At 41.3% G+C, this 144,179-nt stretch overlaps 1 protein-coding gene across 1 annotated transcript; it reads left to right on the top strand.

Annotated features, from left to right (window-relative positions):
• The first annotated feature begins 28,579 nt into the window (after positions 1–28,579).
• MYOM2 (myomesin 2) lies at positions 28,580–131,218 on the top strand. Its single transcript, XM_058177426.1, has 37 exons — positions 28,580–28,678; positions 39,216–39,349; positions 42,221–42,337; positions 45,513–45,654; positions 46,404–46,561; positions 47,566–47,658; positions 55,546–55,634; positions 55,724–55,774; positions 61,395–61,559; positions 62,396–62,557; positions 65,554–65,695; positions 71,315–71,514; positions 73,171–73,224; positions 74,824–74,951; positions 79,678–79,861; positions 82,390–82,564; positions 84,053–84,174; positions 85,459–85,646; positions 87,015–87,141; positions 90,811–90,989; positions 92,664–92,778; positions 93,763–93,919; positions 94,013–94,119; positions 95,530–95,574; positions 96,251–96,387; positions 99,817–99,961; positions 100,081–100,140; positions 102,190–102,257; positions 103,644–103,757; positions 106,405–106,492; positions 112,394–112,432; positions 114,067–114,172; positions 118,238–118,401; positions 118,712–118,748; positions 118,865–118,887; positions 128,576–128,631; positions 130,108–131,218. The coding sequence occupies exons 2-37, from the start codon at positions 39,243–39,245 to the stop codon at positions 130,414–130,416; spliced, it is 4,353 nt and encodes a 1,450-aa protein (XP_058033409.1). The 5' UTR covers positions 28,580–28,678; positions 39,216–39,242; the 3' UTR covers positions 130,417–131,218.
• The last annotated feature ends 12,961 nt before the right edge of the window (positions 131,219–144,179 follow it).

Genomic DNA, 144,179 nt, shown 5'->3' with positions numbered 1-144,179 from the left:
CAGTGGTTGAGAGATCTGGACTTGAAGGAAATAGTCATTGAACCTTTGTCATGGTCAGATCACTCTCTCCTTCGCCTGGACTTTCGGACCGCCATTCAACACCGCAGGGAGACGGAGCCGATACGTTGGTTCCGTCCCAGGCGCCTGATGGACCCGGAGAGGTTCCGGACGGAGCTTGGGCCACTTCCTGAGGGCCTGGCTCACGGCTCGGTTGAGGAACTTGTTGCGGCCTGGGAACGGGCCGCGGCGGGGGCCTTAGACCGTGTCGTGCCTTTGCGGCCTCTGACCCGGCGCAGATCCCAACCGGCTCCTTGGTTCTCCGAGGAGCTGAGAGGGATGAAGCGCCGGAGAAGACGCCTAGAGAGTTCCTGGAGGTCTAGCCGTTCGGAAGCTGATCGGACACTAGTGAAGTCCTATAATAGGGCTTACCTAGTGGCATTGAGGGAAGCGAGGCGTAGCTACGCCTCCTCCCTCATTGCATCGGCAGATAACCGCCCAGCCGCCCTGTTTCGGGTGACTCGTTCCCTCCTTCACCAGGGGGAGCGGGATGACCCGTTGCAGGGACGTGCTGAGGAGTTTAACGGTTATCTATACGATAAAATCGTTCAGCTTCGGGATGGTCTGGACCAAAATTGCGGTGACTCAGGTGAGACGGCTGAGGGTGGTCTTGGTGACATTTTATGGGATGAGTTTGACCCTGTGGCTCCCGAGGACATGGACAGGTTGTTGGGTAGGTTGAATGCCACCACGTGTTTACTGGACCCGTGCCCCTCCTGGTTGGTGCTGGCCACTCAGGAGGTGACACGAGGCTGGCTCCAGGCAATTACAAGCGCTTCCTTGGTGGAGGGAGTCTTTCCGGCCGCCTTGAAAGAGGCGGTGGTGAGACCCCTCCTCAAGAAGCCTTCCTGACCCGCTGTTTTAGGTAATTATCGTCCGGTCTCCAACCCGCTCGCGGCGAAGGTTGTAGAGAGTATGGTGGCATATCAGTTTCCCTTACACCTGGATGAAACTGTCTATCTAGACCCGTTCCAGTCCGGTTTCTGGCCCGGTTACAGCACTGAGACGGCTTTGGTCGCGTTGGTGGATGATCTCTGGAGGGCCAGGGATAGGGGCTGTTCCTCTGCCCTGGTCCTATTAGACCTCTCAGCGGCTTTTGATACCATCGACCATGGTATCCTGCTGCACCGGTTGGAGGGATTGGGAGTGGGAGGCACCGTTTATCGGTGGTTCTCCTCCTATCTCTCCGATCGGTCGCAGACGGTGTTGACAGGGGGCAGGGGTCACCCGAGGCGCCTCACTTGTGGGTGCCGCAGGGTCGATCCTCTCGCCTTCTGTTCAACATCTATATGAAGCCGCTGGGTGAGATCATCAGTGGCTTCGTGTGAGGTACCAGCTGTACGCTGATGACACCCAGCTGTACTTTTCACACCGGGCCACCCCAACGGCTATCAAGTGCTGTCCCGGTGTTTGGAGGCCGACGGGTCTGGATGGGGAGAAACAGGCTCAAGCTCAATCCCTCCAAGACAGAGTGGCTGTGGATGCCGGCATCCCGGTACAGTCAGCTGAGTCCACGGCTGACTGTTGGGGGCGAGTCATTGGCCCCGATGGAGAGGGTGCGCAACTTGGGCGTCCTCCTGGATGAACGGCTGTCTTTTGAAGATCATTTGACGGCCGTCTCCAGGAGAGCTTTCTACCAGGTTCGCCTGGTGCGCCAGTTGCGCCCCTTTCTAGACCGGGATGCCCTATGCACGGTCACTCACGCCCTCGTGACGTCTCGCCTGGATTACTGCAATGCTCTCTACATGGGGCTCCCCTTGAAGGGCATCCGGAGACTGCAGTTAGTTCAGAATGCGGCTGCGCGGGTTATAGAGGGAGCCCCTCGTGGCTCCCGTATGACACCTATCCTGCGCAGACTGCACTGGCTACCTGTGGCCTTCCGGGTGCGCTTCAAGGTTTTGGTAACCACCTTTAAAGCGCTCCATGGCATAGGGCCGGGTTACTTACGGGACCGCCTACTGCTACCGAATACCTCTCACCGACCCGTGCGCTCTCACAGAGAGGGACTCCTCAGGGTGCCGTCAGCTAGGCAATGTCGTCTGGCGACGCCCCGGGGAAGGGCCTTCTCTGTGGGGGCTCCCACCCTCTGGAACGAACTCCCCCCAGGACTCCGTCAACTTCCAGACCTCCGAACCTTCCGTCGCGAGCTTAAGACACATTTATTCATCTGTGCAGGACTGGACTAGATTTTAAATTTATAGGGGTTTTAATTAGTTTTAATATTTATATCATTTTTTAAGAATCGGGCTTTAGAATAAGTTTTTTAATGGTTATTTTAATGTGTATATAAATGTTTTATTTGCCTGTGAACCGCCCTGAGTCCTTCGGGAGATAGGGCGGTATACAAATATGAATAATAAATAAATAAATAAATAAATAAATAAATAAATAAATAAATAAATAAATAAATAAATAAATAAATAAATAAATAAATAAATAAATAAATAAATAAATAAATAAATAAATAAATAAATAAATAAATAAATAAATAAATAAATAAATAAATAAATAAATAAACCGGCGCAGATCCCAACCGGCTCCTTGGTTCTCCGAGGAGCTGAGAGGATGAAGCGCCGGAGAAGACACCTAGAGAGTTTCTGGAGGTCTAGCCATTCGGAAGCTGATTGGACACTAGTGAAGTCCGATAATAGGGCTTACCTAGTGGCATTGAGGGAAGCGAGGCGTAGCTACACCTCCTCCCTCATTGCATCGGCAGATAACCGCCCAGCCGCCCTGTTTCGGGTGACTTGTTCCCTCCTTCACCAGGGGGAGCGGGATGACCCGTTGCAGGGACGTGCTGAGGAGTTTAACGGTTATCTATACGATAAAATCGTTCAGCTTCGGGATGATCTGGACCAAAATTGCGGTGACTCAGGTGAGACGGCTGAGGGTGGTCTTGGTGACATTTTATGGGATGAGTTTGACCTTGTGGCTCCCGAGGACATGGACAGGTTGTTGGGTAGGTTGAATGCCACCACGTGTTTACTGGACCGGTGAGCCTCCTGGTTGGTGCTGGCCACCAGGAGGTGACCCGGGGCTGGCTCCAGGCAATTACAAGCGCTTCCTTGGTGGAGGGAGTCTTTCCGGCCGCCTTGAAAGAGGCGGTGGTGAGACCCCTCCTCAAGAAGCCTTCCTGACCCGCTGTTTTAGGTAATTATCGTCCGGTCTCCAACCCGCTCATGCGGCGAAGGTTGTAGAGAGTATGGTGGCATATCAGTTTCCTTACACCTGGATGAAACTGTCTATCTAGACCTGCTCCAGTCCGGTTTCTGGCCCGGTTACAGCACTGAGACGGCTTTGGTGGCGTTGGTGGATGATCTCTGGAGGGCCAGGGATAGGGGCTGTTCCTCTGCCCTGGTCCTATTAGACCTCTCAGCGGCTTTTGATACCATCGACCATGGTATCCTGCTGCACCGGTTGGAGGGATTGGGAGTGGGAGGCACCGTTTATCGGTGGTTCTCCTCCTATCTCTCCGATCGGTCGCAGACGGTGTTGACAGGGGAGCAGAGGTCACCCGAGGCGCCTCACTTGTGGGTGCCGCAGGGTCGATCCTCTCGCCTTCTGTTCAACATCTATATGAAGCCGCTGGGTGAGATCATCAGTGGCTTCGTGTGAGGTACCAGCTGTACGCTGATGACACCCAGCTGTACTTTTCACACGGGCCACCCCAACGGCTATCAAGTGCTGTCCCGGTGTTTGGAGGCCGACGGGTCTGGATGGGGAGAAACAGGCTCAAGCTCAATCCCTCCAAGACAGAGTGGCTGTGGATGCCGGCATCCCGGTACAGTCAGCTGAGTCCACGGCTGACTGTTGGGGGCGAGGCATTGGCCCCGATGGGGGGGGTGCGCAACTTGGGCGTCCTCCTGGATGAACGGCTGCCTTTTGAAGATCATTTGACGGCCGCCTCCAGGAGAGCTTTCTACCAGGTTCGCCTGGTGCGCCAGTTGCGCCCCTTTCTAGACCGGGATGCCCTATGCACGGTCACACACGCCTCGTGACGTCTCGCCTGGATTACTGCAATGCTCTCTATATGGGGCTCCCCTTGAAGGGCATCCGGAGACTGCAGTTAGTTCAGAATGCGGCTGCGCGGGTTATAGAGGGAGCCCCTCGTGGCTCCCGTATGACACCTATCCTGCGCAGACTGCACTGGCTACCTGTGGCCTTCCGGGTGCGCTTCAAGGTTTTGGTAACCACCTTTAAAGCGCTCCATGGCATAGGGCCGGGTTACTTACGGGACCGCCTACTGCTACCGAATACCTCTCACCGACCCGTGCGCTCTCACAGAGAGGGACTCCTCAGGGTGCCGTCAGCTAGGCAATGTCGTCTGGCGACGCCCCGGGGAAGGGCCTTCTCTGTGGGGGCTCCCACCCTCTGGAACGAACTCCCCCCAGGACTCCGTCAACTTCCAGACCTCCGAACCTTCCGTCGCGAGCTTAAGACACACTTATTCATCTGTGCAGGACTGGACTAGATTTTAAATTTATAGGGGTTTTAATTAGTTTTAATATTTATATCATTTTTTAAGGATCGGGCTTTAGAATAAGTTTTTTAAATGGTTATTTTTAATTTGTATATAAATGTTTTTATCTGCCTGTGAACCGCCCTGAGTCCTTCGGGAGATAGGGCGGTATACAAATATGAATAATAAATAAATAAATAAATAAATAAATAATAAATAAATAAATAGTTCTTGATTTATGTTTGGTTGCTTAACCGTTCGAAGTTATGACACTCTCCCCCCAAAAATCCTAGTTATCACCCACTTTAAAGCTTACAACGCCTGCACGCACACACCACCAAAATCATGTGAGTGCATTTCTGGGTGCTTTTTTTTAAATTTGAATTTATATCCCGCCCTTCTCTGAAGACTCAGGGCAGCTTACAATGTGTTAAGCAATAGTCTTCATCCATTTGTATATTATATACAAAGTCAACTTTTATTGCCCACAACAATCTGGGTCCTCATTTTACCTACCTTATAAAGGATGGAAAGCTGAGTCAACCTTGGGCCTGGTGGGACTCGAGCCTGCAGTAATTGCAAGCAGCTGTGTTAATAACAGACAGACTTAGTCCGTTGAGCCACCAGAGGCTTGGCAACCATCTCACCTTTGTGGCCATTTGCGGTGTCCAATGACCATGAGATTGCAATTTGGAACACAGGCCAGTGTTTACTTTCAGTTTCTGGCAACCCCCCCCCCCAATTAGGGAAAATTGATTGCAGTGACTCAATGGTGGGATTTAAATAATTTAACAATTGATTCTCTGCCCTAATGTCCGGCTGGGTGGGCTTGGCCATGATGGGTGTGGCCAGGGAGTGTGACAAGCAGCACTCGGCCTACTCCACCCCTCTGGGAGTGAAAACGGGGTGCAGAGCGGTGTGCTACACCCCTCGCACCCTATTTTGGGCCTAGGAGGCCTCCCTGAAGCCTCCTGGGAGTGAAAATCCCCATTTCAGGCCTAGTAGGCCTCCCTGCACTTACCTGGGAGCCAAAATGGGGTGCGTCGGGACTTCTGGAAGGGGCGGGGTGGAGAGGTATGGGGCCAGTCAGTAATTTAACTACCGGTTCGCCCGAACTGGCCCGAACTGGCTGTATCCTACCACTGCAGTGACTGCAGTGTTCGCTTAATGAAGTGAGGTTTCAACGTACGTTCAGAATGATTTACAACCCTATTTTCAGACTCAAGTCTGGTTGTAAGTCGGTACTACCTGTATGGTTTGAATTATTCCAATCAGACTTGTTGCAATGATCCAGTCATTTTCAATTAGATTCTTAACAGTTCTACACATTTCATTCTTTTAGCCCCGGTGCAAGAGACCTCAGCCCTCTCTAATCTTCCAGCCAAAAGGCCTTCCTTTTTCTGCTGATGGATAGATTTCCTAGATTCTGGAAAGCTTTTGGATTGGAAGAATTCAACATATAGCATGGCATGCACAATTCCTTTTCTTCCTGGAATTAATGCAGCTACAAACATTTGAAGTAACTTTTGATATACAGCCAATATTATATCCTGTTTAGAAGGAAACTCTGCTTGGACCATAAGCAAAATTGACAGCTGAATATTTAGACCAACTCTCTGCCTCTGAAACTTATCGAGTTATGAAATGTCTTTGAATATCAATTATCTAGTTATCCCCATTGACACTTAGTAATCAAATTAGATTAGTGAGAAGTTTATAAAAAATCTTCAGCAGTAAATCACAGATCAGTTACCGCCCTAGAGCCCACATGCAGTTTGCCCTGTTAAGATGATAATCTTTAATTAGGTTTAAGATCTGAAAAATATCATGAATTGAAGTTAGAAATGCCCCATGTCCTGGACAAGAAGGAACACAAGCACACTACTGCTGTCCTCCTGTGTCAATAGGAACTTTTTCTAGGCACATGCATGTGGCACTGCAGTCTCAGACAAATTTGCCATGCTTTTAATTTGAGGAAGACAGCCTGAAGTATTTTATTCTTCAGGCTTCCTCTTTTTAAAGTCCAAAGAAATGCATGTTTCTTATTTAACATTTGGTGTATACCATCAGGATTGATCTATTGAATAGCAATAACACTTAGACTTATATACCACTTCATAGTGCTTTACAATATTCTCTAAGCGGTTTACAGAGTCGGCATATTGCCACCAACAATCTGGGCTCCTCATTTTATCGACCTCGGAAGGATGGAAAGCTGAGTCAACCTTTGGCCAGTGAGAATCGAACTCCTGGCGGTCAGCAGAATTAGTCTGCAATACTGCAGTCTAACCACTGAGCCACAGTGCCACCACGGCTCTTACAACAGTATTAAATGAATAACCTAAGAACGTACAATGGTAGATTTCTTTCAGCTCTCTATTCCCCTTACTCGCATTTACTTTCCTAAACATTTGTTGTCTTCATGGGATGATGGGACAGTATACACAACCCACAAAACCGAGGCTTACAGAACCATGCTATTTGAGTAACTATGCAATGCATGATCTCGTACCCTCCAAATGTAGAAAAGTATCTTTGGAGAAGCCAAAGTTTTGAAGCTGTTTTCTTTACAGTAGCTGTGGATTTCTGACGTTCTCTCACTATGCTCAGCCATGCAATATTAATATGTGTGGCACTTGTGGCAGGCTGCCAGCAAATGTAATTACCGAGCACAGGGTGGGAGAGCAGCTGTCTTCAGCCTTCAAGGTTTTGCATTCTGGGTGACCACAGCTTCTAGTCATTTATTACGTTGGAAGGAAGCCCTTTTTGGTCTTCTTAATAGTTCAGCTCGGTTGGGTCAAAAATCTTTATGCGGATGAAGAAGCGTTTTGCAGATTGCGTGCACAGCTTGCTCTGTTTTCAACAGCAGTCCGTGTGGTGCCATAACCTTTGAAAAGAGTGGCTCCAATAAATGTTTGTGGGCTTCATTTGGAACAACCAGAACAATCTTCTACATAATGCCTCGAAATTAGTTCCTCATAACTTAATGGATTTGATAAACCCGCTGTTCTAATAATATACCGTGACGTGAAAGGGTGAAGTTTTGATCCAAAGGAAGGGCACCAGAATTAATACTTATATATCGTGAGAAGGCTTTCCAATTGTCCAGCTGAAGTGTTCCATTTGGCTTGGAGTATGGCTTGCTAATGAGATGTGTAGGGAATCTCAAGATTATTGTATTTTATCAGAATTGGGATGACTATCAAAATGTAGTATTCTAACTCAACCTGTTTCCCTTCTGCTGCAGTTTATATCGTTCATTCAATTTACAAGGAAATCCAAAGGCATTTTGATTAAATCACAGTTGAAAATGACTTACTCGCGTATATTAATTTTTAATAAGAATTTTTAAAAAAAAACTTGAATTGACAATTGGGCAGTTCTAAATATTTTCATATGATCTCCTGTGCTTTTCTATCTGGAAAAAAGCCAAGCACAACACAATGAGAAGAGCACATCGTCCTTCTCCTTTCCTTCCCACCTTCTATAGAGGGACGATTGAGAATTTCCTGTCGTATTGTATTACTGTTTGGTTTGGAAGTATTATTGCTTCGGACTGGAAGGCTGTGCAGAGTGTGGTGAAAAGGATGGTAAAAAAGATTATTGGAAGTTCACTTCCTTCGGTCCAGGATATGGCTTATAACTGCTGCTTGACCAGGGTCCACAGTATTGTCAGGCAGGGACTTGACACACCCTCTCCATGGCTTGTTTTCATTGTTCCCTTCTGAGAGGAAGCTTTGTGGCACCTGAAGCAGAACAATTAAATTGTTAACTCTCAAGACTATTTTTTTTCTGCTGTGTATTCGAATGGACTCTGTTTCAAATTTTTTTACTACTGGTTCTGTGGGTGTGTCTTGGTGGGCGTGGCAGGGGAAGAATACTGCAAAATCTCCATTCCCTCCCCACTCCAGGGGAAGGATGCTGCAAAATCCCCATTTCCTCCCGATCATCTGGGACTCGGGAGGCAGAGAATAGGTGGTGGCGGGGCCAGTCAGAGGTGGTCTTTACCGGTTCTCCGAACTACTCAAAATTTCCACTACCGGCTCTCCAGAACTGGTCAGAACCTGCTGAAACCCACCTCTGCTCTCTCTCTCTCTCTGTGTGTGTTTGTGTGTGTATTACACAGTCCATTTCGAATACATAGAAGAAGGAAAGAGTATGTAAGTTTTGTATACATGTAAGTTTTGGTGTCATTTTGTATAACTTGGCACTTCTGCATACTGCTGCTGTTGTTATGTTATTATTGTTATCCTTGGGATGGTGACACTGTTGGGTGGCTAGCCTTTTTTTCTTTAGAAAGTGGAGATTGGAATTTCATTTTAATATATTCCATTGCGTATACAGTATAATGACAATAGAGGTTATTTTATCTTTGAGTAGAAATATATAAGATTATTCTTGGAGAAGACACTTGAGAGTCCCTTGGACTGCAAGGAGATCAAATCAGTCAGATACTGATACTGATGATGAAGCTCAGATACTTTGACCACCAAATGAGAAGAGAGGACTCCTTGGAAAAGACCCTGATGCTGGGAAAGATGGAAGGCAAAAGGAGAAGGGGAGAGCAGAGGATGGGATGTTAGATACATCGATACAATGGGCATTGCCAAACTCCGGGAGACAGACGACAACAGGGGCCCCTAGCTGACTAGGTGAGCTTGTCGATCAGAAAGGTCAGCAGTTCAGTGGTTCGAATCCCTAGTACAGGTCTACGTGAGCAGGGGGTTGGACTAGATGACCTCCAAGATCCCTTTCAACTCTGTTACTGTATTCTAAGGCTGCTATGATCCATAGGTTTGCAACATGACTTAGTGGCTAAATAACAATGTAAAATGAAGCTGAAAATTCTTCCCAGATTATCCTTAGCTCAAATTTTGAATTGCTCAATTTATCCACACTTTGTATGAAAGGAGCCTAGAACTTTTGAGTTCATTTCTGACCCTGGTATATGCTGCATGCATTGGGTTTGCATTTCAGCAGTCAGTAATAGGTGTCAATTCTCATCCTTTCACAGTTCGGGCCCAAAGTCCCTGCATTATTACTTTGTGAAGAAACAAAGAAAACAGGGAAAAAAATCTGAGATAATTTCATGCACCTTTATATAGATATATATATCCCATACTCACTCCCAATAATTTGGTTTGATTTTCTTGGTACAAATACATTATCAATTTCATCTAGATGCTCTCTGAAATGCCAGGGAAGCCAACAATTGCATTTAATAGCATTTTTCTTCTCTCTCCAACACAGTTGACATCTACCATCTGGTTTCACAATGGTATAAATGTTCACATAACAGTAACACTATTAAAAAAAAAACCCAGACATGCTACATGCACATTTAGTTCTGGCCATTAGTTCTGACTCCAAAGGATCAGGTATAACTGTTTGGCTCTAAAAGAATTTTAGAAGAGAGAGTCCTTTGCTCATGTTGTATCTTTTTCTCCTTTTTCGAGCAAGCACTACATGACAGAACATCGTAAGTATTTCCACTTTGAGCAGCTAATGAGATTTAGCTAGAAATCAAAATAAAAATGGTGATTCACCTGGGCCAGGTATCAAACCTAATGAAGCGATAAAATTATACCAAGGAAGAGAATTCATCACTGTAAGTAGCAAACTGTAATTCATAATGTTTGCTCCTGTTCTTAGAAGCTGTAGAGCTGTAAAAACTGATAGGTAAAATAACAGATGGACAAAGTCTTTGAAACAGGGATGAAATCCAGCAGGTTCTGACAGGTTCTGGAGAACCGGTAGTGGAAATTTTAAGCAGTTTGGAGAACCGGTAGTGGAAATTTTGAGTAGAATACCACCTCTGGCTGACCCCAGAGTGAGATGGGAATGGGGATTTTGCAGTATCCTTCCCCTGGAGTGGGGTGGGAATGGAGATTTTGCAGTATCCTTCCCTTGCCACGCCCACCAAGCCACACCACGCCCACCAAGCCACGACCATAGAACCGGTAGTAAAAAAAATTGGATTTCGCCATTGCTTTGAAGGGATGTTTGTAGGAGAAGAGCAAGCTGAGCTGGAAGGTGAGGTTGAAGATTGGAGTCATTGCATTGTCACAGAAGATCTACGGTAAGTTCTGACTCTCCTGTGAATTCCACTGACCCTTATCTAGAGCCAATTTAGCTTTGACTGTTAGTTGACTAGATTCTTGTATTAGAGGTAGCGATAATAAACTCTTCTATGCTTTGAACTCAATGAATGCGCCTGGTTATTTGCATCTGACAGGTGTTTCATCAAACATATTGGTGCAAATGAAGCATCCATCAAGGAGCTGAGGCAGTTATGTCTTCTTGAGATCTTCTTACTGCAAAGGCCTTTCTAGATCTTCTGTGTTTTGGGAGGCATGGCTGTTTCATTGGGCAGTCCCAGAATTGGGAGAACTTTGGAAGCCATTAGGTCAAACCATCTGAAGCACCTGCTACTTCATTGCTTCAAGGAGAAAAGCTTTGTTGGCATCAGGGAACTTAGAGCAGGGGGTCTCCAACCTTGGCAACTTTAAGCCTGGCCTAAGCTTTGCTGGCTGGGGAATTCTGGGAGTTGAAGTCTGCCAGGCTTAAAGTTGCCAAGTTTGGAGACCCCTTACTTAGATCCTCCTTTGAGTGCTATGTACAGCTGGGTTCCTTTGTTTGTTTGAAAGCTACCTAATTCAGAATGATTCTGGACAGTGTACACTTAAACTAATTGCAAAAACCAATAAGAAGAACCTAAATGCCCAGACAGACTGCCAAACAAACACTCGAGCTTCACAAATCCTCAGGCAAACAATCAGCTTTTTATAGACTTCCAGATGCTAAAAATTTGTATTAAAACCAGGAGGCTTGGCATTGATTACACTTGCTAGCACATAAATCAGATTTAAATAAATCTTCCAACAACACCTGAGGCTACATAAAAACAACACCCTAATTTCATAACATTAGTAGTAACATTTCTATCCTGTCCCTTTTACACTAACTGTATTCATGTTAGCTCAAGACGTATTATGGACTTGAACTCTGTAGCAAAAGTCTCCAAACTTGACAACCGTAAGACTTGTGGACTTCAACTCCCAGAATTCCCCAACCAGCATGACTGGTTGAGAAATTCTGGCAGTTGAAGTCCTCAAGTCTTAAAGTTTCCAAGTTTGAAGATCCCTGCTATAAAGAAATTTTTGATTGCATTTGTTTTACATTTTCAATTAAGGGGATTAATACTGCCTAGCAGTTGTATGAAGAAATATCACAAGTGATACCCCACCATTCATATTCATTAGGCCTGTGTGAAACCACAGAGCCCACCCACTCCCCCCACCCCAGGGCAACAGGGGAGCAATTTAGGCTACCGAGGCAATCTGATTAGCTTCAATGAAAGAACAAGGTCACCCGTGTGGCCTAAATGAAGCCCCTGTGATGGCCTCAAAACCCCTTCAGGCCAGTGATGAGGAAGGACTGGCCAAGATATTTCCAGTCTTCAGGACTTCCTGCCATCTGAGTGCGCGGCAGGCGATTTTGCAACATTTACTTCTCCACTTGAAAACTCTTGAGCAGCCAATTTGGTGGGAGAAATCTCCTTTGTAATCTTCTCTCCCTCTCACCTCCCCCATTCTTTCTGTCTTTTTGCTCTTTCAGGCTACTCGCTCCTCTCTTTCGACAAAACACATTTTGGATAAACATGCTAGTGTGGTGCAAATACGAGGTCAACATTGGTTCTGTGTATCCAAAGATTGGTTTGTGAGTTTGCAATGTGGGAAGTCACCCCCCCCCCCCCACAACTCCTAGATGAATGGAAAATTTAGAGGAATATTGAAAAAGGAAGATTATTATATTCCGCAAAGGGAGAAATGGAGAAACGTGGTTTTTTAGAGGCAGAAAGCAACCCTCACTTTCCTTAATAGCCCACAGCAGATGTCAGCACTTAAGAGATAAAGAGCTTTTTGAAAGAAGACAAGTATCTAGATAGCTCTATTCAAAAGCAAATACCCTCATCCAAGAGCAAAAACAGGATGAAAGCCATTAAGCCACAATAGGAATTACCCAACACCCTTTCTTTGTCCCCACTTGGAACTGAACCCAGATGGATATTCCAACAATTGGCCCCCACAGATGGGACTCCAAGCTAACCTAACCAATGGATCTGGCCCAGGTAAGCCTCCCTTGCTAGCAGCAGACCCATTGAGTCTGTGGGTAAGTTTTCCTGGACTTTGGCCCCTTCATTGCATCACCCTCAGAGCAGTCCAAACATCAACCAAACTTAGCTCAGACAAACACCTAGGATTTGTGCTTTGCATGTAGAGCCAGCTATGACCCCTACATAACCCCTACATGGCCCCATGGGAGTCTGACAACAACCAATAGAATACATGTGCTTGCACAGGAACAGGAAGCTCAAATACAAAGTCCAAGAGAAGGTATAACCCCCCCCCTTTCAATTCCATTTTGTCAGCTGCACCAGAATTTCATCATCAAACCATCTTTCCAATCAGCCTCCATGTTCCCAGTGTCTTTCTCCCAGCTTAGAACTGAACCAGATAGATATTTCTTCCCACAGTAGTAACAATTTGCATAGACAAGGATGAAGGAACAACAGCTGCTTACGCACCTGACCATATTGCTCAGCAGCACGCTTCCGTTTTGCTTTCTAAACAAAAGTTGCAGGTTGGCAACCGGTGGTTCACAAACGAGAACCAACTGAGAACATTATTGCGCAACAGGCCACTGTCACCCTTGCCGAGAGGTGTTTCATTTGCTGGGAAATATTTGCCGACTAGGCAGCATGCATTTTGAAATCAATTGCAAACCCTACTGATTTAATTATACCTGTGTACCTATTCTTTTAAATATGGCTAAGGCCTAAGTGACAGTTACCAGCTGGAAATTTTCTATGCGTGTTCTGGCTGTGTCCTAAAGTAATAGGAAAAAATAAATAAAAATAAAACATAAATGGAAAGGATTAGACCCCACCCCCACGGTGACACGGTGTCCAAACATTAACTTGCATGATGATTTTGTGTTAATTTACACCACAATTTGAAACTCCGGTCATTTCATCTTTAATGTGGTCTCAACGCCGTAAATACATGCAGCACCATTTGCCTGTTCTTTACCTCTGGCTGTATAGGGCTCATCATTTCAGACAGCAGACTTCCCCCCTCCACTCCCCCATAGATTTAGGCCATAGGGTCCTTGCTGCTCTCTCTCAGCTTGATTGTTTTCTTGAAGACATTTCATTACCCAGCTAGATAACATCATCAGTACTACAGTGGTGGGTTTCAAAATTTTTCACTACTGGTTCTGTGGGTGTGGCACGGTGGGTGTGGCATGGCTTGGTGGGCGTGGCAGGGGAAGAATAGTGTAAAATTTCCATTCCCACCCCACTCCAGGGAAAGGTTACTGCAAAATCTCCATTTCCTCCCAATCAGCTGGGACATGGGAGGCAGAGAATAGATGGGGGCGGGGCCAGTCAGAATTTTTACTACTGGTTCTCTGAACGACTCAAAATTTCCACTATTAGTTCTCCAGAACTGAACAGAACCTGCTGGAACCCATCTCTGCAGTACTAGCACCAAGGACCCCTCATGTCAACCCTGAGCTACAAGTATTCTCTTCTGTCAGTTTTATTCTAGTCTGGTGGACAGCACTTTCACTCAATCTTCTTTCACCCTTCTGAAGTCAGTATTAATATGAACACAGCCTATGGGTGAAAGGAGCGTCCATTCTAAAGTCAGAATCTTTATGGCTTTCGTCACATTGGTTCTTAAATGGTTAATTCCAGGTTTTGAAAGAGAAGTGGGATTTTAACTAAGTCAATACAGTATTAACATTATAAACCAAAAGTTTTTTTCCTCCCTCTATAAGGAATTTGCCTGCTTTTTATAATAGCATTATTTTATAAATGCAAATATAGAGGAGCCCTTTAGTTATTGTACGTTCCCATTTTGCATTTTGTGGGTTGCAGAAAGTCTGGTCTTCCCTAATTGCTTGCTCAGCAGATGGCTAGGAGGAGATAACACTCACTCACTGTCACCCTCAGTTACAATAGATGTTCATGTAGAACACAATAATATGGATATACTTTCTAATTACCTGTAGCAATTTCCATAGAAACATTTTGGAAGCAGCGCTGGTTAGAATCCTCTAGCTCATTCACTGAGTTCCATATTTAGCAGACAGAAGTGTGTGAATAAAACTCAGCCATTTAAGAGTACTCAGAGAAAGGTGCTTGAAGTCCCAAAGGACAACATCATTAAGGAAGCTACATGCTTGAATTGCTCAACAGCAACTTTGAACTTTCTGAGGGGGGGGGGGAAGGAGGAGGAGGAGGAGAAGAAGAAGAAGAAGAAAAAGAAGAAGGAGGAGGAAGAGAAGGAGGAGGAGGACAAGGAGAAGGACAAGGAGGAGGAGGAGGAGGAGGAGGAGGAGGAGGAGACTGGTTGGGGAATTCTGGCAACTGTTGAAGTCCCCAGGTTTTAAAGTTGCCAAGATTGGAAACCCCTGGCCTAAAGTATAAGTAAATGTTGATTTTCCAAATGAAGTTGCCAACTGGATGACTTCTTGGCTATTCTCTCCCAGAATCTATCATTGCTAAGCTACCACATTTTTTAAAAATCTCATTGAAATTTCCTCAAAATTGGGGTGATCCTAAAAGTTACCCAGGGTTTCATTTGTGCTACATTCATGTTGTTATGAATGTTTGGTAAGTAGTATAAATGCAAATGCAGTAAAATATTTAGAGAGAGAGAGAGGAAAAAAATTAATAAAACTACATGTTTTTCTCATACTGTAGGAGAGGACACCGTTCTTTTCCAATATACAGGCCTGTTAAGTCTGCAATTCTATATATGTTGACTTTGAACTAAGCCACCATCAACTCAGTATGTCTCACTTTTGAGTCGGGTGCGTTGACACCCAATGTTTGGTTAGCATTAGAGGCACCAGGCTAGAAACTAGGAGACTGTGAGTTCAAATCCTGCCTTAGCCATGAAAGCCAATGGAGTGATTTTGAGCCAGTCACTCCCAGCCCAATCCACCTCACAGCTTTGCTGTTGCAGGGAAAATAGGAGGAGGAAGGAGTATTAGATATGTTTGCCGCCCTGAATTATTTGTAAAAATAATAAAGGCGAGATACAGATAAGATACTGGTAGGTAGGTAGATGGGTAGATATAAATAAATAAATAAAATCAATCCCAATTTCCTCTGTGATTTTAATAGATTTGCTTGTGATCAAGAAGGACATCTGCCATACCTTTCCATACTCATCAAATGAGATTTACACAGTTACTATTGGTTTCCACTCAATAGTTAAGAAAAAAATAAACTCGACTCTTCGCTTTGGTCCATCCCTAAAATGAAGCAATTGAATTTTCAAATGTGTCACAGGAGCTGGCTGTTGCAGGTCAGATCCCGGACTGAAATGACCTTTCGAAGAGACTGGCAATTTGCCCTTCCATGCAGAAGAGAAGGGGAGAAATCTGCGCTCCAGATGGGAAGAATTTGTTCTGCTTTCTTGGGTTACTCCTGGGTGGTATCACATCAAGCTTTCTAGATTGCTTGTTGCTTTTAGATAATAGGAAGTCATGCTTTTCTTTGCTCATTCAAATTATGAGAGTCCTAAATGAATCCTCAAAATGAGTCCCACAAGAAAGAATGAAGGTTAAAAAGTAAGTAGCAGACCAAGGATGAATCTCGAGCTGAGATGTGCAAGGTGCATGTTAAAAATTCCAGCTCAACCCTCACACCCCACTGTGAAAGGCACCTTCATATGGGCAGTGTGGAAACTAGCATGGCAGACAGATGGATACTAAAATGAGGAATTTGACATTGTGTGGAAACACTCTCTTTTTTTAATGTTAGTTGATGTTATCAATAATTATTACTGAAAATAAAAGGGTAAAGGCAGGGGTGGGCTTCAAAAATTTTAGCAAGGGGTTCTCTGCCCGGTTTCTGGGTGGGTATGGCCATGGCGGGCATGGCCTAGTTGGCCTCCTGCACCACGGCGGTGGGAGAGCATTTTTGCCGTCCCCGGGCTCTGGAGGCTTTCCTCAAGCCTCTGGAAGGGTGAAAATGGCCTCCCGAGGCTCTGGAGGCCCTCTGGAGGCCAGAAACGGGCCCGTTTCCGGCCTTCTCGAACTTCCAGTAGGCCCGTTTTTCACCCTCCCTGAGCCTCCATACACGCCCTGCACCTACATCCAAAACGGGCCAGTTGGGGACTCCTAGGAGGGGCGGGGTGAGCAGGGCCAGCCAGGAGTCGGTTTTGGGGGGGTTCTCCAAACTGCGAAGAATCTTAGCTAGAGGTTCTCCTGAACCCTGCAAACCCTCAGCAACCCACTCCTGGATAAAGGAGGCATCCCCATCCACTTGTTGTCCTATAGATTGTGATTCAGAGAACATCTGCAGCCTTCAAAGCAAATAGCAACTTACCTCCTACCAGCTTTTTATGAAGGCGATTTCTGCCACTTTTTAAAAAATTTGAATTTATATCCCGCCCTTCTCCGAAGACTCAGGGTGGCTTACAATGTGTTAAGCAATAGTCTTCATCCATTTGTATATTATATACAAAGTCAACTTAATTGCCCCCAACAATCTGGGTCCTCATTTTACCTACCTTATAAAGGATGGAAGGCGGAGTCAACCTTGGGCCTGGTGGGACTTGAACTTGCAGTAATTGCAAGCAGCTGTGTTAATAACAGACAGACTTAGTCCGTTGAGCCACCAGAGGCCCGGCTTTTAGAAATTTTCTGCAGTTAAAATCATAGACTCAGAAAGGGGCATCTCAGCCACCAAGTCCTTTTTCTTGCTCCCTGCAGGAGTCCTCCTTTTACAAAAACCTGTTGTGACCCAGGCCCCCAGACTTGGCATCCTGGAGGAGGATGAATCAGAGAGTGAGGAGGAGGAGCTGGCAAGGCCTGCTTCCCCTGGGCCCTCTTCCTCCCTGGCACCGCCCCAGGAGGAGGAGGAGGGGCTGGCAAGGCCTGATTCCCCCGGGCCTTCTTCCAATTTGGCAACGCCCCAAGACCAATCTTAGCTCGATGCGAGACTACAAAGATGTGATTGGTGCGCGCAGCAGAGAAAACAGTGGGGCAGGCCCAGGGAGTGCTGAGTCACGGAGCGACACCCACAGGGGATAAAAGCAGGAGGAGGAGCTTCTTGGCTCTTTGTGTTGGACAAAGCTGCGAATTTCGTGGGCAATCTGTTTCATATATGGAAGAATTTCTTTGTGAGTGACTTTTGTTTTATCTGTAATTTCCTGGTTACCTCGGTAACAGACCGTTTCGAAGATTTGGCAGGCGCGTGGGAAAACGTGCCCAGAATATTTCTGTGCCAAAAGGAACCCAGCCAAGTGTAAATAAACTGTTGGCAGAAGGCCTTTGACTGACTTTTTCTTGGAAGTGTTGGGGGGGGAAACAGAACAAAACCATTCATTTAGCGACCATTAGAAAATCATTGAAAAAAGTGATTTACCACTGGTCTTCGCACCTGTGACTGCTGCAGCATTCCCAGAGCCACGTGATTGAAATTCAGGCGCTTGGCAACTGGAATTTTATTTATGTTGGATGCAACATCCCAGGGATATGTGATCGCCAAGGGCGATCCTCCTAGTCAGCTTCCAACAAGCAAAGTTGAGGGGGGAAGCCAGATTTGCTTAATGACTGTGTGATTTACTTAAATTTAAATTTAATTTATATATATATACCCTATTATATTTTGACATTTTATTGTACACTTCCCAGAGTTCCTGTTCGAAAGAAATCAGCGGTTCAGAAATATGAAAACTAGATAAATAACATAAATTTAATTTAATCACAACTTTGCAAAAGCCGTCTGATAACTACTGTGACTTAAATTGCCTAAAGATGAGGCCATATGCCAATTATTTTGACAACAGATACCTAAATCAACTGGGAAACAGAGCAAATTAGATTTTCTAATCAAATCCTAGGAGCTTACATCCTGGATTCTGCTTTGTTAACAAAAAAGCTAAAGTATGCCCCATTAAAAATAGGTAATCTGGAGAGCGGCCAATTTGCCAATTTCTTTTTAAAATTCTACGCTGGGAGAATGCATGACAATGTTAAACAGAATGTGCTTCCTTTGACGAAAATATCAGCAATTTCAAACTTCTTGAAAAACTCTTAGGGGTAGTACTTGCTCTCTTTTGAGTTGGCCAGATTGGCTTAAAACCTCACCTCTCATTACCTCTGTCCAGAGGGCGGCTGCAGCTGGTTTAACAACCAGTTCTGTGAGCTCGCGTGCCTAGCGCGCTTGGCACAGCATTCAAAATACGGCAATTTGACGCTCAGCTGCTTACCTTCTAAGGCAGCCACGGTAAGTAGGAGGCATGGAAATCAGCTGTGCTGCATGAATCAGCTGAGCCAGAAAGAAGGAAATATAGGACAGGATAGGGTGGGGGCGGGGGCAGGTGCGTGGGCGGGGCCAGCTGATGGTTGTAACTAACGGTTTGCTAGAACCGGTCTGAACCGGCAGCAGCCCACCACAGAGACATACCAAGGGGGTTGCATTCCACTCTGGGTCCATGAAATAAATTGGGGGGGGGGGTGGGCCTGCAAAGATGAGGAGAGTATGGAGCCGAGTCACTGCTGCCAGCATGCCAATCATTGTTTGGCAGCTGGCAGCAGGTCAGCAGAGACAGAAGGGGAAAAAAAAATCCGTATCTTAAAGTCAGTGTTGACTCTCGGTGTCAGCCTTCTGCAGTTTTCCTGGCAGCCTTTTCAGAAGTTTCCCCTGGTCTTTTTCTTAAGGCTGAGAGAGAGGGAGGGGGAGGGTGTTCTCCCAAAGTCACCCAGCTGGATTGGTGCCTAAAGTGGGACTAGGATTCCCGATCTGCCCGTTTCTAGCCTGAGGCCTTAATGCTGACCCCAAACTGGCTCTCAGCAGCCAAGGAGAGGTGTGTGAATAAAATGATCCATTCTGGGTGTCAAATATATCACATTTACTACAGCTCCCTCTGCCTCAGTTCATCTCATCTTCCTTCTAAAAAGGGAAAGCTCAGGTGGAGATGTCAGCTCCACATCCTCAGCAGTGAAGCCAGAAGACAAAATTTCCTTTTCTTTGTTTTTTTTTTTGTTTGTTTACATTTATACCCCGCCCTTCTCCGAAGACTCAGGGCGGCTTACAATGTATAGGGCAATAGTCTCATTCTATTTGTATATATTTACAAAGTCAACTTATTGCCCCCCCAACAATCTGGGTCCTCATTTTACCTACCTTATAAAGGATGGAAGGCTGAGTCAACCTTGGGCCGGGCTCGAACCTGCAGTAATTGCAGGCTTTGTGTTCTTAATAACAGGCCTTACCAGGCAGAGCTAAACCGGCCCAAATTTTCCTTTCTTCCTTCAGCGCATCTTTAAGACTTCCATTTTCCAATGGCCGAACAGCTTCTGTAGTTGCTTTCTTATTCCAGTGTAACATTTTTGGTGCATATTTATCTGAATAAATGTGTTTGTCTTAACACTTGCCCTATGTCCTTTGTTGCTTCTTTATTGCTTACTATCTTTTACCATAGTAGTATTTTTCTCTCTCTCCTCTCTCTCTAATATCTTATCGATTTATCTATTCTCTCTCATGCATCTATCTATCTATCTATCTATCTATCTATCTATCTATCTATCTATCTATCTATCATCTATCTATCCTCTCTCATCTATCTATCTATCTATCTATCTATCTATCTATCTATCTATCTATCTATCTATCTATCTATCTATCTATCTATCTATCTATCTATCTATCTATCTATCTATCTATCATCTATCCTCTCTCTCTCATCTATCTCCCAAATTGCTTTCTAAACTATATATCCCTATTTCTTTATTCTATTTGTCTGTCTGTCTATCTCTTTATTCTCTTTCTCTCTTCACTACAGATAGGTCTCAACTTACGACCACAGTTGAGTCCAAACTTTATGTTGCCAAGTGAGAAATTTGTTAAGTGAGTTTTGCCCCATTTTGCAACTCTTCTCGCCACATTTCAATTTAAGTGAATCTCTGCAGTTCTTAAATTAGTAACACGGTTGTTAAGTGAATCTGGTTCCCCACTGACTTTGCTTGGCAGAAGATTGCAAAGGGGATCCCATGATCCCGGGACACTGCAACCATCATAAATGTGAGTCGGTTGTCAAGCATCCAAATGTAAATCGCGTGACCCTGGGGATGCTGCAGTGGTGATAAGTGTGAAAAATGGTCATAAGCCACTTTTTTCAGTGCTGTTGTAACTTTGGTCACTAAATGAACTGTTTTAAGTCGAGGACTAGCTGTATTCCCCTCCCTTTTTAGTGCTATATCTCACTTTATTGTGTTTTTCATTAGTTGTTCTAGGGCAGGGGTCTCCAACCTTGGCAACTTTAAGACTTGTGGACTTCAACTCCCAGAGTTCCTCAGCCAGCCAAGCTCGCTGAGGAACTCTGGGAGTTGAAGTCCACAAATCTTAAAGTTGCCAAGGTTGGAGACCCCTGTTCTAGGGCACAATCACACCAGAGATCTAAAAATTAGCCTCTTTGATATGTCCATAGACTTGACTGTTCCATTCTAAGTGAGAGTGATGGAAGTCACCAATTTCTATTCTTGTTTCTTTTTCCAGTGGCTCTCTAATTTCATTTTCCATCTGAAGGTCAGCTTTGGCTCCTTAGGGGACAGGGAAGATATTTCCAGTACTAACTTGCCTTTGGGAATGATTTCAGAGAAAGAGATTACTCTACTAGGGGATTCTACGTACTTTTTCTTTTGCTCCTATTATGCCCTTTGCTGTCTTTTTGATAGAATTTATATCTAGATACAACCACACTGGTAATTTCCTTTCTATCCACTTTCTCTAATACTTGTTATATCTACATTTTCTTCAAATGCCAAGCATTCTCCATCATTTTAGTTTCAAGGCTCTCAGCGCTTGGCTATAAGGGCCTAAATGCAACCTCATCCTTTCATTTTCTGTGACATGTGTTTTGTGACCTTGTGGCTTTCTTGACTGAGCATACGGTATTTATTTCCTAGGTCTACTCTGTCTCCTGAACAGTTACAAAAATTTCCATTCCGTGTCCTGCTCTTTAGGAGGATAAAGAACAGGTCTTGACCTTCTTCTGCGTGAAGATCCCTCACGTAGTTGAAAAAATGCTATCATATTCTCCCTCACAGTCCTTTTTTTCCTCAAGCCTAGACAAGCTTAGTTCCCTTGATCGAACTTTACAAGACTTTGCTACCTATTACACTCCGGCCCTTCTCTAACCTCTTCCAGATTTAATCCTTCTTAAAGCATGAAACCTAGAATTGGAGGCAGTACCTGTACAACGCAAAATGAAGGTGAATTATTAATTAAATAATTGCTACATTTTATGATGACCCTAAAACGCCTAGGAATGCATTCAGTTTTTTTGCGACCAGTTTTCAGCTATGCTTCATTATTCCCTATATTGCTTCTCCAATTTTCTACCCTGCCCATTATAAGGACCAGAAGCCCTTTGGGACCTTTTAGGACAGGGGTGTCAAACTCGATTTCATGGAAGGCCGCATCAGTGTTGTGTTTGACCTTGGGGCCAGGGTGGGCGTGGCCAGGGTGAGCATGGCCAGCTCAACATCACTTGTGTTGGGGCGGCTGTGGTGGTCTGAGCACCCTGCCAGTGAAAACGGGCTCCTGAGCAAACAGCCCTCCTTACTAGCACTGATGATATTAGCTAGTTGGGTAATGCGTCTGCAAGAAAACAAGCAAGCTCAGAGAGCCTCAAGGACCTCTCATTTCAACTCTGAGCTACAAATATTCTCCTTTATTGATGTCTGCAAATTGCCTATGTCAGTTTTTCCCAAATATGCCAACTTTAAGTCAACTCCCACGTGTCTTAAAGTTTTAGAAACCCTGATCTACATTACGGTCTACAGGCACTCCTTAACTTACAACCATTCATTTAATGACCGTTCAAAGTATAACAGCACTGACAAAAGTGACTTATGACCGTTTCTCACACTTATGAGCGTTGCAGCACCCCCACGGTCATGTGTTCAAAATTCAGACACTTGGCGACCGACTCACATTTATGACGGTTGCAGTGTGCCGGGGTCATGCGACCCTCTTTTGTCACCTTCTGACAAGTAAAATCAATGGGGAAGCCAGATTCACTTAAAACAGCCAGGTTATTAACTTAACACCTGCAGTGATTCACTTCACATCTGTGGCAAGAAAAATGGCAAAATGGGGCAAAACTCACTTAACAAATGTCTTACTTAGCAACAGAAATTTTGGCTTCAGTTTTGGTCAGAAGTCGGGGACTACTTATATATTATGGTCCCTGCAGTCTTTGTTCCTTGATTTTCCTAAGTTTCTTACAATTCAACACAACATCAGCAGGAGAGATTTTACTCCCCAAGGTTTTAATCAGACTATGATCAAGGAAATATCTTTTCTGAATAAGTGGTTTCAGGTCGTCACAATATTTGAGGTGAAGCTTGCAAAAGCCCACTGTCAATCAAGCAATTAAGCTACCACCCACGTTTAGTTGTCTGGGCTCTTCAATAACCACATTTACAAATGATGTTTAAGCCGGAGTGCTAATTGTCAGGCTTCAAAAGCCAAGGACAGGTTGCGATTTTTCTAAGCAGATTTCTTTATTGTTCCTCACCTTTAGACAGGAATCTTGCCAAACTAAAGCAGAGTACCGTACTTCGACCATAAATGGGAACTATTAAGGAGGAGCTGTCTTCACTCTCTTTCTCTCCCACAAACTACCTTGTCTTTTGCTCCTCTGGAATGCACTCGCTCCTTCCTGGGAATCCCAACAACATCCCATCCTGCTAATACTTTATTGCATACATTAGACAAATCCAGGTAGTCCTTGTTTAGTGAGTACAGTTGGGGCCAGCAACTTGGCATTAAGTGAAACAGATGCTAAGCAAAACCGCAACTATGCTTATGATTTTACTCTAGCTTTCCTTTGCTTTGCAGACCTGCAAAGAGCGGGAGTGCAAGATTGCAAAGTTACTTATACATCACTGTCATCATGGCAAATGGTCACTAAACGAGGCAGTTGATAAACAAGGACTACTATATATGTAGTCTGCTGTTTACAAATACAAAGCTTCTTACCCCCAGCAGAGGAAGGTACTATTTGACTACCACTTTGGGTACTGTCTCACTTTATATGTTTGCCTGATAGCTGTGCCTTTTCCCGATGATTGTTAGCACAGTATTTTAAGCTTTAACTAAAACTCTTAAAGACTTTTTCTTCTTTCTTTAGAAGCTCTCTCTGGCAAGACAACATAAAGCTGATCTTCTAGTAGTGGGAGAGAACATGCTGTACTATTCAAAAAAATGTAACCTATCCAGGAGCTTGGAGTGAGACTGAAGCCAATGCTATACCTTTCCTTGTTGACCTCTCTTGGATCAACCGCAAACAAATCATTAAAATACTCCTCAGCATAATGTCTTGTATAGCTCAGAGCTATTGCTTATTGACACAGGACTTGGAAAATCTGAACGGAAGTGAACATTCACATCCCAGTTTGCCAGCAACAAATTTGACCAGAGCATAATATCAATAATTTAGAATGCAGCTGTTTTTATTTTTCCCACTCAAGAGCAGATGTGGTTTTTACAGTCTGGTTCAGCCTTAGTGAAGATGAAATGGATAGTTAATAGTCAGAATTGGATTTTAATACTCTGGATCTTTGTTGGCATGCATCCTATCCTATTTGGGAGGAAGTAGGGAGGAATTAGATGAAAAATGTAGATGTAGGAAAATCAGATATTATGGACTGTTTATTAAGAGAGGAAAATAATATCTTTTATGTAATTAGTACATGGGATCATTTAATCCTCTTCCTATATTTTATTTTTGTGTATGTGATTTATGCAAGCCACCTACTGTCTCAACCCTTATGGGCTGTAGGTGGTTCCTCTGGGCTTATTTCCTTCCCTAAAATCATGTGTAGTATCTTCTGGTACCTTCTAAAGATGTTGGTCTCCAGCCCTGTAAATTCTGAGCACGTATGACCAGGGATCATGTTAGCTGGGGATGCTTGGATCTGTAGTCTCATGATGTTACAAGGTATCAGCATGAAAATGGGTTCTTATGCTGTTGAAACAAATCTAGAGGATAAGTGGCACTGAATTTTATTAGAATGAGGAATGTATTATATATTAGCAAGTATAACACTGGGAATTATTATTATTATTATTATTATTATTATTATTATTATTATTATTATTATTATTATTATTATTATTATTATTATTATTATTTAAATTTGTATACCGCCCTTCTCCCGAAGAACTCAGGGCGGTTCACAGCCAAGTAAAAAACACAATACACTATAAATACAATAAAAATACAATTTAAAAAACTTATTAAATTGGCCACAATTAAAATTTGGAGATAAAACCCATTAAAAACCCATAACTTAAAAAAAACTAGCCCAGTCTAGCGCAGATAAATAAGTAAGTTTTAAGCTCGCGGCAAAAGGTTCGGAGGTCCGGAAGTTGACGAAGTCCTGGGGGGAGTTCGTTCCAGAGGGCGGGAGCCCCCACAGAGAAGGCCCTTCCCCTGGGTGTCGCCAGACGACACTGTCGCGCCGACGGCACCCTGAGGAGTCCCTCTCTGTGAGAGCGCACGGGTCGGTGAGAGGTATTGGGTAGCAGCAGGTGGTCCCGTAAGTAACCCGGCCCTATGCCATGGAGCGCTTTAAAGACGTTCACCAACACCTTGAAGCGCACCCGGAAGGCCACAGGTAGCCAGTGCAGCCTGCGCAGGATAGGTGTCACTCGGGAGCCACGAGGGGCTCCCTCTATCACCCGCGCAGCTGCATTCTGGACTAACTGTAGCCTCCAGATGCCCTTCAAGGGGAGCCCCATGTAGAGAGCATTGCAGTAGTCCAGATGAGACGTCACAAGGGCGTGAGTGACTGTGCACAAGGCATCCCGGTCTAGAAAGGGGCGCAACTGGCGCACCAGGCGAACCTGGTGGAAAGCTCTCCTGGAGACGGCCGTCAAATGGTCTTCAAAAGACAGCCGTGCATCCAGGAGAACGCCCAGATTGCGCACCCTCTCCATCGGGGCCAATGACTCGCTCCCGACAGTCAGCCGCGGACTCAGCTGACTGTACCGGGATGCCGGCATCCACAGCCACTCCGTCTTGGAGGGATTGAGCTTGAGCCTGTTTCTCCCCATCCAGACCCGTACGGCTTCCAAACACCGGGACAGCACTTCGATAGCTTCATTGGGGTGGCCCGGTGTGGAAAAGTACAGCTGATTGCATGGGCAAAGCTAAATAGACGTAGTCCTCGACTTACAACCACAGTTCAGCCCAAAATTTCCATTGCTTAACAACTCACAGTTGTTAAGTGAGTTTGGTTCCATTTTACGGCCTTTCCTGCTACAGTTGTTAAGTGAATCACGGCAGTTGTTAAGTTAGTAACAAGATTGTTAAGTGATTCTGGCTTCCTCATTGAATTTACTTGCCAGAAGTTCGCAAAAGATGATCACATGACCCCGGGACACTGCAACCGTCATAAGGTATATCCCAGTGGCCAAACATTTGAATTTTGATCCCACCAATGGGGATGCTACAATGGTTGTAAATGTGAAAAATGGTCATCAGTCACTTTTTCATTGCCCTGTAATTTTGAATGGTCACTAAGAGAATGGTTGTAAGTCAAGAACTACCTGTATGATTGTTGTAGCAAGACGTAAAGGAGCATTTGTAGGTTTTTTGTCATCTAAAAACATTTTCGGAACTAGTATTTGCACCGGGACTAATCCTGGCTGTGAAAGAAATGAAGAAGGGGCTGGCTCATTTCTAATACTCCCTTGGCTGCCCTGTCTTCTACAGCTTTTCTCAGCTAAAATTGTGAGCAAAAGTTGAAGGTCCTTTAAAGGAATTAATTCATAGGAATCTGATATATTGTTGTCAGGTGAAAGGAGAAATGAAACAAGACACGAGAAACAGGGAGAAGAGGACTCTTCCATTTCTAATGACCTCTTTGAGTCCTTCTTGTGCTCGAGTGACATTGAGGTTCGGTTTCACTCTTTGATTCTTATCCCAATATAACGGAAGGATGGAGATATCTAAAAAAAAAGGAGAGAAAAATTCCCAGGAAACTGAAAATCATAAAGGGATATAATTGCATGCATCTACAGAATCATGCAGAAATTATCAGAAAAAAACCACAGAGGTTGCTCCAAAGCAAATCTGGCCAAATAGACAAATGGAAAACAATGGACATGATTCTATGAGAGACTTGAATCTGCAAAAAGCTTTTGCTCCAGATTTAGGTGTACTCCATGGAAGGATCCATTTTATTTGACTGAAGGGCCCAAATGACCACTTCTAACTCTCTAGTTTTATGATTCTAAATATGCCACGGGAGAGCATGTTCATCTTGATTTTCAGGGGATGTCACTTTTATCTTGTGTAATCCCAAATGAATCCCAAAGGAAGTTTATTTATATTTCTGTCATGCACTTCTGTACCTCCAGGTGTCACAATATCTTATGACTGGAAACCCAGTGTTTGAATTACACGAATAACAAATGTGTCTTCTAGTTCTTATTTCTGTGTCTTTCCTTACAATTTAAATGGGGCCGGGCACAATCTGGCAAGAGCTTAAGTACCATTCCATAGCATTGTGCCCCAAATTTAGCCAGGTTAAATTTGTGGTTACTTCTGTAGTCTTAGACACCCAGAGAAGCTCATTTCGCTGAATATAATACAGGTAGCGCTCAACTTATGACCAGTAACACGGTTATTAAATAAATCTGGCTTCCCCATTGAGTTTGCTTGCCAGAAGTGATCACATGACCCCAGGACACCGTAGCCATCATTAATATAAGTCAGTTGCCAAATATCTGAATTTTGATCACATGACAACGGGGATGCTGCAATGGTGGTAAATGTGAAAAACAGTCATAAGTCACATTGTATCTTCAAACGGTCACTAAATGAACTGTTGTAAGACTGTCTACTGTATATATGGGCATTTGACTGCACTATAATTACATTTCTTTCTAAATGTCTATTTAGGGTTTGGGATTTAAGCCACAATGCAGTGCTGGCTTCCAAATGATGTTTAGCTGTTACATCCACAATGTGGATTCCACATGTCCCAAACAATATGACCAAGGATGAGAGATGCTCGGATGCCTTCTTCACAACATCAGCAGGGTCACATGTTCTCCATCCCTGCTTTTTGCCTGCATTTAAGACTCCACTGGAACTATGATACTGGAAGTATTGAAGATGGTTTGTTCCATTGTTATTTTATTTATTAATTTATTTGCAAAATTTATTAGCCGCCCATCTTACCACATGGTAAATCTAGGCGGCTTACAATATTATTGCTACTGGTCACTAGCTCACCCAAATCCTCTTAGGTGCTGTTTTCTCATTCTGTGGTTTCCTCTTTCATGTTCCTCAGTTGTTGTTTTGACAGCAGCTGGGTTTAAATGAGGAAAAAAGTGCGCTTCCTCAAGCAAGCAATAGTGAAGGCTCGGCATCTCTGACGGAAGCGAGAGCTGAGCAGTGGTCTCTTGGGCAGGCTTGATCTCTCCCTGTGTTCACACAGTTTTTTAAAAAACCTAGATGATGTGACTTAACATATGGCAAGAATGTTTTTTTAATAATCCAAGCAGCTCTTAAAGAGACTTTGGGGAGGATCAGCTTACAACTCCGAGCACGAGAGAAATCTTGCCTCCGCATTAATCAGATTTTCAAAACTTAATGACCGGAGTTGGTCTTTTTCATCGTTATCAGAGCTGCCCCAAGTTTTTGATATGTACAATTGAGAAATACTTTCGCTGAGATTATATGCATATAATCTCATATATATATATGTGTGTGTGTATATATATATAATATTTAATATGTGTAGTAGGCCGATTGCCAACATTTTCTGTACCTCAACAAAAGGAACATATTGGGAGTTCTCTCCACTCTAACAGAGACTTTCCCCAAGGTGGGAAACAAGGACATCCCCACTTACCTAAGTCATAGTTTATTGCTTAAAAGACCCATCTCTGGTTTGTGAGAGCTCTTCAATTGGTTCTATATATAGATTAATAGCTTCCCATAAATGGGAGGAAAGGGGCAGCAGCTTTCCTTTAGACATTATTTTTGTTTTCCCTTGCCCAGAGCTGAGCCAGACTGCCTTCCACTCAGCTCTGCAGCCTTGACATCTAATTAAGTAAGTAAGTCTTTCTTTTCTAGAATCTATCTATCTATCTATCTATCTATCTATCTATCTATCTATCTATCTATCTATCTATCTATCTATCTATCTATCATCTATCTATCTATCTATCTCATGGTCCCAATGAGAAGAAAACGCAGGTTGTCTAAAGTGCTTTTTCTGTTTCTTCATTGAGTGACTTTTTTTAAATTTAAAGGCAGAGATAGAAAAACAACAACAACAACAACACAGTAGGTGTGTTATCTATGGATGGGCTTAATTAAAACCAATGGGATGTGAGGAGCTTTTGAGCTGCTACCCAAGAGTCCATCAGGAGTTTAACGGGCAGATCTCTGTTGAGACATTTGAACGCTAGATCTATTAGTGAAGCAAGCAAGGAGAAACAGTTTTTTGTATCATGGAAAAGCATTGCATTTATTAAGTAATTCGGCACTGCTTCATTCACCCTTCCTTTATTCAATTTACAGACCTATTAAGGCCAAAGTTAGAAACCGAGTGAAGCCATAAAAAAGTTTTCATTTGAATTCATCTAGAATAGAATAGAATAGAATAGAATAGAATAGAATAGAATAGAATAGAATAGAATAAAATTTTATTGGCCAAGTGTGATTGGACACACAAGGAATTTGTCTAGGAATCCTTTTCAAGTAACAAGCAAAACTTATTGAAACTCACGACGGTTTCCCATAGAAACATGCTGATTCTCTCTCCGTTGCATTTGAAGTCTTCTTTTTGAAAAGATAGATTGCTGATTGTTGACGCATTCTAGCGTTCACTCCAGGATACAGTTTTGTATTTTCTAAAAAAAACCAACAACCCCAAAACCTTGGTCTCCTGATGGGTGGAAAAATTTGATTTTTTGCTTCTTAAACGATGCCTGCTGCAGAATAGAATTATGTGGAAAAAAGGCAGAGGAGCCAATGAAAAAAGCCCTCCTTGTGAGGAATAGCATAAATTGGGGATGTGTGGCAGTGACTTCCTTTGATTAGCACATCCTTTAGTGTCTAATGAAAAGGATGCAGAATATTCAGAGTGCATTTGGGATCTGCATCTTGAACTGCTGTGGGCTTTAAGCCTATTTTTATACATGGGATTTGATGGGTTGCGTTTTCAGCTGAATCTAAATTATGTTGCCGGGTAGCCTAGCTCCAGGGCTAATTAAAACACATGAGTATGGTAGAATAATATTGCCGTTTGTCAGCATGTTTAACTTTGGTGGAAGCATTCTAAGGGTGCCTATCCATTCGTCTTAATTCTTAAATGAAATTCCCATGATGTGATGAAAGGGCAGCTCCATAACTTTTTCCTACAGATGTGATTTAAAAAAACGTCTCTATCCATTAGTTGGAGGCAACCATAGGTATACCTGTCTTGCATGATTATTGTGTAGCAGTGACAACTTCACTCCACAATATTCTTTTACACAAGATAGTAAGCATTTCATCTTCCTTAGACCTGTCCCTGTGGTAAAATGGGCAGCCAATATATTTAATAAAAATACATTATAATTCAGCAAAATGTATCTAATTAGGAAACATTTATCAGGGCCAGTGTGATGGGTGGAATAGGTGATCATTTTAAAAATAGGAACAATTAAAAATTCGCACCCTGTGAGCACCAAAATGTGGTAGGGAACCATCCTGCCCCGTTCTATGTAGCTGGTAGTGTTAGGAAGAGGGTTTGATTAGAATCCTACCAATGAATAGTGGGACTGTGACTCACACTATGCCTCCAGTGTTCCTATCAATCCTTTTCCTGTCTGCATTGTGAATCCAAAAGGTTTTATTTATTTATCCATAAAGAAGTATATGTGTCGCTCAGTGTTGAACTGTGGGGCCCTTGCAGTGGTGGGTTTCAATTTTTTTTACTACCAGTTCTGTGGGTGTGGCTTGGTGGGCATGGCAGGGGAAGGATACTGCAAAATCTCCATTCCCTCCCCAATCCAGGGGAAGATTACTGCAAAATCCCCATTTCTTCCCGATCAGCTGGGACTCGGGAGGCAGAGAATAGACGGGGACAGGGCCAGTCAGAATTTTTACTACTGGTTCTCTGAACTACTCAAAATTTCTGCTACCGATTCTCCAGAACTGGTCAGAACCTGCTGAAACCCACCACTGGATCCTTGGTGCCTCCTGAGCTTGGTTGTTTACTTGCAGATGTTTCATTACCCAACTGGGTAACATCACCAATGCTAGCACAAGATAATGAAACGTCTCCAAGATAACAACCAAGGGATTCTGGGTGGTATACAATAAAATGTTAAAACATAAAAAAGAGTATGCAAAAGTTAACATTTAAAAAGAGGCAAGGATAATTAAAAAACAATGTTAAAATTAGTTTAAAAAGCAAAGAGAGGGCTTTCAGGTTGCTAACCACCTCCACGGCGGTGTACTCTTCTGGGCTTCTCATGCAAAGCGGCAGAGTCATGTTTTCACGCTTTTCTGGAAGGCCAGAAGGGTGGGAGGGCTGCCTCACCTTGGTGGGGGGGGGAGAATATTCCACAGGGTGGGAGCAATGGCAGATAAGGCTCTCTTCCTGGACCCTGCCATTAGAGTTCTTTAACTGATGGGGTCTGCAACATACCTTCCCTGCCTGACTGGGTGGTAGAAATCAATATAATGTGACATGGGGCCAGGTTGCGTAGCTAACCTGGCCCCATGCCATGTAGAGCTTTAAAGGTCATAATCATCACCTTGAATTGGATTTGGAAGCCAACTGGCACCCAATGCAACTTGCACAGCAGTGGTTTTCTTTGGGAGCACAAACTTACCCATGGGATCACATTCTGTACCAGCGGACGTTTCTGGCTACTTTTTAACAGTAGCCCCGGGTAACATGCGTTGCAAGAGTCTAGGTTCATAGCAAAGGGATTGAGTTCCCTCTTTGATTCAGTTTTTATCTACTGAAACATAGCAAGTCTGCCTCGCTCCCTAGGTATGTGTGTGAATGCATAAAATCAATGAATATTTAACCTCATCTCTTTTACCAGAAAACATACTGTATGCATGGTGCATTTTCCGGGACGTTTATATATGATCTGACTATTTGAGATTGTCTTAGCGTGTCCATTTGAGTGAAAAAAAAGAGGCAAAGGCTATTTTCCATTTCTTTATTCCATATTTTTGTATACAGGCAATCTTTGACTTACAACGGGTTCATTTAGTGACCATTTGATATTACAACGGCACTGAGAGAAGTGATTTATGACCATCCCCATGGTCACATGATCAAAATTCAGCCGCTTGGCAACTGACTCATATTTATGACTGTTGCGATGTACCGGGATCGTGTGATATCCTTTGGCGACCTTCTGATCAGCAAAGTTAATGGGGAAGCTAAGATTCATTTAACAACAGTGTTACTAACTTAACAAGTGCAGTGATTCACTTAACAGTTTTGGCAAGAAATAAAAAAATGGGACAAAATTAACTTAATGAATGTCTCACTTAGCAAGAAAAATTTGGGGCTCTATTATAGTCAGAAGTCGAGGACTATCTGTAACAGTATTTAGATTTATGCTTGTGCAGTCTGCATGGAACAGCAGTTACGTAGTTTTGCATATGTGTGTGTCGGGGGTGGGTTCTACTTATCTTTACTACCAGTTCGCAATGGGATCGGGCCCGCCAAGCTTCTGCACATGCACAGATGGTCTATAACAACATCCAGATGGGTAGGTGGAGCCTGCCCCGGTTTTACTACCGGTTCGCAAGAACCGGACCGAACTGGGGGCAACCCACCACTGCTCTGTGTGTGTGTGTGGGGGGGGTTTTGAGAAAGAGAGAGAGAGAGAGATGGGCATGTACATTCTCAATGAATGAAACACACAAATGCAGGTTTCATTCCTCTGTCTATACTCTACAATTACATTTCCCCCCACTTTCTTGTTTATATACTATCTAAAAATAAAATGTTTCCTGCATTTTGCTTAGAGAGGGAGAAATAGCTTCTTGTTTGTTGCTTCAAACTGGAACTGGTAAAAGACATTCCTAGCAGAAGCTAAAGTGTCAAACCATCTAAATTTATCTCAAAATTTGATGAAGCCAGTCCATTGATTTTGAAAAAAAAAACCAATTATGGCAACAGCAACCAGAATTTATAATTCAGGAAGTAACCAATGACTTGTTTAGGCGATCACACTATTAACTGAAATGTTTTTAAATATTAAAAAGAACAGTTTAAAGAAACACCCTCAAACGGCCACTAAACAGTTGCACAGGAATTAATTAACACTTTTCTTGGTAAGAGTCCAAGCCTTGGCATCTGTCCAAGAGAAGCTGTTTTATAAAATGGCCCCATGGATTTCCTGTACTGTGTTCTTCTTTTGAAAGAAGTTTTTGTTCTCAACAGTTTTCACCATTTGTAAGTTTAACGATCATTCTTTTGGTTTTAATTCATTCAAAATATGGACTTCTAAATGCTACAGGATCTCTGCCTCGAGGGCCTCTATTGATAAAAATCTGGATTTGATCTATTATAATTTCATAATTTTTCACTGTCATAACTCTTTAAAAAAACAACCTAGGACTACCATATTTTTCGGAGTATAAGATGCACCTTAGTTTTTGGGGACAAAAATAGGGAAAAAAAATCTGCCTCTGCCTACCGGGCATTCATCTGGCTAGCGTCCTTAGCCTAGTCAGTTTCAGCACATTAGTTCGCTGGTTGTGAGCTCCCTCGTTGGTGCTGCTAAGCAGCTTCAAAAGCACAGATGATCGTTGGAGGGAGCTCCAGTGAGTAAAGAAGGCGAAGCACGGAAGCGGTAAGATAAGGCAGCAGCTGTTCCCAGTTGCCATTTTGGGCTCCACACCTCACATTTTCAGCCACCAAACTCTCCATTTGAGAGCCGTTCAAGGCTGCAGGGAGTGCCAAAGCACATCGCTACTGATTGCTGCCTGAAAACAAGATGTGCGGAGGCAGCGATCGGCAACAATGTGCTTTGGTGATCCCCGCAGCCTTGAATGGCTCTCAAATGGAGCATTTGGAGGCTGAAAACGCAAGGGGCGGAGCCCAAAATTACAAGCCATTATCTGTGGCAAACTCTGCAGCCAGGAAGAGGATGTGCAGAGGCCGAAGGGTGGGGGCCGGTGTGTGAACGAGGCTACATTTGGAGTACAAGATGCACCAAATTTTCAGCCTCTTTTGGGGGGGGAGTGCATCTTATACTCTGAAAAATATGGTATGTTTTTTTCTCCCACTTTTTCAGCTTCAGTGAACCAAGTGGGTACAATGCATGATGGTCTTGTATTTTTAAAAAAAAATATTTTTTCAAGATTTGGGCAGATTAAAGTGAAAAATCAGTGTGTTTCAACTGTCCCTGAAACTGTGTCATGTTGGCCGTACATAACTGGCCCTTTCAGGCATGATCTGAAAGTACCAACTGGCTATCAGCTACCTGCCTTTTCCTTGCAGTAGGAAGAGTAACTTGCATTTGCATGTTTGGTCATCGCTGGTGGGATTCATTGCTTGAAGACAGAAAGTCTAACATCACAGTAGATTTGATTTGGCTGTAGTGCAGAAATGGAACTCCCCTGGGGAATACCAAGCATGAATTCTTGGTTTGTATCTACACTTGCTGAACCCTTCTCTCCTTTGCTAATTTCAGCTTGGACTGTTGCAAGGGAAAATGCCGGTAGGTAACTTGTGGTGAACATTGTAGCATGTTACACTCTGCATTTTAACACCAACTTCATCTTTGGATTGTGGCATGGCAATTAGAGCGTTCCATGCCATTAATGCTGCTGGATTTAAATACAGGTAGTTTTTGACTTACAATGGCAATGGAGCATCATGGTTTTAAAACAAGTCACCTGTCCCTTTATGACTACCAAAACAAATGATGCAGTCATTAATGCAACCAATGGTTCACTATGGTTCACTATACTGCACTATTCGTGCAGTATACAGGTCCTGCCTTCCATTGAGGACCTGTATACTGCATGAATCAAGAATAGGGCCGTGAAAATATTTGCAGATCCCTCGCATCCTGGACATAAACTGTTTCAACTCCTACCCTCAAAACGACGCTATAGAGCACTGCACACCAGAACAACTAGACACAAGAACAGTTTTTTCCCGAAGGCCATCACTCTGCTAAACAAATAATTCCCTCAACACTGTCAGACTATTTACTGAATCTGCACTACTATTAATCGTTTCATAGTTCCCATCACTAATCTCTTTCCACTTATGACTGTATGACTATAACTTGTTGCTGGCAATCCTTATGATTTACATTGATATATTGATCATCAATTGTGTTGTAAATGTTGTACCTTGATGAACGTATCTTTTCTTTTATGTACACTGAGAGCATATGCACCAAGACAAATTCCTTGTGTGTCCAATCACACTTGGCCAATAAAATTCTATTCTATTCTATTCTATTCTATTCTATTCTATTCTATTCTATTCTATTCTATTCTATTCTATTCTATTCTATTCTATTCTATTCTATTCTATGGGCTGTTTTTGCCAACATCCAGAAATAAATGACAGGTTTTTTTTTACCAAAAGCATCCTAAAACGTGGTCATATGACTGTGGGATGCTGCAAATAGTTGGTTGTTGAGTGTCCAACATGAGGTCATGTGATCGCAGATAGTGTCTGGCCATCAGAACTTCAGAACCAGGTTGTAAGTACCTATTGGGAGGTCCAGTGTAACTTTGAACTAAATGACCAGCTCTAAATCAAGGACTATCTGTATTTGAAATATTTCTAAACTAATATTGACTGCATAACACAGCTCTTTGTCTGCATGACGTTTTCTCCAAGACTGTGTTTTTAGATATGACTATTAATATCAATACACCAGGTCCATCCTTCTTCTAGAATGAACAGTTTCAATGTTTAGGTAATAATTCCTTACCTTTTTGCAAATTAGGTAAGGACTGGATAAATATATGTTGTCCTTCAGGCTTACATAGAGTTTATTTGTCTCTCAAAGTTTAGAGTGCGTCAGTGGTGTGGACATTCTATTTCATTGTCTCCTTTAGTTGGTAATTTGTACAAGACTCAGAGAAACATCAGGTCTTCTTCTTTCCCCTGGTGAACCAATGGGAATTCTCTCTCATGATCTCTTACTGCTTGGAAATAAAATTAGCCCTTTGTTTCTCATAAAGAAGGGACACGGTGGCTCAGGGGCTAGGATGTTGAGCTTGTCGATCGAAAGGTCGGCAGCTCAGCGGTTCAAATCCCTAGTGCTGCCGTGTAACGGGGTGAGCTCCCGTTACTTGTCCCAGCTTCTGCCAACCTAGCAGTTTCGAAAGCACTTAAAAATGCAAGTAGAAAAAATAGGGACCACCTCTGGTGGGAAGGTAACAGCGTTCCGTGCACCTTTGGTGTTGAGTCATGCCAGCCACATGACCACGGAGACGTCTTCGGATAGCGCTGGCTCTTCGGCTTTGAAACGGAGATGAGCACCGCCCCCTAGAGTCGGCAATGACTAGCATGTATGTGTGAGGGGAATCTTTACCTTTACCTTCTCATAAAGAGGAAGCCAATTATTATATTCTATCAAAGGGACTGTCTTAATTTTTAGTGGGAACATGATCCAGCTCCAATATCCTTGCAGAAGCTGACCTATGGAAAGCTTCGGCAGCCACCGTAATTTGATCACCTTAAGTGCAGAATGTAATGTATGCCATGCTGCTTGTGGCAGTACAGTCTAACCATTTAGGACAGGGGGCGAAGTAGTTCATCATTCAATGAAATGTACAGGTTGTGGCAGTGTGGACAGTGTGGTGCCATTTGCAGGTCCTCACTGCTTTTGCTGGCAGAATGTAAGCAGAGTCTCATCTCTTCTATATTTTTGGGAGATGTGGGCCACACCAGTTTGCAAATAGCAAAGAGGTGTGGCCTGTGTTTTGATATGCAATACTGCTTATGTCACCATCCTTGATCTCACCTGCCATCAACGCTGGAATAGCAGCTCTTGAGGAAGTCCAGCATAATAGAGTTGGAAGGGACTTTGGAGGTTTTATAATCCAACCGTCTGCTCAAGTAGGAGACCCTTCTTCAGTCAAGAAATCCAGAAAAGAACCACCAACCATGAGTACTAATATTACTTTGAGTAACAGAACCTTGAAACCTCTGAAAGTACATTCCCCCTCGCTTACCTAGTTAGAAAACTTGGGAGGGCCCCTTCTGAGATACTTCTTCCATCCTGACCATTTTTTCAGAGTTTGCCTAGGTTGTCGCTCTTCCTCCTGTCTCCCAAGGCTTTTCTCACATACTATTACAACAGCTTGAGATAATGGCACTTAGTACCCTTTCTTCTAATTCAAAGTGGATAATACTCAAAGCTGGTCATGTAAGTGTATTACTTGAAGCAGAATAATCCTCAGGTGCCTTTATGTCTTTCTGGAAGTAAATTTACAACAGCAGCAAGTTAAATAACAAATATTTTGCTTTAGATTTGAGCCATTCCTTCTGCTTAATAGTAGAGCTGCTCCTGTTATCTGGGATTTGGCCATAATACCACATCCTTAATCTTCCCATAGTACATATATATACACATGCAGTAAGTATGCAAAATTGGATTTGACTCTACAGAAATAGGACTCATGCTAGCAAAGTGAATTCTTCTAATGCTTGGGAATTAGCTTATGTCTAATTCAGTGAATGTCTGTCATCAACATAAAACAGTAAATTTCCTTCCACTGGCTTACCTATCTTAGACATGATCACATCCAGCCACGCTTGATGCTAATGATCACAATGTTGGTGATGAGTTATACAAGATTTAAAATAAGCCAAGCAAATATTTTACAAGCATTTCAGAAGACAAGGTTCATCATCTTAATCCAGATTAGATGTAAATGGGAAAGGTTGGCAGGAAGGGCAGCAGAATATGTGAAATATTTCATTTTTTAAAGTTATATTGACATATCTAGCTCTATAAATCAAAAGATTTTGCTTTATAAAATATTTAATCTGCCCATGAGATAAATGATAGATTGTAGGAAGGTTTTGGAGGAAACATCTTTTAAGATACATCTGCCATGTATCAATCAGTGAGAATATTTGTAGCTCAGGGTTGACCTGTGGAGTCCTTGGTGCTCTCTGAACTTGGTTGTTTTCTTGCAGATGTTTCTTTACCCAAGTAGGAAGTGCACTGATGATGATGACCATTTTCACTGATGATATTATCTAGTTTGGTAGTGAAAGATGTACAAGGAAACAATCAAGCTCAGAGAGCACCAAGAACCCCACAAATCTGCCATGTTTTCTAGCCATTGGTTGTGGAGCCCATCTATCCAATGTTTATTTTATTTATTTATTATTATTTTTTATTTATTTGTTTGTCAAACATGTACAAGGTAGGAAATATAAGTAAGAACATAAGCATGAAAAAAGGAAGTAAATAGAGATAAATGGGGACAGTAAGACAGGGACAGTAGGCATGCTGGTGCGCTTATGCACCCCCCCTTTACGGACCTCTTAGGAATGGGGTGAGGTCCACAGTAGGCAGTTTAAGGTTGAAGCTGTGTGGGTTTGAGGATATAACAACAGAGTTGGGTAGACCATTCCAGGCGTTGACCACTCTGTTGCTGAAGTTCTATTTTCTGCAATCGAGTTTGGAGCGGTTTACCTTGAGTGACTAATTCCTGCATCTAGTAGGAGAAAGAGTTGTAGATGCACTTTAGATATAGGACTTCTTGGCAGAATAAAGCAAAAGAAGTATTTATTTAAGGACTGTGTATTGGCACACTCGAAAAACCTTTTGAAGATTCTGAAGCTTATGGGTATAAGTAAAGGAATGAAAGGAATTTTAGTTATCCCATCAAATCTATTTAAAAAAAAACAAACAGTAAAATAAAGATGATGAAAAACGATGTTGATGATCCATCTATTCATTTTTACAGTGGCTACAGAAAGATATGACGGTTATTGTATGGTGAATATAACTAAATAAAACAGTGAGGAATTCTTTAAGTGAACTATAAGATGTAGAGGCCATGTTTTGCAAGGAAAATAATGGAGTGGTATCTGGTAATATTAGCATAATAAGACTATCAGAATAAAATAGCTATACAGCAAACCACACTGCTTCGAAAATTGTAAGGAACAAATCTTATGAAACCATGAAAATGATTTCAGTTCTATAATCTTGGAAAAGTTATATAGTTCCTACGTGGAAATTAATTGTGGACAAAAGCACAAAACTTGTAAAGATTGATTGTTGACTGTGGATATCAATTCCTAGGCCAGATTTTGAGGATGGTAAATATTACATGATAAAATGATGAAATGAAGTGCATTGGACATAAGACATCAATATTATGCTGCCAGTTAAAGAGCAGCTTGATTGATGGATTTATAAGCATTCTTAGAATTAACATACACATCTCCTAAAAAATGAAATGAAACGTTTAATCCAATATATTTTGATGGCATATTTTGTGATTTTAATTGCTGCAGCCACTGGCATTCAACCATGAATATTTTTACATGGTCCATTTCAGTCTGAAGGATGTAATGAAGTGACCAGAAAGCTTTGATCAGATTGAAATGTAATGTTTTTAATTTACAGGAATCGTGAACAGTGGCAGATTCCATCATGTCGTCTAAGAGAGTACCGTTCTACCAAAAATCGCACAAGCATTTTGACCTGTCTTATCGCAACCGTGATACTAGATACATGCTCCAGGAATATTCAGCAAGGAGGTAAGGAGCATCACTACTGTTCCCACATGAAAGCAATTCACATCTGCATACCTTTTGATTTATAAAACTAATCAAAGTGAATAATGACAATAGCTATGGTATTATTACATAGGGATCTACAATCAGTTTCTTGTTCCAATGTCTTTCCTGGGAGCATTGAAATTGATATCCCAAAGATATAGCAGGGTGCAACTGAAAATTGTGGCTAACTTAGTCTTGGAAGTTTCCGATTGATTTATTTACTAACCACGTGTGTAAGGTTTAATCATAACCCTTTTTCTGTTGTGACTCTGAGTGGCATGCAATCTTGAAAACAAGTTAATAACAACAGTAAAAACAAATAGCCACACATTCAGAAACAGTAATACCAACACTATCTCAATTCATAACATTCTCACCAAGGACCTCCCACCCAACTTAACCTTAACTCTAACCCTAACTCCAGGTTTTAAGAGTTCATTTGAATGAAGGTCCAGGGTAGGGTCCATACATTTACTCAACAATTTATAGCGTTGTCAGGATTACAATACACTTGTGCCAAAAAAATAATAATAGAATCATAGAGGTAGGACAAAGTCCACTACAATATCTCTGAGAAATAGCTATCAATTCTGTCATTAAAGATTTCTCCCGAGAAGAATGCACCACATCAGGTAGCAGCCTGTTCTATGTTTTGCCATATTATGGAAGGATGACATTAGAAAATGTATGTGCTAGTATTGGGGCCGAAAAATTTCAGGGTGATGAAGAGCTGTCATAAGAACAATGCAACATTTTTTTTAAAAAAAGTTTGAAGGTGGTGCTGCAGCCATATTTTGAAAAGGATCAGCTCCTATTTGCAGTCTGACCATCATTTTGCAAGGGATTATTGGCTTCTTCCTTCTACTATAACAAGGAATTATTTTAGAAAATAGAATAGAGAAAATGAAACATGTTTTGTTTTGTAGAACACAAACTTTGGCATTTTCACCATACCTGTGAGAGATATTAAATTTATCATTTTTAGCATAATAAATTTATTGATAAATTATTCTGAATGTTCATGATTTTTCCTATTTCAGTCATACCTCAGTACTTATTGTTAATTTGTTTCAGGAGGTGTGATGAATACCAAAAATGTTGAATGCCAAACAATTTTTTTCCATAAGGTATAATGTAGTGAGTCACAAGGCAGCCAATACCAACAACTTCTAGCTTGTGCAACAAACGATGAGTACTGGTACAAAATTTTTACATCAAAATGCATTGAGCATCAAATTTGATGAGTTGCAAAGCAGTTGAGTAGCAAGACATCACTGTATTTTGTTCCCATTTGATTCTCTGATGGGACCCTAGTTCCTCTCAGCAGGGAAATAGAAGTACAGTATATCCTCACCATATTCCCTTGACTGCTTGTGCTAATTACTCAGCCTGAAATATTCGCTGGATTCAGAAATTCTGAGGCATTTGAGATAAGTCTTCTGGGAGATATGAACTCCAACAAAAGAAAGAAATATGCTTTGCCAATGTCAACCTTCACAAGTTACTCTGCTTTAGATGGTGGTTCAAGAGATCACAGGGTTTCAGCTGATTTGCCCCTCATGGCCCCATCTCTGTGCAAGCACCACTTGGGCTACGGCAAATTCCAAAATGGAGAATTTTATGCAAGATCCAGAATTGTGCCTTGAAGAAAGCTTATGGGAGATAACTGAATTATTCTATCTGGAAATGTTTTGCTTGGAAAGAGGAACATCCCCTTGGGGATGCGATGTTGGTTTATCATTTCAATCAAAATGAGGCCTAGAGTGGGAGAAGTGTTTCAGATTCCTTTATAGATTTTGAATTTTAGCGTTTCTGACCTCCTTCCTCTTCCTCTTTCATCTCAAAGCTGAAATTTATTATTTGAAATAATTTCAGTACCAATTTGACTTTTGTGTGGTAGGTCAAAAGACTACACTCCCCGAAATAGTGGCTGGTGCTAGGGCCAAACTAAAATGCAATTTACTTTAAAATTTAATTAAAACTAAATGCAGTTAATATGATTGAAATTGCGCAATTAGGATCCTCTTGTTATCGGAGTAAACTTGGTAACACTTTTGCAGATATGTAAGAATCATATCTAAGACCTTTGAAGGATGCAAGACTTCATTTTGTATCTCTCTGCTCTATGTGATCTAGGATCTACCATCTAAACTGAAACAGCAATGGTCTAGATTAGGATCAGAATAAAACATCCTATTCAGGGGTAGGTTCTACTTACCTTTACTACTGGTTCGCAATGGGGCCGCACACACGCACTTGCTTTGCTCGTGGGCGCTTCTGATGATGTCCGCAGAAGCTTCCTGATGATGTCTCATAATCCTAAAAGCTTTAACCAAAAACTGTCTACTGTTGACCTCACCCCATTCTTAAGAGGCCTATAAGGGGCATGCATAAGAGCACAAATGTGCCTACCGTTCCTGTCCTATTGTTTTTTTATTCTTATACATATATGCTTATACTTCCTCATATTTCCTCATATATATGTTTATATACTATATAACCATTTTATGTGATGCTTATGTATATTGTTGTGACAAAAATAAATAAATAAATAAAAATAAATAAATGTCCGGGTCAGTGGGTGGAACCTTTCGCTGGTTTTACTACCAGTTCTTGTGAACCGGTCTGAACCGGGGGCAACCCACCACTGATCCTTTTAGATTATCTTCTCCTATTTAAAAAGTAGGCAAAGGCAGATGTGAAATGTAAGAATAGGTGATGTATACAACTTTGTCAACCGTCAGTTTTTCATTTGCCCCAAAAGTTACAGAAAGCTTAAACTTGTTCAATGTGTTGCTGCCTTTGTTATTATGATCACTGCTGCTAGAAGTATTATTTTGCATTTTGAAGGGCTGCTTCTAGACAGGCCTACCAAACATCATCCAGTCTAGGCAGAACAACATGCGTACTTTGTGCCCGAAAACTCCATACGACGTCTGAAGAGGCCTCAAAGGAATACCAGGAAAGGTAAAACTTTCATTAGCTATAACCATAAAGGTATCCAGGACCAAACATTCGTCTACTGATTGGGTAAGCGACTTTAGGCTGTGAAGAAAGTGCCCTTGATTGAAATGCTTAGATCTAGCAAGGGTGGGTGAAAAAGAAGAGGAGTAATCATTGGTCCATATAAAGGAGAAAGCCAAAGGGAAGGGCATCTGGAAAATGAAAGAATACAGATTTTTATTGTCAAGAGTTGCTGAAATAGCAAAGGTCATGTTTACATGTCGAGTTGGAATGCTCAGCTGGATCTTAGACAGCAATTTTTTAATTTCTTCTAACTGTCATGGGGAGTGATGCTTACTGTATCTCCATAGTTTCACAGACATGGAGTCTCAGGAATAACCCTGGATGTCACTTGCAATGTTGTTATAAAAACTGCTTAGGGCCCTCTTGCTCTTGCTCCCAAAGGCCTTCAGAAAAGAAAGAAAATTAATTATCTTGATAATTTTCAAATCCTCAGAGCTCTGGGTGGATTGGCTGGCAAGAGCTGTCAGCATACGTACTCTTGCAGCATAGCAAGTTCTTCATTAATTTATTAGATCAAGAATAGCAAAGCATTGGGTGTCTCCTAAACCTCATACATAACCTCATATGTTCCCATGCTAGAAATAGATTTTAAAATTGGGTTAAACACAAATCAGCTTTTCGGTTTAAAACAAACATGCAAAGTTCTAGTTAAATGTTGAAAGGTTGAACAACTTACCTTGAGTATAATTGTCTCTTAATCATTGGGGAGGTTTAAGGTGACCTCTCGGTTGAAGCCAGGAGATGTCCTCTGGGCAACTCTACTCCTATTTGTAGTGAATGGCTGTGTGCCCACTGACATTCCGTACAGCAAATATATCAGTGACCTGCTCCCAACTGTGTTATGAAAAGTAAAGTTATGGCGATATATCTTCATCCCGTTCCTCTGCAGTTCAGTTGAGGATCCTCATGTTTCCTCTTGGCAGTCTTACCTCTGCAAGGAAGACAAATGCTGACCTTGGTTCTTCAAATGACCAATCCATAGTTAGTGATTTGGTCTACCAGGAGGAACTGGGTCCAGAATGTACAAAAATCGGCTGGGATTCCACATGAGGCAAAATGGCTCCTATGGCAGGGAAGACTTCCCTGTTTAGTTCTCATACTGCCTCAGCCGGTACCACTAGTATGTAGTCCCTTGGAAAAAAGGGAGCTGGCATTCACATTAGGAATACCCCAGAGGAGAAAGTGCGGTGTGTGTGTGTGTGTGTCTGTGTGTCTGTGTGAGTCACTTATCTGGCCACCTCACCTCACTTCGACAAATCATATTAGCACGTCTGTCATCGATCTTTTATAGCAGCTCTGCCATGACTCTATGGTAGCATCAGCTCTTCAAATATGCTGCATAAATAAGTGCGCAGTAGAAAAGGTGGCAATGTTGAAAATATTTTCCTCTTCCTGTCAGCCTTTTGCTCATTTAAATTCATATTTATTATAGAGATGGTTAGGCACACATGCACACAGGGTATGGCTTAGAAATGAGTTGGATAGGCTGGGCTATTTTTCCAGATATCTGAATCGTGTCTTGCTATTTGAGAAATCTGAAATGGTATTTTTAGTACTGAAAATACCCCTCCAGTGCTTGAAGCAATTCCAAGTTATTTATGTAGGTGTCTAAATGTTCTTCTTATTGGTTTAACTTATTTAGAGATAGACCAAGATCCCCTCCTTCCCTCTCTCCCTCCCTCCCTCCCACTTTCTTTTTCCTTCCTTCCTCCCTCCCTCCCTCCCTCTCACTTTCATTTTCCTTCCTTCCTTCCTTCCTCCCTCCCTCCCTCCCTCTCACTTTCATTTTCCTTCCTTCCTTCCTTCCTTCCTTCCTTCCTTCCTTCCTTCCTTCCTTCCTTCCTTCCTTCCTTCCTTCCTTCCTTCCTTCCTTCCCTTCCCTTCCCTTCCCTTCCCTTCCTCCCATAATCAGTGATGTCATGATGCAGCCAGTGACATAATGACATTATTGAGGTAATCAGCTTTGGAAGGATGTTAGAAAGCTTCATGGATAAAATAGATGTACCCTCTTCTCCCCTTAAATATATTTAATCCCTATCCCAAACAGGCTCCCAGAATCACCAAAGAAATGCTGGATCTGTACTTTATTCCACTGGAAATATGCTTATTGTAGACGATGTTATCCCAATCCATTTAGTCTAAAATTTGCCCTAGTCTATTGTATGGTAATACTAATTCTTATGTCTTTGCTGTATATTTGTTGTTACAGTATGTAAAGCAGAGGAAGGCTGGCTAACATAGGTTTTTCGGTGTCAAGAAAGATGATAGAGTGGGAGACAGGAGTTGTTGTTGCCTGGAAAGTTGTTTTGTGTAAACCTCTCTGTAAAGACAACGCAAAGCATTTAGGGCAGGGGTGTCCAAACTTGGCAACTTTAAGATTTGTGGACTTCAACTCCCAGAATTCCTCCCAGCTTTGCTCACTGAGGAATTCTGGGAGTTGAAGTCCACAAGTCTTAAAGTTGCCAAGTTTGGACACCCCTGATCTAGGGACTTTCCAGCTTTTTGATGAATTCCTTCCCTGTGAAAGTGGATTCTCCACCAAAGAGTCTGATGCAGTTACAGCATTAGATTAAATCTGGACAATACTATGTCCTCATTGGATGTTTCATTGTTTACCGTACGATCTTGATCACAGTATTACCAACCCGCAAGGGATTTTTGTGAGGATCAAATGGGATGTACATGGATGCATCTTAGAGGAAAGGTACAACTTACCTGTAATTAAAGAGAGCTTGCAAAGTTTTCAGTCACTTCTATAGAGTTTATTTATTTATTAGATTTTGATCCTGCCTTTATTATTTTTGTAAATAATTGAAGGCGGTGAACTTACTTGATGCTCCTTTCTCTTCCTATTTCCCCCCACAACAACAAAAACCTGCGAAGTGGGTTGGGCTGAGAGAGAGAGAGAGAGAGAGAGAGAGTGATTGGCCCAAGGTCCCCCAACTGGCTTTCATGGCTAAGGAGAGACTAGAACTCCCAGTCCCCTGGTTTCTAGGCCAGCACCCTCGCCACTACACCAGAATGCAGTTTTTCCAACTTAATACTGAGCTGCTGCAGTATTTTGGTAACTTCGATACTAGGTGAAACCTAATCACTTTCCCCTCTGATCTTGCAGGAGTCAGGAGCAAAAATCTCTGCACTGGAGTGAACAGAGAAGGATCCGATATGTCAAAAGTTTGGCTGCTTTAGAGGATGAGCTTCGCATAGCCCGACTCCTTGCTAGAGAACAATTGGATAAAGTTGCCATACAGAGGATGGTACCTTATTTTCATTTCTTTTCTATTATTAGAAAATTTCTATCAATTCCTTGTTTTCCTAGCAGAACAGGCTGAACATCAGGGTTCATAACTCACATTAAGCCATCATTTATTTGAACTGTGATTTGTTGAATAAGTCAGAAGGGATGGATTGCCATGTTATACTGTATTCCAGGGTCTTCAAACTTGGCTACTTTAAGTCTTGTGGACTTCAACTGCCAGAATTCCCCAGCCTGGCTGGCTGGGGAATTCTGGGAGTAGAAGTCCATGAGTCTTAAAGTTGCTAAGTTTGGAGACCCCTGCTGTATTCCATAATTTATAAAACATTGTTGCTAGCATAACGTCAAGGCAAAATGAAACAAGCCAACCTCATTATGACAACAGTTGAAGTTGGCCTGAAGTCGCATCTGTCATTCACAACTCTGATTAACTGACACCATTGTTTGATTCTTTCTGGAGAATATTCCTCTCCAAAGGTCTGTAGAATTTGGAGATTTTAAATGCATTTATTAACATTCTAACTATTTATTTAGTCGTGGTTTGAATTAAGTGAACTAATTTTGGTTAATAAAATAAGACATCTTACTTGAGTCATGTCCTCGGGAATTATTAAAAAAACATGAATATGTGGGCTATAAATTTTTCTAATTTTTTTTAAAAAAAAGCTATAATATTATAACTTAGTTTAACGCATGAACTCAAGGGCCCTTTCCAAGTTATTGAGTGATCTTCCCACAATTACTTTACAGGTAGAGGAAAAAATGGCCTTGGAAAGGTATGCGGTTGAAGAAAATATCTGCCGAGCCCCGGAATTTTTAGTGCGGTTGAGATCTCATACTGTGTGGGAGAGGATGTCTGTCAGGCTTTATTGTACAGTCCAAGGATTTCCCACCCCTGTTGTACAATGGTAAGCCTTTGACTCTTTCCAGGAATCTCAAGATGGTGCTAAGTGTTATCCATGTAATAACCCAGCTATTAAATGTCACTTTTATATTGGCTATGTTTAAGAACCCTTTATAATCCTCAAAGGCATTCTGGATGGATGCCGTTGCCTTGACATGAATGACACAGAAGCTTCCAACTTTATCCTTGAAGGCATTGATTGGAGACTTCAGAGCTTGAAACCGGTTGCACACTTTTCTCATTGAGAAAAGTTCAAGGGGGCAGAGTGCTTTTTGCCCTTCTGGGCAAAGCTGAATAACTCTTCAATCAGTCGTTAAATCCCAAAATGATTTTAATAGCGCTTCTTCATTAGGTTATGAAAATATAAAACGTTGAAACTCAACAGTCAAAATGATGTTCAACTGAAATGATGGGTGTATACAGCAAGAATCATATTGTAATCTCAGGGTACCTCAAATCTAACCTCAGGGGACCTCTGTGTATAACCTTTGCATAGCTGCCAATGAAATCCCACAAGAGAGACAGATAGATAGATAGATAGATAGATAGATAGATAGATAGATAGATAGATAGATAGACAGACAGAGAGACAGAGAGACATAGAGAAAGATAGATATAGATATAGATAGATAGAAAGATAGAGATAGAGATAGATAGATGGATAGATAGATAAATAGATAGATAGAGATAGAGATAGAGATAGAGAGATAGAGATAGATTGATATAGAGATATAGATATATGGATATATCTAATAGATAAAATCCCAAGACATGCCAAATCTTTCAGTTTTACCCGAAAACTCAGGGTGATTTCGATATTCTTGCTTGTTTCTGCAATAGTTTTCTAATACCACTTCTATTTATGTTGATGGTCATCGAAAATGAAGCCGGCAGCAAGTGCCTTTCAAACTATAGAGTGCCATCAATTTTGCCTGAATTACCTTGCAATTTGCTTTTCAGCATAAACTGAGAGCTTTTGATTTTTGTGTTTTTGGTTTTGCTTCTCAGGTACAAAAATGAAGAATTGATTACTCCTGCAAGTGAACCTGGGAAGTACACCATTGAAAGCAAATATGGAGTGCATGTGTTGGATATAAACAGGTAGGTGTCTGTGATGGAGCAGTTATTAAGGCGATTTTGATACTTGTTTTACAAAAAATAAGTTCCATCAAAATCCACAGGACAGATTGCCACTTACAGAGTATGGGAGATCTGCCAACAGTTGAATGCAAATTGTGGTTTGGGTTCTTTGTAAAAGTTAACTTTCTGGCCATTACCCAACTCTTACACCCAAGTGTTTATCACTGATGAAAAAGGCACCATAAGCAAGTGAGATCCTGGCTGGGTCAGATCTATCCACTCTGGACAGTTTCCTCAACCTTGACAATATGCTGAAGAAGATTCTCAGTCATCCAGGTAGAATTGTCTGGAAGTTGAGTAATGGCAACTGGCCATCTTTTCTTTTTGACTATCTGATGGTTTGAGAGAGGAGTGAAGGGTTGTTGTTTTTTTAATGCCAAAATGGAAAATCCTTCCGTCAACAGGGGTGTATGCTCAGATACAACATGTCCCCATTTAAATGCTACTTTTGCATCAGTCCCCAGGAAGATCAAAATCACATCACAGGTTCACCAGGAAGGATGCACTTAATGACCCACTGAGGAGAAAGGACTCTTAATGACTTTCTGCCTACTCACCTAATGAACCTGTCCAGAAATGAAATCGCCCCGGAGAACATATATAGGGTCCCCCTAACCAATTTATTCAGACTGAAGAAGTTTCTTGGAAAAGCAGTGAAACATTTCAAACCAACAAGAAATGACATCCTCTGTCGTCCCCTTCTTCTTTTGCCCTCAATCGTTCCCAGCATTAGGCTCTTCTCCAGTGAGTCCTTCTTCTCCAGTTGCCATGACTCAACTTCCAGTCAGCCTTGGCCACTTTAAGATGTGTGGACTTCAACTCCCAGAATTTTCCAGCCAGTATAGCATTGCAGTCCATACATTTAAAGTGGCCAAGGTTGAGAAACTTTGATCTATGGTATATTTTTCCTCAGGTAAGCATTGGAAAAAGACAAAAGTCTTTGTTTGGCTCATAGGGAGCGGATGGGAACTCTTCCTTCACTTCTTTAGCAACTTTGGGGATGAGGAGAGGTGCCGCTGGGAGGGCAAACAGGTCTAAAAATTCACAATGCAGACTTCATCGACACACAGTCACATGGTATACACCATGTCCCAATCCATTAAACCAAACATTTATATTCACTTTTGTGGGCTTTATTTTTTTTTTTTTTAAAAAGAATCCCTGCGAATGCCCACATGTGTGTATGTGCTTGTTGTTGTTAGTTGCGAAGTTGTGTCTGACCCTTAGTTGCGTTAGTTGCGAAGTTGTCCATCGCAACCCCATGGACAACATTCCTCCAGGCCTTTCTGTCCTCTACCATTCCCTGGAGTCCATTTAAGCTCATGCCAACTGCTTCAGTCACTCCATCCAGCCATCTCATTCCCTGTTGTCCCCTTCTTCTTTTTCCCTCAATCATTCCCAGCATTAGGCTCTTCTCCAGTGAGTCCTTCCTTCTCGTTAGGTGGCCAAAGTATTTGATTGTGCTAGTTAATGGCATTCATTTTTCACCTGGGATTTTTATCGGAAAGTGCCATGATTTCTCTTCCACTTTCTATTCTCTCTTTCATTATTTCTCTTTCCCTTTCCGTGTTTAGTTTCTTCTGCCTTTTATTATAGAAATATATATTTAAAAAACAATAAAAACATATATCTTAAAAAAGGAAGTGTCATACTCTGAGATTTGTAATTCTCCCTGTTCCAGTGCAAATCTGATGAAAATCTCCCTGTCTTTCCCATAGCAGAAAACCCAAGGAGAGGAGAGCGTGCTTTCCTTTCCGTAGGAACAATAGACAGTCCAGGAGAACAGACTTTGAAGAGCTTGTGGTTTTAAAAGAGTTTGACCCAGGGGTGAAATCCATCAGGTTCTGACAGATTCTGGAGAACCGGTAGTGGAAATTTTGAGCAGTTCGGAGCACCGGCAAATACCACCTCTGGCTGGTCCCAGTGTAGGGTGGAATGGAGATTTTGCAATATCCTTCCCCCAGGAGTGGGGAGGGAATGGGGATTTCGCGGTATCCTTCCTCTTGAGTGGGGAGGGAATGGGGATTTTGCAGTATCCTTCCCCTGCCACGTTCACCAAGCCACACCACGTCCACCAAGCCACGCCCACAGAACTGGTAGTAAAAAAAATTGATTTAACCACTGGTTTGACCCTCTCTCCCTAGCTGTGCATTATGGTTCTGAAGTAAGTGGTCCTCCCTTTGGCTCATTATTATACCCAAATCCAGTTGCAGCTTCCTACACATTTAATGGAGTGGCATTCATCCCTGGGTCTTTGCCACAAGCAACTTTGCTTCCGAATGCCCCGCAGAAGAAAAAGGTGGATCCTAAATGCAACATTTCATCTTCTTTGGCCATTGTTTATTAATTATTATAAATCAAGGTCCCTTGCCAAATCAGCTAATCAGCTACAAATCAGAGGATGTGATTTAGTTGAATGCTAATAGCCAAATGACTTTTCCTTTCATGGGGCTCTTTTCCTTTAATGCAAACTTGTTTTGGGGGCTACACCGAATGCTCCTGTTCCCCCCACTACACATAACAGAGAGTTATTAAATATCTGAATAAAGGCCTGATATTTTCAGGATATCTAACAGTTAGGATTCTCTACGTATTTCAGTATTCTTCTCAGCTGTTCATGCCACTGAGCTGAGTTTCAAGTCATCCGATATGTAGCCACTTAAAGCCGCTGAGCAGTTTCTTGGCTCTCATCTTCCCGGGTCTCTGAAGCTGAGGCTGAGAAAACCTTTCCATCTGATGTGAGTGTGACATTCATTCCTAGGAACATACAAGTGCTCCTTGGCTCCAGTGGAAACATTCTTTAGGAGCCAAAGCGATGGCATCGTCCCATCATTTTAAAGTGGCAACTGGGTACCTTTTTATCTGCACAATTGGAGGTCTTAGTGGACTTTTACATATGCCCCAAAGTCTAAAGCTTTTAAACTTTGGTCAATCTGATTCTATGTATCACTCTCCCTCCCACCCTTTCTTCTATCTATCATCTATTTCTATATCTCTATCTCTCATCTCTCTCTTTCTCTTATCTCTCTCTCTCTCTCTCTCTTTTCTATTTCTTTCTCTCTCTCTCACATTTCTCTCTCCCCCCATTTGTCTGTCTGTCTGTCTGTCTGTCTGTCTATCTATCTATCTATCTATCTATCTATCTATCTATCTATCTATCTATCTATCTATCTATCATTCATCTATCTATCTATCTATCTATCTATCTATCTATCTATCTATCTATCTATCTATCTTTTCTATTTCTCTCTCTCTCTCTCAGGTTTCTCTCTCCCCCCTTTCATCTGTCTGTCTGTCTGTCTGTCTGTCTGTCTGTCTGTCTATCTATCTATCTATCTATTTATCTATCTATCTTTTCTATTTCTCTCTCTCTCAGGTTTCTCTCTCTCTCTCTTTCTCTTATCTCTCTCTCTCTCTCTCTCTCTCTCTCTCTCTCTCTCTCTCTCTCTTTTCTATTTCTCTCTCTCTCTCTCTCTTTTCTATTTCTCTCTCTCTCTCTTTTCTATTTCTCTCTCCCCTTTCATCTATCTATCTATCATCTATCTATCTCTAATCACCTATCTACCTACTTATTCTCTCTCTCTCTCTCTCTCTTTCCCCTTATTTTCTATCACCTTTATCATCTACTTACCTCCCCCCACCTCTCTCTCTCTCTCTCTCTCTCTCTCTCTCTGTCCTTTCAAATATGGGATCTTATTTGTGTCCTCAAAAATGTTCATGTACTTCCTTCTTGAATGTAAGCAAGAGGATGGAATGGCTTCCCAACTCTTACTGTAATCCTTCCTTGTTTCTACAGAAGGTGTGCTATGTGTACAATTTTTTTTTGTTCTGGTTTATAAATCTCAGACGCTCATGTATTTCATCCTGCATCTCATTATATGGTTGCATTTCAGAATGGAACATATTTGCCAAAGCAATATACACTAACAGTTGCATTTGCAACTATAGAGGTTGCCTGGTTAGAAATTGGATAGCTGCCAGAAAAAGGAAAAGACAAAACCATTTTCTAGCACAAGTGTGTGTGTGTGTGTGTGTGTGTGTGCATAATAAAATAAGTGGGCATGGAGCCTAACAATCACCAAGGAGTATACCTATAGGTATATTTTATTGAACCATCTAGTCAGATCCTCATAGTAACTATATTTACTGAATGACAGAAGGGCATATTTAAACTTTTTCACTAAATTCTATTCTGTCATGAAATTAAATTATTCTCTCACATTAATAATCTGATTTAATTCCTTCCCTCCTTCCTTCCTCCCTCCCTCCCTTCCTTCCAGCATATTCTATCTTACTAATTTGCTTTTATGAATGTAAACATTCAGACTTCTCTCTAGGCCAGACTCCCCATAATGCAGAGCTGTGATTCTTCTGCAATACAATCAAGCAGCCTGAGTGAAAGGATGACCCAACTAATAATTTAGGGAATTAATGTTAGAGAAGCCTCTGGCTAATTAATGTTAGAGGGCCTCTGGTGGCTCAACGGACTAAGACAGTCTGTTATTAACACAGCTGCTTGCAATTACTGCAAGTTCAAGTCCCACCAGGCCCAAGGTTGACTCAGCCTTCCATCCTTTATAAGGTAGGTAAAATGAGGACCCAGATTGTTGGGGGCAATTAAGTCGACTTTGTATATAATATACAAATGGATGAAGACTATTGCTTAACACATTGTAAGCCGCCCTGAGTCTTCGGAGAAGGGCGGGATATAAATTCAAATTAAAAAAAAAAAAAAGCCCTGTGCTGTTTTCCCATGAGAAATGCCCTCCTGACTCCAGTTCTATTAATTCCACTTGGAAGCAAGAAAAGACAGAAGCCCACTGTAAGAACAACAGTGCCCACGGAATAGATTTCTGGAAGCCTCTCTGGTCCAGTGTGGACAATTGAAATCTTTGTGGTCTTTTTCATATTCTTCCTTTTCTGCTACATCTTCTTTACTGTGCTACTCCTTTACCTGCAAGTTGTTTCAGGTGTGATAACTGCAAGAACTGCTTATCATCAAGGCCATTCGTTTTTCTTCAAGGAAATTTGGAAATTAATAATAATAATAATAATAATAATAATATTTTAATTTGTATACCGCCCTTCTCCCGAAGGACTCAGGGCGGTGAACAGGCAGATAAAATATAAATACACACAATAATTTAAAACAACCCTTAAAAAACTAATTTAAATGCCCAAAATGTTAAAAAACATACTCCCCTATAAAATAACACAATTTTAAAAACCCATCCAATAAAAATAAAAATCAGGCTAGTCCAGCCATATGAAATAAATAAGTTTTAAGTTTGCGGCGAAAGGTCCTAAGGTCAGGTAATTGTCGAAGTCCGAGGGGAATTTCTTTCCACAGGGTCGGAGCTCCCACAGAGAAGGCCCTCCCCCTGGGGGCCGCCAGTCGACACTGTTTGGCTGACGGCACCCTGAGGAGTCCCTCTCTGTGGGAGCGTACCGGACGATGGGAGATAGAAGCCGGCAGTAGGCGGTCCCGTAGATAGCCCGGTCCTAAGCCATGGAGCGCTTTAAAGGTGGTAACCAATACCTTGAAGCATGAATTTAACATGTCTAGGCTGAAGGGAGCTGGCAGTAAACAGAACTCTAGAAATATTGATACCATAACCACATGAGGCTTTTTGTTATCCTATTGATAAACCCCAGAATCTCTTCTACCTTCTACCATTCCAGTAACATTAAGTCGAAAAATTCACTCCAAATGGAGTAAATCTAACATAAAGCAGCCCCAGGCTCAGAGATGGATTAAATCCTAGCTATGTTGAATCTCCTTGACAAGATTTTTTTTTAAAAAAAGAAATCCTTTTAATTCAAACTTTATCCCTCACGCTTTTTTTTAATAGCTATCGTATCAAGTACTTTTGTAACGTAAGACATTTTTTCTGAGGTTTTGTGACTTCTAATACAATGCATTGCAGTGCTCAAGTAAAGATATACCTCTAGGGGGAGCTGTAGTCCTTATATATACCTAAAGCGAGACAAAAATGAATTCCCAAAATGAAATGAATATGCCATTTCTGAGTGGTGTCATAATGCCTAAATCCTCTGACTATGAGGTTTTTCCTCAAGTTTTTTTTGTCTTCTTTCACTGCCTTGTTGTCATTTAAAATAGGGCTATGATAAGCCTTCTCTCTTTTGTAGAAAACAACCTTGCCTGCACCATAAAATCTCCAGCTCTGTGACAGACTTTCCGTGTCACTTTTTGTCCTTCAAACCATTTTGCGTAACATCCCCAGTCAAGTATGAAAGAAACATTACATTCTTTTTCCTGGATGTTCTCAAAAGTTCTGTCCTCCCTCCACTTGAACTTTGGAGAGGAAATCTGATGCTTAAACTTTCAATCCAAGGGGTGGAAACTTTAAAAAGACACCCACATGAAAATGTCTATTACCCAGCAAACAATTTAGTAATATGACCCCAGATGCAGCCATTCTCATTTATATCAGTAGAAGAATCAAAGAGTTTTAAAAAGCATTTTTGAAGGAGGAGATTAGGTGCTTTGAGGTCCACTGAAAATAGAATTCTAATATGAGTCCCTATCAGCTTTTGATAGTGCTTGGACCTATATTTTCTATTATTCTTAGCAAGCCATTTGTTGCAGTGGACAATTTTGATTCTGATATCAGGCACTGGATGAAAAGGTCTTGCCTTTATGAATAGAATTCTAGTGGGTCAATACAGGATTCCTAATAAAACTTCATTCAGCTATTAATATGTCTGGGAAGTCAAAAACCTTCAAGAGACTTAGCTGTCCCATGATAGTAATTTAACAAAGAGCAGAGTCTCTTTCTGTGCCGATATTTCTGGATGCCATCTTGTACTCTCATCAAAAGTGTTTTTATCTGTACTTGCAAGGTTATTTTAAGTTGCTGGGTGGGGGCAGAAGCTACAGTAACTCACCGCCCGCAAAGTAATAGCTTGACCTACAGCTGAGCCAGTCCTGATCAAAGGTGGCTTGAACCCATGGCCTCTCATTTTCAGAGAGAGAGACTGACAAAGGAAAAAAGGGAGAGTGATGGAAGCAATTGCACTGGTCATTTGTGACTTACTTTTATTGAACAGAAAGCACCAGGGGAAATGACAGGAAAGAGAGAAGATAGATCTCATTTACTCTGACAAAGAGAAAAAAACACACAAGAAAATGTAGTTCACATTGCCCACATTTCTCTACTATTATACAGCAAGTGTAGTGTTTTCCTTTTCCTTGGTTTGATGAAAGCCTGCTCTGTTGTAAATTGAATCTCAGTTATGGAACTAATGTAATAAAATATAGAAGAAAGCAACTACCTGTTAGAAACCAAGACAGTCACAGCCACTAAACATTAAATTGTCTCTCTAGAAGCTTGACAATTGTCCCTCCTGCATGCAGAAGATAGATCGGCTCTGTTGGGTCTGTAGTGGGATTGTGTACTGGTAAAATCCTGGTTGCCTCCTAGATTAACCCCCCCCCCCCCCACACACAACACATACGCATTTGAAGGGAAATATCAGTTAACTGTACTTTTTGGAGTATTAGACACACTTTTTACCCACTAAAAGAGGGTGAAAATGTTGGTGTGTCTTATACATCAAATACAGCCATTTTTGGCTGCCCAAAGCCCCACCGTGCATGTCCCGTTTTTGCAAAAAACTGACCTGTTTTTCACAAAAACAGGGCATGCAGAGGCTTTGGGAGGCCTGCAGAGTGCTTCTGTGGGCTGGGGAGGGCAAAATCTTTTTTTTCCCCCTTGCTTACCTCTTCGAAATCTTGGTGCGTCTTATACACCAGTGCATCTTATAGTCCGAAAAATATGGTATTTTCTTTGATGTGATCCATCATTTGTTCTTTTTGCTGTTTAGGGCTCACTATGATGACACTGCTACCTACACTGCAGTGGCAACAAATGTACATGGACAAGTCTCAACCAATGCTGCTGTGATTGTGAGAAGTGAGTAAAGCCACATAATGATGTGAAATAGATACAAACGTGGGGGATACTTGAATGACTTGCTTCACAATGTTGTCTCTTTCCTCTAGGATACAGAGGGGATGAAGAACCATACCCTGTTGGAATATTTCCCTATCGCTGTAAGTGCTTCAAAGCAATTCTAGATCTGTCATAAACCTCAAAGATGCTCCTCCCCTTAGAATCTTAATAAAAGATGGCCAGAAAAGTTTACTACAATATTAGGCTCAATTCAAGATGTTGGTTTTAACCTAGAACAGTCAACCTGGTCCCTACCGCCCACTAGTGGGCGTTCCAGCTTTCATGGTGGGCGGTAGGGGTTTTGTCCGATACTGAAGCACTTTCCTTTTTTTAAAATTTAATTGACTTTTAAAAAAATTTTCATAGCATTATTTAAAAACATTTTCATTAGGTTTTTATAAAATTTCCCGTGACAATTTAAATTTCTGAAAATATACCATTTGTATCGCCCGTGCATAACTTTAGTTCGCGTTACGTAAGTGAAACTAAATGGCACTATAGTGCGACCGCAAACAAGAGTCTCATCCCAGAATAGCTCGCGCATCTCCCCCCACATCACCCAGCTGTAACAGACAAGCAGGGCTGGTAGCCAGTGCCCACCCCCAAACCCAATCCACGATGCGCGAGAGACATGCGCAGATGACGATAAACGGCAGATTACTGTGGAACCGGTGGGCGGTTAGAAAATTTTACTACTATCAGAGAAACAAAAGTGGGCGGTAGGTATAAAAAGGTTGACTAACCTTGACCTAGAAACTCAAACCAGTGGCTCAGAAGCACTTGACCTGTTGTTAACTTGCACTCTGCTTTGAGTTTAAGATGGATAGAGGCTCTTTATCCAAGAGGCCTTGATAGAGGGTCTTTCTAAATAATATTTATAAGGATTAAGAGCAAGAACGTCTTATCCACTTGACTTTTTCCCACTTCTGAAAGAGGGTCTTGTGAAATTCCAACCCCCAAACCACTTATTTTTAGACAGTTAAAAGCAAGTCTTACATTTAATTAAAAAGCAAACATATTGTTTTAAGAATTTACCTATCCATCACTCACTCTCTCTCTCTCTCTCTCTCTCTCTCCTGCCCCCTCTCATCCATTCATCCACCCATGTAGAGAAAAAGAGAGTCTAGAGTTTCTAATATTTATTTGTAGCTATTGTGATACTACTTCAAAAGGAAATACACATATTTAATGCATTTTAATCTCTGGCTTCAAACTTGAAAAAGAGAGATGGCATTTTTACACACCAATACTCTTTAAAATGGCACATATTAGGCACATGTAACTTTTTTGGTTTCCTGAGTTTATTGTTCTAACCCTGGCTGTGGGGGTCATTGGTGCTCTCTGTGCTTGGTTGTTTTCTTGCAGATGTTTTACTACCCAACTAGGTAACATCTTTTAAGCCAGGCTTTGTGCATGTCCCTTTGAAATTCCAAACATATCTGACATAGTCTGCAGAGGGAACACAGAAATCTCTTTAGACTAGACGGGTAAAGATATTTTCCAGGAGCTTATAGAAAAGCTTGACTCTCCTAATGCTAACCTATATAGCCTACTGAATCGAAAGGCTGGAAATAGAGAACAAGCAATAATCATAATAAAAATAAAAATGACTATCATTCCAGCTCAGGCACAGAATAAAAATCTCCTTTCAAAAATCTTGAGAGAAAGAGAATTTTAAAAAATGAGAGCTGTTTTTTAAATATTAACTTCATCCCATCTTTCTCACAATGTAGCAGAACTTGGTCAAGTGTATAGGGTAGAAGGCTGGAATTACTGAACTATGGATGGTGAACCTATGGCACACGTGCCCATATCAATAGCACGCCAGCTCAGCTCTGGCATGCATGAGCATGCTGCCCACCTGATTTTTGGGTCTTCTGGGCCCACCAGAAGTAGAGAAACAGGCTGTTTCCTGCCTCTGGAGGGCCTATGGGATGGTGGGGAAGGCCCGTTTTTGTCTCTCATCTGGCTCCAGAGCCTCTCTATGAGTCTGGGGAGGGCGAAAACAGCCTTCCCCACTTCCCCTGGAGGCCCTCTGGAGGCCAGAAACGGCCTGTTTGCCAACTTCCGGTTAGATAGGAAGTGACTTTTATGCTGTCTCCAGCCTCCAGAGCTTCTCTAGGAGTCCCTGGAGGCTGGGGGCAGCAAAAAAAGTCACTTCCTGTCCAACCATAAGTTGGGAAACGGGCTGTTTCTGACCTCCAGAGGGCCTCCGGGGAAGGCTGTTTTCACCCTCCCCAGATTAGAGAGGCTCTGGAGCCAAGTGAGAAAGAAAAATGAGCCTACGGGGACATTGCCTGCCAGGAGCGGGGATGGGGGGAGCAGGGGTTGCGCACAGATGCGTGGGGGTGGGGCACATAGAATTATGGCTGTGGGCACGCATGCACATGACCCCCCCATCTCCCCCTCCTGGCACGCGATGGCAAAAAGGTTAGCCATCACTGAACTATGTAGTTACATCAGCTATCTAGGTGTCCATGAGCGTTATGATAATAATGTTGTGTCTTGGTAATTCCTGCTGCCATCACCAGTTTTCCAGGGCTGTCTCTCTGCTAACCCTGGAATTAAGGCTCTCATACCTACTGCTGGTTTTCTGGCAATAAATGAATAAATGAAAATAATTCCTGTAATTCAATCTCCTGGCTTTGTAACTTAGAGGTCTCTGTGTACATAACCCTTCCTTTGGAGATAATCAATCTCACAAGTGTTATTGTTTAAAAAAGAAGAAGCAAAATTTCAAAACAACGTTAACTGCCCCAAATACACAATTCTAGTAGTGAACAAGAATAATTACAAAGCTATTCAGACGATAGAAAAACAAGAAGTTGATCAAAATAAAATTTGCAAAAAGAAATGTTTCTGGTAGATCACACATCAGTCTAATATAAATAACTTGTAATAACGTGAAAGAAAATGATTAGGCAGAGAATGTCCAATTAATAGTATAGATCACAAGAAATTTAAAGGGACGAGAATGTCTTCATGCATATATGGTATAAGGCTGACATAAAACCCAAGTTCTTAATCTATGTAGAGAAATGGAAACAATCTATATCACACATACACACACAAAAGAAAAAAGAAAAAAAAACTATCACAAAATCCGACTAGGGTTTAATTCGATTCTTCCAGAAATAATACAATTTGAAGCATCTATTCGTTTGTTTTGACTCTGATGCCCATCCAACTTCCTGATGAATCCAATATTAATAATTTTCAGTTTTCTTTATCTCTTTGCTGCCATCTAACGGTCATCCAATTTTTGCAGCTCAGATGTGTACACTCATTTTCCTTTTTTCCGTACTTTATAAAAAGAGGGAGAGAGTGGTCGGCACAATTCCCAGAGAAACCACTAAGCTAAGCCCTTTGAGCGCTCTGCTTCCAAGTTATACTCTGCAGCAGTGAAGTGTCAGTGGACTATCAGCAGAGGAGGAGATTGTCCTAGCAGCATCAGCTGTTTCTGCAACATGCTCCTTTTTCTGCACCACATTTCTGCTACAGGTCCTTTGGGGACTTCATTTTGAGTAACCATAGGAGGCTGCAAAAACCCAGATGATCTAAAAACACAGCAGGAGCAGTATTTAAATAGTCCCAATTACTTGCTGCCCTCTAAGTGTAATATGGATGTTTGCAATCCAGCTACAGTCGTACCAAGCTCATGCCATCTGGTTGTTGAAGGCTTGAGAGAATGAGTGGTCTGCTAGGAGGAATCTGGCAAGCCCCATGTGTTTGTGGTTGCTTTTGCTCTTTTGAATTGGCTTTGAAAGGGAAATAAGGAGACGGAGGAAGTCTATTTTCAGCTTTATAGCCAATTCATTAATCTTGACTCTCATTTGATTCTGTGGCTCTCGAGGACGTGGACAGGTTGCTGGGGAGGTTGCATGCAACTATGTGTTTACTGGACCCGTGTCCTTCCTGGTTAGTACTGGCTGCTCAGGAAGTGACACGAGGCTGGCTCCAGGGGATTATAAATGCTTCTTTGGTTGAAGGGGTTTTCCCCGCCGCCTTGAAGGAGGCGGTGGTGAGACCTCTCCTGAAGAAGCCTTCCCTGGACCCAGCTATTTTGGGAAATTATCGTCCAGTCTCCAATCTTTGCTTTTTAGCGAAGGTTGTAGAGAGTGTGGTTGCGTGGCAGCTTCCCCGGCACCTGGAGGAAGCTGTCTATCTAGACCCGTTCCAGTCCGGCTTCCGACCCGGTTACAGCACGGAGACGGCTTTGGTCGCGTTGGTGGATGACCTCTGGAGGGCCAGGGACAGGGGCTGTTCCTCTGCCTTGGTCCTATTAGATCTCTCAGCGGCTTTTGATACCATCGACCATGGTATCCTGCTGCGCCGGTTGGAGGGATTGGGAGTGGGAGGCACCGTTTATCGGTGGTTCTCCTCCTATCTCTCTGACCGGTCGCAGATGGTGTTGACAGGGGGGCAGAGGTCATCCTCGAGGGGCCTCACTTGTGGGGTACCTCAGGGGTCGATTCTCTCGCCTACCCTGTTCAACATCTATATGAAGCCGCTGGGTGAGGTCATCAGTGGTTTCGAGGTGAGTTATCAATTGTATGCTGATGATACTCAGCTGTACTTTTCCACCCCGGACCACCCCAACGAAGCGGTCGAAGTGCTGTCCCAGTGCCTGGAAGCCGTACGGGTCTGGATAGGGAGAAACAGACTCAAGCTCAATCCCTCCAAGACGGAGTGGCTGTGGATGCCGGCACCCCGGTACAGTCAGCTGCTCCTGCAGCTGACTGTTGAGGGCGAGTTAGTGGCCCCAAAGGAGTTGTTTTGCAACTTGGGCGTCCTCCTGGATGGTCGGCTGTCCTTTGATGAACATCTGGCGGCCGTCACCAGGAGGGCCTTTTACCAAGTTCGCTTGGTTTGCCAGTTGCGTCCCTTCCTTGACCGGGATGCCTTATGCACAGTCACTCACGCTCTGGTTACGTCTCGGCTGGATTATTGCAATGCTCTCTACATGGGGCTGCCCTTGAGGTGCACCCGGAGGCTGCAGTTAGTCCAGAACGCAGCTGCGCGAGTGGTAATGGGAGCCGCTCATGGCTCCCATGTAACACCACCGCTCCGTAGTCTGCACTGGCTTCCTGTAGTCTTTCGGGTGCGCTTCAAGATCCTGGTTACCACCTTTAAAGCGCTCCATGGCTTAGGACCCGGGTACTTACGAGACCGCCTGCTGTTACCTTATGCCTCCCATCGACCCGTACGCTCTCACAGAGAGGGCCTTCTCAGGGTGCCGTTCGCCAAACAATGTCGGCTGGCGGCCCCCAGGAGTAGGGCCTTCTCTGTGGGAGCACCGACCCTCTGGAACGAACTCCCCCCTGGCTTATGTCAAGTGCCTGATCTTCGGACCTTTCGTCGTGAGCTAAAAACATATTTATTCACTCAAGCAGGACTGGCATAAATAGTGGATTTTAAATTGGGGTTTTAGTAATATTTTAAATTTTTAAATCTTTTAAATTACCGGCCGTTTAGTAATAGTTTATTTTAATTTCTTTTAATTGTATATATTCTGTATTTTATTCCGGCTGTACACCGCCCTGAGTCCTTTGGAGAAGGGCGGTATAAAAATTTAATAAAATAAATAAAATAAAAATAAATAAATTGTTTCAGTTCAAAGACACCTAAACATATCAAGGCATATTGATGAATATTAAATAATTTCTAGGGTTCATCTCAACAATTGTCTTTTCAATTAACCTCATTCTTGTTTGCCTCCAGTGCCACTGCCAGATGAAATCTGTTTCACACATTTTGAAGTTCAGTTTTTGGAGAGGTTTGGGGTCACCTTTGGGACAGAGGGGGAAACACTTACTTTAAGGTGTAACATCTTGGTCACGCCAGAGCTGAAGCGTCTCCATCCTCGGGTTGAATGGTACAGAGATGGTAAGAACCTTAATTATTAATGTGTTTTGCAGAGCTTCCTTTACATGACTGAATTTTCCAAGGATTGTTGAAATTTGTGACAACTTTCCGTGAGCCCTGCATCCCAAATACAATAATTGTCGCTTAACCAAATGGGGTTTTTATGTTTCTTAAACAGTTCTGCATATTTCGTTCAGTATGACTGGAGTATGTCTGCAGAGCTCAGAACCTAAAAGTTAAGGCTCATTGATTAAAGGGTGTCTAAGCAGAGTTGTCAGAGGTTCAAAACCACTACCTCCACAAAAGACCTAACACTAGCTTTAAGTCATTTCTTTTGCCTCTTTCCAGTTTTAATGTAATATATATTGCAGTTAGCGAATTTTATTGGAAAGGATCAAAATCATGTAAAGAAATAACTCTTGATTCTGACTATAGTTGAAACCAAACCAAACATATTTAAATCCTGTTGACTTTAGTGAGAAAAAAAACAAGTGATTTATCCCATCTCTGTTAATCAATAAAGTTTGGAAGGTTGTAATGTTGGCTGAAACAGGTGCTTGACAAAATTTTTGTGACATGGCTTCAATAGAGTCCCCCCAATACACAAATTGTAAAGTTAATTAGATTAGGTAACTTTGATACAGATTAGTGGATCCTTCAGTATCTGAGGACTACACCAAACATTACAAAACTAGCCTACAGCTACATATGTTATGAGAAATAGCAACCATCTGAAACATGATAGCGTATTCCCAATATACTTACTCTAAAATGGCTGATTTGGAGATTCTAGTTCAGAATACATTTTTATCGTTGCTATCTTATTAACATGTACTGAAGTGCAACCTGTCTTCCAGATGTGCTAATCAAAGAATCCAAGTGGACAAAACCCTACTTTGGTGAAGGACAAGCAGCACTGTCTTTCTCTCATTTGCACAAAGACGACGAAGGCTTGTACACCCTGCGCATAATTTCCAGAGGCGGAGTGCATGAATATACTGCATTTCTGTTTGTCAGAGGTATGACAGTATTGCTATTCAGGAGCTGATCTTGCTTGATTCTTTCTGAGGGATGATCAGAAGGGGTAGGGAGTGGGGAATTTTTGGCTTTGCAAAAAGGTTGAATCTGTTCCTTTGAAATGCTTGACTATGTTGCTTGCAAAATTGTTTGGGTGATTGTAAAATAGACAGGCAAAACTTTGATGTGGTCAACTTAAAGAGGGCATTCATGGTTAGTATTTATTTTGTCATATTTGTATCATGAGAAAGAAAAAGAGAATGGTTGTCTTTCTGGTTTGACAAAAAAGGGAAATGACTATATAAGATGGAACAAAGGTTGTAATTTGATCTCATCCTGACATGGACCCTAGCAAATCTGGGATGGATTACACCAATCCTTAAGACCAGAAGTGCAGGTAGAACACCATTTTCCTATACAGCCTTTTAAAAATCTCACCTACTGTTCTCAGCAGATGAGAATACTATAGAGGTGAATTGATTTATATTCTGTGACATTTTGCCTCTGGTGATAAACTCACTATTTTGTAAACAAATCTATCTGATTTCAGTGGAATTTACCGAAGCTCATCGACTGTCACACAGTGGCTTGTACTTGCAAGCTTTCCATGCTGTTCCATTTGTTTTTGCATGAGTTTATGGTAGGGCCGTGTTTTTCATTTCTCGCTCTGCCTGAAGCACCAATGTTCTCTGCCTTCCTTGGAGCGATGCTGTCTTTCTCTGCAATATTACTCCATGCTCTTCAACAACAGGAATAAACCAACCTCAGCAGAATAAAGATGGTATCAGGAGAATTGACAAGGGAAACCAGAGAAAGCTAAAGTTGCCCACTGTTAACTTCAGTCAAATGTTTGGTAACACAACTCCTAAAATATCTTGCTATTAGATCTATTGGCCTGGGTTAATGGGAGTTGGAATCCAAAATATCTGAAAAGGATTAGCGTGCTAATTTCATATATCCATCCATTAATCCTTAGACTATTGGTATGTGAGGCCAATATGAGTTGTGAAAATGCTTTCATGTTATGGGTATGCAATATGAAAAGTGGTGGCCCATTTCCTGGTATATGTAGGTTTTTCTGTATGATAGTATTGCTGTTTTAATGTGCTGTATTAGCAGCCTTTTTGATTCTGTTGAATAATTCAGACTGATCCTTCAGCAAATTTGGCTGAAAGCAATTTAATTTACATAAAAAGCCATTGAGAATTTCAGAGTAAAGTCTGAATTAGGATATAACATCTTTTAAAATGCCCTGCTGCTTGCTTCCATAAAAGAATCTTCAGCTTTTGTTATGGAAGTAAGAAAATGCCTCACTAAATATTTTTTAAAGGACATGTCCTTATATCGTTACTTTTGTCTTATCTTCAACCCACTATGGAGACAGTAAGATTTAACTATTCCGATTTGCAAGTCTCTTGCAAATTTTCAGCAACAGTTACTATTTTTTAAAAGTTCACATGCTCCCTGTCCCTATTTTCACCCTATACCTCAAAAGGAGCAACTTAATCAAGATACCCAAACAATTTCTGACAATTAGGAGGATAGAAGACTAATTTAGGAGGGAGTTTTCCCACTATACTCTGCAGCCATCTTTTCGGCAGTCTTCTATTTTGGTCTCTTTTTTGACTTGAATATGGAGTTGCTTCAGAATACCACTGCTTTAGAACAGAACTGTTGCAGAATTCTATTTCACAACAATGTTATTCCATACATATAACCTAGAGCAAGAATTGATAAATGACTAAATTCACTGATGTAGCCATTGGTTAAAACTCACCGACTCTCCATTCCCTCAAGCCTGGCCTTTCTTTTATAAAGGAAAATTCTTCAGGAATGTTTTTCCTGAGAACCTGTAATGTTTGGTGGAAGGGAGAATTCAGTCTGGGGAATCCCCCAATCATTTTCCCTAACATGACTGGTACTAAAACTGTAAGGACAGCATCATTCTGTGCAGAAATGGGTTTCAGCAGGTTCAGACCAGTTCTGGAGAACCAGTAGCGGAAATTTTGAGTAGTTCGGAGAACCGGTAAATACCACCTCGGACTGGTCCCGCCTCCATCTATTCTCTGCCTCCTGAGTCCCAGATGATTGGGAGGAAATGGGGATTTTGCAGTATTCTTCCCCTGGAGTGGGGAGGGAATGGAGATTTGACAGTATCCTTCCCCTGCCATGCCCACCAAGCCACGCCCACCAAGCCATACCCACAGAACTGGTAGTAAAAATATTTGAAACCTACCACTGATTCTGTGTCTTTATTATTAAAACTGAATAGGGATCAGCAACGAAGACAGTGAGAGGTCTTTGGTGCTCTCTGAGCTTGGTTGTTTTCTTGCAGACACTTCATTACTCAAACTAGGTAACAACATCATGCTAGTAAGGCATGGGGTTTGCTCTTAATTTAAAATCTACTGGTTTGCCCTGTCAGTGTTGGTGAGAGCGGTCTTGGAGGTTCTTAGGTTCATCTGGGTGTTGATTGTTTGAACAAATTGGCTATCAATGGACACATGTATATAAACAACATCTACGTACTATGCAAAAGAGATAATCAACAAGACAAAAAAGACCAAAAGACCTTCCCACTAGCAATCAACATGAGCATAGACTAACACCAAGATGAACATCAGACCAACAATCAAGAAGTAAACAATACCCAATCAAGGAACCACCAAACAAGCCAACATTAAACAGCCCAACCGAAAAGCCTCCAAAACCACTCTCACCAACAACCAACCAAGCTCAGAGAGGACCAAGGACCCCTCATTTCAACCCCGAGCTACAAATAGTCTCCCTTAATGAAGACAACATAATTAATTAATTAATTATTATAATAATTAATGCTGGTGTGCTTTTCTCCTACCTCAAGAATGGGAAAAAAGTGAATTCACTTGATTGTGAGGGAAACCCCACTGTTGCCCAGTAGTGTTATTTATGGTGTCATATTTATAATAGCTGAATTATATGAGGGTGATTTTATCTGAGTTTTTTCTTGGGGTTTTAGATGCTGATGCCCTAGTGATGGGGGCCCCAGGGGCACCAATGGATGTGAGCTGCCATGATGCCAACAGAGATTATGTTATTGTTACTTGGAAACCACCAAATACAATCCATGAAGCACCAGTGATCGGCTATTTTGTGGACAGGTATATGTGGAAGGAATAGCATTTGATTCTTCTATGTTTCAAATAAATTATCTGTGCTCAAAAGACAGTTTTTGAATTCGATGTAGGTTTTGCTTTTTGTGGCAAGTTAATATAATATTGTTCAAGTTTTATTTCAATGGAATTTATGGCCTTTTGTAGTTTTTCAACAAGTTACAAATCTTCAGTTCAGTCCGGGTCTCTTTGAATTGATTCACACACACACACACACACACACACTCTTTTAATTGCTCAATATGTGATAAATTAGTACTAAAAAAAATATTATTCCATTGAAGAATCTTTTAGCAGAGATGACCTGAAATGCCTGTTCGGGATAGAATGACTACACATCTTTTTTTTATTTTTATAAAGGTCAGTCCTTTATTTCAGAAAGCTGTCCTTCTAGCTTTATTTATTTTTTAAAAACTCATTTGAGTCATTTTATTTTGGTCATTTAAATGTTACCTTGCAAATGTGACCACTTAATGTACAATCCTTGACATTCATGTGAAAACTATAGAACCTGAATGGTATTTTTTAAAATAAGTTTACATGTACTGTTTGATTTTAGATATTTTTATTAGAATATATACATATTTGTAAAGTTTTTGTTTTGATCTTGAATTATCTTTCATAAAGCAAAGTTTACACAATGACAATTCTTATCTAATGCATCTCTTTCAGATTTATCCCTGTTTCAGGTCTTTCTTTTATTCTTTCTGAGAAAATATAGTCACTGTAATTTTGCATTAATAATTAATTATTATTAATAATTAATAGTAATTAGACATGATCTGCATTACACATCCCTCTCTGCAAGTTGCTACCTGGTGATCACAATTACAAAGTGAATGACATACACATGTGAATCATTTAGTTCCTTACTTCTTGGTTTCCTGCTTGTTAGGTTAACACAGGGGTAGTCAACGTTTTTATACCAACCGGCCACTTTTATATCTCTGTTAGCAGTAAAATTTTCTAACCGCCCACCGGTTCCACGGTAATGGTGATTTATAAAGTGTATCGTCGTCTGCTCATGCCTCTCGCAGATCGTGGATAGGGTTGGGGGGGCGCCGGCTACCAGCTCTGCTTGTCTGTTACAGCTGGGTGGTGTGGGGGGAGATGCGCGAGCTATTCTGGGACGAGGCTCTTTTGTTTGCGGTCGCACTATAGCACCATTTAGTTTCACTTACGTAATGTGAACTGAACTTATGCGTGGGCGATACAAATAGTATATTTTCAGAAATTTAAATTGTCACGGGGAATTTTATGAAAACCTAATGAAAATATTTTTAAATAATGTTATGAATTTTTTTAAAAAAGTCAATTAAATTAAAAAAAAGGAAAATGCTTCAGTATTGGACAAAACCCCTACCACCCACCATGAAAGCTGGAATGCCCACTAGTGGGCGGTAGGGACCAGGTTGACCACCACTGGGTTAATATGTTAATTTCCCTTTTTGTTAGGTGATAGTGGGATTATTTTATTTTATTTATTTGATTTTTATCCTGTCTTTATTATTTTTTTTTTAAATAACTCAAGGAGGCTAACATACCTAGTACTCCTTCCTTCTCCTATTTTTCCCACAACAACAACAACAACCCTGTGAGGCTCAGTTGGGCTAAGAAAAAGTGACTGGCCCAAGATCCCCCAGTTGGCTTCCATCCTTAAAGCGGGACTCACTGTCTCCTGGTTCCTAAGCCAGCATTTTAACCACTAGACCACAGTGGTTCTCCTGATCTTATTTACCCCTAATGACTGATGTTCAATTTTCATTAACTTAACTTCTTGAATGTGTATTCAGTGAACCTGCTAAAGATATGTGTAAGGAGCTTTTCACATGCTTTGTCCATTCCACATAGTCCTATAGGTCAAATTGTCAAATATTCCTGAGTCACATTCACTTCCTGGGAAATATGCCATGTTCAACTTATATAACAAATTGCTGTTCAGGTCAAGGATCAACTTAGTTTAACATTTTGCCAAATGCCTGAAGGGGACTTGCAAGTGGAACACGGGAATATACCCCTGTCTTGCCATTGCTGCCCTGCTATTATTATTTCAAGGCACATAATCCTCTACCTTGCATCTCAACACTACCAGCCCTTGATGGAGCTGTCATAGAATAGAATAGAATTTTTATTGGCCAAGTGTGATTTGACACACAAGGAATTTGTCTTGGTGCATATGCTCTCAGTGTAGATAAAAGAAAAGATACGTTCATCAAAGTACAACATTTACAACACAATTGATGGTCAATATATCAATATAAATCATAAGGATTGCCAGCAACAAGTTATAGTCATACAGTCATAAATGGAAAGAGATCGGTGATGGGAACTATGAGAAGATTAATAGTAGTGCAGATTCAGTAAATAGTTTGACAGTGTTGATGGAATTATTTGTTTAGCAGAGTGATGGCCTTCGGGGAAAAACTGTTCTTGTGTCTAGTTGTTCTGGTGTGCAGTGCTCTATAGCGTCGTTTTGAGGGTAGGAGTTGAAACAGTTTATGTCCTGGATGCGAGGAGTCTGTAAATATTTTCACGGCCCTCTTCTTGATTCGTGCAGTATACAGGTCCTCAATGGAAGGCAGGTTGGTAGCAATTATTTTTTCTGCAGTTCTAATTATCCTCTGAAGTCTGTGTTTTTCTTGTTGGGTTGCAGAACCGAACCAGACAGTTATAGAGGTGCAAATGACAGACTCAATAATTCCTCTGTAGAACTGAATCAGCAGCTCCTTGGGCAGTTTGAGCTTACTGAGTTGGCACAGAAAGAACATTCTTTGTTGTCCTTTTTTAATGATGTTTTTGATGTTAGCTGTCCATTTTAGATCTTGCGATATGATAGAACCTAGAAATTTGAAGGTTTCTACTGTTGATACTGTGTTGTCAAGTATTGTGAGAGGTGGAAGTATGGAAGGGTTTCTCCTAAAGTCTACCACCATTTCTACGGTTTTGAGTGTGTTCAGTTCCAGATTGTTTTGGTTGCACCACAAGGCTAGTCGTTCGACCTCTCGTCTATATGCGGATTCGTCATTGTCTCGAATGAGACCAATCACTGTTGTGTCATCTGCGAACTTCAGTAGCTTAACAGATGGATCATTGGAGATGCAGTCATTGGTATACAGAGAGAAGAGAAGTGGGGAGAGCACACAGCCTTGGGGGGGCCCTGTGCTAATTGTACAGGTATTTGATGTGATCTTGCTTAGCTTCACCTGCTGCTTCCTGTTTGTTAGGAAGCTTGTGATCCACTTACAAGTCTGTTCCGGTACCTGTAGCTGGTTTAGCTTAGTTAGAAGAATGTCTGGAGTGATGCTATTGAATGCTGAATTAAAGTCTACAAAAAGGACCCTTGCATAGGTCTTTGGAGACTCAAGATGTTGTAGGATGTAGTGCAGAGCCATATTAACAGCATCATCTGTTGATCTGTTTGCTCAGTATGCAAATTGCAAGGGGTCTAACAGCGGATCCGTGATGGTTTTCAAGTAGGAAAGCATTAGCCTTTCAAAGGTTTTCATGACTACAGATGTTAGAGCAACTGATCTGTAGTCATTCAGTTCCTTGATGGAGGGCTTCTTCGGCACTGGGATGATGGTAGAGCATTTGAAGCAAGAAGGAACATAACACATCTCTAGTGATTTATTGAAAATATGGGTGAAGATAGGGGCCAATTGGTCAGCACAGACTTTTAAGCAAGAAGGAGTTATCTTGTCTGGGCCTGGAGCTTTTCCTGGCTTTTGTCTGTGAAATAGGTCCTGCACTTCCTTTTCTGTGATCACTAGGGGTTGTGAACCCAATGAAATGGGGTCAGTTGTAGGAGGCTTGGCTGTTGTTGGTGTGTCTGAGATGGGGGTTGTGGAGATAGGTGGCTGTAGTTTCCTTTCAAACCTGCAGTAAAACTCATTCAGGTCATCTGCCAGTTGTTGATTACCTTCAGCCTGGGAAGGAGGTTTGCCATAGCGGTGATATTTTTAAGAGTTTTCCACATGTTTGCTGGTTCATTTGCTGAAAACTGATTCTTTAGCTTTTCAGAGTAGCTTCTTTTGCTGCTCTGATCTCCTTGTTAGTGCATTTCTGGCCTGATTGTATAGCATTTTATCACCTTTTCTGTAGGCTTCCTCTTTGGAATGTCGTAGCTGCTTAAGTTTAGGTGTAAACCAAGGTTTGTTGTTACTGTATATTCGCAAGTTCCTTGTAGGTACACATAGGTCTTCACAGAAGCTGACATATGATGTTACAGTATCTGTGAGTTCATCCAGGTCTGCAGAGATATTTTTAAAATTATTCCAATCAGTGCAGTCAAAACATGCCTGTAGCTTTAATCCGTCCAGGTCTTCACTGATTTAATTATTGGTTTTGTGGCTTTAAGTCTTTGCCTGTAAGCAGGTACAAGGTGAATCATGCAATGATCAGAGTGTCCTACAGCTGCACGTGGTAAAGACCGATAAGCATCTTTTAGTGTTGTGTAGCAATGGTCTAGAGTATTCTTGCCTCTGGTGGGACAATTGACATGCTGAAAGTATTTTGGTAGCTCTTTCCTTAAGTTTGCCTTGTTTAGATCTCCCAAAACAATGGCCAGTGAATCAGGGTGTTTGGCTTCAGCCTCCATGATTTGGTCAGCTAGAGTTCGTAATGCCTTGTTTACACAGGCTTGTGGTGGGACATAAACAGCAATTAGAAGAAATGAGGAAAATTCACGAGGCGAATAGTAAGGTTTGCAGTTGATAATTAGAGTCTCTAAATTATTGTCACAGAATTTGTAAATTATTTTAAAATCTTGACACCAGTCATCCATTTGGTTATCCAATTCTGCTTAAAAGCTATTTATGAGAGTGCCTGGGCTAGTTTGAGCTGGTGGTTAAAGCACCAGTCTGGAACTATGGAGACCTTGCTTTTAGCTCCATCTTAGGCACAAAGCCAGTTGGGTAACCTTGGGCTGATCATTCTTCTCAGCCCTAAAAAGGAAGCAGGGACAAACCACTTTTGAACTCTTGCTAAGAAAATTTCCGGGGCTGGAAGGAGGTGCATCAGATGTACAAGAGCCCTGGTAGCTCACTGGTTAGAATGCAGTGTTGCTGGCTAACTCTGCTCACTGCCAGAAGTTCGATCGTGACCGGCTCAAGATTGACTAAGCCTTCCATCCTTTCGAGGTCAGTAAAATGAGGACCCAGATTGTTGGGGGCACTAGGCTGATTCTGTACATCATTTTAAGGAGGGCTGTAAAGCACTATGAAATGGTATATCAGTCTAACTGCTATTGCTACTGCTATTGCTATCCAAAGCAAAAGTCACTGGCTTCAAAATGACAGGGTTGTGCATATAAAAAGGAGCAGGACCACAACTACCTGGTTGTGCCTGCTGTATGGAATCCAATTAACATCATTGTGGTTGCCCATGTTCATGAGCTATCCACAACAATTTCCTTTTTCTTCACTCTATACATGTGAAGTTGCAATATTTTATCTTAATGCCTATTATTTGATACTTACTTCATTGCAACGATGTTTGGCATCTGATTCACCAGTCAGCCAGTTTAAAGAAATCATTCTCATGGCTCAAGTGGATTGTTCGAAAACCTTGAAAATGAAGTTTTCCTTTCCAACTTTCTTTTATTTGCAGATGTGAAGTGGGTACTGAAAACTGGGTGCAATGCAATGATGCTCCTGTAAAAATCTGCAAATATCCAGTGACTGGCTTGTTGGAAGGGCGTTCCTACATTTTTCGAGTGAGGGCCGTCAACCAGGCGGGGATCAGTCGGCCTTCAAGATCCTGTGATCCTGTGGCAGCTCTTGACCCCGTGGACCTGGAGAGGTTACAGTGTAAGAAAAAAGAATTGCCATATTTCTTCAGGGGAAATTCTAAGCAGACTTATAAAAGAGGAATCTTGCTGCTAAATGAGTGGGGCAGGTTAAATTTTGTTTTTGAGCTGGCCATAAATCAGGCTTGCAGGCAGCTCACTTATGGCTACTTAAAATAAGTGTTATGATTTCAGACTATGTATGTATGTATGTATGTATGTGTTGTGACCCAGGCCCAAGTAGGTAGTAGGAAACTCAGTCCGTGAAAAAACAAACTTTATTCAAACAGCTGAGAATTACTTCATTCCCAGCATCTTTCAACTCAAATTAAAACAAATTCCTCCCAACACAAATTCCTCAGTCCTATCGCAAACCTTGGTCCAATTAGGCAAAGTGCCAAAGGCCTTTCTTGGCAAACGTTCAGAAGTCACAAAAATAAAGGCAAGACATAGACGAAGCAGAAGACGCAGCTACCAACGTTGTTTTCCGGCAAAGCCCAAACGCCGTTACTGGTCTGTTTAAGACTTATGTGAGGCCAATCATCTCTTGGCCCTACTCCCAAGTTGTCCTTTTTGCTTGAGCTGCTCTTGCCTTCTGGCAGCTCTTCTCACACGTGCATTAGGAACAGGCTCCTCCTGTTCCTCTGCCTCACCACTATCAGTCTCTGGAGGCTCTGGAGTCCGCACCTCACTCACCTCAGCCTCATCGCTGTCTGACTCCATTGCCAGCTCCGCAGGCTGCTGGCAGACCACAACAGTATGATCCTCCTCCTCCTCCTTATTTTAGCCATTGGGTATCCATTGCAGGATGAAGGCCTTTTTCGCATGTTTCCATGTATGTATGTATTTATGTATACAGAGAGAGAGAGAGAAAGAGGGAGGGAGGGAGGGAGGGAGAGAGATATATGTGGAGGTCCTATTGTGAACTATTATGGCTAATAACTTTCAACAGTTGTCCCACACTCTGTAGTCCTCGACTTACAACCATTTGTTTAGTGACTGTTCAAAGTTACAACAGCACTGAAAAAAGTGAGTGACCATTGCAACATCTCCATGGTCATAAGATCAAAATTCAGGCATTTGGCAACCTCCGTGTATTTATGACAATTGCAATATCCTGAGGGTCATGCGTAACCATCCCAGGTGGCCTCCGACAAGCAATGTCAATGGGCCATTAAGGCAGATTCACTCAATGACCGCATGATTCACTTAACAACTGCAATGATTTGTTTAACAACCATGGCAAAAAAAGGTGGTAAAATGGAGCACGATTCACTTAACAGCTACCAGTGGAACTTCTGAGCTCAATTGTGGCCATAAATTGAGGATTACCTGCAGTGGTCCAGCTCTTTGATATGTAAATATGCGTGGAAAAGATTCCACTGAGAAATTATCTTATGCCTGACACATGCCTCATTTTTGTCCTGAGCGACAGACAATGAATTTGTTCAGAATAAAAAGGTGATCTTTTAAGTTCACCTTTAGCATCATCTGAATTAATAACCTCAAATGCTAGAGCTATCAACAACTAACTGCCTAATGTTGCTGGTACAAAAACCCATGATAGCTGAGAAGCAATCAAATAATTACAAAGAAGGTGATTCAATGTAATTTTCAGAAGGCGTTCTATTAGTACAGAAACTTAAATATAAACAATGTTTTTTTCCCCCACCTTCAGCTATTCACATGGAGGGAGGCAAGGACATTATCCTCCATTATGACGACTTTGAAGGTACGTAACTTCTACAGAGGCAAGATAATAGACATACCCACAGTACTTCAGTGGCTATTACTAAAACTTTCGTCTTCTGGCTGACATTCACATTTCTTTTTCTGGCTAGACTCTTTTCTTTATGCATTTAATATGGAATTAAATATGTGCATCTCTCTTGTTGCCTACATGAGGAATTTAGTTAGAAGAAGAACTAAGTTAATACATTTTTGAGTGATTATTGTTTTGAGTATCAGGAAATTCCATTTTCATTTTGTGCATGTAAGCATTCTTGCATTATCAGGATATCCAGGTATTGCTACTTTAATTTTTCTGGTTTTCCACCAGAATCTTAAGAACTGCAATTTGTTGAAGTGCTTTAGAGTTTAAAGCACAATAAATCATACCGGCTGATGCAGTTTAAGACTACAGTGTAAATATATTTTAACATTTGTCTTCCAAAGCAGAAACACCTTTTGCTCTTTTGAATATGGAACTTAGAGAGCCAGAAAAGTCTAGTTAATCAGCACGGGGCTGATTTTCTTCCAAATTTAAATTGCAATCCAAAAATGTGCTAAAATGCAAAGTGATATTTCTCTCGGTGCCTAGAAAATGCTCGTCGGTGATAATAGTTAAGGCAAATCAAGTCACAGGTTTTATATTTTCCCCCACCTCCTTTTGTGGTGAGCTATTTTGTCTACCAAATACCATGGGGCTCAGCTTTTGAAGGCAAATAGGTGTGGAGATGCATGCTTACAAGAGCGGCCCCAGGAATGATAGTATTAAAAAAGTGTTGGGGATATTCTCTGGCTAGGATAACCATCTGACTGAGATGGTGTAGGGTTTCCTGCCTGGGCAGGGGGTTGGACTAGAAGGCCTCCAAGGTCCCTTCCAACTCTGTTGTTATATTATGTTATATTATATTATTAAACCAGCTCAGGCAAGCTGAACCATTCCAGATGGATCTTAAAGCTCCCATCCTCTCTTTGAACTGCTGATCTTTGATGAGAAATGGAGAACAGCCACAGTTGTTACAGGAAAATGAGAATTCATTCCTGTGCCATATATTACCCCGATTCTCATTGTCATTCCTAAACTAGAAGACGTTTCTATACCACCACCACCCCGTCTTTTTTTTTTTTTTTTGCTGGTATGATTTTATATTTAATTGCTGTGATCCTTCATGCAAATTTTTTTTTCCTTGCTCATTTTTCAGAGAGGCAGAAACACTCGGGCTCCACACTTTGATCAACCTGTCTCCTATTTGCATAAAGCATGAAGACTTTATCAGGGCATTTAGTACCGCACATGAAAGCGATTCAAATATGATCAAAGTAAAACAAAAATCTTAGGAGATTTTTGCAATATTTCCTCCTCCCCCCTTCAATTTCTTTCTTTTTTTAAAAGCCAGCTGTGAGAAATAGCTGCTACTCTTCTTGCTTGGTTTTCACAAACCGGAAACAAATTAGCTTTGATAAATCACAAAGCTGATGTAGAGCCCTTAATAGCTGAGCAATGCGCTCTAATGAGATATTTTAGAAAGACAACTTTTTTGCATCAATGTTAGCCTGGGAGATTAATCTGGTGCTGAGCAGTTATTGAGTGTTATTACTCTTCTAGGTGATGTTAAAATCCCCGGACCTCCCACCAACGTGCAGGCTTCAGAAACCAGCAGAACGTATGTTGTTCTCAGTTGGGACCCACCTGTTCCTCGTGGCAGAGACCCACTATCATATTTCATCGAGAAGGTACTGTGCTTTATAGTAGCATTTGGCTGGATGGCATTTAAGGACCACATCCTTCTTCATCCAGATTCGGTCACAGTTTTGTTCCACATAGTATCAACCTTGTGAACTCTCAAGCTTCCTTTTACCCATATTTGTATTTAGGATGGGCAGTGATTTACACACACACACACACACACACACACTGTTTCCCCAAAAATAAGACCTATCCTAAAAATAAGACCTAGCATGTTTTTTACATGTGTGCCTAATATAAGCCCTTCCCCTCAAATAAGTCCTCCTTAAGAGCCTGCACTCAACCTTGACTGCTCTTTAGAAGGCCAGATCCTGTAGATGAAACTCAAACACTTTGGCCACCTAATGAGAAGGAAGGACTCACTGAAGAAGAGTCCAATGCTGGGAAAGATTGAGGGCAAAAGAAGAAGGGGACGACAGAGAATGAGGTCTCTGGATGGAGTCACTGAAGCAGTAGGCGTGAGCTTAAATGTACTCCAGAGGATGGTAGAGGACAGGAAGGCCTGGAGGAACGTTGTCCATGGGGTTGCGATGGGTCGGACATGACTTCACAACTAACAACAACAAGAGCCTGCACAGCTGGCTGCCTGCCCATTCCATCTGATTGCTTGCTCTGCCATGGCCATGAGGTGAGGTGAGACAGGGTGATGGTGGAGCTGCTCCACGTGCCCCGCACCGGCTTATCTCAGGGCCACCGCAGCCAGGTCATCTCCCCCTGACATCTGCCTCACAGTGGCAGCACTGGCAGTCTAATGTGCAGCAGCAGCCCATGTGGCTGCTGGCCCACTACTTCTGCTTGCTCGCGGCCATAACAGAGCAGTGTGTTGGTGCTGTGGCCGTGAGGCAGGTGTCAGGGCAGGAATGATAGTATTAAAAAAGTGTTGGGGATATTCTCTGGCTAGGATAACCATCTGACTGAGATGGTGTAGGGTTTCCTGCCTGGGCAGGGGGTTGGACTAGAAGGCCTCCAAGGTCCCTTCCAACTCTGTTGTTATATTATGTTATATTATATTATTAAACCAGCTCAGGCAAGCTGAACCATTCCAGATGGATCTTAAAGCTCCCATCCTCTTTGAACTGCTGATCTTTGATGAGAAATGAAGAACAGCCACAGTTGTTACAGGAAAATGAGAATTCATTCCTGTGCCATATATTACCCCGATTCTCATTGTCATTCCTAAACTAGAAGACGTTTCTATACCACCACCACCCCGTCTTTTTTTTTTTTTTTTTTTCTGGTATGTTTTTATATTTAATTGTTGTGATCCTTCATGCAAATTTTTTTTTCCTTGCTCATTTTTCAGAGAGGCAGAAACACTCGGGCTCCACACTTTGATCAACCTGTCTCCCATTTGCATAAAGCATGAAGACTTTATCAGGGCATTTAGTACCGCACATGAAAGCGATTCAAATATGATCAGTAAAACAAAATCTTAGGAGATTTTGCAATATTTCCTCCTCCCCCCTTCAATTTCTTTCTTTTTTTAAAAGCCAGCTGTGAGAAATAGCTGCTACTCTTCTTGCTTGGTTTTCACAAACCGGAAACAAATTAGCTTTGATAAATCACAAAGCTGATGTAGAGCCCTTAATAGCTGAGCAATGCGCTCTAATGAGATATTTTAGAAAGACAACTTTTTTGCATCAATGTTAGCCTGGGAGATTAATCTGGTGCTGAGCAGTTATTGAGTGTTATTACTCTTCTAGGTGATGTTAAAATCCCCGGACCTCCCACCAACGTGCAGGCTTCAGAAACCAGCAGAACGTATGTTGTTCTCAGTTGGGACCCACCTGTTCCTCGTGGCAGAGACCCACTATCATATTTCATCGAGAAGGTACTGTGCTTTATAGTGGCATTTGGCTGGATGGCATTTAAGGACCACATCCTTCTTCATCCAGATTCGGTCACAGTTTTGTTCCACATAGTATCAACCTTGTGAACTCTCAAGCTTCCTTTTACCCATATTTGTATTTAGGATGGGCAGTGATTTACACACACACACACACACACACACACACACACACATTGTTTCCCCAAAAATAAGACCTATCCTAAAAATAAGACCTAGCATGTTTTTTACATGTGTGCCTAATATAAGCCCTTCCCCTCAAATAAGTCCTCCTTAAGAGCCTGCACTCAACCTCGATTGCTCTTTAGAAGGCCAGATCCTGTAGATGAAACTCAAACACTTTGGCCACCTAATGAGAAGGAAGGACTCACTGAAGAAGAGCCCAATGCTGGGAAAGATTGAGGGCAAAAGAAGAAGGGGACGACAGAGAATGAGGTGGCTGGATGGAGTCACTGAAGCAGTAGGCGTGAGCTTAAATGTACTCCAGAGGATGGTAGAGGACAGGAAGGCCCGGAGGAACGTTGTCCATGGGGTTGCGATGGGTCGGACATGACTTCACAACTAACAACAACAAGAGCCTGCACAGCTGGCTGCCTGCCCATTCCATCTGGTTGCTTGCTCTGCCATGGCCATGAGGTGAGGTGAGACAGGGTGATGGTGGAGCTGCTCCACGTGCCCCGCACCGGCTTATCTCAGGGCCACCGCAGCCAGGTCATCTCCCCCTGACATCTGCCTCACAGTGGCAGCACTGGCAGTCTAATGTGCAGCAGCAGCCCATGTGGCTGCTGGCCCACTACTTCTGCTTGCTCGCGGCCATAACAGAGCAGTGTGTTGGTGCTGTGGCCGTGAGGCAGGTGTCAGGGCAGGGATGGCCTGGCGGCGGGAGCCCTGAGGTAAGCTGGTGCATGGTGCATGGGGAAGCTCCATCCTCCCAATTCACCTCATGGCCATACCACTGTTGTGTCACCTGGCCTCCTGCCCCGCTGCAAGCAAGCAGAAGAAATGGGCATCCACTTCTTACATGGGAAAAAAATAAGACATCCTCCCTCCAAAATAAGCCCTAGTGCTTATTTTGGGGCCCAAAAGAAAATAAGACCCAGTCTTATTTTTGGGGAAACATGGGTATTTATTTGGGTGGGTGTAGGTAGGTATGTGTGTGTGTATACTATTTGTGTGTTATGTATCTGAACATTTTTGAGAGCGGGCAACAAAATTTCATTTTTAACATGTGCCAGTGTGCCCACAGTAAAAAAAATGACAATAAAGTTAATTTATCTGTCCAATAATGTGCCCAGTAGCAGAAAGGTAAAAAATATGAACATTAGCAGAATAACAGTGTTATTGGAGGTTTGCTAATCCAGGGCTGTCCAAATTTGGCAACTTTAAGACTTGTGGGCTTCAACTCCCTGAATTTCTTAGCTAGCCACGTTGGCTGGGGAATTCTGGGAGCTGAAGTCCATAAAGTTGTCAAGTTGGGAGACCCCTATTCTAGTGCAACCCCCTGCTCAAGCAGGAGACCCTATACTATTTCAGTCAAATGAATGTCTAATCTCTTTGAAATAGGGATGATTGAAGAGATCCCAGACAAAAATTGCTTTAGTTACATCTGTTTAAATTATACTGAAATTGAGGATTGGGGGAAAGTGCTTTTTTTGTAGTGGGGAACATTGGGTAGCTAAGACTTGGGAATAGGCAGGCTGAAAGGAGCAGCGTAGAGGCTGAAGTAGTCTAGCCTTCTACAAAAAATCTGGGCATGTGTGGAGCTACCTAAATCAGATAGTAAAGACTGATACTTGCTCTGATCTTACCATCCCTGAATAGATAAATTAGTGTAACCCCATACAGTTAGAGGGGTGCAGATTCAGAAGAAGTCTTTTGATATACCTATCTGAGACAGACTTTCCATACAGCTGTTATTTCTGGAAAAATATGTTCAGGATTTGCCTCGAATGAACTAATGACATCCTCTAGAACAGTGATCCCCAACCAGGAGGCGGGGGGGGGGGAGATAGAGAGGGGTTGTTTCAAAATTTTTTACTATCGGTTCTGGGGGTGTGGCTTGGTGGGCGTGGCTTGCTGTGCGTGGCAGGGGAAGGATACTGTAAAATCTCCATTCCCATCCCAATCCAGGGGAAGGTTACTACAAAACCCCCATTTCTTCCCGATCAGCTGGGACTTGGGAGGCAGAGAATATATGGGGGCGGGGCTAGTTAGAATTTTTACTACTGGTTCTCCAAACTACTCAAAATTTCTGCTACTGGTTCTCCAAAACAGGTCAGAACCTGCTGAAACCCACCTCTGGTGCAAATGGAGATGTGTGTGCACACTTGCTCACCCGCCACTTACAAACAGGCCAAGGGGACTCCTGCTCTAGAACAATGCTGTGTCAACTCTGGCCACTTTAAAATGTGTGGACTTCAACTTGCAGAAAGCTGGCTGTGGAATGCTGGGAATTGAAATCCACCCATCTTAAAGGGGCCAAGGTTGAGTATCACTAATCTAGACTAGCTAGGCTAACAAACATCATATAATGACCAGAATTGAGCAAGACTCACAATATATTTATTTTTCAGATTGCTCTAAATGGTATCAAAACTGTCAGAAATAAAAGTCCCTGCTTGAATGAAATCTATTTCAATCCATTTGTATAAAGGGGAGGAATTTATTGTCTTAACTGATTAAAGTCAAACACAGTCCCCAACTAGAGCAAGCAAATCCATGCGCCCCTGTGTCACATCCGACAGATTATCTAAGAAACAGAAGATTGTGTAACTATTGTTCATTAATTCAAATACTTTTAATTCAAGTACTTGGAGGACATTTGCAGCTCTGTACATGCGGTAATGATCTTGTTCTTTTCTTTACAGTCTGTTGTTGGCAGCGGGACTTGGCAGAGGGTCAATGCTGAAGTGCCAGTCCGATCCCCTCGTTATGCGGTATTTGATCTTGCAGAAGGGAAATCCTATGTTTTCCGAGTTTTGTCAGCCAACAAGCATGGGATTAGTGATCCTTCTGAAATAACAGCACCTATTCAAGCAAAAGAGGCCATCGGTGAGGAATGTTCCATGTTGGATTAGGGCTAGGGTGACTCAGGAACAAATCTTTCTCCAGTTATGGAAGTCTGGCTGACCTTGGGCCAGTCGCCCACCTTCAGCATTGCTTAAGTTTCAGGATTATTATTGCAGGAGAAAACTGAAGGAAAATGTGATTTGCAAGGCTAGCTGTAGACATGTTGGCACCCTAGACAAAGACCTAAACTGGCCACCCCCTATGATTTGAGAGCCGAGGTGGCGCAATGGTTAGAGTGCAGTACTGCAGGCTACTTCAGCTGATTGCTCGCTGCAGTTGGGCAGTTCAAATCTCACCAGGCTCAAGATTGACTCAGCCTTCCATCCTTCCAAGGTGGGTAAAATGAGGATCCAGATTGTTGGGGGCAATAGGCTGACTCTGTAAACTGCTTAGAGAGGGCTGTAAAAGCACTGTGAAGCAGTATATAAGTCTAAGTGCTATTGCTATTTGACTCATTGTCCCATTTTGGTAGGAGTTTCAAAAAAGTGCCTTCTCGTTCCTTTTTGAGTTTTATGATTTTTCAGGTTTGGAAAATGGTTTTATTTTTATTTTCTCAGACATTTCCACCCTATTGCACAGTAAGTAACAGAATAAGAGTGTGGGACTAGAAGTCTTCTAGTCCAATCCCCTGGGTGAAGCAGGAAACCATTTACCATTTCAGACAAATGGTTATTAAAATTACATCTACACCCATTTTTGACGTAACAATTCTGTGAAATTGTATTTAACCTTCAAGCAGGCACGTTGGCTCATGGGGTCTACTACTACTTGTTTTTTTTTTTTTTAGTTTTTTTTCAAGTGTGATTTTTGGAAGTCTTCACCATTTTTGGTAGCCCCTTATAATTTGGTACCTCTAGGCTGGTGGCTACTCATCCTTAGCTTAGAGCCAGCCCTCGTTATTTGAAATCTTGGAAGGAAGGCAGTGTATAAATCTGTCAAATAAATGCAAATATACTTAAATCATGTGATAGATAGAAAACTCTTGGTGTCCAAGGCCAGACAGCTTGATTGTTTTTTTTATATATTTTTTATTTTATAAACAAACAAACATTTAATACATCAGTCATTCCTTCCGTGCAACATCTCGGTGTTTTCTTCATGGCTCCATCTTCTTGTTGTTTCTTCTTTCTTCATTTCAATTTAATCTATTACAATTTTTTCACAAATACAATATTCTAATTATACCATTTTCTTATATAACTATCAATTGCTTATCTATATGTTTTTTTCTAACCAATGGTAAAATTGATCCCATATCTTAAAATATTCTGAATCCTCTCTTTCTTTGATAGCTTGATTGTTTTTGAAGGGAGAAAGAACACAGCTGGGCAAGTGCACAAGACCTAATTTTCCAGCTTCTCTTTAGGTTGAAAAAATTTGGAGTTTTTCTTATTTTTTTTAAAATTCTTAACTTAGCTACTTAAAATGCACACTTTATATGTTTCTCATTCAAAATGGCTCTAAACTGCCTGATTTTCAGCTATAGCTATCAAGTGGGATTCCAGAAACCACAAAAAAGAGAGTAGGGGTATACTGTATGTCATTCTGATGCCTAGTTCTCATATAGAACCAGAAACAATGCCGAAAAAAAAAAGGCTCCTTGAGAATTAATTTAGTAATGAACAGCCTTGTGTTTTGCAACATAAAATTGACCTAGAACTTTGAGATCTTGTCAAAGCTCAGTAAAAATCATGGCCCTAGTATTTCCTAGGAACTATTGCTTCCCAAAACATACACATTTGACTTGCTTTGACTTGTGCTATACAATGGTGTTTTGCAGGGACTTTGATTTGTACATTCTTTCTTTGTGGGAGGCAGTGGGTTTGAGAATTTCAAGGAAGGAGATGTGTCCAGATGTGTCTCAGACATCAGCACTTTTTGAAACCCAAAGGACTGGTCCAGTTGCCACTGAAATGGGTATTAGTTGTCATGGAGAAGCTCCATCTTCTCCCTGATCTTTCTTGTGTACAAACAGAGGCAAATCCCAGTGAATGAGGGAGGAGGAATTTTAATGAGTTTTTCTCCCCAAGGTCAGTCTTGTGAATTTTTCCAAAGGTCACATTTACATAACGTATATCTTAGAGGGATACTGGACTTATTTTCAACTTGGAAATCCCTAGACCAACTGATAGATCGGAAACCAAGATCGTTTTTTGAAAATTACATATCCCCCCACTTTAGAAATGTTTAGACCAATTCAGGAATCTAGTAATGGGAAGGTCCTGATAGGTGGACAAAAATGCCAGATCCAGTCTAAACATCTGGCTGAAAGTACAACCAACAATCAATTATTATTTTGAATTTGCCGCATGATGGCATCTTCTAATATTTGCTAGGATAATCACATGCAGACTAGAGAAAAAATGCTTATATTATTGTATTACTTATTTATTTCATTTATTTGACTTATACACTACCTATCTGGTCTAGAGTGATTCTGGGTGGCTTACAAACATATACCAATGTGTTAATTGTTATGAAGAGAGTAAGTTCCTTTCTTTGTGCTGCAGTGGCACCATCATCCCCTGGATGTGTTGTTGCGACAAGAAACACAAAAACCTCTGTTATTGTGAACTGGGACAAGCCAAAACATGAAGAAGATCTGATCGGCTATTACATTGATTATTCTGTGGTAGGATCAAACCATTGGGAACCCTGTAACCATAAGCCAATCAAGTATAACAGGTAAAAACAATATAATGTGTTTAAAGAATTGCCTGCTCTTCAACTTGGGCATATATATATATTGATTAATTCTTTCTACAAGCATGGCTGGTGGGGAATTCTGGGAGTTGACGTTCACTGTACTTAGAAGTCTCTGGAGATTCTCAGTCATCCAGGTCGTGGTTGTGCCAAAGGTGCTTTTTCAGGAAGCATTTGGACTTTCTTGCTTTTTCTTTGAAGATGTTTCACTTCTCATCCAAGAAGCTTCTTCAGCTCTGACAGGATGGTGGGGAATGGAAGGATTTATATTCCTTTCAGACAGCTGGTCATTGCATCCTTTTAGAGGGTTGTTGAAGCACTTGCGGGTTTATCTGTGCCCTCAGGGTCACCTGAGTAATGCTCCTGGTTCCTATAGTCTGCAATTTTTTCTCGGGAAATCCATTCCTACTCCCACACCATTCAAAGGGTGTTCATCCCAAAGTGTATGGCTAAAAGTCCATAGACATTCCCAGTCATCCAGGTCGCGGTTGTCCCAAAGGTGCTTTTTCAGGAGGCAACTGGACTTTCTTGGTTTGTTTTTTTTTAAATGTTTCACTTCTCATCCAAGAAGCTTCACAATTCTTAGAGTTGCCAAGGTTGGACATCTCTGTTCTAGGATGAGGATAATCCAATGATTTAATGGGCCATCATCGGAGAAACCACAAGATTATGAATTAATAAATAAACAAATAAAACAGCAGAGAACATAGCAGGAGGGCTGCTTAGGAAAGTGACTGGCTGCTGATGGGAGGGAGTTGCCAGCTTTGCAGCCAATCAGAGTTGGGCCTCTTACTGGAATGGAATGACGTATTGGGGATCATCTATATCAGGTGTATCAAATTTGCAGTGTCACGTTGTCATCATGTGATGTATCATGGCTTTTTTCCCCTTTGCTAAACTGGGATTGGGCGTGGCCAATGCATGATGCATCTGGCCCGTGGACTATGACTTGGACACCCCTGATCTTAAAGGGTTTAAGACAGCTCAGGTGGGAAAACAGTGAATGATATTGAATTAAAGCTGGAAAACAAAGGCATTTGCAATGGTGTAGGAATGGCAGAATGTCCCCACAAAGTGGTGGCCTGTTGTGTGGTGCCCATACCCACAACACAACGGACAAAGCAGAAAGTGTGGATCTGTCTTCTGTCCCAAAGACAGAAATAAAGCAATCTTCTCTGAAAAACACCAAGTACAGTTTCTCTGAACTGTCCGTTGTGTGTATAAGCAGGAACCTGATCAGCCGTCTGTAAAAATCCCATTGAGCATATCAGAATGGACAACCTGTTCAGGCCTCCTGTCTTAAAAGCAGCGCAGGCAAGTTTCTAGATTCATAGTTTTCCATCTTGCAGCTGTTTTGCACAGATAAATTGTTTGTTGCATGGATAGGGGAAGCCTTTTCATTTTGTAACAGTCCAAGCAGATGCCTTTAAAATCATGCAGCAATAGCAGCTCACCTCCCTGTTTCTTCAGGTTCACCATGCATGGCCTGACAACAGGAGAGAAATACATCTTCCGTGTGAAAGCAGCAAACGCAGTGGGGATGAGTGAAAATTCGCAGGAATCGGACCCCATCACAGTACAGGCAGCCCTCAGTAAGTGGGACTTGGTCAAGCATACACTTTGAAAGATTAAGGGGTAGTCTGATCCATCAGAAGCTGTTTCTCCATAATAATAACCATAGTAACCTCAGCCAGTAGCAGCAGACATTATGGGTAGTAGACTTACAGCCATTCATTTAGTGACTGTTTGAAGTTACAGCGGCACTGAAAATGGTGACTTATGCCCATTTTTCACACTTACAACCATCACAGCATCTTCATGATCACATGATCAAAATTTCGGGCGGTTGGCAATTGGGATGTATTTATGATGGTTGCAGAGTCCCAAGGTCATGGGAATCACCTTTTGTGATCTTCCCAGTCGGTTTCTGACAAGCAAAGTTTATGTGGGAAACCAGATTTGCTTAACAACAATATGACTCAGTAAATAATAGTAAATAAATAACCAAATAACTGTGACAGAAAACTCATTTAGCAACTGCCTTGCTTAGCAACAGAAATTTTGGGCCCAATAGTGCTTGTAAACTGAGGACTACCCCTACTCTCAAAATGTCAACTTTTCCCCATCTTGATGCCTCCATGCCTTGCTAGCACGGGGATTTTTCACATAATTGTAAGCTTCCACGTGATGAGTCATTGTTACATGAAAATGTGTGTACCTGCTACAGGGAAAAGGCTTGGCTTATAAAAGGAGACAAATATCAAAGAATAATACGTAAATTGAAGTTGGAGGAAACAGCCTTATTTTGGTATCTAAGACTTCAGGGTGAATTATTTTGGCAAACAAAGTCATAGACACAGAAGGAAGAAAATGTTGTTTGGAGAAAGGCAGAAGTAATATTTTGGTTATTTAACTTCTAAGGTTAAGGTGGCGCAGTGGTTAGAGTGCAGTACTGCAGGCTACTTCAGCAGACTGCTAGCTGCAGTTCAGCAGTTCAAATCTTACCGGCTCAAAGTTGACTCAATCTTCCATCCTTCCGAGGTGGGTAAAATGAGGACCCAGATTGTTGGGGGCAAGATGCTGACTCTATAAACCGCTTAGAAAAGGCTGTAAAAGCACTATGAAGCGGTATATAAGTCTAAGTACTATTGCTATATACTTAGATTTAAAAATGCCATTCTGTATATATTTATTATGGACAATCCCCATTGATTATCAAGGGTCTTACCTCTTAGAAAACATGCATTGTAAATGCAAGATTTTCTTTGACAAGTCAATCCAAAAATTCATCATAAATTAATCAAAGAATAAAAGAAAACAGTATGACGTTATTGTTTTATATGTGAACTATTCAGAAGTTTGCTTGACTTTTATAGCTTGTCCGTCCTATCCTTATGGTATCACCCTTCTCAACTGTGATGGCCAATCCATGACCATTGGCTGGAAGCTTCCAAGATACAGTGGTGGATCAAATATTCTGGGCTATTACATAGATAAACGGGAAGCAAAACACCACAACTGGCATGAAGTCAACTCTTCCCTTGTTAAAGAGAGGATTTATAAGGTCTGTATTGTTGCATACTCTAAACACTTGCAGCCAATATTGCTTGATTTTGCCAATTTCATTTCAACTGTGATGAACCGATTCAGATCAGATTCCACAATAAAGACTAAGCAGTATCTTATTTAGGTGTATCTTTCATACTATAGTTTTTAAAAACATATATAACAATATTATTTTTCTTTATCTAACGTACAAATCCAATATAAACTATATTAAGGAGCATATCATACACATAGAAATAATATTATTACAATAATGGCTATTTATGTGCATACAAATACACACACATATAAGAAAAAAAATGAAATGTTCAATTTTATTTCTTTGCTTATTGATTTGTCTGATTCTCTTCTCTTCTCTTCTCTTCTCTTCTCTTCTCTTCTCTTCTCTTCTCTTCTCTTCTCTTCTCTTCTCTTCTCTTCTCTTCTCTTCCTGCTCTTTTATTTAATGGTATCAGTTCCTGTTGCAACTAATGAATCGATACTGGTTTGATCTGAACAAAGTGGACACTTTGCTTGTGGGAAAATGCAAGAAAGAAAAAAACCCTATAGGAAGTTAACATAATGCAATTTAATTCCTGCCTGATTTGAAACTAAATGATAATTATACATTTTTGATGACCCAGATTATCAAAATTGTCTCTCGTGTATCAACCTTCCAAATTAGCAACCTCTCATTGGAAGCTTGGGTCATCTCAGTGTAATATAAAGCAATTTTAGGTTATCATCTACAAATGCTCATGATGCCAAAAGCTATCTGATCCATTAAGGCAGGGCTCCCCAACTTCCAGTCCATGGATTGGCACCAGTCCGTGGCATGCCAGAAACTGGACCAAGCAAACAAATGTAGTTCCATCCATGGGATTCAGGCAGCACATGAAACCAGGCCCCCTCTGAAGAGAAAAGCCTCTCTCCATGGAACTGGCCCCTGGAGCCAAAAGGTTGGGGGCCACTGTATCATAGGTCGCTTTTCTATTATTACTTTTGAGTTGCAATCAATCTTCCCTTTTAGGTTTTGACCATATTTGTAATCATTTTTATTTTCTTTCTTTTTTAAAAAAATCTTGTTTATTCAGTTTTGCAGGAGTTAAGTCCAAGTGAAATAAACCAGGGGTCTCCAACCTTGGCAACTTTAAGGCTTGTGGACTTCAACTACCAGAATTCCTCAGTCAGCAAAGCTTTCATATCAGCAAAGCTTTGCTGGCTGAGGAATTCTGGGAGTTGAAGTCCACAAGCCTTAAAGTTGCCAAGGTTGGAGAGCCCTGAAATAAACAGTTCTTAATTGGTTTGCTCTTATTACGAGGTCATATGGTTATTACCTACATTTAATTTTGGATTTTTTTGTAACACTCATTTTTTTTTTGCAAAGGTAGAGGATTTGCAAGCAAATGCATACTATGAATTCAAAATTTCTGCTGCAAATATTACTGGTGTAGGGAAATCGTCTGAACCCAGCGAACTTTTCAAATGTGAGGCTTGGACCATGCCAGAACCAGGTAAGTAAATTGGATATGAAAATAATTACCATCTTGAAAATCGATTAGGGTTGAAACATTTTTGTATCTTAGTAATAATCTAACATGTTCTGTTTTTTAACCATACTTCCTATGTCTCCCATAGCTAAGAGCATGCACAAGTTTTCAGGATTCCGAAACTTAGAAGCCTCCCTCTTCTTTCTTTCTTTCTTTCTTTCTTTCTTTCTTTCTTTCTTTCTTTCTTTCTTTCTTTCTTTCTTTCTTTCTTTCTTTCTTTCTTTCTTTCTTTCCTTCCTTCCTTCCTTCCTTCCTTCCTTCCTTCCTTCCTTCCCGTTTCTCAAAACCCTATCTTTATTCTGCCTTTACCTTCCCAAAATCAGTTCTTAAAACCCCAAACACACTTGGCTTTCAAGTATGAGAAAGAGGAGCAGGCACAAAAAAATATTTGCATCAAGATTCAAAACAACAAAGGAACATGGGACATATTATAGTTTTTGAAGGGAAAAATTATCCTCAGTTCTTGCTTTGTTTTAAAAGGTTGAAAGTAAAATTTAGATAATTTCCAAGTTTAACCCAAGTTAACTTTGGATTGCTTGTTTGACTATAATGAAGCAAAGTACACACCAATTTATGCTTAATGTTTGCTTGTTCTGTTTTGGGGAAATATGCCTTCAGGCTCAAGTTTTTGATCCAAAATGAATGAAGCTGTCAAGAAAACAACAATTCTCATGCTGATAGGGAAGGAATTGTTGTTTACCTCCCAGAATCCTTTCTCTCACCTTCTACTATAGATTATTGCCTTTGTACATGTTTACAAGCTGTCTGTTGAATTTCAAGCAGTCCCTTTGTCTACAAGGGATGCATCTGGAACAGAGAAAATGTTTGGTTTATATACAGCCTGCTTTGTCCTGCATTATTTGAATAAAAGGGATTGAATAATGAAATAGGGAGATTGGCACAAATTTGTTCTTGTTCTTTTAATAGGAAGCTATTTTAATGCTGAGATATAAATATTAATATGGAGAGCTGGCTGCAGTGGCATTACTAGGTTCGCAACCAGAAAGACTCAAAAGATGGTGCCAGGTTCTCCCTTCCTTTTAAGGGCCCCTCCGTCAATGGTCTTTCTGCCAATCTGATATCAGCCTTGCATGTGAGTGTTCCAGCAATATTGTTCTTCCATCTTGGCAGTGACACAGCTCACAGTGCAGAACTTCCATGTAGCAGTTTGTGAAGTTGGAGCTCCAAGGCTTTGGCAACAGGAAAGTTTCCAATTTGCTGGGACTCTGGTCTTATCTTGTCTACTGCTACATGAGCTGGAGTTTTTCAGCTGGATTGCACAGACAACCTTGTCAGTGTCTTCATAGTCATGCTCCTTCCTTCCTTCCTTCCTTCCTTCCTTCCTTCCTTCCTTCCTTCCTTCCTTCCTTCCTTCCTTCCTTCCTTCCTTCCTTCCTCCCTCCCCCCCCTCCCTCCCTCCCTCTTCTTTCTTCCTTCCTTCCTCCCTCCCTCCCTCCCTCCGAGAATAACAGAGTAACAGGTTCTTCGGAGATCTTCTAATCCAACCCTCTGCTCAAGCAGGAAATCCTGTAACGTTTCAGACAAACAGCTGTTCAATCTCTTCTAACTCTAACATCTCTGCATGGAAATGATTTGAAAAAATGCTGGAGTAGCTGTACCACTCCTTTTGTAGCTTACAACAAGATCACCTTTAGTTGCCTGCACTATTAACCCAAGGATACAATCAAATCATGACAGAAAGCAAGCAAGATTACGTAGTTGTGAAAATAATGATGGGTGGTGAAAGACCATTTCTGCAAAATTTATATACAAGATCTAAAAGATTATAAAGGTACAGGTAAAGGTTCCCCTCGCACATACGTGCTAGTTGTTCCCGACTCTGTTGTGACCCAGACCCAAGTAGGTAGCAACAAACTCAGTTCGTGATAAAATAAACTTTATTTGAACAGCTGGGAATTACTCCATACAACTCAAAGTAAAACAAGGGCCTCCCAAACAAACATTCTTTGGTAATCACAGACCTGAGTCCAATTAGGCAAACTGCCAAAGGCCCTTCCAGATAAATGTCCAGAAGTCAGAGCAGAGAATGGAGCAAAGAACTCAGCTACAACGTTGTTTTCTGGCCAACTGAAACACCGATGCTGGTCTTGTTTTAAGCCTTATGGGAGGGGCCAATCATCTCTTGGCCCTACTCCCGAGTTGTCCTCTCTGCTTGAGCTGCTCTTGCCTTTTGGCAGCTCTTCTCATGCGAGCATTAGGAACAGTCTCCTCCAGTTCCTCTTCCTCACTAATATCAGACTCTGGAGACTCTGGAGTCTGCACCTCAGCCTCATCACTGTCCGATTCCGTTGCCAGCTCCGTAGGCTGCTGACAGACCACAACAGACTCTAGGGGGCAGTGCTCATTTTTGTTTCAAAGCTGAAGAGCCAGTGCTGTCTGAAGACGTCTCCGTGGTCGTGTGGCCAGCATGACTCAATGCCAAAGGCACACGGAACGCTGTTACCTTCCCACCAAAGGTGGTTCCTATTTTTTCTACTTGCATTTTTTACGTGCTTTCAAACTGCTAGGTTGGCAGAAGCTGGGACAAGTAACGGGAGCTCACCCCCTTACACGGCAGCACAAGGGATTCAAACCGCTGAACTGCCAACCTTTTGATCGACAAGCTCAGCGTCTTAGCCCCTGAGCCACCATGTCCCTTCTTTTCAGAGAAAAGAGACCTTGTTTTTTTTTTTAAGGATATCCTAATATGTAAAGTACTCTCTTCTTAGATCTGGGCATTATAACAATTAATTAACATGAATTATTTAATTGATATTAAACTGAAGTTAAGCATTAGCCATTTGACCAAAGTAAGGAACTGCTTCTATGATTTCCAAACTGAAATTGTAATAAAAAAGGAGATCATATATCCTATATTCCCAGTGAGCTCTACAATATTAGAGCCACATGAGCAGATTTCAAGCTTATGCATATTTTAATTTGAATCTACTGTTTGGCGCCTAGTGAAAAAGTCTCAAGTTAGGATGAAATAATTTTTAATACACACTGTAGTTTTTCAGAACACCAGTCTTTTACGCAAAAATCAGTTTTGTCATTTCAGCAATATTGTGGAGGGTGGTAGATATTTATTTATTTTATTTATTTATTTATTTGATTTTTATACCGCCCTTCTCCCGAAGGACTCAGGGCGGTGTACAGGCAAATAAAAAACAAACAAGACACTATATATAAAATGTAAATTAAAAAACTTATTATGATTTGCCTAAAAATTTAAAAATATATAAAAACTAAAACCCCGTTTAAAATTAATAATAACTATAAAATCCATAAAAAATTAACCCAGCCCCGCACGAATAAAAAGATGTGTCTTCAGTTCGCGGCGAAAGATATGACACAGTTTGTGGCTTGGATTGCTAAACCAAAGGTTGGCATTCAGATTTATGTATTTTTATTTTTAAATTTTGTCAAGAATGTATTAGATAACAGATATAAGTATAAACATGATTATGAATACATGAAATGGATATGATTATGAATACATGAAACAGATGCTCAGAGGCACCATTTTTCTGCAGATAATTTCCTTTGGTAGCCAGCAAACATCTGCTCCTAGTTGGCTTTTTTTTTAAAAAAAATATTTTAAATAAGATGCACTATCCTTTATCTGTTTAGGTCCTCCTTATGATCTTACATTTTGTGAGATTAGAAATACCTCCCTTGTAATACTCTGGAAAGCTCCTATTTATATCGGGAACAGCCCTGTTGCTGGATATTTTGTTGATTACAAAGAGGAAGAAGAGGAAAATTGGAACACATTCAATGAGAAACCAACACCGCACCATTACTTAAAGGTACAAAAATGTTCTGTTGGCTGTATTTTTGGTTTAATTTTGTAATTTCAACTAGCCCAATTGGTTGGGCTAGTTTGAACTCCAGGGTTTAGTGATTATGATCTAAACAACAGATTTCCTGACATTTCACAAAAATTATGCTTAGAATCTTCAGAAACAAGATGGTCTGCTATGATGCCAGGCAGTTGAACAGGGTTGACTGGGGTCCTGTCTTTATAACCAGGTATCCTAACTTTGATTGGTCTTCGGCTGAACTACTTCCCAACTGGCGCAGATTGATGAAGGCTCATTTCTACTCTATTGATTCAATATCAATTCTAATTGGTCACTTTGATAGTCTTGGCTCCTGACTGGTCCTTTGTTCGTGATGAGTTCTGATTGGTCATTTTTGAAGTGCTGATTCCCGATTTTTTTTCCTTTATATGTGCTGGATTTTAATCAGTTAATCTGAGCAGCTGTGTCCTTATTGAGTCCTTGTCCAGGAAGGTTTCTGATTTATGTAGCACAGGAGTCCCCAACCCCCAGTCCATGCAGCTCAATTTGGAAATGGGCCGTGGAAGTGGTGGGCAAGTGTATGCGTGCATGCATGCAAAGCAACACTCATGTGTGCTCGTGAAAACATCCCCTTTCCCAGGGGTGGACTTCAAAAATTTTAGCAAAGGGTAGGGAGTTCTCTGCCCAGTTGCTGAGTGGGCGTGGCCCTGGTGGGCGTGGCCTAGTCAGCCTCCCTAGGTCCTGGAAGCTGTCTTTGAGCCTTCGGGAGGGCAAAAATGGCCTCCCCAGGCTCCGGCCTGTTTCCGGCCTTTCCGAACTTCCAGTAGGCCTGTTTTTCTCTCTCCCCAAGCCTCCGTGTGCTCCCTGCACTTACCTGCATCCAAAAAGGGCCACGTGGGGACTCCTGGGAGGGCAGGGTGGGGTGGGCAAGGCCAGCCAGGAGTGGGATTTGGGGGTTCTCCGAACTGCACAGAATCTTAGCTAGAAGTTCTCCTGAACCCCAGCAGCCCATGCCTTTTCCCTTGCCACTGCCACCAATGCCGCCTCCACCAGTCTGCTGAGCCGGAAAGGTTGGAGGCCGCTGGTATAACTAACCAACTTGCTATGCAAGAGGCCAGACACAGTTCCTAGTGAAACATCAGGGAATCTGCAGTCCAGACCACGGTCAGTAAATCTTTGAAATTCAACACTGTCCAACAGATACAGCCCATGAAAGACAATGTCATTATTCCTCCTTCATTACAATGGCTCTACTAACCCTTTGCTAATCAGCGCTGTGTTTGCTTTTTCTTGTTACAATTTCTTTTTTATGTTTAAAGATTTTGGATTTCCAAGTTGCCGCCAAAATGCATTTGATGGAGAGAATCTGTCAGGCCCCAAACCAAGAAAGACATGTAGTGATTGTTCCAAGCAGATTCCTTTACTGTTCTACACCTATAGACAGAATCTTGCCAAACTGAACATCATCTATTTACATTTACCATATACTCTGAGAATTATTAGGGAGGGGCTGTCTTCACCCTCTTTCTCTCACATATAATATCTTATTCCCCTCCCTCCTGGGAATCTACCTCTTCATTACATTGCATTACAGTATCAGAGGAAACTCTTCCACTACCTCTTAAGTTTCATTGACTACCTATGTGTCCTATTAAATCTTCCTTGTGTATCTTCTTTTAGGTCACAGAGCTACATGAAGGCAAATGCTATGTGTTTCGAGTTCGCCCAGTGAATGATGCTGGCATAGGGAAGCCGTCTGATATTTCTGAAGCTGTCCTTGTACAGGCTAAGCCTGGTAAGAAATAGGATTTTGATCCTGAATTGTAGAGCTCATGCTGTCAGATTTGTTTTCTCCTAAAGCAGTTTTTAAAACCTTTCATTCTTTTCCAGCCATTTAAAATTTGCAAACATTGGTAGGTTGATATCAAAATTGATCAGAACCACATTCTCACCCAGATGTTCCCACAGTCAAATATAGTTGAAGCACCTATTCCCACCATGGAAAAGATCACAATGTGACCATCTGCCATGGAGTACCCAAAGTTGAGGAGTTTTCCAGAAAACACAGAGCTGCTGCCCAAAATTTATCACCTAAAACATAGCTGACTATGGAAGGATTAAGAAATCCCAAAACTGGTATTCAAAGGTCTCCATCTCCCCTTCAGCTTTTATTTTAACCTCAAGTTCCTTCTGTTCCAGCTTATCAAGAGATTTGTAGATTCATTTCAAAGAACAAAATTACCCATTTTCCCCCTTCAAATTTGTCACAGGGCCCATTATGACAGGGAATTTGCTGGGTATTATACCTTCAGAAGGATGAGGTGCCATAGCAAGATGCAAAAATCCATACTGTGTAGCACCAATAATCTCTTTAACCAATACAGAAGATGAGATGGCGGGTCATTTGGTGTGGCAGTAGGTTAAGCATGCTGGTAACTATGGCAGGCACTGAGGATAACAAGACTAGGAGCATTGCATGGATACCAAATCAAGCAATATGATCATTGATCTCTGCCTGCCTGTGGCATTTGATTCTGTGAATATGCTGGATGAAGTATTACCAGCTTTAGCAGCTCTGTTTTTTATTTTTCTGTAAAGAATTCTAAAATTAAAGTGCCTTTCTTTTTTGATATGTAAATTCTATGAATTCTTTCAGGTTGCAGCAGGAATGTGAAACAAGAGAAAGTTTGGACTAATTAAAGCCAATAAGGCCTTAATGGACTCAGATTTGGGGAGAACAAACAGTGCTTATATTTTGAACTACAATCCTATTTTATAGGTACAAAGGAGATCAGTACTGGTGTGGATGAGGAAGGCAACATTTATCTTGAGTTTGACTGCAAAGAAATTACAGATGCTTCTCATTTTGCCTGGAGTAAATTCTACGAAGAGATAGATGATCCCGATAAATTTAATATTGAAACCATTGGAGATCAGTAAGTTCTTCAGCTCCTTTATGAATGTTTTTAAAAGTAGGGTTTCTTTTAGCAAAATACTAATTTTGCTTTTTTAAAAAAAATATATTTCAGCTCTAAACTCTACTTTAAAAAACCTGACAAAGATGATTTGGGAACTTACTCCGTTGCTGTTAGTGATACTGATGGGGTCTCATCTAGTTTCATTATGGACGAAGAAGGTAAAAACAAAATTTATATTTTCTTCTTAAACTGCACATTTGAGTAAAGCTGTCATCTGCATTTTCTTGTTTCTTTGCCTGAAAGGATTTGATACTTCTTTAGAAGAAAAAAACTATTTACAAAATAAATAGTCTGTGGAATTGGCATTTTTGCTTTATAAATATGCATTAATATTTTACAATCAAAGTCTTCCATAGGATTTCCTTGTTAAAACCACAAAGTTTTAAAGGATTATTCCTTCAAGACATTACTGTATTCAAAGCCAACCTTTACCAACTTTTGTATTTCATAGGGAGTAATATTTCTCTATTTCTATAGATGAGTAAAACTTTTAAATAGGCTGGCTTGCTTCTAATGAAGATAGAAATGAGAGCAAAACATTTGTGCATTTCACTAGTTAATTTTTTCATTTCTTTGTCATTTGAAAATTGGCAGACCCTGCAATTACTTCCATTTCCCAAGACTTTATTAGCAATTCTAATATGTTAAGTCTAGCTAATCCAGGTCTCCAGTGCTTTGCACAATTTTGTGAGAGCTTACTGACAGTTACTACATATACTAAAAAACCCATATTCTCTCTACCAGATTTCATGCTTTTGCTGAAATGAGACCCCTTTTAAAATGATACATTATGGAATTAGGCTGGCAGATAAAACAAGATATAGATAACATTACTGAAACTGTGGATATTTTACCTCATATTTACATTTTAGTGCATTTCTTTATAATTAAAATGTGGGTCATTATTTCTAATCTCTTGTGTTGCCTTTGACTATTATTATAAGCTATGATTTAGCACGAGAATGAGTCTATATTTCCTGGACTATTGTATTTTCCTCATTTTTTAGTGGGGCTGTAAGAAGTTCAAAAATTCTTGCTTTGTTATTTGAGTTATAGCCAGCATCAGTTATAGTTGCTTTAATAACCCAGTTTTGAAAGCAGTGATTGAATAGTAATTGTTTCCATTAGACCATAATTAAAATTAAGCATTCGGTGGTTGGATGATACAACTAAAATGAAGCCATAATGGTAGTGCTTCTTCAGGTTTTATCCAAGGGGAAGCCATGGATGGCCACATACTGGAGGTGCAGCCAAGCTTGATTCTATTGCAAGTATTTACGAGGTTTGATCCCTTCATAGCAGGGGTCTTCAACCTTGGTCCCTTTAAGACTTGTGGACTTCAACTCTCAGAGTTCCTCTTCATAGGATGATTTGTCATGATATCAGAATCCAAACTTTGCCTCTTCTTATCTCTTGTTTTTCAAGACTTGAATTTTCAGACTTGTGTTCCTTTATTGAGCTAAAGTTTCTTGGTATTGCATGAACTAGTACATTTTTTTTTACTAATGTTTAGTTTGACAACCAACATATATTAAAACAATAGGTTAAAAATTTGCTCTTTATTTCAGAGCTTGAACGTTTGATGACACTAAGCCGTGAAATCAAGAATCCAAGTAAGTAGGAGACCTGAATCTAATGTGCAGTCCCTGAAGTAATGCATTTGTACACGGTGATTGAAGTAAAGCAATAAAAACCTTTTTGGTAGAACAGCTTGCTTATCCTTCTATTAATTAAATGCAAATATTAGTTTCTGTTTAAAGGAGATCTTCTTCACTCTTGCAAATGTACTTGGATGCATGGAATCAGATGGAATATATCTACTATTTGCTGGATTATGTATTTAAGAGCTGTAAATGGCGCAATAAATGCAGCTGAAGTTTGTGCCCTTAATCATGCAGAACTTTCCTTAATACATACCTGTATACAGATAGAAGAAAATATTTGTAGCTCAGGGTTGAACTGTGGAGCCCTTGGTGCTCTTTGTGCTTGGTTGTTTTCTTGCTGACATGACATTACTCAACTAGGTAACATCACGAGTGCAGAGATGATGATGATGATCATTAGTGATGATGTTACCTAGTTGGGTAATGAAACATCTGCAAGAAAACCACCAAGCTCAGAGAGCATCAAAGACCCCACAAATCGGTGAAAATACATTGGAAAAGTTCTAAAGCTTTCACTGTATTTCTATTGTGTGTTGATTAAGATTTTTAGAAGCGCCAAGCTACTGGCACTCATGTTTTGAATAGGTCTTTGAGGAGTTGCTTTATATATGCTGTTTTCTTCCAGCTATTCCTTTGAAGTCTGAATTAGCCTATGAGATTTTGGACAAAGGAGAAGTGCGTTTCTGGATTCAGGCTGAGAACCTTTCACCTGAGGCCACCTATCGATTTGTAATCAATGATAGTGAAGTTTCCAATAGTGATGTAAGTATAGAATTTGAATGATACGAAGCAAACTTGGGACAAAGAGTCCAACTCGGTCATGAAAGAATGCAATATTTTATTGTGTGTATATATAGTGACATTATAACTGAACAAAAAAAAGCCATACTTTTTAAAAAGGCACTCACACATTAAAATGTTTTAAATGGCAGCATTAAAAAAAAACAACCCTCCTCTTACAACCACAATTGAACCCAAATTTCCATTCCAATGCCTGGAATGAAATGTACAAATAGTAGTGGTCTTAGTAGCACCAATACATTTAAAAATGCACATACATTTCCCCCCTTTTCTTCACGGCAGAGGTTTTATAATGCTAGTTACATGAAAAGCTTTTTAGGTCTCATGAAATATCCTTCCATTTCATTTCACTGTTCTATTATGTAGAGACAGGTCTAAACAAGAAACATTTTGCATTAGAAAATTGTAACTTGCTTACTTTTCATACTCTTAGTGGTGTCCTAATCCTGACTGACAGTAATGGTTGATTTTTGTTGTTTGCATTTCCAGTGTGAATAAACTCTTTAATTTCTCCCTTCTTTTCTAACTTCTGTATTTTTTGCAATGCTACAAAAGCTTTGGCATCAGAGCCACTGCTTTTATTTTCAAAGTACTGTATATTTCTTTCTACCTCTTCAATTAACACACCATAAAGAGACATTTGCATTTGGAGATTAATTATATTTTTTTGTAGAAATTCACGTATGAGCTTGTATTTATGGCTTTGTATTTATGGCTGCCATAAAACCATTGAATTTTATTTTACTGCATAATGGCTGTGATCAGAAACCTAATTCTTTGCAGGTAGTCCTCATCTTACGACCAGAATTTCCATCATAAGCCATTGTGTTCAGAAATCACGTTGGACCCAATTTTATGACAATTTTTGCAGCAGTCATTAAGCAAATCACTTGTTAAGCAAATCACATGGCTGTTAAGCGAATCCGGCTTCCCGTTGGTTGCAACCCATGATTATGTGATTGCAGGAGGTTGCGACTGGTCGTAAATGCAAGCCAGTTACCAATGCCCAAATTGCAGTCACATGACCACAGGGGTGATATGATAGTGATTAGTGCAAGTATAGGACATAAGTCACTTTTTCCAAGGTTTTTGAACTATTGTTCAATGAACAGAGGTAAGTTGTGGACACTGTATTCTACAGCTCCTGATACCTTTAGATTAAAAATAGGGTTTTCTTCTTGCCATTGTACCAAATAGATACTTTTCAACAAGATTCTAAGTGGAACACATTTCTTTTGCTTTTCCTTTGAAATATGTTTTTAAAATAAAAATGTATCATTAAAAGAAGAAGAATTTTATTAATATCTCTAGTTGGTAGTTTTCATCTCTTGAACTGTGGCTGTAAAAAAAGTACTATATGCAAACATGACATGAACAATAAATTGCCTGTTTCTTTTTGGCTAAGATGGAGAACCGTAGCTTGTTGAACTACACCTCCCAGCATTCTATTTCATTGGCTCATCCAGCAAGACCTATTGGGAATTATAACTCAACCATAGCTAGTGGCCCAAACATTCCCCATCCCAGTGCAGAAAGATTACAGTTAAGGTTACAGGCTCCCGTAAGCAGAGGTGTCCAGACATGGCAACTTAAAGACTTGTGGATTTCAACTCCCAGAATTCCTCAGCCAGTCTTAAAGCTGCCAAGTTTAGAGGCTCCTGCCCTATGTCAAAGTTGCCATAACTTTGCCATAACCCAGCAATGTAGCCCCACCATCTTTTATATCTTAAGAGAAGTTTTCAGTGTCTGTTAAAAGGGGGCTGGGCCTTTGATTACCTGGTTGCATCCACCATTTTGTCTTGGTGTCCCTCCCCAATGAACTGGTTAATATTTCTGTTTTCTATATCAATTTAGGGTCAGAATAACTTTTCTGGGGGTTTGGTAGAATTCTCTGCTTTTACTCTTTATTAAAAGTAGATTTGGTCCATGCTGCCTCCATCCTACATTATCTGAATATTCACTTTTGATTTGGGTTAGTATTTATCCTACCACAGATTCACTAGAGGAAAGAAATTGACATTTGTTCCCAGCAGGATTCCTGACAGATATTTTTTTTTAATGCCCTTCCTGGGAACAATTTTATATAGCCTTAATCTAGTCATGGATTTCTTCCCTGTGGACTAACATAGCTATGATTGTTTTTCACATATATAAGATTAAACAAAGGCCGTACAGCATGTGCATAAATCAGTTCTCTGCTGTGCAAGTATCTAAAATGGAGCCTGGGGCATTGTAAAATTGCAATAGCCATTTGAAGCAGGTTTTAATTCTCATATCGTCTAAAAAAGGAATGTGTAAATCTGTTTTTTTTTTTGAGAGAGATATACAGAGAAAAAGAGACTCCCTGCTGTTATAGTGTGGACAGATCCAAATAGTGTGGACAGCCATTTTTAACTTCTGTGGATCTCTCTTCACATTTAAGAGGTCCCTAAGGGGACGTGTGTGAATGCACTAACATACCTATCGTCCCTGTTGACTTTTAAGTTTCTCATTTCCTTGTTTAAATTTGTAATTTTTGTTTGACAAATAAAAAAAAAAAAAAAAACTCAGTTCCGTAAACTCTGACTACTCCTTAACAGAGATTAAGGTACTGTAGTTATAATTTCCACCAACTTAATTTTGTCTCGAAGATTTCAGTCACTCTGCCAGCATGTTTCATTCTGTGACAATTCTCGGCTGTAAGCGTCCTATACCTGAGATGACCTTATTTATTTATTTATTTATTTATTTATTTAATCATATTTATATACCGCCCTATCTCCCGAAGGACTCAGGGCGGTTCACAGGCATTTAAAAACATATAAATACAATATAAAAACAATTAAAAAACTTATTCTATAAGCCCGTTAATTAAAATTAAATATAAAAATAAAACCCAGTTAAAACCCAAATTTAAAATCTAGCTCAGTCCTGCACAATTAAATAAGTATGTTTTAAGCCCGCGGCGAAAGGTCCGAAGGTCCGAAGGTCCGGAAGCTGACGAAGTCCGGGGGGTAGTTCGTTCCAGAGGGTGGGAGCCCCCACAGAGAAGGCCCTTCCCCTGGGCGTCGCCAGACGACATTGCCTCGCTGACGGCACCCTGAGGAGACCCTCTCTATGAGAGCGCACGGGTCGGTGAGAGGTATTCGGTAGCAGTAGGCGGTCCCGTAAATAACCCGGCCCAATGCCATGGAGCGCTTTAAAGGTGGTCACCAAAACCTTGAAGCGCACCCGGAAGGCCACAGGTAGCCAGTGCAGTCTGCGCAGGATGGGTGTTATACGGGAGCCACGAGGGGCTCCATCTATCACCCGCGCAGCCGCATTCTGGACTAACTGTAGCCTCCGGATGCCCTTCAAGGGGAGCCCCATGTAGAGAGCATTGCAGTAACCTTTGACCTATCTAATTTCCAGACACATAAGATTAAGCGCGACCATGCAACGGGTACCATTGAGATGGTGATGGACCACTTTACTCTTGAAAATGAAGGTACTTACACGGTTCAGCTTCAAGATGGGAAAGCCAAAGGTCAATCCTCTTTGGTTCTCATTGGTGATGGTAAGTTCCTAAATTTTTTGACTTGGACTGTATATGATAAGTTTTCTGTCTTTTGGAATATCTGATTGATCCATTTATTCCTCCTCTTCTGTCCTTTTTTTTTTTTTTTTTTTTTTTAGCTTTTAAGGCTATTTTGGCTGAGGCCCAATTGCAGAGAAAGGAATTCCTAAGGAAACAAGGTAAAATGAGATTAGCTGGAGAATAGTTTTTCTTTTTTTCTTTTTTTGATAGCAGAAACATTGTGCAAAAACAATGCATATCCTTAATTCACACTGGGATTAGTAAGGTTTACATAACACTTTATAGTAATCAATGCTTTGCACGATTGGGTCTACAAAAGAAAACAGTAATGGCCCACATGCTGAATTTAATGTGGTTGGATTATATTCTTTTGTCAATTTTATGTTCTTTATAATTAATTTCTAATGTATAGTAAATAAATTAAGTATCCTCCTGCTTCACCAGAAGCATTTGCCATTGTTACCATAAGGCAAGCAGTTTAATGGTAATAATATTGGGTTATGATTTGCTCCCAAGCTCTTTTTTTTTGGAAGACAAAACTAAAAAGTAATAGAGGAGCTTCATGCAGAATACAGAAAATATAATTCCAAGTCAATGTTTTTCAGTGCAGCAAAAGATAATATTTGGCACACTGTCTTTTTGTTTACTTGTCTCACATGCATTTAGTTTTCCTATATTTTAAAAATTTCCCTCCCTCCTTCCTTCCTTCCTTCCTTCCTTCCTTCCTTCCTTCCTTCCTTCCTTCCTTCCTTCCTTCCTTCCTTCCTTCCTTCCTTCCTCTCTCTTACATTTTGCTTAGAGTTTTGTGTTTAAAAAGCCAATATTTTATTCATGGATACGAATAGAATAGAATAGAATAGAATAGAATAGCAGAGTTGGAAGGGACCTTGGAGGTCTTCAGTCCAACCCCCTGCTTAGGCAGGAAACCCTACACCATTTCAGATAATCTCTTCTTAAAAACAGTGTTGGAGAATTCAAAACTTTTGGAGGCAAGTTGTTTCACTGGTTAATTGTTCAAACTAACGTTTGTAAAAATAAATATTAAATTACCACAGTTTAATCCAAGACTGTGGATTTTCCCCAGAATGAGGATTGTCTTTGGTCTTTGAGTAATGTGGAGAAACTGCTGGATGGAACCAAAATAGAACTTTTTCTGGTTTCGTTAAGCTTTATAATTTAGGCATATAATTATTCTCTAGTCCTTTGTTCACTGATTGTCCTGGCTTTTCACACAAAACATTACAAGCTATTATCATTCCAATGTTTAAAGATAGCTGAGGACTTCTGGGATTCCAGATGAACCTGGAACCTCAGAGTCTGCTTTATTTTATTCCTGTTCCAAAGCCTACCCTGAACATCCATCTGCACATCCCCCCCTATTCTTATGTCAATAATAGGGAGCCTATTTTATTTCCCTTGCGACCTGTGACTGATCTCCTGTGTCACCCTAGACATCAGGAGCTCTCAGATATGTTGTTCCAGTAGTTCTGTTTCTCCTCTAACAGAATCTCTGGCAAGTTACACAGAGCTTCTGGCATACAGCATTTTGATACACCCAACTGCAATAATGTATGCATCCCAAATCCAGAGAAAAATAAGACAATGAATTCAGATTCTTTGGATTCTGCCAGAGGGACTTTCTGGGGTACAAAGGAGAGTCAACATTGTCTCAGTTCGTAATTCAGAGCTAACTTGGGTGAATATGTTTAGTAAGGAAGGAAAGGAGACCAACATTCCTAGGCTGAGCTGTTTTTCTGATGCGGAACAGTGGCGCCCTTATCACCGTAGGAGCTTTTAATGTTGATAAATCAGTATTCAGCATATGATGGCTTTCTCCTCAGTGGACTGAGGAGTGCTGAAAGGCACTTTGGTTGTGGGATTGCAATTTTAACGTCTTCATTTTGAAATGGGAATAATGAACCAGCCTACATTCTTCCTAAGTCTTTAAAGAAAACTAGCATTTCTCAAACATTTATTTGTTTTTGCTGGACCAGCCCCACAAACTTTCTTGACTCACAAATCCAAAGATTCTTTTCATTTAATAAGTAGCTTTCCTTACGTGGCCATTTATTCAAGGACTGGAGGGACAAACTAGGTGTAGTCACTTAATGAACAATCTCTTTTCAGTTTTATTTTTCCTGTCATATTTATTAATTCTCCAAAGATCTGAATATGGCATATTTACCTTTTTTTTCTTCTTCTTCTAGGTCCTCATTTTGAGGAGTTTTTGCACTGGGAAGTTTCTGATGAATGTGAAGTCCTGCTCCTGTGTAAGGTGAACAATTATTTTTGGATGCATTTTAACAAAATTGCTTTCCAAAGGGGCACAAATGTCATTTCTTGCAACTAGAGTATGAATTTAAAACAAAGGTATGCTCTCTCTTTATGAAACATTTTGTAATCTGGAGCTGTTTTGCAGAAACAGCAAAACAAGCTAACACACTAAAAACAAATGAACTCCTGCTTATGCTAATGAAGCTTAAGCATATTTGCAGTATAATCACGTGCATATTATCTCCGAATAAATCCCATGAAGTGCAATAGAATAATGCAAATATATATTTGCATTATTTGAATATCTGTCTGTCTGTCTGTCTGTCTGTCTACCCCGTTTTTCCCAAAATAAGACATCCTCTGATAATAAGCCCAATCAGGCTTTTGAGCACATGGCAATAAGGCCAAGCGCTTATTTCAGGGTTCAAACAAATATAAGACAGGGTCTTATTTTCGGGAAAACATGGTATACATATTCTGGATTGCAGCAACAAAGTATTAATTCTGCCTGTCTTTAATGCTAAATATCTCTTTAAAAGTGCGCATACACACATGTACACATACATACAAACACATACATATACACACGAAAATACTTTATAACTTTTGAACAAATTTGATTAGCTGAGATACTTACTTGACTCCTATATCTATTTTAAAATGAAGAAGGTACAGGTTTTTCTCAGCTCTCCAAATTATCAGAATTTGGGGTGTTTCACTTTCTGTCTGTTTACCACCTTCTGATGGGCAATAGTTAGCCTCAGACCCATGGTCATATCTATATTTAAATAAAATTGCTGATTGCAGAGCTATGTTAAGGAATACAGAGGAATATTATCCATGGCCTTTGTAACATGATCGAGTGCACATATAAATGGACTAAACCATAATTATGAGACAAAGAGATGATCCTTGAAAGACCATGTGTATCCTAGTATTTGTGGTACTACCACAAGCCACAAAACAGTACTGTAGTTGGGGAGAAGCAGGAACTCACCTGCTAATTCAAACATTCTTTTTTTTTTAAAGTATGCTAGCTACAGGCTCATTTATGTAGAGATGCAGGTATCTTATATATTTAAAATAAAAATTGCATAGAGCATACCTCACAACCTGGCTGCAATGTTTCTGAAGTTTGTTGTTGATTTTGGAAAGGAGCAATTCCACACACATCTGCACAACTGAGCAAAAATTCAGTTTTTAAAATAAAAATAGTGTCTTTATTCACCGCCACACAAATGTCCCTTCCCTTCCACCTGAAATCAAAATGAGAAAAAAATATACGCTCTCTTTTGCCTTATCAAGGCTACAAGCTGCGGAGAACTAACTATAGCATCTGGCTCTTGGGATGGGATTTTTCATTGCATTTCTTGTTGTCCTTATTCAGGTGGCAAATACCAAGAAGGAGACTTTTATGCAGTGGTATCGAGATGGAGCTGGGATGGATATCAAAGAGCCACCTGATTTTCAAAAAGGCATTTGCTGCCTGACTATTCCAAAGGTACGAATACAATGGACCTAATTGTTTCTCTGAGTAACTTAAAACCATAGAGTTGTATTTTCTGGATAGTCTGGAAGTGTAAAAGTAAAAGTTTCATTCTTGCTAATGTTCAGTATTTCCTCTTGCTGTGCCATGGCACGCGCAAGTTATATTTTTAAAGAAATGTCAGCCAGCTTACACAACACTTTTTTAGGTAAAGGTAAAGGTTCCCATTGCACATATGTGCTAGTCGTTCCCAACTCTAAGGGGCAGTGGTCATCTCCAAAGATGTCTCCATGGTCATGTGGCCAGCATGACTAAACACCAAAGGTGCACGGAATGCTGTTACCTTTCCAGCAAAGGTGGTCCCTATTTTTCTACTTGCATTTTTTATGTGCTTTCGAACTGCTAGGTTGGCAGAAGCTGGGACAAGTAACAGGAGCTCACCCCGTTATGCGGCACTAGGGATTCAAATCACTGAACTGCCGACCTTTCGATCAACAAGCTCAGCATCTTAGCTACTGAGCCACCACATCCCTTTTTCGTTATTAAACACCATTTTAGTTATTAATGAAAATATCATGTTAATAACTTAAGGAAGTCAATACAGCCTTCATAGCAAAGGCTTTAAGGATGAGCCAACAGTGTGTTCCAGCTGCCAAAAAAGCCAATGCAGTCATGGGCTACATCAACAGAGAATAGCATCAAGATCTTGAGAAGTGACAGTACTGTTTTATACTACACTGGTGAGGCCACACTTATAATACTGCATCCAGTTCTGATCACCACAATACAAAAATGATGTTGAGGCCGTAGAAAGTGTCCAGAGAAGAGTTGCAAAGATAATAAGGGATCTGGAAGCTCAACTTGGACTATTTAGCCTAATCAAGAGAAGGCTCAGCGGAGACCTGATAGCAGTCTTTCAATACTTGACAGATTGTCACAGGGAAGAATGGATTGATTTATTCTCTGTAGCACCTGAGGGCAGGACAAGAAGGAATGGGTGGAAGCTCATCAGAGGGAGAGCCAATTTGAAACTAAGGAAGAATTTCCTGACAGTGAGAAAGATTAATAAATGGAACAGCAGGTCTCCTGGAGTTGTAGGTTCTCCATCACCGAAGATTTTGAAGAAAAAAATCAGACAACCAATTTGTCCTGGATGTTATAAGAACTTCTGACTTGGGCAAGTGATTGGACTAAAACAGGAGTCTCCAACCTTGACAACTTTAAGACTTGTGAACTTCAACTCTCAGTTCTGTTGTCAAGGTTGGAGACCCCTGGACTAAAAGACTTCCAAGGTCTCTTCCAGCCCTATGATGTTATGATTCTATGGAGACAAATACATAAAAACATGGACAGTCCTCCCATTCTACCTGTGGATAAAAATGTTCCCTTCAGTGCAGACAGATTTACCAGAGTTGGATTGGTTGGATTTACCAAAGTTTTAGTAAGAACGATGTACTTGACTATAAAAGCCACAACCAGAGAACCATGTTTTAATTGTGTCAAAATGTTTGCCTGCCCTTTTGAAACAACAAACATTCTGAAAGTCTATTTAAAAGAGGCAAAAGAGCTCAGTGACACCTCTTTCAACTCTTTGGAAATATGTCTCCAGGCTTACTTGTTCTCTAGCTTTGTTTTTGCGATACTCTTTCTTCAGTGGTACCTAAGCAATTCTATTTGCTTTATGATTTCCTTTTAACTTTAGTCAATTTTTACAACTATACCTTTACTGACTTCTAGCATCCTCATTATCAAAATGGTATAACTAATGGAACAAAACAAGACTGTTACCCTATTTAGCAGATCACCAGATATTCCGAAACTTTTAGATTTCTATTTTTGTTCAATATATGCAGTTTCTTTTGATTGCAGAATGGTGTAACTCCTGCATAACACTGCTTTAATTACCTCATTTGAAACATTTAACATTTTGGGAAGGAAGGAAGGAAGGATGGAAGGAAGGATGGAAGGAAGGAAGGAAGGAAGGAAGGAAGGAAAGAAAGAAAGAATGAAAGAAGATAGAAACTTGCTCTTCATGCATTCTCAGATCAGTCCTAATTACAAATATGATCGAATCAAAGTCACATATATTATCAATTGATTTATCTGGGAAAATAAAATTTATATTCAAGTCCAGAACCAAAATCACTGGGGCTAAAAGTTTTGACTGGATTATAACTGAAATTCATTGTTGATTTTGAGACTTCCAAATAACTATGCTTACATGGATGCTTTCTCTACTTCATTTAAAAGGTGGCAATTGCTAGATAATGTCTTCTGTTTTAGATGAAAATGGATAATAAACAGAAAATGAGAAGACAAGTTCAGAAGTGCTTCTGTATCAGCTTTTAATACCTGATTGCCTTTCTGTCAAAATGAGTAAATCCCTGAGCTTTATCAAGTCATTTGTGATTTATATAGATTATGCTCATTTAGGATGCCTTCTGAATTAAAAAGTGTGATAGGCGGCTTAGTTCATTTTAAGCGGAAGGTGTTAAATAATTGCCTCAACTCGCTAGGCCCACATTGGGAATCTACTCATGTCATTTCTGCTCAGACAAAATTCAAACTAGATTTGCTTTCTGAGAGAGGAAATGTAGCTTGACTGTAAATGGTTTTCATTAATTTTCATGTCATAATAATGTTACTGTATTTTTCCTCCTAGCTGTCCAAAAAGGACCAAGGTGAATATAAGGCAACACTGTCAGATGACAGAGGCCACGATATTTCTGAACTTGACGTATCAGGGAAAGGTAATGCCACATTTTGAGCAAGTGGATGGTTCATCATTTATTCTGAAGGATGAAAAAGAGTTTCATTTAGCTACGGTTGCCTTCCAGATATTTTGAATGCCACTGTCACAAATGTCTTTCCAGTGGCCATACAGGTTGGCCTGGAAAATCCTAAAAGTGAAGATCACAGGAACGAAGTAGTATTTTCCCTTCTCTTAAAGTAAACAGTGTTGAATATTCCTTTGCGCTGCATCTAGTGTAGACAGGTCCCACAAAATATTTCTCATGGCCCTGTAGAACTTTCCCTCGGATCATCAAGAATGGTCCTTTCCTTTAAAAGTAAAGGTGAAAGTCTTTGGATTTTTGACTTGGGATGGAGAAAGGAGATTTACCAAGCATAGTAGAAGCCAGAAATCCAGTAGAACCTGCCTGGTTCAGCATTGCTATACCATGCTTTCTATGTTGTCTCCTAACATTTAGAACCACATAGAATTGCTGACACTCATGCATCCACATGCCTAATATTGCAATTACCCACAACCCCTCTGGCAATTCCCACAATTCAGGAGGGATGAAGAACAACAACAACGTATTTGGTGATTCTTCATAATTGTCCTCTAACATGGCACTGCAGCTGCCTATCTGTTGTGGTTGTTCTTGTATGGGTACCAGATTTAGAGCCTGTTTTCTCATGCCTTTAAATCTAAAATATAAGTTTTAGAAAAGCGTGGCATCTTTCAGACGTGTTGGGGTCTGAAACTTCCTGCTGTCACTTGCTACAACCTCATGACAATATTTACAGCATTTCAGAATGGCATTTGCGTGGTGTCTGCTGATACACATAAACTAAGATAGTTTAAGTTAAAATTAAACAAGTTATTTGTCATTCATGGATTGATGAGACTCAGTCATTGTCTCACATTATTGTGTGAACCAGATAGTTCATGAAATATAGAGTGGTTTATTGAACAGCATATGGCATGGGAACATGGGAAGTGGATTAGTTACTCCAGAGTTTTGCGTACATGACACGAAAAATGCATGCAAGAAGAGAATACCACACAAAACTATTTTTCACAGATTTCCACTTGATAGCAATTTTCTATGGAAGAAACCTTATTGGCAGCCTCAATTTGTTCCACAGGACAATTACAACCTAATATCCACCATAGCAACCTTTTCTGGAAAGAGGAATGTCTGTGGAAGAATAAGCCATTTGACCTTTGTCATCCCAGAGTGCTTTACTCTGGCTCCTGATAGGTTCACAGCCACAAAAGAAGTTTACTCACCCATGAGTTGTATGGGAGGTCAATCACAAATGCCAATCTCTCCCTTCTCTTGCTGACATCTCAGCTCTCCTGAGGGTAGGGTGACACCTGCTACCTAATGAGGTGCCAGCCCTGTGATTCTTTTTTGTACGGTGGCAAACTTTGAAAAAAAAACAGGATGGGGGAAATTTGTTATTTTTTATTTTTTTTTTCTTGGCAAATTTTTTTTTATTTTTCCATAATAATTCCCACAATTTAACCAGTGTACAATACAATCACTTATCCAACAATCAGTCCTATACTCAAATTATACTCAATCAGGGCTGCTCGACTGCCACTCCCCCCTTTAATCCTTTCTTCCCTTCTCATCCTTCTTAAACTTCCCCCACCACCTTCTCCTCGCTTTCCTACTTCCCCTCCTCTTTCCCACTTCTCACTACCATCCTTTCTAACCCTCTATCTTCTCCTTCTTCTCCTCTTCCTATCCTTTCTTCTCCTCCTTCTTTCCTCCCTACCCACCTGCCTACCTACTTTCTTCCTTCTTTACTCCTCTTTCCTTACCCTTTCCCTTCGGGAGTGTTTGCCGAGCAGTCCCGACATTACACCATTCCAACTTGTTTAATTCTACCATTATTCCTGTACAATGGCAACCAATCAATTTATAATCTTCCCCCTCCCCCATTTCCCCTCCCCGAGACTTCCCAGAACAGAATACAGGGTATAGTAACTAACAAACATAATCTAAAATATAACATAAAACATATTCCATTTCACACCATCACGCTATCAATTCCCTTCTTTCTTAAACTAATACATAGTAATTCCTAACTTCACTCAAAAACTAATTGATATTTTTTAATCTGATACTTATTTTGAATATAATCAATCCACTTCCTCCATTCCAAAATATATTTTTCTTGTGTACAGTCTTTCAAGTAGGCAGAAATTTTTGCCATTTCTGCTAAATTTGATACTTTACTAATCCATTCTCCAATTGTAGGTAAGTCTTCTTTCTTCCAATATTGTGCAATCAATAATCTTGCAGCAGTTATTAAATTCAGAATCAGTTTTGTCTCTATAACAGTGCAATCTGAAATTATTCCTAATAAAAAGAACTTGATCTTCTTTTTCAAAATGTTCTGCATAATCCACCATATTTTAATCCAAAAGGCTTTAACTTTTTTGCAAGTCCACCATATATGATAATAGGTAGCATCCTCACAATCACATCTCCAACATTTTGCTTTCACATTTGGATACATACATGACAGTTTTTTAGGATCTAAATGCCATCTATAAAACATTTTATAAAAATTTTCTCTTAAATTTTGTGCTTATGAATTTAACATTCCTCACCCAAATTTTTTCCCATGTTTCTAACATTATAGGTTGTTGAAAATTTTGTGCCCATTTTACCATACAATCTTTAACCAACTCCATTTCTGAATCAATTTCAACCAATACATTATATAATCTCTTTATATGCTGTTGACCTTGATCTTTTATTTGTTTTACCAAATTATCATCACTTTGCCTTATACCAATTTTCTGATCTATTTTCCATCTAGATTGCAATTGTCCATACTGGAACCATGTATAATTTCTTCCTTCATCCCTCAATTTCTCCCTAGATTTTAACTGTAATTCCCCTTTTTCCATAGTCAAAAGCTCTTTGTAAGTGATAACTTCCATTTTTTGTAATATATTTATATTCTCTATCATATGTCTGGGGATGGTCCATATTGGTATCTTTCCATCTAACTTATATTGATATTTTTTCCAAATCCTCAACAACGCACTTCTGACCATATTATTCTTAAATGTCTTATCAATTTTCTTGTCATATATTACATATGCGTGCCATCCATATAACAAACCATAACCTTCTATATTCAAAATCCTTTCCTCTGTTAAATTAATCCAATCAGAAATTAAAGTTAAAACAACTGCATCATAATACAATTTCAAGTTAGGCATTTTTAAACCCCCCTCTTTCCCTAACGTCTTGCATTATTTTTAACTTTATCCTCGGTTTTTTACCCTTCCATACAAAATTATTAATCCCTTTTTGCCATTCTTGTAAATTTGCATCTTTCTTCAATATTGGAATCATTTGAAACAAAAATAAAAATCTAGGCAAAACATTCATTTTTATAGCTGCCACTCTTCCCAACAATGATAATTGTAACTTCTTCCATTTCTCCATTTCTTTAATTACTTTTCCCCACAATACCTCATAATTATTTTTATATAATTTTACATTCGATGCTGTAATGTATACTCCTAAGTATTTAACCTTTTTAACTACTTCATATCCAGTTATTCTTTCTAATTCTTCCCTCTGATGTGTATTCATATTTTTAATTATCATTTTTGTCTTCTACCTCTCAACATTTTGGGGGGAATTTCCTTTAGTATTAAAATATCTTGGCCGGCTGCTTGAATCTTGTCTCCTTTAAAAAAGCTTGTAAAATCTCATTTCTCACTGTTCTAGTAGTAAAATAAATAACAATGTCTCTGGGAAGATTTCTTTGTCTTGCTATCCAGGAATTCACACGATAAATTTTATCAATATAAAATGCCACATCTACTGGCCGAACTGCCAAAATCTCTGCAAAGGCCTCCGAAAAAATTTGCTTCAAATTCTCATTTTTACATTCTTTCAATCCACGGATTCGTAAAGCAAGTTCCATTGCTCTATATTGTACCAAAACAATTTCATCATCAACTTTATCCATTTTACATTGAACTGCCTCAATCTCATTTTCCAATTTTAAATTAACTTTCTTTATTTCTTCTACTTCCTGCTCCAATAAAATCACATTTGATGCCAGACCCTGTACTGCTGACACCAAACCTTCTTTAACTTCTTTATTTCCAGTTTGAATTTCTAACATCTGTTTTTTCATCTCTGACATTTCTTCTGTAATTAATTTAAACTTATTCTCTATCTGGGAAGTTTGCCAATTCATAGCATCGTTAAGAGATTCTTTCATAAATTCTTTCAGGTTATCCTGAAGTGCTTCCAAATTTAGTGATTTTGTATCTGCTGTATGTGCTGGAGAGACTCCCGGTGTTAATGTTCCTGGGGTTTTTGTAACAGTTGACTTTAATTGTTTTGCTGCCATCTCTTAAAATTTCTCTTTAACTTAATATTACGTATAAACCTTTTAAGTCTTTTTTTTTTTCAGTCTCAATATCTCTTCTCCCTTCTCATTACAATGTTTTAAAAAAAAAAAAATTCCCAGCTGGCCTTCAGCAATAATCAACAGACAGTGAGAGTTGTAACACTTTCGTTTTCAACTGCGTAGCTCATTAAAGAACAACCGCCATTTTCACTTTGAAGTCAAATCCAAAACTTAAAAAAAATAACAGAGAATTGATTGATTACTTGCTTTTATAATTAGAGCTCTCCTGTTTCTGTTCAGTCCGGTATTATCTTCTTTAAGTTAAAATTGGTCCCGGCAGTTGGTCGCGGCAATTAGGTCTGCCGGAGCAGAAAAAAAGCCTCAGATCTGGAGCACTTTGAAGTTCTGAGGGGGCTTAACCCTTCGAGCCCCCTGGTATCTTCCAGGAGCTCTAGGGAAGCTCTACCTCTGCTTCTTTTGCTCACCTCCGCTTCTTCTCCCGAAGAGGGGGATTTCCGAACTGCTGGACAGCTGATTGTTGCTGTCTTAGCAGTCCAACACGATCCAGAGGTTGGTGACCAGAAAGATCACCTCCATTGCCAACGGAGCCAACCAGGAAGCCGCGGAAATTTGTTATTTTTTAAAAGAAAAAAAAAGATAATTGGAGAATTATAACAAGTGTCCCTGGGATGCCAAAAAATGAGTAGGTGTGTGAACACACCTTTGCAGTCATCGACCTTTCTACCTTTGAGATATTGATATCTGGCAGTAGAAAAATGTCCATTGGAAAGTGCGACTTATTTCCAAACTCTTCCAAATGGCAGTTCTATTCTTTTTGAGACTAAGTGTCCGGCTGCTGTTTGGGGCAAATATACTCCCTACTTAATGAAAACAGCAGCAGCATTAGCAGTAGCAATTGAAACTTGCAGCTGTTGTCCAGGTTGCGTTGCCAGCTTTATAAATGCAGATTATGAAAAGACAAAAAAAGATACTCCCCAGAAGTGTTCATTTTTTGAGAGGGCTGTGCTCTTGAGCAAAAGTCAATTTAGGTCTTTGTTCTCTGAGGCACCAATTGCCTTGTAGGTATTGTTCTCTGACCATGTACAGTTAGTGGTCCTCTGAAGATGGCTTCCAAATGTTGTGTTCCTTCAGCAGTTGATCCAACTGCTGCCATCTCCTCCTCTTAGGATCTCTGTCTTGCTGCCACTTTAAATGTATACCCATCTGTAAAATGGCAACACTGTTGGTGGGCAAGGCAGAAAAGGATGAATGAGATTTATTAAAATCACCAATGAGATACAACGTACCAGAGGCAATGTTTAAATTGGTCTCATTAGGCTTATCTATGTACTTTACCTCTATGAGGATTACAACAGGTAAATGCGAAAGGAAGAGATACAAGCTGTACAGTTTTCTGAAATAACTCTTATGGTATTTTTGATGTTTACCTTAATGTTTTCTCATATGAATACCACCTAGCAGTCTGTTCTGTGCTGACTGGATATTGTTTCTCCTCTTCTCCTCAGTATATGAAGATATAATCCAGGGATTGAGTAGAGTCAGTGGTGAGTAAATGTCACTTTTATTTGTTTTACTTAGATTTGTATGCCCACCCATCTTAAGAACAACTCTGGGTAGCTCACAAAATGAATAACCATAAAATCATAAACCAAGTGATGTGGTGGCTCAGCAGCTAAGAGGCTGAACTTGTCTGCTGGAAAGCTGGCAGCCCAGGTTCGAGACTCGTGTGCCACACAAGGGGGTGAGCTCCTGTCCTGCCTAGCAGTTTGAAAGCATGCAAATGCAGGTAGATAAATAGGTACCACTTTGGTAGGAAGGTAACAGTCATGTGGCCATCATGCTGGCCACATGATCACAGAAATGTCTTCAGAACATACTGGTTCAATGGCCTTAAAAGGGAAATAGCTCCATCCCCTAAAGTCAGCAATGTCTAGTGGAGTCAGCTGAGCAGGGACTCCTTTATCTTTACCATAAACTATAAAATTGAAAAATAAAAACCTGGCACCCATCATCTCCTTAGGTTGCCTCACCACTAGCTTCCGATATCCTGACGCTATCCCAGCACCTGGGTAAAAAGCCAGGTCTAATGGCCTTCTGACCACTCCGAAGGAAAGAAGCAACCTAGAATTAAGGAGAAATTTCCTGACAATTAGAATCATTTATCAGCGGAACGACTTGCCGTCAGAAGTTATGGGTGTGCCAATACTAGAGGTTTTAAAGAAGAGATTGAACAACCATTTGTCCGGAATGGTACAGGATCTTCTGCTTGAGCAGGGGTTTGGGCTAGAAGACCTCCAAGGTCCCTTCCAACTATGTTACTCTCTATTTCCAGGTTTTAGAAAATAACTATGAAATCTTTGAGTATTCATTAACATAGAGAATACTATATAGCAATATTTGTATCACCTGAGTAGCTAGCCCTTGATTAGAATCCAAATACAAAAAAATGCAATTGCGCTTAGCTTGAGGTGACCCAGCATCAGCAAGGTGTTACTCTCTGGCAGAAGTAAAATATTTTTCCATCTGTTAGAATTTGCTTCATTTATTGAAGTAGGCTTAGGACAATTCAGTTTGTTATATCTGTAAATAAGAATTTATCAGGCACTACCATGTTCTTGGTCAATGATTCAATTTGAAATCATTTTAAATTTAGTGTCACACTCTTAAGTAGAAATGTATGTCTAAGTTGGCATTTACTGGCACTTTATAAGAATAAACAAGCAGAAGATGATAATAATGTTTTCTTATTTTTGATATTTATCATCATTACACAGTAAATGTTCTTAATCAGTACATTTTGGTAATGAAGATAATACTTTGTAATTTGGAAAGAGGACATTGGACAGATTTCTGGTGGCAGCATTTTTTTTAAAAATTGATCAGCAATGGCCAATAACAACTTTTGAAATAAATGTCATTTATGTTTACATATAACAAAAAACTTTTGTGCTACAAGTGTATGTTTAAGGTGATGTATATTTTATGGAAAACTTTCAGCAGAAGTAGAAATACTTTGAATCCCAAATTTGGGCATACTTTGAGCATAATGTCCACTGTACTAAGAGTATAATACTTTGAGCATAATATCCACTGTATCAAGAAATTGCTGTTATTATTTAAGAGTTCAGACCTTACAATTTAAAACTGATTATAAGCAACATTTTTTTTCTGACTGCAGGTAAATCAGCTTCCCCTCTGAAGATCCACTGCACTCCGGAAGGAATAAGGCTGCAGTGTTTCTTGAAATATTACATGGAGGAAATGAAAGCAAGCTGGTATCACAAGTAAGAGAGAATGAAGTTCTGAATCCTGCATGAATGTCAACTGGTATTCAGTAGCTATTGAAAACTCATTTTGGGAACGATGCTGATAATGCAGGCAGGAAAATTACAGCTCAGATGGTCATTTCTAACTTTTTTTTTAAAGAAATAAATTTACATCCCCCTGTGTTAGGTTTTGCATGACAAATGAGCCAATCTATGTTTTCATACTGTCATCAGCACAGCTGGCAGCTTTGCTGCGAATCCCCAGTCACCTCTGAATCATCCTAGGACCTTGCAAAGCAGGGAGCCTGGAACAAATCTTCAAGTCAGCAGCCACCCACAGCAGCCAATCCTCCACCCACTGAAAAGCGGAGATCTAACAGGGCTTCAAGCTATATATCTTTTTGGCTGAGGAAGTAAAAAAGATGTTGAGGCTCTAGAAAGAGTGCAGAGAAGAGCAACAAAGATGATTAGGGGACTGGAGACTAAAACATATGAAGAACGGTTGCAGGAACTCGGTATGTCTAGTTTAATAAAAAGAAGGACTAGGGGAGACATGATAGCAGTGTTCCAGTATCTCAGGGGTTGCCACAAAGAAGAGAGAGTCAAACTATTCTCCAGAGGGCAGAACAAGAAGCAATGGGTGGAAACTAATCAAGGAGAGAAGCAACTTAAAACTAAGGAGAAATTTCCTGACGGTTAAAACAATTGATCAGTGGAACAACTTGCCTGCAGAAGTTGTGAATGCTCCAACACTGGAAGTTTTTAAGAAGATGTTGAATAACCATCTGTCTGAGATGGTGTAGGGTTTCCTGCCTGGGCAGGGGGTTGGACTAGAAGACCTCCAAGGTCCCTTCCAACTCTGTTGTTATTATTATCATTACGTTGATGCTTATTATTTATTAATTTTTTGTCCCATCTTTATTACTTTATAGATATAACTCAAGGCAATAAACACACTTAATACTCTTTTCTCCTCCTATTTTCCCCACAATGACAATCTTGTGAAGTGTGTTGGGCTAAGAGAATGTGATTGGCTCAAGGTCACTCATCTGGCTTTCATGGCCAAAACAGGGCTAGAATTCACAATCTCCCAGTTTCTAGGACAGCACCCTATTCACTACATCTTTAACCATTTTTTAAAAATACATCAGCTTCTTGTTAGGTCAAATCCCATCAATTTGGATTGCTCTGTTCCGGACACTTATATTACCAGGATTGTTCAACGGGAATGTGAGCTGGTTCTTTTCCTGATATGATCTCACACACTACCGGGGAGCTATTGAATCCTAAGCATTAAATATGCAAAGCAATACTGTATGAAGGTCATCGTACCTAAAGTTATCAGTTAGCAAAAGCATGAAGTTAAGGAAAATGTGTTATGATTCCCAGAGACTTTTTTAAACTTGAAAACCTCAGATGAAACATCAGGCTTCCTTTGAATTTTTCATGGCTGTTCCATATGCTTGAAGAAATGCCTCTGATTCTTCAGCTAAGTATCTCACAGTGAGCACCTTACTTCTGAATGCGGCTGCAGTTCTGTATAAAGTTCAGAATTACCTGCTACAGGTGTTAATAGTTCTATGAAACTTCAAATGAGGATTTTCCCCAGCCCTATCTGCAGATATTGGGGACTGTGCTTCAACCCAGAGCTGAAAGTCTCGTTTTCTTTGCCTCTCTTTCTTTCCTGTTTGTGACTCACAAAACGTGGATTAACTAGTCATATAGCTGCATGCTTTTGCTTGCTTTCCTTTTGAGCATCTCTTTAATCTCTTCTATTTTCCCTTAGAAGACAATATTCCTTGTCTTTTCTCTCTCTTTCTGAAAATGCAAGATACATCCTGAAACCACTATAAATGATAAACAGCAGAAGTAATAGAAATCTCCCTAGGAGAGAGATGCTGTTCCTTAAAAAGAAGCAAAAGAAAAACAAAACAAAATGCTTTTAAGCTTCATGTAGATTATTACACTGAAATACAGATAGAACAAAAATAAGTATGAAATAAATTAGAAAAGAAAGAGGAAAGAATTTAAAAGAAAGGCCAAGTGGAGACGTTATTTTCTGAAAAAAGGATCTTGCTGATTTTTAAAAAAATTATCTCTTTATAGGTACAGAGGATATAATGCTTCAACGGCTTTTTGGTCAAAGATAGTCCTTCTGATTGAAGTCTGCAAATCCCCAACCTTTTGCAAGATTGTATTGAGGCTGCAAGAAAATTCAGCTTTTTTTTTTTATTATTAGATTTCTTGATATTCAAATATCTCACATACCTCCAATAATGAAAGTGTAGACAACTTTTCTGAACTGCAACTTCAGTACAATGTTGCAACAAGTGTATGTTTGCAGCTTTAACTATAATGTATATGGTTGCTTGTTTAAGATACACCAAAGGAATTGAAGGTATCTGGTGGCATTTATTGTTACTTTTTTGAACAACAGCTTCCCACAGACACTTTTTTGGGGAGGAGTCACGCGGCATTTAAACTTTTGCTTGAGACTTTCTGGCTGCTTGAAACTAGCTTTAAGGCAATCAGGAACATCCCCATCAGCTGCTACCTTGTGCTTCCTTGTGCTTTGCTGTTATGTGGTGACAGACTCTCTGAACTATGGGGAGGGGGAATGAAGGAGGGAATGCTTTGGGAAATGAAAGTAAGAGCTATATCTCCTTGAGACGCTGCCTCAAGATCACCCAGCTGGAAGAAGGAGGGGGTCACATAACAAACTACACTTGGACTGACTGTTAAGAAAACATTTTGACTGAACCTGATTGGTTACAGCAGTGGTAGTCAACCTGGTCCCTACCGCCCATTAGTGGGCATTCCAGCTTTCATAGTGGGCGGTAGGGGTTTTGTCCGATACTGAAGCACTTTCCTTTTTTTTTAAAATTTAATTAACTTTTTAAAAAAAATTCATAGCATTATTTAAAAACATTTTCATTAGGTTTTCAAAAAATTCCCCGTGACAATTTAAATTTCTGAAAATATACTATTTGTATCGCCCGCGCATAAGTTTAGTTCATGTTATGAAAGTGAAACTAAATGGCGCTATAGTGCGACCGCAAACAAAAGAGCCTCGTCCCAGAATAGCTCGCAGGTTTTCAAAAAATTCCCTGTGACAATTTACATTTCTGAAAATATACTATTTGTATCGCCCGTGCATAAATTTAGTTTATGTTATGAAAGTGAAACTAAATGGCACTATAGTGCGACCGCAAGCAAAAGAGCCTCGTCCCAGAATAGCTCGCACATCTTCCCCCACACCAACTAGCTGTAACAGACAAGCAGAGCTGGTAGCCGACGCCCCCTACAAACCCAATCCACAATGCGCAAGAGGCATGTGCAGACGACGATACATGGCACATTACTGTGGAACCAGTGGACGGTTAGAAAATTTTACTACTAACAGAGATACCAAACTGGGCGGTAGGTATAAAAAGGTTGACTACCCTTGGGTTACACTGACAGGACAATGAAGACAGTTAAGGGAGGAAAAAGTAGAACTTAGGAAATGTCTAAGGAGATTCTCAGTCATCCAGGTCACTGTTTCCCCAAAAGTGCTTTTTCAAGAGGCAACTGGACTTTCTGGTTTTTCTTCACTTCACTTCTCATCCAAGAAGCTTCTTCAGTATTCTTACAGAGATTGATCCAGACCTGAAGAAGCTTCTTGGATGACTAGTGAAACGTCTTCAAAGAAAAACCAGAAAGTCCAGTTGTCTCTTGAAAAAGCACCTTTGGTAGAACTTAGGTAAATGATTTTCAGTTCTGGTTTTGCAATACTGCAATACACTCGATCTATAACGAATTATGCCTTTCAGCAAATGGAGCCAAGGATCGTTTCTATTTAGAGCACAGGTATCAAACTCATAGTGTGATGTTGCCATCATGTGACATTTCACAACATTTCTTCCCTTCATGGGGTGGGCGTGGCCTGTGTGTGACACACCTAGCTGGTGGGCCACCAGTTGGACAACCCTAATTTAGAGGTTTAAGTTGTGGCAGGTCTGACAATCCCTCTCCTGTTCTGTAATGTCCAAGTATATCAAAATTATGTGCCTTTACTTGAATGCGGTCTCTTGGTTTACCTAGGGAAGCTAAGGTTTCTTCAAGTGAAAAGATGAGAATTGGTGGTAGTGATGAAGTCGCGTGGATACAGATATGTGAGCCTACTGAAAAAGATAAAGGGAAATATACCTTTGAGCTGTTTGATGGCAAGGAAGCCCACAAGCGGACCCTTGATCTATCTGGGCAAGGTAGGAATCTTTTATCACCCATGCATCATTTTATCCCTGTCAAACATATTTTGGAAACTGCCCTATTTCTCTTTGGTTTATTCATAAGCATCAATTCTGTGCTCGAAATGTTCCAGGAACATGCATTATCTTTATTCATTCCACGTCTCATCAGGACTGACTTTGATCCCTGCTTTTAGATTTTGTTTGATGTCTCTGTACCACACTGTAGGCTGTGAGTGGGGTGGGGGAAGCAAGGCAAGTACATATGCTCGCATTTGTGCCAGCTCATAAAGTCAAGTTCCTAACATGCTGAAATGTTTCACCGCAGCTTTCGATGAGGCCTATGAAGAATTCCAGCGGCTCAAGTAAGATTTTTTTTTTTTTGGTGCTTTGGACCTAAACTTTGTAATTAGTTTATTTTGGCCATCAGTGTCATTGTACTCGGATGTTAATTTTTTTCCTATTTTTTTTTCAACTTTAGGGCAGCTGCTTTTGCTGAGAAAAGTAAGTAAATAAACAAACAGAGGAATATTCAGTATGAATATGGAAGAACAGGAGAAAGCATTCTAGTAAAAATGAAAAGAGTAGCTTTGACTGAATGATGAAAAAGTCAAAGTCCCATACAAAGAACGGTTCTCATCAAACATGCTGAATGATTGTGATAGAAATACGAGATGTGTATAGATAATCAGATTTGCTTCTTTGGTTCAGTGAGTTGGCAAACAATCTGACCCTCCTTAGACTGACTGGGATTCTCCTTTTTCCATTTGGTCAGGAAACATGAATACAAAATTTGATTCAGAATTTGCTATCCTCTCTTTTATCTAGTTAATAATGTGATATTAATGGATGGATGGATGAATTCTTTATTATTGCCGAGAGCCATCCAGTAGTCTAGAACTAGAACATCTGAGTGATGATGTATATATAATAAAGCAGGCGTAGACAAACATAGAGAGGATAGGCTATAAGACAGCAACTGGGGAGAGTGATGGATTATCAGTTTTGCTGGTGCTCTGTCAGCAGAAGATAATGAGAGGACGCCAGTAAAACTGATAGGCAATTTCTTTCAACAGGTCCAGTTGTCTCATACAGTCTCCTGTTGCTTTAATGTTATTCTTTCTCTCATTATTGTATTATGGTATGGATGGTTACTGCAGAAGGCTATTTTAACTGCTAGCCATTGGCTATAATAAAAAGTTCATTTCTTTGGTAATTGAACATCAACAAATAACTAGATTTCCCCCCCAACATCATAGTGACAGAATGGAACAAAAACTCTGAGAATAGAAATAGAAATGGCTTAGGAGGTATAAGAATGCCAAATACTACGTGCAGAAGTGCTCTTTCATTCGTCATCTTTTTGTTTAAAAAAATGAAATTTCAGATGACATTTTTGTTTCTTAGTGAATTGCGAATTTGTAGACAAAGTTGACCTACTGCAAGGATCAAACTCGACAATTTTCATATGATTAGGCTGATTTATTTGTACACAATAGAATTCTTTCCGTTAGAGAATCTTCTAATGGTGGCGCATTGGGTAAAGTGCAGTATTGCAGGCTTATTATATCGACTGCCAACGGTTCGATTCTCACCAGTTCTGTTGTGCCTCGTCCGCTTTCCCCGCAGCCGGGCCCATCTTATCTGCTTCCGAACGCTGAGGAATGTCCTAGCATGCCTCCCGGCCCCAGCCCTGGCTCCATGCCCAGACAGGCCGAGGAGGAAGAAGTGCCTCCAGCCCCCAGCTCTGGCTCCATGCCCAGACAGGCCAAGGAGGAAGAAGTGCCTCCAGCCCCCAGCTCTGGCTCCATGCCCAGGCAAATGGAGCAACTAGACCCCTCCCCCTCCCCCACAGCATGTGAGCCTGAGGAAGGTCAATTACCAACAGCTGCAGACTGGAGTGACCCTCACTTCAAGAGAATTGATAGGCGGCGGCAACAGAAGGAAGGGAGGGGCAGGCCTGGATAAGTGCTGAGTCATGGAGCCACACCCCATGGCCAATATAAAGGATCTGCTTTCTGGCATTCTCTGAGTCAGGCAAAGTCTATCTTATCTTGCTGAAGTCACTTTCTGGTCTCCTGCCTGCCTTGAGAACTTTGCTAGGACTTTGGCAGAGCTGCAGAGGCACGCCTGATTCGGATTTCCCTGACCCGGCCGTCAGCGGAGGAGTGGGACATGACAAGTTCAAGGTTGACTCAGTCTTTTCCATCCTTCCGGGGTTGGTAAAATGAGAACCCGGATTGTTGGGGGCAGTATGCTGACTCTGTAAAGCACTTAGAGAGGGCTGTAAAGCACTGTGAAGCAGTATATAAATCTAAGCGCTATTGCTATTCTATCAAGATTGCCATTGCTAAAAAGCCCATAATATTTTAGAGCAGGGGTCCTCAACTTTTCTGGCTTTGCACAACAATGGGGGGGGGGGAATAAGAGAGAGGATGGTTTTGTGTGAGTGCCAGTCTACTTGCATAAGAGGAGCTCCATTTGCACAAGCGGAGCTGCTTGCACATGTCTCACCCACTGTTTGCACAGCTCGGTTCTGGACGGGCCATGGCCATGACCTTGGGATTGAGGACCCCTGTTTTAGAAAGATAGATGCATTAGTTTCTTGGATGGCAATCTTCACATTGGTCTGGATAGACTATGTTTGTGGGAAGGCATGTTTTTCACTTGCTTGTCTGCCTTTCCATAGGGGTATTATTGGTTGGGCAATTTATTTGAAAAATGTTCTAGAGAAAAGAGCTGCCCTACGGCAATAAATCTGGAAAATTATGGAAGTTTTCAAAAAGATAGGTGCAAGGATTATGATAGGATGATATTAAGCCTTTTTTTTGACACCAAAGAAAATTATGATGGCAGATCACCCCACTTTCCAAATAAGGATATTTAAAGCCCCCCCCCAATTCTGCAGCAAAGCAGGGTACACTGAGATAAAAGCAACAAGCACTGAGAATTAGAATATTGCTATGATATTTCACCATGATATTTCACTTCAATGCCTCTGCGCCTAAAGCACTTTAGGCAATCAGTCTGGAAAACAATTCACCATAATTTGAAGCTAGGGCTGTCAGTTGCACACTATGACTGTCCTCTTGGTTCCTTTCTGCATTTGCTGTCATGTTGTTATTCTTAAGTGGGGATAAATATATCTATTTCTTCCCACTTGTGATCCCTCAGGGGGTTCTGTCTAGTTTATCTACACAAGCTAGGTATGTTTGGGGAACCAAATGACTACACCTAGTTGGGATGAAATTCACTCCAGTTTGAAAGGGAATATGTAGGTATGCCTTTGAGGAGACCTACATAGCTCAGTGTAAAGCAGTGTCGGCAAACCTATGGCACGCGTGCCGGAAGCGGCATGCAAAACCATCCTGCAAAGAATGTGCGGCCTTGCTGGCTCCTATTCCACATTCCTGTGATCACACGCACGCCAGTACGTTGGCTGTCATACGCGCGGGAGCAGCGGAACCTGGAAGAGTGGCATTCCGTCACACATGCGCAGGCTGGCACCCGGCCTTCCGGGTTGACGTTGCATGCATGCCCGATGGCCAGCTGATGATCGGGCATGCTTCCATGCTGGTATCCAGGTACTTGGTTGCACATGTGTGGACTGCCATTCTTCTGGGTATCAGAGCTCCCACATGCGCAAAGGCCAGCAGGACCAAGCATATTTCGCAGGATGGTTTCGCGTGCCACTTCCAGCATGCAGGCCAGCATGCGGGAACATCAAAGGTTTGCCATCACAGGTGTAAAGCATATGTGATATCTTCCAGGGAAGAATAAACATCTGGTTTTTGCTATGTGTACGGAAGTGCAAAAAAGCTGGTGAGTGATTAGTAACCTTGCAGGTGGAAATCTAAATACTTGAATAATTTTAGGAAGTGAGTTAGCAGGTGAAAATAATTATCAGTGTTAATTCTCAAGAGCTATCTTAATTTGTGTTTAAGAACCAATAGTGGTGTGGGTAAATTTCTATAAAAAGAGCCGTGGCGGCACAGTGGTTAGAATGCAGTACTGCAGGCTACTTCTGCTGCTGCTAGCTGCCTGCAATTTGGCAGTTCGAATCTCACCAGGCTCAAGATTGACTCAGCCTTCCATCCTTCCGAGGTCGGTAAAATGAGGACCCAGATTGTTGGGGGTAATATGCTGACTCTGTAAACCGCTTAGAGAAGGCTATAAAGCACTGCGAAGTGGTATATAAGTCTAAGTGCTATTGCTATAATGCTTATTATTTATTTTATTTATTTATTTATTTTATTTGATTTTTATACCGCCCTTCTCCCGAACGACTCAGGGCGGTGTACAGGCATAATAAAACCAACAATACAATATACAAATTTAAAATACGATTTAAAAAACTTATTTTAAATTAGCCCAATGATTAAAATTTACCATACTAAAAAACCCCGTTTAAAATTAATAAATTTAAACAATAAAATCCCATTTTAAGCCAGCCCGCTGGATAAAAGATGAGTCTTGAGTTCGCGACGAAATGTCCGAAGGTCGGGTATTTGGCGTAAACCCGGGGGAAGCTCGTTCCAGAGTGTGGGAGCCCCACAGAGAAGGCCCTTCCCCTGGGGGCCGCCAGCCGACATTGTTTGGCGGACGGCACCCTGAGAAGTCCCTCTCTATGGGAGCATACGGGTCGGTGGGAGGCATGTGGTAACAGCAGGCGGTCCCGTAAGTACCCAGGTCCTAAGCCATGGAGCGATTTAAAGGTCATAACCAACACCTTAAAGTGCACCCGGAAGGCCACAGGCAGCCAGTGCAGTCTGCGCAGGAGCGGTGTTACATGGGAGCTACGCTTAGCTCCCTCTATAACCCGCGCAGCTGCATTCTGGACTAACTGAAGCCTCCGAGCGCACTTCAAGGGGAGCCCCATGTAGAGAGCATTACAGTAATCCAAGCGAGAGGTAACGAGCGCATGAGTGACTGTGCATAAGGCATCCCGATCAAGGAAGGCGCAACTGCGAACCAGGCGAACCTGGTGGAAGCCCCTCTTGGAGACGGCCGCCAATTGTTCTCCAACCGACAGCCGATCATCCAGGAGGACCCCCAAGTTGCGCACCCTATCCTTTGGGGCCAGTAACTTGCCTCCAACAGCCAGCCGCGGCTGCAGCTGACTGAATCGGGGTGCCGGCATCCACAGCCACTCCGTCTTGGAGGGATTAAGCTTGAGCCTGTTTCTCCCCATCCAGACCCGTACAGCTTCCAAACACCGGGACAGCACTTCGACAACTTCATTGGGGTGGTCCGGGGTGGAAAAGTACAGCTGGGTGTCGTCAGCGTACTGCTGGTATCTCACCCCGAAACCACTGATGATCTCACCCAACGGCTTCATGTAGATGTTGAACAGCAGGGGCGAGAGAATCGACCCCTGTGGGACCCCACAAGTGAGGCCCCTCGCGGTCGACCTCTGCCCCCCTGTCAACACTGTCTGCGACCGGTCAGAGAGATAGGAGGAGAACCACCGATATACGGTGCCTCCCACTCCCAATCCCCCCAACCGGCGCAGCAGGATACCATGATCGATGGTATCGAACGCCGCTGAGAGGTCTAATAGGACCAGGGCAGAGGAATATCCCCTGTCCCTGGCCCTCCAGAGATCATCCACCAATGCGACCAAAGCTGTCTCCGTGCTGTATCCGGGTCGGAAGCCGGACTGGAACAGGTCTAGATAGACATCTTCATCCAGGTGTTGGGGCAGCTGTCGCGCCACGGCACTCTCTACAACCTTCGCAACAAAGCGAAGGTTGGAGACTGGACGATAATTACCCAAAATAGCTGGGTCCAAAGAGGGCTTCTTAAGGAGGGGTCTCACCACCGCCTCTTTCAAGGCGGCAGGGAAAACCCCGTCCAACAAAGAAGCGTTGATAATCCTCTGGAGCCAGCCTCGTGTCACCGCCTGAGTGGCCAGTACCAGCCAGGAAGGACACGGGTCCAGTAAACATGTCGTGCCGTGAAGCCTCCCCAACAACCTGTCCACGTCCTCGGGAGCCACAGGGTCAAACTCATCCCAAATGTGCTCAACAAGACGTGCCTCCTCTCTCTCGCTTGGATCATCCCAAATTCGGTCCAGACTGTCCCTCAGCTGAGCGATTTTATCGTATAGATAACCACTAAACTCCTCGGCTCGTCTCTGCAAAGGGTCATCCCGCACCTCCTGATGTAGGAGAGGCGGGTCACCCAAACAGGGCGGCGGGCGGTTATCTGCCGACGCAATGAGGGTGGGCGTGGGCGCCTCGCTTCCCTCATTGCCACTAGGTAGGTCCTAGAATAGGTCCTAACTAGTGTCCGATCAACCGGGCGACTGGACCTCCAGGTGCTCTCTAGGCGTCTTCTCCGGCGTTTCATCTCCCTCAGCCCCTCGGAGAACCAAGGGGCCGGACGAGATCTACGCCGGGTCAGAGGCCGCAAAGGCGCGACACGGTCCAGGGCCCTGGCCGCGGCCCGCTCCCAGGCCACGACCAGTTCCTCAGTCGTGCCGTGGGCCAGATCCTCAGGGAATGGCCCAAGCTCCGTCTGGAACCTCTCAGGGTCCATCAGGCGCCTGGGACGGAACCACCGTATGGGTTCCGTCTCCCTGCGGTGGTGAATGGCGGTTCGGAAGTCTAGGCGAAGGAGAAAATGATCCGACCATGACATTGGTTCTGTTACTAAATCGTCTAATACCAGATCATTTAACCACTGTCCAGAGATATAAATCAGATCCAGCATGCCTCCCCCCATGTGCGTAGGGCCATCATTTACTCGAATCAGGTCCAAGGCCGTCATGGAAGCCTGGAACTCCCAAGCTGCCATCGATGACAAGCCAACTGATGGCAAGTTGAAATCCCCCATGACTATAAGTCTGGGGGTCTCAACCGCCACAGCAGCCAGTACCTCCAGCAGCTCGGGCAGGGCTGTGGTCACGCAGCAAGGAGCCAGGTACGCGATCAACAAGCCCAACTGATTCCTATGGCCCCACCTCACATAGAGGGATTCACAGCCGGCAATCTGAGGAACAGTGGCCTCCCTCGGCTCTAGATCTTCCTTAATAACAACCGCCACCCCCCCACCCCTACCTTGGGTCCTCGGTTGATGAAATGCTCGGAAACCTGGAGGGCACAACTCAACAAGGGGCACCCCCCCCTCCGGGCCCAACCAGGTCTCCGTAATGCCCATAAGGTCCGCGGACTCCCCCTGAATAAGATCGCAGATCAGGGGAGCTTTATTAGCCACGGACCGGGCATTACATAACATCAACCGAAGATCCAAGCTCTGAGGATCATGGCCTCCTGAGGAACGGGTAGGAACTGAGGGGCCGGAGCACGTGATCGCCTTCAAACATCGAACACGTGCTCCCAGGTCTCGATACGGCCCCCCCCTCCGCCATATCTGCCTCTCCCACTAACCACACAGATGGAACCACAATTGTCATCTGGAACATCACCCTCCCCCGAAACCTTCGGACCTATTAACCCTCCGCCGCAAACACGCGCAGTGACTGGCCCCACCCTCGGCGGGCTACCCCCAACACCCGCCCTTTCCCTCCCCCCCCTAAAATTCCCCTTAAAATCCCCCGATAAAAAACGACTAAAAGAGTTCATTAAAAATCCCCTAAGCCTCCTAGATTTCGCATGCCATCTCTCGGGGTTCCAAAACCCGTCCTCAAGATGTGCCCTCGATAATGTGGAGGGCCAGACCTGCGAGAGAGGGGAGTCTCGCAGGGCAAGAAGGTCCGCGGTTGAAAATCTTCGCATAAGTAAATAAAAGTACATAACGGTCAGCAGTCCATCCAGGCCGGTCAAAATGTCAAGGTGTTATTGTTCTATTATTTGTCAAGGTGTTAATATTCTATTATTAGAAACAAGTGGCTCAGCGGTTAAAGACATTAGTGATGGGGAACAAGCAAAATGTGTGTTGTAATATCAACATGTGAATTCCATCTTGTTTGTACTTGTGTCCTGATGTTGTTAGCTTTGCTCTGGTTTTTGATGAAACATCCATTTGCTGCTCCAAGGGGCATCCCAGGAGCTTATAAGAGGCTCCCAAGAAAGAGACAGGGGTACTAAACTCTGCTGCCCAAATTTCCTAGCAATTGATATTGAGAGGTATACGTGCCTCTGGTAATGATAGATAATAAAGAACCAAATTAACCAGTAACCAGTAACAATCCTACCTTCTACGAAGCATAAAGCCACCAAAGGTAGTAGCCATCACTTCATCTTGAGTTAGCAAATTTTCTAGTTTACCTGTGATGAAGGAATTCATATTTCTTCAATTTTCCTCATTCGGCTTCCTCAAAGGTGTCATTTTTTATATGGCCATATCAGGTTTCAGATATTCATCCTTTTTTTCTACAAGCTGAAAATTGAATGCATTACCTTGAATCCAGATAATGTTTGTTTCCCTTCTTTGTACTGTTTCTACAGGCTCAGAATTGAGTGCAATATTCCAAACTGAGTTGTGTCATAGACTTATATAAAAGTGTGATTGCAAGTCTATTTTAGAATTTGCCATTTCACAGCTGCCACATCTGGGGTTTATGTTTCCATCCAGCTATACATCATAACTCTCCAGGATGCCTTTGCTTCTTCTTTTTAAAAAAATTCTAATTACCTTAAACAATTCCAGATTGCCAGCAAACACGGCCATCTCAGTGCACCTATCTAACTCCAGATCTCTGTCTGTGACTGTAATGTGTTTAGCATTGTCATCTAACACCAAGTTTTCAGCAGTATGTCTTATTTCATCATTGAGTTCTGGACATTTTTTTAATGCAGTCTGTTGCCATTTTGATGATGCATCCTGATGACCTTTAGGGTCATTCCACTTCTAGTCACGACTACATCCAGTCATTTCAGATTTTCTGTAGCAACTCTTTACTACTACTGAATCAATCAACAATCCCCCCCCCAACTATTATCTGTACAGAAAACCTGCTAAACAGATAGATGTAAACTAGGCACTCTACTATGGTTAATCAGAAATGGTCAGGAAGGCCTGCTTCATTTTTGCACTGGGATTCTCCTTTCAGAGATGGGTGGCAAAGGTAACCACAACCAACTCTTGTGAGGGCTGCTTTGGGTTTAAAGTGCTGTTAGAGTAGGACAGAGTCCTGAATTGGAGTGAGGTTTGGAGCGTAGCAAAGGCTGCTAGTGTTCTTCTGGACGCTGCTTTCTTTCTTTCTTTTCTTTTCTTTTCTCTTTCTTTCTTTCCCTCTCTCTTTCTCTCTCTCTCTCCTTTCTTTCTTCTCCCTCTTTCTCTCCTTCCTTTCTTCCTTCCTGCCTCCCTCCCTCCCTCCCTCCCTCTTTCTTTTCTTTTCTTTTCTCTTCTCTTCTCTTCTCTTCCTTCCTTCCTTCCTTCTTCTCTCTCTCTCTCTTTCTCTTTCTCTCTCTCTTTCTTTCTTTATCTCTCTCTCTCTCCTTCCTTCCTTCCCCCTTTCTTTTTCTTTTTCTCTCTCCTCCCTCCCTCCCTCTCTTCTTTCTTTTCTTTTCTTTTCTTTTCTTTTCTTTTCTTTTCTTTTCTTTTCTTTTCTTTTCTTTTCTTTTCTTTTCTTTTCTTTTCTTTTCTTTTCTTTTCTTTCTCTTTGTTTCTCTCTCTCTCTCTCTCTCTCTCTCTCTCTTACTTACTTCTCCCTCCCTCTTTCTTTTCTTTTCTTTATCTCTCTCTCTCCTTCCTTTCTTCCTTCCTGCCTCCCTCCCTCCTTTTCTTTTCTTTTCTTTTCTTTTCTTTTCTTTTCTTTTCTTCTTTCTTTCCTCTCTTTCTTTTCTTTTCTTTTCTTTTCTTTCTCTCTCTCCTCCTCCCTCCCTCCTTTCTTTTCTTTTCTTTTCTTTTCTTTTCTTTTCTTTTCTTTTCTTTTCTTTTCTTTTCTTTTCTTTCTCTCTCTCTCTCTCTCTCTCTCTCTCTCTCTCTCTCTCTCTCTCCTTCCTTCTTTCCCTTTCTCTCTCTCTTCTTTCTTTCTTTCTTTCTTTCTTTCTTTCTTTTTCTCCCTCCTTTTTCATATTTTTTAATTGCCCATCTCCCTCAAAGCCATAGGACAGTCTTCTGTAGTGGCCATGCTTCACATAAAGCACAGAGTCAGGGTAGCTGGGCTCCTGATTGAGAAGGATCTGGTGCTACTTAATCTTGGTTGGCTATTGTTGCATCTTTTCTCTGAGGTAGCCGGAGCACTTAGACAGAGCATAGTAACTTTATATTTGTATGTTCACAGATCGTGGTAAAGTAGTTGGTGGTTTGCCGGATGTTGTGACCATAATGGAAGACAAGGTATGGATAAAATCCCTTGGTCGGCTTAGGTATTTTTTAATAGGAGCTTTTGTTTATACTGCAAAAAGGGCCTCCTTTAAGAACATTTGAGTAGTATGAACCCATTGGACTTTGAAGAAGAAGGATAGAAAGCATATAGATGCTTTTAAATTTGGTATTGGAGAAAACACCTGAGAATACCATTGGTAGCACAAAATAAACAAAGAGATAGATAGATAGATAGATAGATAGATAGATAGATAGATAGATAGATAGATAGATATGGATGGATGAATCAGCGAACAAATCAACCAGAGTCCTCCCGAGGAACAAATGACCATACTTCAGACAAATTGTGAAGAGCCACTTCTTGGAAGAGAGGATGATGATAACCAAGATGAATGAACTCAGTTATGGTAGCAATGGGCATCCCATTGGAAGATCCAAAAAATCAGGTTGGGGACAGACTGTCTTGGAGAAAATCTATCTCTGAGAATTTATATCAACTTAATAGCACATTATCAACCAATCCATAAATGATACATCCAATACAAGTCTATAATAGATGCTAACTGGAAGGTATATCTAATGCAAATTTATTTTTGAGGAATATGCTTGACACTTTTGCTATTGCACCTAAGACAAGAAGAAATTGTGAATAAATGCCCAATGATATGTCTAATAAACTGCAACGTGGAAACCAAAAGCACACACAAAAATATGTCTTCAACCAGTACCAGGGCAGAGTGAGGCTAATTTACAATGGCTTGAGTCTGAAATTAAATAAATGGAAGAAATTTTTCTCATCCTGTCTTGGATTCACTTATATATCAGGCATTGGACTGTGGAATGCCAGAAACAGGGCTGCACAAACAAGTGAAGCCCCATCTTCTGGATGCAGGCACCATGCAAAACCTTGCCCCCTCTGGTCCATGGAAAAACCTCTCTCCACGGTCCCTGATGCCCCAAAGATTGGGGCCATTGTTATATGTGCGATGGCTAACCTTTTTGCCATCGCGTGCCAAAGGCTGCAGGGGGTGGGGGTCGCGCGTGCATGTGCCCACACCTATAATCCTATGGTCCCACTGGAAGTTGGCAAATAGGCCGTTTCTGGCCTCCAGAGGGCCTCCGGGGGGGGGGGGGGGGGGGGCCATTTTTGCCCTCCCCAGACTCCTAGAAAAGCTCTGGAGCCAGGTGAGAGAGAAAAACGGGCCTCCCCCACCGGAGGCCCTCTGGAGGCAGGAAACAGCCTGTTTCCCTACTTCTGGTGGGCACAGCAGGCCTGAAAATCAGCTGGCCTGTGTGCACATGCGTGCCGGAGCTGAGCTCGCATGCCCACTGATATGGCTATATGTGCTACCTGTGGCACGCCTGACATAGGTTTGCCATCATGGTTATATACGTTCTGAAATTCTTCCCCTTCCCTAAACCTCCCAGTAATACCTCCCATTGTCAAAAGCCACTGCATAAGTTTTCTTTTTCTTCTTTTTCTTTTAGACCCTGAATCTGACTTGCACTGTGTTTGGTAGTCCTGATCCTGAGGTGATCTGGTTTAAGAATGACAGGGAACTTGAACTGAGCGATCATTACATAGCTAAACTGGAACAAGGGAAGCATGCCAGTTTGGTAATTAAGGGGGTGTCATCAGAAGACTCTGGAAAATACAGCATCAGTGTCAAGAACAAGTATGGGGGCGAGATAGTCGATGTCACTATCAGTGTGTATAAGCACGGGGAGGAGATACCTGACATTAAACCTCTCTCAGGTGATAGAAAAAGGGAGATATCTGCAAAGCCAGCTGAATAATCATAAATTACAAGAAATATGTTGGGAAACGAGTGTGCTTGATGAACAAAAGGCTTGAGAGAAGCTGTAGTTTTGTTTGTATAGTAGTTCTGCAATGGAAAACTGGCGATGTTTAGGAGACAGTTATGTGTTTTTTGTGAAGGCTACATCTTGGTATCTTTTTCTTATAATGCCATCTTATAATGCCCTCATAATTGGCAATGACATCACTCTGAATAGGAGTGTCTCATGGCTTGCCACTCATAAAAGACCATAATCACGGCAGCTGTCACGAGCTTCTACGTATTTCAACCATGGTTCTTTCTACCCATGAAACGCAATTCTCTGTCTTGCAAGCGGAAACCGGGAGCTGCTTAGCTATAGATCAGGAACACCACTTCTTAGTCTGAGCTGTGAATTCTCGTGGCTTTTTGTAAAACCCCGCTGAACTCAAAATGCTGCAGCGATGTAAAGGAATCGAGGGCTGCAGCTGCAAATAAATCAGAGTAGCTAAACACATGACCTTCTAAGTTATCCTTTGTGGCATTGCTTTTTTTTTTGTAATGCAAGCAAATCTTTAGCCATACCTTACAATCACCACAGACTCATTTAAACCATAAGATTCACAGTTGTTTGTTTCTCCCCCCCCCCCAGCTTTGTGCTAATAAAACTCTCCAAAAGTCACCTTGTGGTTCTCTCTGTGTACCAAATGACTCTTAACTTAGTTGTGTTTCCTCCCTTTGCATGTTTAATTATGTTCTGTTGCAGCTTCACAGCTGGCAGAAGGCAGACTATGGATTCACAATAAAACAAGTGAATGATGGATACTCAGAGTCACTCCATTTTACTTAGCCACATTATTTTTCTCTTTTTATAGTGTGTCCAACAAGAAGTTAGAAATTAGGAACTGGTACTTGGTAGCAGCCTAGGGCAGCGGTTCTCAACCTGTGGGTCGCAACCCCGTTGGGGGTCGAATGACAATTTGCCAGGGGTCGCCTAAAACCATCAGAAATATGGGAAGTATACTTGCGAGTCGAAGAATCGCGCTCCAATGGTTGACTCCACAAGTCAACTGCAGGCTCTTCAAATCGCTAGCCGAATTTGGCTTCAGGCGCGATGAATTAAAAAAGAGAGAAATCTTTGCTCTGATGTCTCCCTTTCAAGCCAGCTGCAATCATTCTCAATCGCTAGCCTAATCTGGCTTCAGGCGCGCTAAACTTAATAGGGGAGGAGTCTCTGCTTTAATGCCTCCGTCCTCAAGGCAATCGCAAGCAGTTCAGATCGCTAGTCAATACGGCTTCAGGTGCGATAAATTCAAAACGAAAATAATTTTACGGTTGGGGTCGCCACATCATGGGGATTTGTATTAAAGGGGTCGCAGCACTATAAAGGTTGAGAACCACTGGCCTAGGGTGTTGCAATATTGCAGGCTAATCCTGCCGACTGCCAGCAGTTCGATCTCGACCAGCTCAAGATTGACTCAGCCTTCCAACCTTCTGAGATGAGTAAAATAAGGACCCAGATTGTTGGGGGGCAATATGCTGACTCCGTAAACCCCTTAGACAGGGCTGTAAAGTACTGTGAAGCAGTATATAAGTCTAAATGCTGTTGCTGTTATACTTGCAACCATAGGTGTCTTTGGGTGAGGTAGGCAGAAACCAATGATGTATGTTGTGGTGCAAACGGTACCCGTTATCTACTTAGGTGCAAAAGGATTGATCTTATGTCATGACATCACAACTCATCTTATCTTCACCTCTTTGGCATGACCATGGTTAGGAATTGACACCTTTGGTTTTTGTTTGGCTCTTCTTCAGGAAGTCAACTCCCTTTCTCCCTCTGCCTTTGTAGTCGGAGCAGAAATTTCACATTACTTTAGTGGGATTATTCATTAGTTTTGCATCAGGGAGTTAGACAAGGACTTTATTTATTTATTTATTTATTTATTTATTTATTTATTTATTTATTTATTTATTTATTTATTTATTTATTTATTTATTTATTTATTTATTTATTTATTTAATATCTCACACTTCTTAACCGCCCATCTCCTTCAGAGGTGAAATTATATTCTTCCATAGGGGGTAGTCTTTGAATGGATACTTTCATATGTTTGTGTATGGCCACAGCTGGCCCAATACATTTTAAAGTTTGAAGCAAAAAATAAAATGGGTTCCTTAACATTCCACCTACAGGAAGCATAGTTTATTCTTATTCCAATATCCCCCTCCTCTGCCTTATTTGAGGAAAGGAGACAAATTTAGGAGATGCAGGGCACCTGTCCAGATCATATAGCTTTGTCCTATAATAGAACTGCTTTGAGGCGAGATGAGTGGCAAATAAATCAGATAGATACAGATATATAGGTAGGTAGCTAGGTAGATGATAGATAGATAGATAGATGATAGATAGATAGATAGATAGATAGATAGATAGATAGATGGATGTAGATAAATGATCAGGGATCCCCAACTTTTCTGGCTTTGTGGACAGGTGGCAGTGGCGGCAGTGGGATGAGAGAGAGGGGATGGTTCCATGCAAGTAGGTGAGCACACTTGAATAAATAATAATGGAGCCAGTTAGTTTGTTTCATAACATAACATAACATAACATCAGAGTTGGAAGGGACCTTGGAGGCCTTCTAATCCAACCCCCTGCCCAGGCAGGAAACCCTACACCATCTCAGTCAGATGGTTATCCAACATTTTCTTAAAAATTTCCAGTGTTGGAGCATTCACAACTTCTGAAGGCAAGTCGTTCCCCTTATTAATTGTTCTAACTGTCAGGAAATTTCTCCTTAGTTCTAAGTTGCTTCTTTCCTTGATCAGTTTCCACCCATTGCTTCTTGTTCTACCCTCAGGTGCTCTGGAGAACAGCCCAACTCCCACTTCTCTGTGGCAGCCCCTGAGATATTGGAACACTGCTATCATGTCTCCCCTAGTCCTTCTTTTTGTTAAACTAGACATACCCAGTTCCTGCAACCGTTCTTCATATGTTTTATCCTCCAGTCCCCTAATCATCTTTGTTGCTCTTCTCTGCACTCTTTCTAGAGTCTCAACATCTTTTTTACATCGTGGCGACCAAAACTGGATGCAATATTCCAAGTGTGGCCTTACCAAGGCATTATAAAGTGGTACTAGCACTTCACGTGATCTTGATTCTATCCCTCTGTTTATGCAGCCCAGAACTGTGTTGGCTTTTTTAACAGCTGCTGCACACTGCTGGCTCATATCTAGATGGTTATCCACTAGGACTCCAAGATCCCTCTCACAGGTACTACTATTGAGTTTATTTGTTTATTTATTTCCTTATTTATTTATTGAATTTATATTGCCGTACAAGGCGGCTTACAGAATATAAAACCCATATAAAACAATAAAACTAATAAAAGAAGAATCATATAATAAATTAATAAAATCACCCCTCACCCCCCACCCCGGTGACAGCACCTCACACCAGCCATTTAATAGGCTCCATCCCACTCTGAGTTCTCCAGGCCCACTGGCAGAACCAGGTCTTCAGCGCCTTCTGGAAGAATGATAGAGTGGGGGCCATTCTAATCTCTGGGGGGAATGATGTTCCAGAGAGAGGGAGTCACCACAGAGAAGACCCTTCTTCTGGGTCCCACCAGGTGTATCTCCCTAGGGGAGGGGACCCGTAACATTCCCTGCCTCCCCGCTCTGATGGGTTGGGTAGATGTGACTGGCAAGAGATGGACCCTCAGATAACCTGGTCCCAAGCCATGAAGGGCTTTAAAGGTGACAACCAGCACCTTGAATTGCACCCGGAAGCAAATTGGCAGCCAATGCAGTTCCCGCAGGAGAGATGATACATGTGCACACCAGGATCTGCACAAAACCATGCGGGCTGCTGCATTTTTCACCAACTGGAGCTTCTGGATACTCTTCAAGGGCAGCCCCATGTAGAGCATGTTGCACTAGTCAAGACAAAAAGTGAATAGGGTATGAATGACTGTGAGTAGGGATTGTTGGTCCAGGAAAGGGAAGGGCCTAACTGGAGCACAATCTGCAGTTGCGCAAAGGGCCTCCTGGCCATGACCACCACCTGCTCTTTGGTGTAGTTGTGGAGATGCTGGTCTAGGAACCAGGAGACTGTGAATTCTAGTCCCACCTTAAGCATGAAAGCTAGCTGAATGCCTTTATCACATCCCAACTCACCTCGCAGGATTGTGGTTGTGGGGAAAATAGGAAGAGGAAGGAGTATTAGGTATGTTCGCCACCTTGAGTTACTTATATAATAATAAAGATAGAATTAAAAAAAAATCAATTAAACAAGGAAGCAAACTGGATTAAACTCTCCTTTAGTGTTTCTCAACCTCAGCAACTTTTAGATCTGTGGACTTCAACTCCCAGAGTTCCCGATGCTGACTGTATGGAGTTGAAGTCCTCAAATCCTAAAGTTACTGAGGTTGAGAAACACTGATCTAAGCAGGCTTGTCAAACTGGCAGGCCCATGGGCTGGAACACGTCACTTGCAGGCCACGCCCACCCGAGGTCCGGAAAGGCAAAACACGTCGCAATATGTCACGACCCGGCCCATGACATGATCGAGTTTGACACCTGTGATCTAAAGCAGGGATCTCCAACCTTGGTCCCTTTAAGACTTGTGGACTTCAACTCCCAGAGTCCCTCAGCCAGCAAAGCTGGCTGAGGAACTCTGGGAGTTGAAGTCCACAAGTCTTAAAGGGACCAAGGTTGGAGATCCCTGATCTAAAGTACTCCAGATTCACTGATTATTTCTTTCAGCAAACACACCCACATACGTGGAGGGAGTGAGGTGGGCAGAAAAACAGAAACTCCAATTATTATTTTGCATTCTGGTAGCCTTTGAGAAGTATCCTTGGGCCCTGAAGACAAGGTTAAACTCATCTTGACTATGCTGTTAGCTAGCCCGTTTCAGCTAACTAAGCTTCAGCCATTCTGTTTCAGCTATGAGGGAAAGAATTTATGATGACATTTAATCTTTTGCTGAAGTAAAGAAATTAGTACATACTGGAATGCTATTTTCAAAAGGTTGAAGATTTTGATAATAGCCACTTAGATTCTCCTCTCCACCCACACCTTAGAATTCAGGGAAACTACTTTATTTGAATTTTCTTTCAGGTTTGTGAAAAGAGAAGGCATACCGTAATAGCCTGATTGCAGGTAGTCCTCGACTTACAACGGCTTGTTTAGGGACTGTTTGAAGTTAACAACGGGACTGAAAAAAAGTGTCTTGTGACCATTTTTCACACTTACGACCATTTTAGCATCCCCACTCATGGTCATGTGATCGGAAATTAGGAGGAGAAATTTTGGGCTCAGTTGTGATTGTAAGTGGAGGACTACCTGTAGTCTCTAGTTGTATATTAAATGTGGGTGTTTTTTTCTCCCCTATTACTATACATTAAAAACAGGCAACATGGCAACCAAAATGAACAAAATGTTTGGAATTTAGGAAACACGTCAGACGTGGCATTCAGCCGGTTTGGGCAAACCAGTAGCAGAGATCGCGGGTGGGCCTGCCTAACTGCCCACCCCGCCCCGGTGTTATGCTGTCCTATTTAGCCACATTTTTGAGGCTGGACGCATGCACGGAAGATGCGCACACGGGCAAAGCACATGCGCAGAAGGCCAGGTATGCACGGAAGGTACACATGTGCGGCAAACTGATGATAAAATATGTGGACCCCACCTCTGAAACACGTGGTTCGATATGACTGAAGTGGATAAAATCATGCACAGCATGGACAAAATGGACAAGGAGGAAAATGGTAAAATATGAGGCCAGCCACTGAAGGTAATGATCTAGCACAGACCAAAGCAGGCATTTCTGCAACAGCCTATGGATAATCTACGAGTTTATTATCCTAGGTTTTTGTCTGTAACCTCAATTCATGGAGGACATGTGAACTGCTATTTGGTGTGCTTTCAAATAACAATTGCAAAGAAACCATGGCAAGAAGAGGCACAGAGAGTCCTTGACTTACAACCATTCATTTAGTGACCAGAGTTTACAATAGCACTGAAAAAAAGTGACTTATAACCATTGTTCACATGTACGACCATTGCAGCATTCTCTGTGGTCATGTGATCAGAATTCAGATGCTTGGTAACTGGCATGTGTTTATGACGGTTCAGGGTCCCGGGGTTACCAGATCAACTTTTGCCACCTTCTGATAAGCAAAGCGAATGGGGAAGCCAGATTCATTTAACAACCGTGTTATTAACTTAACAACTGTGGTGATTCGCTTAACAATCTTACTTTTCTATGGCAAGAAAAGTTGTCAAATGGTGTGAAAACTCACTTAACAAATGCCTCACTTAGCAACAGAAATCTTGGGCTCAACTGTGGTCGTAAGTTGAGAACTATCTGTATATTTCACAAGCATCCCGTGGTAGGAATTCAGTGCAAAGGTGAAGAGATCCATTGGCAGACTTTGAATCTGTCATTCTCTCTCTGTCCAGCTTCACACGAACATAGAACTGCTGTGGTGGGGAAATAGGTGGAAGGAATCTGTTATAATTGCCTTAAGCTCCTGAATGAAAAGCCAGATCAGAATTGAATAAATCCAGAAATAAAATACGGGACTAAGGTGAATGTTGGCCTGATCCAGCCAGGCTAATCCTATACTTTTTGCATTTAAAATTATAATTTAGCCTTGACTTTTGCCAATCCATCCAACTAGACTGATGCACCTAACCACTTATTTATTTATTTATTTTATTTAATCGTATTTATATACCGCCCTATCTCCCAAGGGACTCAGGGCGGTTTACAGGCATTAAAAACAAATAAATACAATATAGATACAATATAAAAACATTTAAAAAACTTATTCTAACGCCCGTCAAATTAAAAGTTAAAAATATAAAAATAAAACCCAGTTTAAAACCTAAGATTTAAAAACTAGCTCAGTCCTGCACAATTAAGTGGCTGATTTTGAAATGTTAAGTAAAGCTGCACCCATTTGATATTTGGATGAGAGACTACCAGAAAATCATGGAGCTGTGCATTAGACCAGGGGTCTCCAACCTTGGTCCCTTTAAGACTTGTGGACTTCAACTCCCAGAGTTCCTTAGCCAGCTTTGCTGGTTGAGGGACTCTGGGAGTTGAAGTCCACAAGTCTTAAAGGGACCAAGGTTGGAGACCCCTGCACTAGACTGAGAAGTCAAATCCCAGAAAAGGCCAATGGCAAACTAGAGTAATGTTGCCAAGAAAAGAGCACAAATGATTTCCATCCAAAGTTGAGATTTATAGGAATTGGGCTTTATTTTTTATCTTTAGAGGTCACCAAGAGTGACACCCAACTTTTTGCATGCCAGCATAAAGCAGGGATCTCCAAACTTGGGAACTTTAAGACTTGTGGACTTCAACTCCCAGAATTCCTCAGCCAGCAATGAAGTCCAGAAATCCTAAAGATGCCCAGTCTGGGGACCCATGGCATATAGCTCTGGGCCTCCAGCTGTGCTCACTCCTTTGTGACAGGCATAAAGATTAGTAGTCAACTTCATTTTGTAGAAGGTAGAAAGAGGGAAGGGGGAGGGGGAAGAGGAGGTGGAGGAGAAGAAAGAAAGAAAGAAAGAAAGAAAGAAAGAAAGAAAGAAAGAAAGAAATCTTAGTTCGTAAAGGACGGGGTTTTTTTGTTTTTTTTATATAAAAATTTTTTATTTCCATTTTCCAACATCATATTTATGTACAATCTATTATCCATCATTAATCATTAATTTTTATTTATTGCTAATTCGGGCCTGCCCAACTGCCACTTCCTTTCTTTACAACCTCTCTCTACCCTCTACTACTTTCCCCTCCTTCATCTCCTTCACTTTACTACTTCCTCTCCTCCTTCTCCACTCCTCCCTTCTTCCACCCTTTCTAACCTTCTTATTCCACTCCTCCTTCTCAACTCTTTCCTACCTACTTTCTTCCCTCCTTCTACTCCTCTCTCCCTTTCTTTCTGAAATGGCAGTCAGGTAGCCCCAATATCATTTCAAATTTTAATTTCATATCTTCAATCATTACTGTACATTAATAACCAATCCATGTATCTTCCCCTCTCCCCTCCCTCCCCTCTCCTCCCCCCTTCCCCCCACCCGCCTGGACTTCCCAGAGCAAATACCGGGTATTATGACCTACAATCACAAGCTAAAATATACAAAATATACATAAACTCCCACCTCTCTCTAAAACTTTAAATCCCTTCACAATAAAAATAAAGAGATAAGAAAGAATAATAAGAAAGAAAAAAGAAAAGGAAGAATACCAATACAATCTTCCCTTCACATATTACTTCTTCTTACAGTCCATTTTTAAAATTAGTCCACCTTCTCAAATTCAAATTTTCTCCACTTGTATATTCCTTCAAATTTCATAAGTCCATTTCTTAAATTACAGTCCATCTTCTCGAGCTGAAATTTTCATCACTGATATATTTCTTCAACTGTCATAACATTTAATGTCCAATCTTCCAATATTACTCCGTCAGTCAAATATCATTACGAATAAAGTCTCTCAAATACAATATTTCCAACTTAACTTCATAACTTTTGCTGTTTATAAACTTATATCCAAAGCGTATCAACAAATAATCAAATAATCAAATAATCAACAAATAATCAAAACAAATAATCAAAGGAGGGTTTAATGGAGAAAATAAAGTGGATATTTCCAAAACTGGTGAATATGAGACCTCTAGATGGCACCGAAAGAACAAAGTTACAGAAGAAAGCTTCAGGAAAAACAGTCCAATTCTTTTCACTTCGGTCGTTTTGATGCAAACGTGTCATTTGGGAAATGGGAGATTATTAAAAGCATTATACTTCTGCCAGAAAATTATAGCTTCCAGGAGATGAGTAGTCTTTTGTTTTTATTTTTGACAAGGCGACTGGAGGATGACTTCACCCGGTGAAATGCAAAATGCTCTCTGTGAGGCATTACCTACCAGTTAGTCTTGTGAGGCTGTACTTTTCAGGGAAGATGGCTGTGAAGCAGCTCCCAATGCAGCCGTTGTAACTGGTCATAAGAAACAGAAATGTAAGCGATTGCTTTAAATGCCAAACTGTTCCAAAGGTGCTTTTACAAGAGGCAACTGGACTTTCTGGCTTTCTTTGAAGACGTTTCGCTTCTCATCCGAGAAGCTTCTTCAGCAGAGTTCTCTTTCGGCAGAGCTGAAGAAGCTTCTTGGATGAGAAGTGAAATGTCTTCAAAGAAAAAACAAGACAGTCCAGTTGCCTCTTGAAAAAAGCCCCTTTGGGACCACCACAGTGGTGAAATCCTCTGCGGATTGCCACCAGTTCACTGCCCGCGCATGCACGGTGCATGCCAAATTGGCACTGTATGAGCACATACACAGTTCTCACCAAAAGCACGCTGCGTGCTCATGCACAGTACATACCAAACACGTGCTTCACATGGAAAAAGAAGGCTTAACAAGGTAAGTAGAACAGCGAGGGGGGAAACAGCTGCGCTGTGTGATTTAGATTCGCTAGAAAGCAGGATTTCCTCTTTCTAGTGAATGTAAACCACGCGGCACAGCTGATCGTTGGAAATACTGGTTTGGAGGAACCGCTAGCAGTTCAATTTTCTTTTTACTAGTAGTAAAAAGCAATTCTAGTTTTTTAACTACCAGTTCTCCTGAACCGGTAGCTTTTTTTAAATTACCAGTTCACCTGAACTGGTAGTTTTTATCACTACCGGTTTGCTGAGAATCTCTGTAGACATTTACATGCCAAACTTGGAGACTTTATGCCAAACTTGGAGACTTTATGGACTTGGACTTGGAAGTACAGGTGGTCCTCAATTTACAGTCATTTACAGTCATTTGTCTAATGACCATTCAAATTTACAACTGCACTGAAAAAACAATGACTTACAACTGGTCCTCACACTTACAACTGTTGCAGCATCCCCACAATGTAATAAAAACTTGGGCACTTGGCAAAACCGACATTCATTTACAACAGTGGCGGCATCCTGAGGTCATATGATTGCCATTTGTCACCTTCCCAGCGTGGAGTATTTGCTGAGTAGCTTTCCTTTCACAGGAATCGTCAAGAATGTTCTTTTTTAAAAAAAGACAGAAAGAAAGAAAGAAATCCATTTACCATTTTAGTCACTGGTATGTGTGATTGCTATCTTGCCTGACCACTAAGTGCGGATGGTAAATTGATCTCTTCCACTGTCGGAAGATGGGAAGGAAAGGAGGGGTGGGGGAGAGAAAACAATGAGAAGGCAGCACTAGGTATTACAACTTGCCTCCAGAAGTTGTGAATGCTCCAACACTGGAAGTTTTTAAGAAGAGATTGGACGACCATTTGTCTGAAATAGTATAGGGTTTCCTGCCTAAGCAGAGGGTTGGACTAGAATAGGGGTCACCAACATTTCGGATCTCAGGGACTACTAAATTCATAATTTTAAATCCTGCGGACCACTAATATGATCTGCCTAATGACCAGCTGAGTGGTTGTGGCTAGGTGGTCATGTGACTGGGTGGGCGTGGCCAGCTCAATGTTACTCATGTTGAGGGGCACCTCGCCAGCCTCTACTTGCCCCTCTCCTCCCAGCCACTTCTCCCCTCTGCACTCTTTCTAGAGTCTCCACATCTTTTTTACATCGTGGCGACCAAAACTGAATGCAATATTCCAAGTGTGGCCTTACCAAGGTATTATAAAGTGGCACCCACCTCACATTTGGTGCGTGGTGTGCACTGCGCATGCATAGCCAGCAAACTGGTAGTAAACTGATTCGGATTTCAGCACAGGGTCAGAGGGAGAGATGAAACAAATTGCTTTCCATTATGTAATCACTGAGAGCCAGTTTGGTGTAGTGGTTAAGGCATCAGGTTAAAAACTGGGAGGCTGTGAGTTCTAGTCCCGTCTTGGGCACGAAACAAATTGGTTGACCTTGGGCCAGTCACTTTGTCTTAGCCCCAGGAAGGAGGCAATGGCAAACCACTTCTGAAAAGCTTTGTCAAGAAAACTGCAGGGACTTGTCTAGGCAGGGTCCAGGAATAAGACAGGATTGAACAGAAGGGGAAAAAAAAAACGTAATCGCTAGGTCTAATTAGGTAAGGTTCTTTCTGACTTTTGCACGTGTAAGGAGATGTTTAAAAGGCTTTGCGGTTAAAGACTTCACTGTGTTGTATCCACAGAGCAGTTTAAAATGATGATATTGGTATTCTTTATTTCTGTAAACTTCAAAGAGGGCAAGGCACTATTACATAAAAAGAGAGCAAACCCTGCTCTCCACTTGTACTGAGGATGTAATCTAGTTTGAAAATGAAATGTCAGCAAGAAGACAATGAAGCTCAGAAAGCATGAAGGACCCCACACTTCAGTCCTGAGATACAAATATTCTCTTCTATTGGGACTTCAAATTTAGATGCATTTATATCAGATTTCTTCAGGCTGTAATCCTAAAGTTCCTGGACTTGGATAATACCAAGCAGAAGAAGGCTGATCTATACCTAAGAAAATATATAGGCCAACACTGTAATTCCCTTCCCTTCCCTTCCCTTCCCTCCCTCCCTTCCCTCCCTTCCCTTCCCTTCCCTTCCCTTCCCTTCCCTTTCCTTTCCACTCCTCTCCTCTAAATCTCAAGATAACACAACATGTCCAAATTATGAAATGGACTATAACTGAATTTGCCAGGTCTTATCAAAGAAAATAAACCCTCATAATAAAGCTTTCACTTATACCTATATTGGTTTTCTGGTCACAAAAATATCTTTCCAAGGAACCCTCTTGATTAGATGTGTGGGATCATTTTCTTGCTACAATGCGCCAGACAAAACAATGATATGATATACAGCTTTAATGACATGCTTTTATCTTTAGGCTGCAAACTCATAAATAAAACCCTCTTTCTATTGTGCTGCCCTTTCTATTCTTCCAGCATTTGTTGGCATGACTACAGAACAAATTACTTTGCACTAATTAGCATAATTATCAATGTTGGTGTGGGTCAGACATCTTGAATTGGAAAACATCTGATTGAAGCTGCTTCTTTTCAGGTCAATGCAAATGAAAAACTTTCCCACCGTAGAGAGACAAGGGTAGGTGTATGGTAGCTGAGATTCAACATTGCTCAGGGAAGCCACCCACGATGTCTTTTGGGTGTTAGATTTAGAATGGAATAGGCAACTTATAGCCAGGTTTTCCTCTATTAGAAGACCTTGAAGGTCCTTTTCAGCTCTGTTATTCAGTTATGCTGTATTCTTCATGGAGTTTTCAAATATCACATGGCTGATTTTTAGCTACACAGTATTGCAAAATAGCAATGCGACTTCCTTCTGAAGCTTGGCAGGAAACAATGCATTGATTTCTGGGGAAAAAAAAACCTCCTGTGGATGAGGAAAAAAAAGGGTCACCAAATCCAAAATATCATCTTGCTTTTCACCCATGCCACCATTTTACCACTAAGCTTGCCCACTGAAGCCATTGGAAAAAATAAAATAAAAGAGCCAGCTTCGTTATGTGGTAAAAATGTTGGACCAGGAATGGAAGACTCAGGCCTTTCTCCAATGCTTCATCTCAAGTAAAATCAACACTTGTTTTTAATAGGAATACACACTGATTTTGAGGTTGTGGAGAGAGGGTAGAGAAAATGCTGTAAAAAAACCCAATGACAATTGTTCCTAAATTCCTATGCTTATACAGTTAAGGAGCTGATGTGTTGAAGGGGGACCTGAATTCTTCCTGCTTCTTCCTGCTTCAACTTATTCTCCAAGCACCTGAAGGCAGAACAAGGAGCAATGGATGGAAACTAATCAAAGAGAGAACCAACCTAGAAATAAGGAGAAATTTCCTGTCAGTGAGAACAATCACTCATTGGAATGGCTTGCCTTCAGAAGCTGTGGGAGCTCCAGCATGTGAGGTTTTTAAAAAGAGATTGGACAACTATTTGTCTGAAATGGGATGGACTAGAAGACCTGCAATGTCCCTTCCAATTATGTTATTCTGTATTCTTTTTCTCATGTTTGTCCCAGCTTACAATGTCCAGCAAGATTGCAAAACAATGACTAGCTCTCAGGAAAAGCAATCACGTCAGTTCCACTCCTCCTTTATATTTTCTCGACAAATGTCCAGGTGACTCACATTTTAGTTCTTTTATTTTACAACCCTATTCTCCTTTCTACTTGTGGGTCAGAGCTCAGTTGTCAAACTTCCTTTAATGATATGTTCTGAAGAGAGAATCGCAGCATGGGGAGGGAATCAAGAAAAGGGGTGAAAGCCAAAAAACCTTTATTTATTCTGCTTTACAGTCTGTTTTTTTTTAAAGCAAAGATTTGTGACCAAATTTCTAAACTTATTTAATCTTAATGATCTGCAGAAGACCATCAGATTAGAATCTTGGGCCTCACGGTACTTAGATTAAGCCGTTCAGCAAGATGGCCCAGCAGTCCTCTTTCTAAAATTTTAAGACAAAAATGTACATAGTAAATTCAATAATTTTGAACTGTGGAGCCTTCTTTTCTAGCACTTCCTAGAACAGCCCTGTAAACATTCTTCCCTCAAACAAGTGCCCAACTTCCATTTTATTGTTCCAGTGGATGCATCTAGGATTAGATTTTAGGAGGTCTTCAACTTTAGAGGCTGTTGTTTCTTCCTAAATGTTAACAATTGCAACATTTAGAACGGAATGGTCCATGGGGTTGATTTTACAGCGCCATCATTGTTGCCATGTGTAGCCACGAAAATAAAACAAATGGATGATGGAACAAATTAATCCAGAGTTCTCACTTGAAGAACAAATCATCAGGGTAAAATGATCATGTTCTGAACACC

The sequence above is a fragment of the Ahaetulla prasina genome, chromosome 1, assembly GCF_028640845.1.
Source record: "Ahaetulla prasina isolate Xishuangbanna chromosome 1, ASM2864084v1, whole genome shotgun sequence".
Classification (NCBI taxonomy): domain Eukaryota; kingdom Metazoa; phylum Chordata; class Lepidosauria; order Squamata; family Colubridae; genus Ahaetulla; species Ahaetulla prasina.
This window is presented reverse-complemented; position numbering and strand designations above follow the sequence as displayed.

Bases quoted from the DNA above. Each gene is read 5' to 3' on its own strand.
- MYOM2 (XM_058177426.1), top strand. From the start codon at position 39,243: ATGTCGTCTAAGAGAGTACCGTTCTACCAAAAATCGCACAAGCATTTT. The intron at 90,990-92,663 runs GTACAAAAATGT...ATCTTCTTTTAG, and splicing joins CACCGCACCATTACTTAAAG to GTCACAGAGCTACATGAAGG. The intron at 114,173-118,237 runs GTAAGAGAGAAT...TGGTTTACCTAG, and splicing joins AAAGCAAGCTGGTATCACAA to GGAAGCTAAGGTTTCTTCAA.